This window comes from Dendrobates tinctorius, unplaced genomic scaffold, assembly GCF_039654945.1.
Source record: "Dendrobates tinctorius isolate UK_male_01 unplaced genomic scaffold, ASM3965494v1 ptg000026l, whole genome shotgun sequence".
Classification (NCBI taxonomy): domain Eukaryota; kingdom Metazoa; phylum Chordata; class Amphibia; order Anura; family Dendrobatidae; genus Dendrobates; species Dendrobates tinctorius.
Window position 1 is genome coordinate 9,930,456 of NW_027361694.1, and position 126,277 is coordinate 10,056,732.

The 126,277-nt window shown below is 46.2% G+C and overlaps 1 protein-coding gene across 1 annotated transcript; it reads left to right on the forward strand.

The window, feature by feature from the left end:
- The first annotated feature begins 57,455 nt into the window (after window positions 1-57,455).
- On the forward strand, window positions 57,456-121,241 carry TM9SF2 (transmembrane 9 superfamily member 2). Its single transcript, XM_073569498.1, has 17 exons — window positions 57,456-57,691; window positions 68,304-68,371; window positions 74,679-74,772; window positions 75,561-75,688; window positions 77,032-77,161; window positions 78,457-78,581; window positions 79,398-79,509; window positions 80,087-80,166; window positions 96,158-96,266; window positions 96,728-96,860; window positions 97,211-97,330; window positions 98,168-98,225; window positions 99,106-99,265; window positions 115,701-115,852; window positions 116,957-117,068; window positions 119,889-120,060; window positions 120,612-121,241. Exons 1-17 carry the CDS (start codon window positions 57,566-57,568, stop codon window positions 120,677-120,679), a joined length of 1,947 nt encoding a protein of 648 aa, XP_073425599.1. The 5' UTR covers window positions 57,456-57,565; the 3' UTR covers window positions 120,680-121,241.
- The last annotated feature ends 5,036 nt before the right edge of the window (window positions 121,242-126,277 follow it).

Here is a 126,277-nt window from a genome sequence, read left to right on the forward strand (position 1 = left end):
GGAAGCAGCGAGAGCCCCATCCACTGTGGAACAGGTTCCTCTGGGAGATCACCTGGATTCCTTACAGAAAAACCAGATGCTGGGAGTGCTTCAACATAGACGTGCTGCTTTCTCATCCCAACCAGGTCGAACCACCGTCACCCAACATCATGTGGACACTCAGGGCATCCGTCCCATACAACAGGCTCCTTACCGGGTACCTGAATCAGTTCGAAACACCATGCAGCACGAACTGGAGGAGATGCTACAGCTTGGGGTAATCCAGGCCTCCCATAGCCCTTGGGCCTCTCCTGTGGTGTTAGTACCCAAGAAGGATGGGAGTACTCGATTTTGTGTGGACTATCGACGACTAAACGACCATACCGTCAGTGATCCTTACCCAATGCCTCGTATTGACGAACTTCTAGACCGACTGGCTGGATCCCGATATGTCACTATCTTTGATCTCAGTAAGGGATACTGGCAAATCCCTCTGACGGAGGAGGGGAGAGAACGGTCCGCTTTTATAACCCCCTTTGGTCTGTATGAATTCCTAAATATGCCCTTTGGAATGAAGAATGCCCCGGCCACCTTCCAGAGAATGGTGGACCAGATCCTCCGGGGATGTGGTGACTTTGCTTGTGCCTACTTGGATGATATCGCCATCTTCAGCCAGACGTGGGAGGAACATCTGAACCAAGTAGCCGTTATTCTTGACCTGCTTCTTGCAGCAGGCCTAACCATTCGACCAGATAAATGCCAATTGGGGATGGGTGAAGTCCAGTACCTAGGGCATAGAGTAGGAGGAGGGAAGCTCCGTCCCGAACCTGCCAAAATCCATGCTATTAGAGACTGGCCTGTACCCCAAACTAAGAAACAAGTTATGGCTTTTTTGGGCACTGCCAGTTATTACCGAAAATTTGTTTCTCATTTCAGCACTGTGGCCAAGCCTCTTACCGACCTGACCAAGAAAACGATGCCCCGGCTGGTGATCTGGACTCCAGCCTGTGATGAGGCTTTTAACCAGCTGAAGGACGCTCTGGTCTGTGACCCTGTTCTGGCTGCTCCAGATTACAAGAGGAGATTCATTGTGCAGACGGACGCCTCTGCTTATGGACTGGGAGCTGTCCTCAGCCAGGTGAATGCAGCTGGGGACGAGCACCCCATTGCCTACCTCAGCCGGAAACTGCTGGACCGAGAAGTGGCCTATGCAACTGTTGAAAAAGAATGTCTGGCTGTAGTGTGGGCCCTTAGGAAACTAAGGCCGTATCTGTATGGACGAGAATTCACTGTGGTTACTGATCACAATCCCCTCACCTGGCTGAACAGAGTCTCTGGGGACAATGGACGCTTAATACGATGGAGCCTGGCACTGCAGCCCTATAACTTCACCATACAGTATACAAGAGGCAGCCAACACCAAAATGCAGATGGACTGTCCAGGCAAGAGGAGCCCTAAGTCCTGTCAGCCATGCCTGTGTGTACTTAACCAGTGACCTGTAGAGGTCCCTAGTACGTACACAAATTGGGAGGGGAAGGGATTGTCATGATTTGTAGTTTTGCCCTGTCCTGTATTTTGTATAATATGTCATTTAACTTTCCTCTGGTTCATTTGCTGTAAATTAACCTTGTCTCCTTCCCCCAATACTTTGCAATGTCTTGTGATGTACCTGGACCATAATCTAATTTAGGCTTGTGTCAACAGCTAGTGGAACTTTGGCTATTGTTTTCCTAAGCAGAAGATAACCTACAATACACATCCTGTAGACTAAGTGGAGCCCTTACATTTCTAGAATCTTCTGATGGACCAAACCATTGAATAGTAGGTGTGACCCCTACCCCCCTTCAGATGGACTGATCCCAGGAGCCCTGACAATACATTCTTGCTTTAAGATCAGATGTGATTTGGATGCTAAAAGAGAAGGACGAGGCTGTCTGAGGAAGCTTCGGCCTCTGTGTGATCGTGGTGGATTTCTGGGACTCTTAAAGGACTATGGTTTTGTGATCTGGCACAAGGATTGTCGGGAGGTGCCCCCGAATCAGTTTCCTGTGGACTTATTTTGGGACTCTGCAAATTACCTTCGTGTTGTTCCTGTTTTTTGGTCAATAAATCTGTTGGATTACTCCCAGGCCTGTTGTCCCTCCTTGCTCTGGAGAATACTCCCGTCACAGGCTTACCCACTGCAAAACAGACATCAGATTTGATGATTCAGAATGTGTTTCGCTTGCATAGAGTACCGGATGAGGTCATTTCGGTTCGAGGGGTGCAATTCACTTCAAGGTTTTGGCAGAATTTCTGTGCCGCATTGGACATTAAAGTAAACCTTTCTTCTGCTTTTCATCCCCAGACTAATGGACAGACAGAACGGACCAATCAGACCCTGGAGCAGTATCTCCGCTGCTTTATCTGCCACCTACAGGATGACTGGGTGGATCTACTTCCACTGGCTGAGTTCTCCTATAACAACTCTCAGAGCGCCTCCACTAAGCAGTCTCCTTTTTACGCCAATCTAGGTTACCATCCTAACATTCTTCCTCGATTTCCCATAGATACGCCTTTGCCGGCAGTGGCTGAAAGAATCACGTCTTTACAAAAGAATATTGATCTTCTAAAGGAAAATCTGGAATTGGCTCAGGGAAGGTATAAGCAAGCAGCAGATAAATTTCGTAAACCTGCACCAGATTTCAAGGTAGGAGACTTGGTCTGGCTGTCAACCAGAAATCTTAACTTAAAAATTCCATCATCTAAATTGGACATAAATACATTGGACCCTATAAGATCAGTAAAATTATAAGTGCCGTTGCTTGTCGTCTTCAACTGCCCAGAACTATGAGAATCCACCCCATCTTTCATGTTTCCCTGCTAAAGGCTGCAACCCCCAATATGTTTCCTGGACATTCTTCTCCTCGCCCTGACCCAGTGCTGGTCAATGGTCAGGAAGAATTTGTGGTGGAAAAGATTCTAGATTCCAGGTTGTACAGAGATTGGATACAATACTTTATTAAATGGCATGGCTACCCAGTGGAGGACAACTCATGGGAACCAGTCAGTGACATTAATGCTCCTCGCTTACTCCGCCAGTTTCATCAGAGGTACCCAGACAAGCCTGTTCGGAGGCTGTCCCTAAGGGGGGAGTAATGTAAGTTTCTCAGCCTCTTTTGACATGTTTTTTGAAACTCAGTTTTTCTGTCGGCCATTTTGCTTTCTGTCTTGCTGCAGCTATCTTGCCCTCAGTTAGTATGGCAGTTCCAGCTTTCATGTTCCCACCCTGATTCTCTCCCTCTTGCCTCTTATGCAGCCTCAGCTGAGCAATCAGTGCTTCAGAATCAAGTCTGCAGTTAGCCTGTGACCTGGCTCCTGGAAGCCTTGGACTTGGGGCTCCAGCCATCTGCTGCTGATGAACTTGGGAACACTTGTGGACACTGGAAACCTGTTGCCTGCTACATCCACAGTTGCAAGGGAAGTAACAGAGAGACCATGAACCTGTTGTGGAAGTTCTACTGTGCTTAAAGTTTACTCTTGCCTGCTATGTCTCCTGCCTTTGTATCTGCAAAACTGTATGAACCCTTTTGCTTACTTGTATGAAGTAATACAAGTCCTTCCTAATCAAACCTGTGTCTCCTGTGTTTTCCTCGCACCCAAGCACAAGACGCTATATGAATCGTACACAGTACATCACAGGAATTCCTCTTAACATTGTGTCTGATATGGGAGTGCAATTTGTCTCCGAATTCTGGAGTCTACTGGAACCTCACTTTTTTTTGTAATTATGGTTTTTATCCCCACTTTGGTGAATTCTCTAGGATAAGTTGTAAGTGTTCTTGGGTGGAGGCTGAATCTCGGGGATGTCTGGAGGGAGGTTCAAAAGAAAATTGGACTGCTCAAAAATGGAAGGACAATAGAAAATGTTTGGTGGGTCCTGTCTTTAAAGTAGATGATAAGGTTTGGTTGTCATCCAAAAATATTAAACTTAAAGTACCATCTGCGAAGTTGGGTTTTACGTTCATTGGCCCTTATGAGATTCTGGTAGTAGTGGCTTTTAGATTGAAAATTACTCTGTCTCCTCATATTCCTAATGTTTTCCATAGATCCCTATTAAAGCAGTTAGTTCCTTCTGTATTATCTCCCTTGTCCCTGCCTTCTCCGGTTTCAGTCAATGTAAGTTTGGAGCATGAGTTACAGCAGATCGTTGATTCTCAGAGGGTCCAAAATTCCCTCCAATATCTTGTTCAATGTAGGGGATGGGGACCTGTGGAGAGATCTTGTGTCCCAGCTTGATCTGTGAATGCCGATCGTTTGGTCAGGGCCTTCCATTTAAGGTTTCCTAGGAAACGTGGGGGTCCGGTGGCCCACCATAGAAGTACTGTCCTGAATCCATCACTCACTCTGCCCTAGGGACGCAGTGAGTTCCAATAGATATAAAGGGCATGCTGTGTTGCAAGTATTTTGAAATGAATAGCCCAGCAGCCCAACCAGGACTGGAGCTTGCTGATTATCCTCATGCTAATTAAGGATAGTCCAGTTGCCCAATCAGGGGCTGGGGTGTGCAAATTTAGGATTGACCAGCAGCCCAATAACAGGTTTCACCTGTTGGCCATCCTACAGGTTTCATTCTTTCAGGGTAATCACCTGGCTATTTAGCTGGCTGGCAATAGTGAGACCATTTCCAGTTTTAGCTTTGGTTTGTGGAGTGCATGCCTTGTGCTTTAGTGTTCTGCTGTTCTGATCTTTTGCAGCCTGACCATGGACCTTGCCTTTGACTATTCGTCTGCCTAGCCCTTTGTCTCTATCTGCACCGTTTTGGACAGCCAACTTGTGTCTTGCCCTTCTGAAGCCTTTGATATACATGCTTGGTATTTGACCACTTTTTTTTACTCCTCTGCCTCACTGCTTGTCCATAAGAAGTGATAAGTTAACCAGCATTACATGCAGCCTTCACATTTCATCTGAAAAGGAAGAAATATCTCTCTTCCTGTGAAGTTTAAGGTTTACAGTAGGGGACAATACCTTTTAGGCCTCTGGGCTCTAAAGCATAGTCTTTGTATGGACCACCAACTGCCATGTGTCATTTATAGGTCTGATGTGTCCCAAACACTATGATTCAGGTACGATTGCAACTTCTGTACCTTCCCCTCTATAGGGCAATTGCAGAGGATCTCTCCTCCTTGGGGTCTTTGTAAGAGAATGGTCAGCCATAATATACTGAGCGGCCATGTTGTCTCTAGCAGCCATTTTGTTGAAAGTTAGAGAAGATTCAACTTTTACAAAAGAACTAATAGATGGAGGATGGCAAAATGAGATCATGTCTCCTAGCAACCTCAGCCGATGTGCGTAGAGGAAGATTGGATCGATCAATAGGGTCACAGGTCACCAAATATATGGCCAGTATGCTTATACGGGATAGTGTGGTAGCGAAGTGTAGAGTAGTTAAAATGTCAGGATGTAAGAATTTAGGGACCTAGACTGGAGACAATGATAAGATTTTAGGACAGTAGCCATAGATACCAATGACTTATGGGTTTTAGTGTTGCTTGGAGAAATGTTAATTAATATCTTCGTATTATGTCATTATATTCTCTTTTCTAAACCACGTTTCTGTAGATTACCATGAAAACGCCTTAGAATTATAATGTTAACGCCCTCTGCGGCAAAATGCAGCTTTCTTTGTTCTGATAATGTATAAGAAGCTCTTGTTACTGTTGCTTGTTGCCATTCCATCGCCATCATGCCACTGTGCCTCACCATGGCCAGGGCACAGAGCCTTACCATCGCCAGACTTCCTAGCAAATCTCTGCCTGTCTGAATTCCTGTTTTTGCCCGCATATTCCAACTCCTCTGTTATTCTGTATCTGTTTTGCTGTGTATCTCCGAATAAACCTTCAACCTCAGCTTGATAAGAGATCGTCTGTGGAACTTCTTCCCGACTCTTACAGCTCTCAGTAGGACTTTTTCTTACAGTCTTTGCAGGAACATGAGTTTAGGATTGACACTCTGTCCCACAACACCATGGATTGTGAACTAAAAAAGAAAAAAATAATTAAAATGACAAACAGTGGACTTTATTTTTTGTTTTTCAAGAGCTTCATTTTATATGAAGCCAGTTCTGCCCTTCGGGTCCACAAAATAACCTAAGATTCACATGAAATACTAATGCCTTGTCATTCATTTGCTCTGCAAAGAAATCCTTGTGAAATCTAAACTATTTCTGGGTCAAAAATTATTTGTGGGTCAATAATTATTTGTGGAAAATGACTTGTTCTAGCTGCAGAACCTGTTCTATAGGTATAAGCCTCATTCTGTTATCAGTAGAGTTGAGCGAAATGGGTCGGTCAATTTCAAAAGTCGCCGACTTTCGCAAAAGTCGGGTTTCATGAAACAAAACCCAACCATAGCGTGAGGTCGGCCACGAGGTCGGCGACCAGAGCGCCAAAGTCGCGTTTCAAAAGATGCTTCCAGCGCCCTTTTTCAGCCAATGATGGAGGATGCACACTGTGGGCAATGCGGTGACATAGGCAGCGGTCACCACCATCTTTGAGAAGGGCATGCAAGTGATTGGCTTGCTTTGTGTGGCCTCACAGGGGCTATAAAAGGGCGTGCACGCCGACCGCCATCTTACTTCTGCTGATCTCATAATAGGGAGAGCTGCTGCTGCTGCTGATTCTGTAGGGAGAGCGTTAGGCAGGGAAGAAGATACAAAAAACTGCTTCTGCTGCTAGCGATTTTGCCTGTACAACACACCAGTTAGTGTGCAGTGCAAGGGGAGGCTATATTTTGATGCATCAGCTCTGTTGGTTATTAGGCTGCCTTATAAGGCTCCCTGATAGCTGCATTGCTGTTTTCACACTGCTGTGCAAACTGCTTTTTTAAAAGCAAAAATACTTTTCATCCTCTTTTTTGCCCAGTTACCAAGCGTTCATTTTTCCACACTTTTGTGTGCAGCAGTCCTGCTTATTAGGCTGCCTGCTGCCATACTTGGGACTGAGAGCATCATTGTCAGCTTGCTAAAATCTCTAGGGAGATTCAAATTCTCCCCAGTCCTATATAGACATTTTATACACCATCCAATTTCAGCCTGTTATATTGAGGTGTAATCTACACTGGGCCTGAGATAATAGTTCAGTGTCCTCAAGTCTGTAGGGAGATTCAAATTCTCCCCAGTCCTATATAGACATTTTATACACCATCCAATTTCAGCCTGTTATATTGAGGTGTAATCTACACTGGGACTGAGATAATAGTTCAGTGTCCTCAAGTCTGTAGGGAGATTCAAATTCTCCCCAATCCTATATAGACATTTTATACACCATCCAATTTCAGCCTGTTATAGTGAGGTGTAATCTACACTGGGCCTGAGATAATAGTTCAGTGTCCTCAAGGCTGTAGGGAGATTCAAATTCTCCCCAATACTATATACACCTTGTGCCTTGTTTTACAGTACCATATTGCTGGTGGTATTTTGGGTACATTTTCCCAAAAATGAGGAAGTGTGTTGGAAGAGGCTGTGGAAGTGGGCGGGGGTTGCCAGCTGGTAATGATGGTGTTGAGGTGGTGGTGGATCTGCTGGTAGTGGCAAAAGCACAATAGCACCTAATGCAGGAGTTGTTGAGCCTGCGTCATCGTCTGGCTCCACAAGGCCTCGAAGGCTCCCTTTTCTGGGAGTAGGTAAACCACTTTTAAAGCCGGAGCTTCAGGAACAAGTTTTGGCTTACATTGCTGACACAGCCTCCAGCTCTATCGCCTCCTCTTCTGAACTTTCAAAAAATAAAAGCACTGAGTCGTCATTGGAGGCTCATGGTCAGGAACCACACCTTTCCTTGTGTCCTTCACCCCTACTAAAAGTAAAGGATGCAGCAGACCACACTACAGATTACTCCATGGAGCTCTTTTCACATACCATGCCTGAGTTATCAAGTCAAATCGTGAATTACCCAGTCCAAGAAGAATCTGACATGGAGTGCACTGATGCACAGCCACTGCTAGATTTATTATCTGCTGGTACATTCACTCAGAGCACTACATTGTCCTCGCAGTGTACTGAGCCAGAATCTGACCCTGATGAAACTCAGGTGCCCCTTCCCGCATACTATACCACCTAACACGGTGACACAGAGGAAGGTGCACATGACATTTTAAGAGGAGGTGATGGATAACCCAGTTGTTGACCAAGATTGGCATCCATTGGGGGAAGAGGGTGCTGCTGCCAATAGCGCAGAAGAGGAGGAGCATCCGCAGCAGGCATCGACATCGCAACAGCTGTTATCTGGCAGGCCCGGAGCAGTCCAAAAATGGGTTACAAAAACCAACAGAGTTGCAGGACAGCTAGGCCAGACGGTCAAATTAGCACAGCCTGCAAGGCCTCAAAATGTCTTCCATAGTAGGAAGAGTGCAGTGTGGCACTTTTTTGAACAAAATCCTAATGATCAGGCAAAGGTTATCTGTAAGAAGTGCGCAAAGACCTTTAGCCGAGGGAAAAATCTGAGAAATTTGAATACCAGTTGCATACTTAGACATTTAACCACCATGCACTTGCAAGCGTGGACGGACTACCAAACCTCACGTACCACATGTGCAACTGCTCCCAATGAAGGTAGTCAGCAACGCTACATCGTTTCCCCCACTGTAAGCCCACTGGTTAGCACACCACCAGCAGCAAATGTTGAGGTGTCGTCGCAAGGCCAAAGCAGTCAGGGAATCACAATGTTATTGCTACGAAAGACTGAATCTAGGCCATCGGAAAGAACACCAACTCCATCACCATCATCAACCCTCTCTCACTCCGCCATGTCCACCGCTAGTTCCACTATATGCAGCTCTCAAGTCCAGCTCACCCTACCAGAGACTATGAGGACAAGAAAGTACTCATCCCCTTATCCGCGTACACTTGGTTTGAACGCCCACGTTGCCAAACTAATCTCGTTAGAGATGATGCCCTACCGGTTGGTTGAAAGTGAAGCTTTCTGCGAACTCATGGCCTACGCAGTACCATGCTATGACCTACCCAGTCGGCACTTCTTTTCTCGCAAAGCCATCCCAGCCCTCCACCTTCTTGTGAAAAACCGCATTGTCCATGCACTCAAGCAATCAGTGAGTGGAAAGGTGCACCTCACAACAGATGAATGGTCCAGTAGGCATGGCCAGGGCCGTTACGTGTCCATCACTGCACACTGGGTTAATGTGGTGGATGCAGGGTCCACAGGGGACAGCGGTGGTGGGACAGTGCTGCCTAGCTCACGGTACAGGAAACAGTTGGCTGTAGGCGTTCTACCCTCCTCCTCCTCCAGAAGCGAAAGCTCGCCACAGAGCGCAGTCGCATGAGCACTCCATCTGCAGCTGCCAGTGTTGCACACTCGGTGTCCCACTATCCAACAGCTAGTGGCAAGCGTCAGCAGGCTGTGTTGAAGATGATGTGTTTGGGCGACAGACACACCGCGGAGGTACTGGCCGACTTCTTGCAGCGACAAACTGAGTCATGGCTGGGCAGTCTACATCTTGAGGCAGGCAAGGTAGTTAGTGATAACGGCTGGAATTTTGTGGCAGCCATAGCCCTTTCAAAACTATGACACATACCTTGCCTGGCTCACACCTTGAACCTGGTGGTGCAGTGCTTCCTCAATAATTATCCGGAGTTAACAGGCCTGCTCCAGGAGGTCCGAAGACTGTGCTCGCACATCCGCCGGTCGCCCGTACACTCCAGTCGTATGCAGAAGCTGCAGCGATTGCTCCAACTTCCCAAGCACCGCCTAATTATCGACGTTGCAACAAGGTGGAACTCCACCCTGCACATGGTTGAGAGGCTGTGCGAACAGAGGCAGGCTGTAATGCATTTGTGGGAGGATACATGGCCAGGCACTTTGAGGGCAGACATGGAGTTGTTGGGAGTGCAGTGGTCGAAGCTGAAAGACCTCTGTAAAGTCCTTCAGTGTTTTGAGGAATGCACACGACTGGTAAGCGCAGACAACGCCATCATAAGCATGAGCATCCCACTTATGCGTCTGCTCATGCAAACTTTGACGCACATTAAGGAGCAGGCATCTGCAGCCGAGGAGGATGAGGAAGAGGAGAGAAGCCTTGATGACAGTCAGCCATTGTCTGCTCCGGGACCTCTCCTGGACGAGGTGGAGGAAGAAGAGGAGGAGGAGGATGATGATGGGGATGATTATTTAGGGGAGGATGCTTCTCATGGGGCAAGGCAAAATGTTGGCATGGCAAGGTCTGGTACAGGGTTTGTGCGTGACTGGAGGGATGTGGATTTGCCAGAAAGTGCTCCTCCACCCAGCACTCGCAGTGCATCATTGACACCTGGAACCTTGGCCCACATGTCAGATTATGCCTTGCAGATCCTAAAAAGGGACCCCCACATTGCCAAAATGATGAACGATGACGATTACTGGCTGGCCAACATCCTGGATCCACGCTATAAAGGCAAATTCCAAAACATCATGCCATAGGAGAACCTTGACCTAATATTGGCTAACAAACAAGCAATTCTGGTAAACCGTTTGTTTGAGGCATTCCCAGCACACAGCAGCGGTGATGGTTCTCCAACGAGCCGTAGGGGGCAACATGGAAGAGGTGTTCGTGGTGCACACATCAGAAGTGGCGTTGGAGACAGGGGTTTCATGACCATGTTGTGGACTGATCCTTCAAGTCCCGCTTACACGACTGGTAATACTGCATCGATTGAAAGTGACAGGAGACAGCAGTTGTCAACTATGGTTACAAACTACTTCTCGTCCCATATCAATGTTCTCCCTCACAGGTCGTTCCCCTTTGACTATTGGGCCTCTAAACTGGACGCCTGGCCTGAATTGGCACAATATGCCTTACAGGAGCTCGTTTGCCCTGCTGCTAGTGTGCTATCGGAAAGAGTCTTCAGTGCTGCTGGCTCAATCCTGACAGAAAAAAGGACCCGTCTATTGACCCAAAATGTTGATTATCTAACCTTCATTAAAATTAACCATGCATGGGTTTCAAAGGATTTTGTCCCACCTTCCCCTGATGACACATAGGTTGCCAGAAAAATGGCTCGCTTTTGTCCTCCTCTTCCTCGGACTTCTCCAATTCCTCCATTTGCAGCTGCTGATAGTCCAACATCAACATATGCCATTTTTTAAACCTCCCTAACTGGGCTGCCTCTCCCCCATGGCCGGGGTCACCACCTAGTGCACGCAACCATGCGAGTGCCATTGCCCTGGACAGGTGGGTGGACCGACTCTTGGGCGCCGGCACTGGCACAGGGTCCCTCATAGTGCAATCAAGTGTCTCTGAGGGTGGGGATGCACACCCGCTGTCTGACACACTGGCGTACTATGAGGGGCCCAGTGCCAGTACCGACGCCACGAGTGGACCCCCTTGCTTGGGCAGGGCCCCAGCATTTGCAATATTTACCTCTCCCTGCTCCTCCGCTGTGTAGTCTGGGCTGTCAAATCCTTCCCTGGGACTGCCACTACAAATTTGGTGAACTGATAGATGATGGTTAAGACGTAGCTATGCCCTGTCCTGCTGGCCGGGCTCTAGCTTCAGATGATCAATGGCTTCCATTTCTTATGGACGTCGACTCACAATGAGATGCAGTGGTGGTTTATCATCAGCTTTCACAGTTTTCCTACTCACAGACGTGTGACATTCCTGCCCACATTTTTAAATGTGCCCTCTCATGCCAATCTAATAGAATCACCTACAGCCTGTGGCTTCTGTCTTTTGCACTCCAAAGTTACCTGACAGATCATGATAGGCAGTGAGGACCATTTCTACATCTCTCCCTGTGATCAAAATTTGATGGAGATGAGTAACGGTGATGGGATCAACGGTACTGCGATACAGCAACCCTTTCTTCACAAAGAACTGTTTTCGCTGTCTCCACACACAAAGTAATTGAGGGTCAGCATCGCCTCTGAGAAATCTCCAGGGAGTTTTTCCCCTGATTAGTAATTCCTAAATTTCTGCAATCACTCGACTTTATGTCTGTACTTTTATCCATCTTGTTTCCTCTTGCGGAGAGTCTGGACTGTCTTACTGAGACAGAAATATATATGAAGATTTAAAAATACCCCAACAGTGTATACTGGGGTACGCTTCAAAAACATTTCCTTTTTTTCTACTTTTTAGATTGTTGTCTAATCCATACTGAGGCTGTGAGTGTCTTTGTCGGACTCTGGAAATAAACACGGAGATTTTAAATGTTTAAACTATGCTATATATACCTGTTATCCGGTGATACTGTACCCTTTCTCAACTTTCTGCAATCTTGTCAAATCCATACTGTGCCTGAGACTGTCTGAGTCTGCCTCCTGATTACAGAAGAGTGGTGTTTGAGTGGAACTGTTGGCCAAGTTCAAATTCTAGCTGTTTTGGGCGGTGTTAGATCCGTTCGTCGAACTACAACACTTTGATTAAAATTCGGCTGTTCGAGTTTCCGTTCGAGAATGGTTCGTTAAACAAAAGCGTATCTTTTTTTCACATTAATAATGGTTTTCAATGATAATAGACAGTTTTAGGGCATAGTAGCGGTGTCTGGTAGCCAGCGGTGTAGTACACCTGTGAAGGAGCTACACCGTGTGTGTTTCTAATAATTTTTTACCACATATTGTCCTGAAAATCCTTTTGGGCCTAGTAACTGTGTCTGCTACTCAGAAGAGGAGCCCACCCCTGAACCGAGCTATGCCGCCTGTTTATGAAAGAAACAGTTTTTGACTGCATTTACACCACTTAATACTTTGGGCCTAGTAACTGTGTATGCTACTCAGCAGAGTTGGATACCCGTGAACCAAGCTATGCCGCCTATTTATGTAAGAACTGTGTGCTACTCAGCAGAGGAGCCCAGATGTTAAGCAAGCTACAGCACCTGTGGTTTGGACACTCAATTTTTTTCACATTCTTTCTGGAATGCCGTTTAGCCCTAATTCGGGAATTACGGTTGACCTGCACTTACTGGGAAATGCTTGTTCGTGGGGAAGAATTGTAATCCCAGATCCCCATCACTAACAGGGTTCAGCGTGTTATCCGCACCTGTAAGCGATACACGCTGGTCCTTTCATTGTAGCACGCGTGCAGCCCCGGACATGTAAGGGCATGACAGACCTGTTATCGGCCTATCTCGCGTGCCAGAGCCTCTCGTGTCCCTCAAGTAAGCTGGACGCGGACCGCGGGGGCATGCCTGAATTTCATTCGTTAACGGAATTAAGCTTGCAATCTGTGCAGCTTTTTTGTGGATGGCATGGTTGAGGTTGCCCACGTTGAGTCCAATTAAGCCGCAGGCTCCACTCCTGGTGGTACCCTTCTGAACATTCCTTTAAAGTTCAGCTTTGCATACCATGCTTTGCAGTATGGTTTTCCAAACACTTTTCCTGACAGTGACTTTCTGGTCAAAGATCGCGATGACATCACATCTGTATGCCCTCTGCCTAAACAGTCCAAGTGCAGAGAGATGGAAGATGAGGACGACGAGGAGTCCAGACTAGTACAGGGATTCCCTAGCGAGGAGACGTATTTAATTGTTTTAAAGGTTGGGAGCAATTTTTGGGGAGCACGATACTCTGGAGAATGCAGAAAAGGATTTCCAGTTTGTCAAGGAGCGCTTCCGGCTGATTCATTATTTAAAGGAATATCCAGTTTATTATTAGACATAAAAACACAACGCGTTTCGGCTATACATAAAATTAGCCTTCATCAGGTAAAATTGTTACTCTGGAGAATGATATTTGGAGCCCACCATACACTGGAGCATTCCAAAGGTGGACATCAGTCACTGGAGCAGCATTTACAGGGCCCATTATACACTGGAGCATTAGAAATGGGGCCCATTATATATGGAGAATTATTTGGGCCCATAAGACACTGGAGCTTCATCCATGGTGAACAACATATACTGTAGCATTATGTGGAGCTCATCATATACTGTATCAAACATTATATGGGACCAATGATTCTGTATGGAGAAATATATGGGCCTCATTACTCTGTATGGCGCACTTTGCGGTGGCCATAATACTGTATGGAGGAATATACTGTCTGTTTTTGGAGCTATTGGAGAATTTAAAAAGGATATCAGTCATGTGATATAAGAATTGAATTATTTTTCATTGTACTGTACTGCTATTTCTCTGCCGCATCAAAGGATCATGAATTGCGTCATGTGTTAAAGGAGCCCAGTGACACTCTGGGCCCACGAAAATCTGGATCCAGCACTACCCCCCCCCCCACAACTTTAGGCCTCTTTCACACTTCAGTTTTTTACAATCAGTCACAATCCGCCAGGTTTTGAAAAAAAAACGGATCCTCAATTTTCTTTTGAGGATCCGTTTTTTTCCCCATTGACTTTCATTAATGGCGGATTGTGACGGATTGCTGTCCGTTGTATCCGTTTTTTTTGATGATCCGCCAAATGTTTCTGTCCGTCAACATCCTCAAAGATTTCAAAACGGAGCTTGTAACGTTTTTTTCTCTGGCGGATCCTCCAGACACTCATTTAACCCGAAATTCTGTCTGGGTGCTGGACAAAATATATATATAGATATATTCTCTCTCTCTCTCTCTCTCTCCTTCCCGGCCAGCGTTTCCTTTAAATTTCCTCATTTTCAGGATCCGTCTGAAAACGGATCCTGTGGCATCCGTTCACATCAGTTGACAACGGATCCGCTTGTCTGACTTTTTGGCGGATTTGAACTGATGCAAAAAACTGAAGTGTGAAAGAGGCCTTAGCCAAATAACCCCCAGTTTTCAATGCCTAACTATTCTTATAAAGTAAATTAAGGTTGACAAGCTTAAGGAATAAGAATTGATGTTTTTGGCATTAAAATGGGCACTCTAGGTGTGTTTCCTGTCCTCCACTCACTGCCAACTTTTCTTCCCCATTGACTTACATTGGGTTTCGTGCTTCAGTCGGCCTTCGACTTTTCACAATAATCGGCCGTTTTCGTTCGACCCGACTTTTGCGAAAGTCGGGTTTCGTGAAACCAGACTCAACCCAAAAAAAGGCAAAGTCGCTCATCTCTAGTTATCAGTGATTTTTCTGATACGCAAAAAATTGTTCAAGTTTTATCAGTGTTTTGGATCCGAATTTCATCAGGGTTTGGTAATTGGTGTGTCAGTTTTTACCATCAGTGTTTTGTTAGTGATTTTTTCATACAAAAAAAAAAAAGAAATTGCAAAGCTTATCTTACCAATTTGAATATTAGACCAAGTTAGCACTTGGATAGAATAAAAATGCCATCCGTGTGCTCTTCATGATTTTCATGGACCCATAAACTTGTAAGGGTAATTTTGATCTGCAACTTTAATAAAAAAATGATGTTTTTCAGATCACTTAGTTTGCAAAATAATAAGAACATAAAAATAGCCTTATACACTATTAAGGATATGTGTTTCATATGGGAAAAAGAAAACTTGACTCAGATACATCTGAAAGATGCTTTAGTCGGTATGAATTTACACTGAGGATTATTCATTAATTAGTTATTAATATTCAGTATTTAAGAATACACTTCCATTTGCAGGTGATAGCTGGTGGAATATAGTTCATAGATATTGAAAAACACAATGGAGAGCAGGACACATGTCTGGATTCTCTTCAAAAACGTCAAACACAAGAGTCTGCTTTTTACTATTTGCGCAAATGAAAATCAAGATATTAATTTTATGTCTCATTAGGATGAGGTGACTGTTAACATGTTCAATGTTTGCTGATAGTTGGAATAAGCTGCATTCTCACAGCTCTGATAACAGTTAATGAACACCCTGTTGTTTGAACATTTCCATGCAGCCAATCGTGTTTTCTTCCATTCCATCTTCTCCCTAGGACATTCTCAAAAGCCAGGAAGCTCACATTACTGGATGTAATTTGAGTTACAACTCTGTTATGTGCCTCTAATTCACTGATCTGAAGCTCATTCCCTGCTGTTGAAAGCACTCACAGTCATGGGGATAGCTGCCCGTCATTGGCTGGTGTACTGGTGGCATAATTACCCAGTTTTCAGAACTGCACATGTAATTAAGTCCTATATTCTGTAATCACTAAGCCACATGTCAAAGCAGAACAATGATGAACTCATTGGGCAAAACTCCAAGACTGGAAGGAAAAGTGTCTGAAAAAAAAAACATATTTTTCTTAGGATTTAGATGAGTTATAATGACTACAGATTTATCAGCAAGATCTGTCTCCATCAACTTCAAAAGCTAAATAACCATAGAAAGTGGGAAAGCAATACAATTAGCATAAGGTCTCCTTTAGGGAAGAGCGAACCCGAACAGTAAAGTTTGGGGTCCGTTACCGAACACCGAACATGTACTTTTTAATGTACGTCCAGTTTCCTGTTTGGGTTCACCAGTTTAATCAAGCTTGTTGAAAGGCTGCCGTCATTCTACTCTCATTAGTGTAGGGATAGGACGCTGTTAGTAACGGCGGAACGCACTAAATAAAAATAAATAATAAAGTGCGTTCGACGCTTGGGGTCCACCGTGCAGTAGGTGTTACACCGCTGCTAGGTAATGACAGATGAGCAATATGGCGGTATAATGCGCACAGGTTCAACTTCATCCGAAGTGCGCAGAGCGGGCTCTGTTCACACACAGAGGCGGCGCAACAAAAACATACAAAAATGCTGAGCCTGTTAGTGTCACAGGCCTCCGGTAAATTCATACACGGTATCAGGTCACAGGAGCAGGACCTAAGACAGAGGAGCTGCGCCATCTAGACCTACCATGTGGGCGTCGTCGCTACTGCGAGCGCCAAGAAGGGCTGCAACTGCAGCGCGGTGTAGGACACTGCCGCTGGACGACACAGCTACAAAGCAGGCGTAATGTCGGACGCTAGCGCAGAGGTGCGGTGTGCACAGTGGCCTAAGGCTTGCCACTGACTGGCGCTGACTACTGAACTAATTCCCTATCCACATGCGTAATATCAGAGGGAAGGGGTTTATTAATAAGTCAGTCACCGGAAACATACATCCGTCACCATTCACACATAGCAAGTATAGTCTATACTAGCGCATGGCCGAACGGTCATGCGCGCTTTTTATAGCCGTGCGGGACCTTCCAGATCTCCGAGATGGACCAATGAGATCTGGAGCAGGACCTGGGCACATGACTCCCAATCTCCAATGGGAGATCGCCTCGTGAGCATGCCAAGTAGGAGCACAGAGGAACTTAGTCTCTGGAGCGGTCTGCTGCAAAGTAATCTTCTCTGCAGTAGATAGACAGCAGGAGACCGCAGGATGTGAGGCTCTGGATTCCTGCAGAGCAGACGCAGAAACCTGATGCCTAACAGGACACAACTGGAGTGAGGGACAGATTCTTACTGTGCATAAAAGCTGTTGTGTGTAATCTGCAACCCATATATGTGGGCGTACTGTGCTTTTCAGCCTCTGTATGTGCTCTACACACCCCAACTCTGGGAGTACTGTGTCTTTAAGCTGCTGTGTGTACGCTGCCCTCCACCTGTGGGAGTACTGTGCCTTTCAGCCACTGTGTGTACTCTGCCCCCTCGCCTATGGAAGTAATGTGCCTGTAAACCGCTGTGTGTGTTATATAGTAGTCTGGGAAATAAATAATTGGCATCAGCCGTCTTGTTGCCATTTCTAGGCCAAAGATATAATTTTTCTGGACCGCTGTGTGTTTTCTAGTAGTGTTGCAAATAAATAATTGGCATCAACTATCTCGTTGCCAATTATCTGCCAAAGAAATAATTTTTCAGGACCGGTGTGTGTTTTCTAGTAATTTTGGAAACAATTGTTATCAGCCATCTCCTTGTGATTTCTAGGCCAAAGAAATAATTTTTCTGGACCGGTGTGTGTTTTTTTGTAGCCTGGGAAATAAGTAATTGGCATTAGCCATCTCAGGCCAAAAAAAAATTCTTTAGGACCGCTATGTGTTTTCTAGTACTGTTGCAAATAAAGAAATTGTGATGAGTGGCGAGAGTGAACCCTCTGGGTCATGGCACCGAAGCTCCCAGGGGCGAGCTGACCAGGTGGTGCCGACCCCTATACAGGGACCGTTAGGAGAAGGCCAGAGGGAATCGAATACCGCGACATCTGATACCAAGAGGGACGGCTCCGTGTTTACGAGATTGCCTAACCGGGCCTGGGGAAATGAGGCTAGCAAGGCGGAGGCTAAGACAGGCTGAAAGGAATATGGATGTGGAGGTGCAGGGAAATAAGCTGGAGGTCACGCCAAGCAGGGATCAGGGGCAACCGGAGGCAGGGCGACCGGAGTCAGGATTGACCAGAGTCAGAGCGACCGGAGTCAGGAGCGACCTGAGTCAGGAGCGACCGGAGTCAGGAGCGCCCGGAGTCAGAGTGACCGGAGTCAGAGTGACCGGAGTCAGAGTGACCGGAGTCAGGATGACTGAAGTCAGAGAGCGTCAGGACTGGGCCAGAGTACCGTAGAGGATGCACACGATAATCAGGCGGCTCCCCCTGTGCTGGAGCTTGATTGGAGATCGCTCCACCGGGATGGTGCAGAAGGAGTTAAGGAGAGAGTGGAGCATGCGCGCGTGGCCTAAGGCGCATGCCCAGAACAGGAGCAAGACCGGGATGATGATTAGTATGCTGGATCCCCCGGGCTGCTGGACAGAAGGCTGAGGACGCAGTGCGGCGGCAGGAGCGGTGAGCGGGGAGACGGGAGGAGATCCTGGGAGCAGCAGCAGGGGGAGCGGGCCCCGGCATGACAGTGCGTGCCGGTACCGACCTGACAGCTGGCGCCGGCATGACAGGGAGCACCGGCACCGACCTGACAGGCGGCGCCGACATGACATAAATCTACTCTTCCGCCATCTTTTTGAGATTAGTGTTTAGAAAAACCACTTCCAAAAGTGAGAACATCCAATAGTGGTGTAGTTGCTGATGGTGGTGTTGTAGCTGATGCAGGGACAGGACATGGTTGTTCTGTACCCGCTACGTGCCCATATACAACACTTTCTTCTGGTGCACGAAGGCGACAGGACATTATGTGTTCTTTAGTGGGCCCAAATACTCCTGCACGAATGGTGAGGCCACAAGATGTTGAAAAGGTGTTAGATTGGATGGCTGAGAGTAGCTAAAGTTCCTCCTCATTATCTTCTACCTGCTCCACTACAGAAAGTGCACAGTTGGCACCTGAGGATCATGGTTAATTACCTTCCACTTCACCCCTTTGCAAATCAGCCAAGCATTCTGAGCCCCAAGTCATGCAGCAGTCTCTTCTGCTTTTTGATGACTCCAAGGGCTGTAGTTCTGTGGCCCATCCACCTGGCCCCACCCCAGAAGAGGAAGAGACTGATGCTCAACCACTTGTCATGTTGGAGGATGGGTACGTGAGAGAGCTAGTGCACAAGGTCAGTGGACAACAGCAGGACATGTCAGATGATAACAAATCTCAGTTAGGCCTCTTTCACACTTCAGTTTTTTGCATCAGTTCAAATCCGCCAAAAAGTCAGACAAGCGGATCCGTTCTTAACTGATGTGAATGGATGTCACAGGATCCGTTGTCAGACGGATCCTGAAAATGAGGAAATTTAAAGGAAACGCTGGCCGGGAAGAGGAGAGAGAGAGAGAGGGGGAGAGAGAGAGAGAGATTTCGGGTTAAATGAGTGTCTGGAGGATCCGCCAGAGAAAAAAACGTTACAAGCTCCGTTTTGAAATCTTTGAGGATGGTGACGGACAGCAACTTTTGGCGGATCCTGAAAAAAAACGGATGCAACGGACAGCAATCCGTCACAATCCGCCATTAATGCAAGTCAATGGGGAAAAAAACGGATCCTCAAAAAAAAATTGAGGATCCGTTTTTTTTCAAAACCTGGCGGATTGTGACTGATTGTAAAAAACTGAAGTGTGAAAGAGGCCTTACCAACTGCAGTGTCTTTCTGAAGTGTGAAGACAAGCAACCAGGGCAGGGTTGAGGAGTCAGTGGAAGATAATGCGGAGGATGATGAGCTCCTAAACCCCACATGGAGTGGAGGCCATCCTAGTGACGTTCACAGTTCGGATGAAGAGGAGGTGGCCTTTCTGCCAAGCAGCATAGCAAAAGAGGGAGCAGGGTGCAAAGGCACAGCGGGTGGCCCCTAACCAGTACGTCGGCTGCTACTGCCTACCGCACAGCTAAAATCAGCACACCAAAGACAGCTCAAATGAGCTCCTTGGTGTGACATTTCTTCAGGAAATGTGCTGCCAACAAGGGATAGATGATTTTCACGGTATACAGTCAGAGCCTGAAGCGAGGCATAAATGTTTTGAACCTGAGCACTACCTGTATGATGTGGCATTTGAATTCCAAGCACGGGGTGCAGTGGAGTATACAACTTAAATTGCATGACAGATCTGAGCCTCCTCCTGCTCCCTTTTCTGCTGCTGTCTCGGCCTCTTCCTCATGCTCACGATTAACAGCGCCACCTGCCCCCCGGCAAAGAGAGGATGTGACATCACCACCATTACCAGTGTCGCCAAGCATCTTCACACAGTCTCATGGAAGTGTTCAGTTTTCCATACCCCAAACCCTCCAGAAAAGGAGTAGATACCCATAGACACCCACGAGCCATGGTCCTGAATGACAGGGTGCACCTGTCTAATCTGTCCCTGACAAATCACCTAGAGCCCTTGACTATTTAGCTCCGCCACACCCACTGAAACATTGCATGTGCAATGTCTAATCTCAGTTAGTATCTTGCTGCTGAGGAAGCCAGGCCCTGTCCTCTGTATTTCCTCCTTCTCTGGAGGAATACGTCTTGCCTTGTACCTTGTCTGCCTGACAGGAGGCTGAATATCCTGGCCCTTGAGTCTTGGTTCCAGTACTGTGACGTCTGCCCGCGGTCTGGGCTGCAGCCGGACAACACCCCGAGAAACACTGATACCCTTTACCCCTATACAGGGATCTGGATTTATAGCAGAGCCCAGGAGGTGCTGTCTGAATAGGAGCAAAGACCAGAGCAGGACGGTCGCCAGACAGGTGTTCCAACACAGGACAAAAAGGCAATGATATCCGAGACTAAACCAGTCAGGCAGAAAAGGTATAAAAACGGTAGACAGCAGCAAAGACAGATACCAGGTCGAAGCCAGAGTCATAAACCAGGAGAGTCGCAGAGGTACCGAATCGTTAGACAGAAGCAGAGTCAGAATCCAGGCCGAAGTCAGTGTCATAAACCAGGAGAGTCGCAGAGGTACAGAATCGTTAGGCAGAAGAAGAGTCAGAATCCAGGCCGAAGTCAGTGTCATAAACCAGGAGAGTCGCAGAGGTACAGAATCGTTAGGCAGAAGAAGAGTCAGAATCCAGGCCGAAGTCAGTGTCATAAACCAGGAGAGTCGCAGAGGTACAGAATCGTTAGGCAGAAGAAGGGTCAGAAGTCCAGGCAAAAGTCAGAGTCAGTCAACAGTAATTCACACAGTAACACGCAGGGGAACCAAGAATATATCCGGCGGCCTGCAAGAGCAGTCCCAAGGTATTTGAGGGATCAGGTCATCCCTTACAGGCCCGTGGCCTGATGATGTCATCCGGACCGCCCCCAGGACCAGGCTGGATGGTAATGCACCAGCCCCTTCATGACTGACCGAGGAGCGAAGCCTGCGTCCAGCGGACGCCTGCGCAGGAGCCTCATGACTATCGCCGCCACCACTCGGGGTTGAAGCACAACGCCTCCCAGAGACCAAGGCCGAGACTGCAGGCCACGGGTCAGACGGTGATAGGACAGTCCGGCGCCTCCTAGTGGTCGAGGCCGGAACAGCAGGCCCTGAGTCTGACGGTGATGTGATAGTCCGGCGCCTCCTACTGGCCGAGGCCGGAACAGCAGGCCCTGAGTCTGACGGTGATGTGATAGTCCGGCGCCTCCTACTGGCCGAGGCCGGGACAGCAGGCCCTGAGTCTGGCGGTGCTGTGACAAGTACCTTGTCTGTACTCAGTCCTATCTTAGTCTCCCTTTCTCCTTGTCTGTGGCTTCCTTTCCTGCTGTGTCTTTCCTTGTGTCCTCCCTGTCTGTGCATCTGCACCCTTGCAGCTGTATCTGTGCATCTGCACCCTTGCAGCTTTGTCTGTGCATCTGCACCCTTGCAGCTCTGTCTGTGCATCCGCACCCTTGCAGCTCTGTCTGTGCATCTGCACCCTTGCAGCTCTGTCTGTTTATCTGCACCCTAGCCGCTCTGTCTGTGCATCTGCACCCTTGCAGTTCTGCCTGCCCGGCTCCCTAGCCACTCTGCCTCCCCGGCTCCCTAGCCGCCCTGCCTGCCCGGCTCCCTAGCCACCCTGCCTGCCCGGCTCCCTAGCCGCCCAGCCTACTCCGCACTCCTGCGGCTCCGCCTACTCCACACTCCTGCCTATATCCATACCTGCACCTCCTGTGTGAACAGGTCCAAATCCTGTTCCAACATACACCACTCCCTCCTGCCTACACCTGCTGTGTGAACAGGTCCCTACCTGCCCCTTCTCATACCACGCCTGCCTGCCCTGTGTCTCCAAGCCGTGCCCGCCTGCCCTGTGTCTCCAAGCCATGCCCGCCTGCCCTGTGTCTTCAAGCCGTGCCCGCCTGCCCTGTGTCTCCTAGCCATGCCTGCTTGCCCAGTGTCTCAGCCGTGCCTGTCGTGTCTACCTGCCTGCCTGTCTATAGCTTCTGTCAAAGTGACTTGTCCCCGAGTGGGACCAGCAGCCACAGCCAGACACCACCCTGGAGTGGCACCCGACAGCTATCTGCCGCACAAGCCTGACCTCACCATCAGAGGCTCCAGTGAAGACCGAGGTAACTGTTGTAGTCACGCCCCTTCCAGGGTAGTCTGGTTTGTGGCACAGTGGGGCCACAAACCCACGGCTCGCGCCATTCAGTCAAGGCGCAAGCGTGACAAGTAATTTCCATAGGAAAAAAAATACAAAAAACAGCGCTGAATCCACTGCTCTCAAGTCTTTATTTTATTTATCTATTTTACTCAATTATATAGCGCCATTAATTCCACAGCGCTTTACAGACCTTATTGGCATCATTGGGTCTCACATTCTATTTTCCCTATCAGTATGTCTTTGGAGTGTGGGAGGAAACCAGAGTACCCGGAGGAAAACCACGGAGACACGGGGAGAAGATACAAACTCCTTGCAGATGATGTCCTTATTTGGATTTGAACCTAGGACTCCAGTGCTGTAAATCTGCAGTGCTAACCACTGAGCTACTGTGCTGCTCTGTTCCACCTATACCGTCACGTCCACCTCCTCCTCCACTTGGACCTGTTCCGCTTGGTTCAAGATTCTTATTTTTATTTCTTGTCTACTTAGCATAGGGACAGGACGCAGCTGTAGTGAGGGACAGTATTAGATTTTGCGGACGCGCAGTTTTCTAAAAACACTCTCTATGTGTACTCTGCACCCATGTCTGTGATAGTAACGTGCGTAACCAAAAGTTTATATAAACTTCAACTCTGTTGGTGGGAGTGACAAATTTTTCTACTCTTATGCAACCATATCTTTGAGAGTACTGTGCCAAAAGCTGCTGTGTGTATTCTTTAACCTGTAGCTGTGGGAGTACTGTTTCCTTTAAGCCACTGTTTGTACTCTGTATCCCTGTCTGTGGGGGTTTCTCTGGGGAAAATGTGAAAACAAGCTGTGTGGGTGAAATTTGTTATCAGCTTCTGCGATGGAAATGTGAAAACATTATCTGTGGGTGAAATTTGTTATCAGCTTCTTTTGGGGGGAAATGTGAAAACATTCTCTGTGGGTAAAATTTGTTATCAGCTTCTATGGGATGAGGCTATACGGGCAGCACGGTGGCTCAGTGGTTAGCTGGTGGGTTCGAATCCCACCAAGGACAACATCTGCAAGGAGTTTGTATGTTCTCCCCGTGTTTGCGTGGGTTTCCTCCGGGCACTCCGGTTTCCTCCCACACTCCAAAGACATACTGATAGGGAATTCAGATTGTGAGCCCCATCGGGGACAGTGATGAAATGTGTGCAAACTGTAAAGCGCTGCGGAATATGTTAGCGCTATATAAAAATAAAGATTATTATTATTATTATTATGGGGGAAATGTGGAAACATGCTCTGTGGGTGAAATTTGTTATCAGCTTCTGGGTGGGAAATATGGAAACATACTCTGTGGGTAAAATTTGTTATCAGCTTCTGTGGGGGGGAAATGTGAAATCGTGCTCTGTGGGTGAAATTTTTAACTGAACTGACGGTAGCAAGCCTCGTGGTGGACCACTATCTCGATCCAAGATCATACTACCAGCTTTTCATCGGTGGCATTTGTAACGAACGCTCCAGGAGCTGACATTTTTGAGCTGTGTTGGTACTGTGCCCCATACTCTGTGGGTAAAATTTGTAAGTTGATTCTGTAAGGGTACTCTGCCCCATGCTCTGTGGGTGAAATTTTTAATGGCGGTAGCAAGCCTTAGTCTCTGTAAAGGCACTGTTAAAATTTTAATGCTATTCATTTACTTCCTATTTTACGATGATTGCTATGGTGACAGAACTCCTTTAAGCCATTTCCCTTTCCATATTTGTTTGAAGGGCAATTGTCCTGCTCTTACCCCCATTTTCCTTCTTTTTGCAACCCCCTAGCTATTACTCTGACCATTTTACAGTCATTTAACAGCCTGAAGATCGGATCCCATTGAATTATATAGGGTTTGGTGTCTGGGGTCAAGCTCGGGTCCCGAACCAGACTTTTTGAATCTGGCAAACATCCACGGGCTCTCTAGGAGCACTGCACAGTAGTATTAGGATTGGGGGAAAATACATAGCAGTATATCTGTATGGACAAATGTATCAGGACAATTCTCTTAATCATTGAATCATTAAAATCATTTTTTTTAATTGTCACAATGGTATGAAATAAAGCACCTAGCCATGTAGTCTGCCTTTATTTACATTTGTTAGTAAGTGGTTCTAAAGGCTTTACTGTAACAATTGCAGCAAGTCTATTTGTGAATGTTACACTCTGCTCTCCTTCCCTGTGTCCACCACCCTTTGCTGTGCAAGACACTACGTTTCAAAAGTTGCTTGGGGAGCATCACTGACATCATTATCCAAGGCTTTATAAGGTTCACTTAGGCTGGGTCCACATTAGCGTTTGGCTGGTCTGCGTAGGGCTGTGTACGTATTCCCTTAAACTCCACCTACTTCCGCATGCGTCCTGCGTACCTATCTTTAATATTGGGTAGGCAGGGACAAGCGTTGTATGCGGATGTGTCCGCGTGTGTCATTTTGACGTGCCCGCCGACAGCACGGGAACGCAACATAAGAGTAATCGTAAATGTTACATGTGCACCGTTAGGGAGATTATCTATTACCTGTGGCCATAGTCATAAGAAGTGACGCACTGCTGCTGAAACTGCGTGTTTGACTGCCTCTGCAGTTTCATAAGGAGGTAGGGACGCTACGAATTAGTGGGTGTTATATAGTGGCTATGTGGGCTAAATGAATGGGATGCACCTAATACATGTCCCTTCACGTATCCGTCATGTTGCGGTGTCACAGAGGAGGCGGCGCTCAATGCACGCGTCATCCAGTCTCATGATCTGGCAGCTGCCAGGATCCGTTACCCAGATGACGTGTCACATTTGCAGAGCTACCCTCCACTGCAAGACAGCAGTGCATGTGTGGTACGCGAACCCAAACCAGCATGCTATACTACAGAGAATGGTAAGTATGTGTGTCTATCACGGCTGTAGCATAAGTTTACCAGGAGACTAAATTACACATGGGCATTAATTACACATTTACAGTCATTGTATCAACAGCAGCTTTTGTGGCCACAAGAGTTAAATCTTGATCATCATAGTCATACGTGCCACCAACTAGTCGCATTAAAATGAGGCATATCACACTAAATTGTAAGCCAATAATATACTGCGATTGAACAGCAAGACATTTATATGGATATCTATTCTAAACATCATACTTAACAGTATGTCGTGGGTGTACATATTACTGGACATCCCAGTAGTCAGAATATCATACATGTAGCTCAATATGTTCATAATGAAACAATCATAACATAACTAACAAGGTACAAACAAGGAACACCCAGATCATATTGTTATCAGATAAAAAAAAGAAAAAACAAAAAAACATTATTTGAGTACATATAATAGGCAAAACTCCCCGATTTTCACTCAATAAGGTGCATATTTCCCCATAATGACTGGATATCAAGATCCCATAAATCTCTCAGCAGTTGTTATACATGGATTATTTACATATTGATAAATTTTTCATATTTAGGCTATGTGCAAACGATGCATTTTTAATGCATTTTTGCAGCGTTTTTTTTTACGGGCGGAAATGCTCCAAAAACAGAATGGAATGCTAAAGCAAGGTAATGCAATAACAATCCTGAAGTGTTGTGCACATGATCAGTAAATTTCCATCCATGTTTGCAGTGTTTTATTTTCTGCAGCATGTCAATTCTTTTTGCGTTTCTGCAGGGTTTTTGACTCATTGACTTCAATTGAGTCAGTCAAATCTGCAGCAAAAACACAGGTGTAAAAAGGTTTGTGGATTTGCTGCATGTTGGCTGCAAATTTGCTGCCAAAAACACTATAGAATTGTCAAAGGAAATGATGTCAGAAGGAGGAAGAGAGCGTGAGCGGAGATTATGTGCGTGTCTGTCTGCGGGTGTCTGTGTCTATCTGCGGGTGTCTGTGTTTATCTGCGGGTGCCTGTGTGTGTGTGTGTACCCATGCGGCGAACATCCCATAGTGATTGTACTTAGACATCATCTGATGGGACTACTTCTCCAAATCGGCTATGTCTGCTGTCACATATAACAGATACAGCATGAGCCGATGATGAGAGAATAGTCTCATCATCCGGCGCCTGAGTTCAATTGTAAAAAAAATCAAAACATTTACATAATTACATATACTATACATACTCACCGAAACACCTAATCTCCGATGCCCGCGTCTCCTGCAAGCAATCAAAACTAATAAACCAACATATACTCCTTGTCGGCCGTAGTCAATTTAATATCAAGTATCCCACGTCAATGTCATCTGGCTGCCAGCGATACACTGACAGGAGGTAATCACTCCCCCAGTGTATCACTGAGCCGCCGTGAAAGTTCATCGGAGTACATCAGCCGATCAGCTCCGGTGCTTTCACTTTTGGCACAGCTGCGTTAGACAGTTCGCACACAATGGTAGTGCCGTAAGCGAAAGCACTGGAGCTGATGAACTTCGGTGAACTCTCATGACAGCGCAGTGATACACTGTGAGAGCGCTTACCTCCTGTCAGTGTATCGCCGGAGGCTGGGTAGAGCAGTCACATCTCCCGATGTGACTGTTCTACATGTGAGATCGCTAGTGGGACACTCAGTATTAAATGGACTATGTTAGACAGGATAGTATTATATGTTGCTTTATTATTTGATTGTTTGCAGGAGACAAGGGCATCGGGGAACAGGCGTTCAGTAAAGTATGGTTAATTTAGATTCAATAAAGGAGTCTGTGTGATTATTTCAAATAAAGGACTTTATTCTGTGTCTTTATTTACCATATAACTATAGGATTAGTAATGGATAGGTGTGTTATAGACGCCTCTCCATTACTAAACCGTGAGCTTGATGTCACCTGACAATACAAAGGTGAAATCATCCCCACAAATTTGAACCCCACTTGCCGCTACAAGGCAAGTGGGAAGAGTGAGGCTAAGTGCCAGAATTCACGCATCTATAAGATACGCCATTTCTGGGGTAGCTGAGAGCTGATGTTTTTAGCCTGGGGGTGTCAATATACATGGCTCCTTCCCAGTCTATTAATATTAGCCTGCAGCTGTCTGCCTAGCCTTTGGTGGTTCAATTTTTTAAGGGGACCCAATGTAAGTTTTTTTCTGGGGTTCACCTGTAAACCAGCCAGTAAAGGCTAAGCAAACATCTGTGAGCTGATATTAATAGCCTGGAACCTTTATGGCTATTGGTTCCTTCCCAGAAATATAATATCAGCCCTCAGCCATCAGCTTTCCCTCTGCTGGTTATGAAAATTATGCGGGAGCCCACGCCATTTTTTAAACATTTTTTGAAAAATAAACATATATTGTGTTTCACGCAGATTTCTGACAGTTGCTGTTTTGTTACAGCATATGTAGGTTAATTACAGTATGTTAATGCTCCTACATAGCTGGTGTGTGTGTCTTTGTTTCACTCTTTGTGTACCGATTTATTAATGAGGGTATCTGGCTGACACCTGTTCATTACTAAGCCTCGGGTTTGGTATTACACACACACACATATATATATATTCACATATATTTGCTTTGTGTGTGTAAATATTATAAATTTGAACATGGTATGTAATGATATTATGGTCTTCAATGGAGAATGAAAAAGAGATTGAACAAGTTAATGACATTACAATTTTTTTTAATACTATATCTTTATTTAGCTCTACAGATTTACAAAAATGCGGGAAAAACCACATGAAAAACCGCATCAAAACCGCAACAAAAACACATAAAAAAAGTGCGGATTTTCCACTGCGTTTTTCTGCCAAGAAATGCAGAAACCTTGCCGAAATTTCTGCAAGCAAATACGCAACGTGCGCACATAGCCTTAGGATGGAGAGTGAGTATACAGTATATATGTAATGCTAATTATAGCCATGGCTATATGATGTCATGCCCGGCAACTTAGAAGACATTAATAAAATATTACACAGGGAGTATGGATGATCTTTTTGGACCCTAATTGCTTGACGTTGTTTCTTGACAGTGTACCATAGTAGAACGATATCGAGTCTTCAGCCACTGCCCACACACAGTCAAAGCTTCCTTCTATCATAGATAAACAAATCATGGGTAAGTATGAAGGTTTGAGAGATGTAAAACTGGACACTGTCCAGTTAGCACTAGGCTAATGGACATATGGTGCATAATGTAATAAAAAACATATAATGTGAACATTAAAATTTGCAGTAATCAATATAGGGTTTGAAGCTCACATTTTCATTAAGACCCCTAGGGGTGATTGTGTTTAGGGAAACTATCCATTTTGTTTCTTTCTTGAGGAGTTCTTTCTTGTAATCACCTCACCTAATATCTATTTGGACCCTGTCTATTCCCTTCACCTTTAAAAATTTTGGGTTGCTAGCTATTATGGTGGATTTTAAAGTGCCTTGGGATGGTCTTAAGAGTTTCCACAATTTGCTGCACTTCTGACATGTTCCAACTTTCTGACATGGAGCTGGCGGGTAGTCATCCCTATGTAGATAGGACGACAGGTGCCGTAAACATATTAAATAAATTTTTTTCTGTCTTACAATTGTGTTGCGTGATGGTGTACATTCTATTACCCTCACTTTCAGTAAAGGAAAAAACTTGTCCACAAATTGACATGCTGAACAGTCTCCACATTTAAATGAGCCCCATCTCGGACCAGTTTAGCTGGAGAAGAGAGACTTCTGTGGTGCTACGTAATGGCTCCTAACAAGTAAATCTCTCAAATTTTTTTACCTTCTAGACATTATAGAAGGATGATTGGCCAGATCTACACCAATGAGTAGCACTGACCATTAATTTTTTAGCATATTCATGCTATCAGTCAAAGGTTGTTATAAGTCTGACTGGTTGATCATGAATGCTTGCATTCCTTTTAGAATAGGACAATAGATGGCTTCTAGGGGTAATTTTTAGCTCTACTATACCCTACCCTGATCGTTTTATAGTTATAGCCTCTTTGTCGGAGGTTCTCGGTTAAAATGCTAGCTTGCTGCTCAAATTTTGTGTTATCTGAACAAATTTGTTTCACGTGCAAAAATTGGCCAACAGGCAGGGCCTTTATAGTCTGGGAATGATGGGAGGAGGCAGCACGGAGGAGCGTGTTGGTGACAGTGGATTTGTGGAATACATCAGTTATGATAAAACCTTCAGAGTTAGTAGCAATGATCATGTCCAAAAACTCTACACTCTTCCTACTGTATTTCCATGTCAGATGAATATTATACTGATTTCTACTGAGCCTGTGCACAAATGAATTATGAGAATCTTCAGACCCTTGCCAAATAGTATGTCATCTATAAATCTCGACCATGAGATCATGACACCAATGCCATCCATATTTTGGACAATCTCTGTCTCCCATAGCCCCAGGAACAAATTAGCATATGAGGGCACACAAGTCACCCCATAGCTGTTCCCTGGAGCTGGAGAAAAAAATCTGTCCTTAAATACAAAAAAAATTATGAGTGAGAGAGAATTGTAACAAATCAATGACGAACTGGATAAGATCTGGTTATAAGTTCGTCATGTTTAGGAAGGAACTTGATGCTGCAATTCCATGGTCATGCTGAATAGAAGTGTAGAGCAACTCTACGTCGCAGTTGACTGGGAACATATCATGTTCAAGCTTTATGTCGGCAAGTCGTCTCAAGATATCCGTGGTATCCTTGACAAATGAAGGAAGAGTTTCTACAGGAAAGATATATATCTTTGTACCATGTTAGCCAGTAGACAAATATTTAGAACTGAGAGTCCTCAGTGGTTGATACCATCTTTTCAGTTAGCCATTAATAGGTAACACATTGCAAGCTTTCAAGACTACTCAGGTCTCTTCATCAGGCTAGACTAATACAACATCTGAAGAATCACATTTATACACAAAACAGCACAGAAATCACGCAATAGGTAAGACAAGTGACGTGAAGCAGAATTTTCATTATGGGAGAGGGATAAACATAAATATTGGAACAATTCATAGATAAGGAGTTTGGATGTTTTATGGTCCTCTGATTGGGGTCTGGTTGTCTGTTGCCCCTATCTCTTAAGGTAAAAGTCTATAAACCTGCACAATCCACTGCACAGACCTCCCCTTCCAGACACTATTGGTCGCACGGGCGGATTATTGATGTCTTTAAGTATCTTAGCCCTTTCAGCATGTTAGCAGAAATAATGCCACAATGGTGGTTTTCTTTTAACATGGAGTCTAATTCCAGTTTGTCATATTTAATTGCCTGAATGCCTCATGCTCGTACATACTTACAGGCCACAACACATTCCCCCCCCCTTATCAGCAGGCTAAATAACAAGTGTTGTGAGTTCATTTTTCCCTTCACCATTGAGGTCTGATGAACTCCCTCCTCTGGTGAAGGAAGGTAGTGAGACTGATTACCAAACACCTGGGCAGCTAGATGATAACTGGGTGGCTGGAATTGAGGACTGGATATAAGGCTGCCGACGCCCTTCTTCCTGGCTGGTGATTTTCCTGCTGGATTCTTGGAGACCAGTCTGATTCCTGCGTCTCAAAGCTACGTTTTTCTGCTCTGCTTTGTACTCTTCAGTTTTGTTTTGCCTTGTTTTTTGGGAGTTCTGCCATCCCCGGCCGGGGGTGAGCTGAATTCCATTTTTGTCTCTGATCTGTTGATCTTTTGCTCTGTCTTCAGAATATACCTGAGTGCTGATATAGTCTTATGAAGCCTAGCGACTTCAGGGCCTGTTTTTCCTATCAGTCGGTTGGCTCATTTTGATAGGGTTTTTGCGGATGGCAGACAGGAGCTTTCCTATCCTGTCCTATGTAGTTAGCTTGGGCCCCATCATTTGCTCAACCTATCTTTCTATCTGTGTTAGTGTTTTCATCTTGCTTCACCGTCATTATATGTTGGGGGCTGCCTACTGCTTTGGGGTCTGCTCTGGGGCAGTTTAGTTTTTCCCCTGTCTTTAGGCTATGTAGCTCTCCGGCTGTGATCGAGGGGTCTAGGGCACCGTAGGAACCTCCCACGGCTACTGCTAGTTGTTGTGGATAGGTTCAGGGGTCTGCAATCCGATAGCTGCCAACCTCTCTGGTTTTTCTGGACTTAGCTGGTATTTTGTTTTTTCCTCCTTCGGTGACTCATCATAACAAACAAGATTATTAAAAAGGTCTGTTCACTGTTTCAAGTTGTCATCCTAAACATATAAAAAATATTTCTTCCAAAATCACAACACTCTACAGTGTATCTTATTGTCTCTAATTACTCTGTTCGAGACATTAGACATAAAGAAATAGATAAAAAAATTCTGCCGCAGAGGATATCCAGAACATATTCTGAAATTAAATCAACCATGAAACCAACCATGTAATAATCCTAACAAAATGGGCTTCGTTAACACTTACCATCCTTTTATTGGGAAACTGAACCAATGCATCTTGAAACATTGGGGTTAATACTGAATCATACCCTAACATTACGGAATTTTTAACCAAACCACTTTTATGTAAAAACAACCTAGAAGTATAAAGAATCATTTGGTCAGAGCAGATGTGGGTTCTAAACTCATAGAGCCAATACAATGTACTCTTTCTAAACAGCGTAATGGTACCTTCCCATGTTTGAGCTGCTTATAATGCTCCAATATCAACAGAGGGGACTGATTCACCCATCCTCAATTGGGTGAACGATTAATCTTAATATTGCAGCCACATATCATGTAGTTTTAATTATCATACATATACAGTGGGGAAAATAAGTATTTGATACACTGCCGATTTTGCAAGTGTTCCCACCTACAATGAATGGAGAGGTTGTGAGCAGGTACGCGGGATGCAGTAACGGACAGGAGTGTTATGATTGGGTTACCGAGGAGGAGAGCAAGCCCAAGCTAAGCCACAGAAAACCAGAGAGGTTGGTAACTAAGTGGATTGCAGACCCCTGATCCTATCCACACAACTAGCAGTAGCCGTGGAGCGTGCCTATGATCCTAGATGCCTCGGCACAGCCGGAGAGCTAACTAAGCCTAAAGCAAGAAAGGGGAAATCTAAACTGCCTCAGAGCAGACCCCAAAGGAATAGATAGCCCCCAAACATATATTGTCGGTGAGACAAGATGAAAACACAAACGTAGGTAGGAAAATAGACTGAGCAAACGATGGGGCCCACACTGACTAGACAGGACAGGAAAGGAAAGACACTGTCTGCAATCACGCAAAAAACCCTGCAAAAAGGTCCAACACATCTGATGCAAAAATACTGAAGTCGCACGACTTTGCCCATTATATCAGCACTCTGGTATATTCTGAAAGCAGAGCAAAAAGATGCCAATCTAATAAGGGACAAAAACAAACTGGCACAAGCAGTAACATATGGATGATGATTCAGCACAGCCACAGCCGGAGCTGGCTGACCCACACAAAACTGAAATAGACAAAACCAGATCAAATTTGAACAGAATAGCAAAACAACACTTAGCTGAGCATGCAAGGACTGAGCTGGAAATTAAGACCTCAGGAGACAGGAAAAATCACCGTCGTCCTCATTATCAGGTGGCAAGCCCCTGTTAATCAGATCAGCTCCATTACCTCCAGTAACCACCAGAGGGAGCCCAGAAAGAGAACTCGCAACCCCTCCGTCAACCTGACCAGCTCCACCACCTTCAGCAGTAACCAGAGGTAAGCCAGAAAGCGAATTCACAACACAAGAGGCAGAGCAAGGATTAACAACTTTAATAACAGGGGAATAGTCCACGCAGGGAGGTAAAGGGTTAATCAGGGAATTGAACAGTTCAAAAGGCAAATGATATTGTGAATAGCAGAACAACGGTTCAGATAGCAGCAGTTCTCATGAGAGTCAGTGGTTCCTAAGTCCATGAAATGTATAGCGCCAACAATGGCTGACGCAGTTTTTTCCAAAGGGGTACTGTGGGCATCAATGCCCAGTCTTCTGGTGGCAGCGGTTGGTCTCCTGTACCTTCTGCTGAGCCCTAGTCCATATACTGATGTCCCCAGAGGAGCATGGGCCATGGCACTGTCTGAGCCCGACGTTGCCCCTGCACGACTCTCCTCACAGTCTCTGTCAGCGGTGGCGGTGCTTGGGCGTGGGCCTACACTGTACGGATGCTCTGGGACTGAAGCACTCACTGGTCCCTGCTGCAGTGTCTGACAAGGATACGGGCCACATTCCTGTATGAGCCCAACGTGGCTCAGCAAATATCTACTGGCACAGTCAGGGTGCAAGTGTCTGTCCTGTCCCCGGTCACACTTATGGGGCACGTGTGTTGTACTCACGGACACGGTACGTTCTGCACCTTGCTTTCTGGTAGTCAACGGCACACTGCACCTCTCTGTAGTCACCGGGCACACACTGCACATTTCTCTCCCTCTCTGGTCCCCACTGTTGCCGGCAGGAGATGGCAGACCCTGGCCTGCATGCTTCTGATGCTCCCAGGACGGAGCACTCCTCTGCCTGGCTGCTGCTGGACACACAGCTCCCCTCAGCACAGCAGTACCTCTCCTCATGGTCTGCTGCAGCACACCTGGCCCTTCTCTCTGCTGCGTCCCATCTGCAGGTGGTGGGGCCTGTCACAGCGCCGGTACTGTCTGGAGGGACGGGGCGCAGCGCTCCTGTCACCGCGCTGCACTAGGTTTGTGCAAAAGCCCCCTGCTGCGTGCGCTTTTCTCTTTTATGTCCCCGCCCCCTATGTCAGGAGGAAGGTCCGGCCCACTCATGCTGGCAAAAGGGGAACGTCCGCCTTACGCCTCCCCCCATTGTATGCGGAGGCATTCGCATACAACGCATGTCCCTGCGTACCCAATGTTAAAGATAGGTACCCAGGGAAACGCAGGACGCATACAGAAGTAGGCGGAGCTTCAGGGAGGAAGAAAGGAGGAAGTAGGCAGCCATCTGCAGCCCTCCTTAACGCAAATGTGAACCTAGCTGTTAGGAACGGCGGAACGCACTAAATAAAAATAAATAATAAAGTGCGTTCGCTGCTCGGGGTCTACCGTGCAGTAGATGTTACACCGCTGCTAGGTAATGACAGACAAGCAATATGGCGGTATAATGCGCACGGGTTAGACTTCACCCAAAGTGCGCAAAGCGGGCTCTGTTCACACACAGAGGCGCCGCAACATAAACATACAAAAACACTGAGCCTGTTAGTATCACAAGCCTCAGGTAAATGCACACACGGTATCAGGTCACAGGAGCAGGACCTAATACAGAGGAGCTGCGCCCGTCTAGACCTACCGTGTGTGTGGCGTCGCTACTGCGAGTGCCAAGAAGGGCTGCAACTGCAGCGTGGCGTAGGACACTGCTGCAGGACGACACAGCTACAAAGCAACAAATATGAACCTAGCACTCAACTTAAAGGTATTTGTAAGGCGGTTTATTGTAGTACACGAAAAAAAGAGGTTTCGGTCAATGTGACCTTCTTCAGTTACGTGTGGTATATAGATTGTGTAGAGCTTATAGGCATCTATCAGAAAGGACGATGGTGCTTTAGGCATTGAGGAGAATGATCTCTCTAAGGTAATGAGCTTGTCAGTATATAGGAGAGGGGCAAACGTGCCTCCAGATGCGGTGTCCACCGCATCTGGAGGCACGTTTGCCCCTCTCCTATATACTGACAAGCTCATTACCTTAGAGAGATCATTCTCCTCAATGCCTAAAGCACCATCGTCCTTTCTGATAGATGCCTATAAGCTCTACACAATCTATATACCACACGTAACTGAAGAAGGTCACAATGACCGAAACGTCTTTTTTCGTGTACTACAATAAACCGCCTTACAAATACCTTTAAGTTGAGTGCTAGGTTCATATTTGTTGCTTTAATGGTTTGGGAACCTAACCATAGCACCATCTTGAGTTGTGCTCACGGTGTTCTTTCTATACAGCTACAAAGCAGGCACAATGTCGGACGCTAGCGCAGAGGTGCGGTGTGCACAGTGGCCTAAGGCTTGCCACTGACTGGCGCTGACTGCTGAACTAATTCCCTATCCACATGCGTAATATCAGAGGGAAGGGGTTTCTTAATAAGTCAGTCACCAGAATCATACATCCGTCACCATTCACACATAGCAAGTATAGACTATACTAGCACATGGGCGAACGGTCATGCGTGCTTTTTATAGCCGTGCGGAACCTTCCAGATCTCCGAGATGGACCAATGAGATCTGGAGCAGGACCTGGGCACATGACTCCCGATCTCCAATGGGAGATCGTCTCATGAGCATGCCCAGAATGAGCACAGAGGAACTTAGTCTCTGGAGCCGTCTGCTGCAAAGTAATCTTCTCTACAGTAGAAAGCAGGAGACCGCAGAATGTGAGGCTCTGGATTCCTGCAGAGCAGACTCAGAAACCTGACGCCTAACACTAGCCTTAGTAACACACTACGAGGTCATGGATTAAAATCCTGCAGGGCACGCGAGCTACCCCTGCTCACACCAGCACATGTCCAGGCCCACTTGAAGTTCACCAGTGACCATCTGGATGATCCGGATGAGGTATTGGAGAAGGTCATGTGGTCAGATAAGACCAAAATGAAACTTTCTGGTCTCAACTCCACTCGCCACTCCACTGGAAGAAGAAGGATGAGTACAACCCCAAGAACAACGTCCCAACCGTGAAGCATGGTTGGGGAAACATCATACTTTGGGGGTGCTTTTCTGAAAATGGAACAGGATGACTGCACTGTATTGAAGGGAGAATGGATGGGGTCATGTATCATAAGATTTTGTCCAACAACCTCCTTCCCTAAGTAAGAGCATTGAAGATGGGTCGTGGCTTGGTCTTCCAGCATGACAATGACCCGAAACACATAACTGGGGCAACTAAGCAGTGGCCCCGTAAGAAGTATTTCAAGGTCCTAGAGAGGCCTAGCCAGTCTTCAGATCTGAACCCAATAAAACATTTTTTGTAGAGAGATGAAACTCAATGTTGCCCAGCGACAGCCCTGAAACCTAAGGCTGTGTGCACACGCTGTGGATTTTGCTGCGGTTCCGCAGCGGTTTTGGCCGCTGCGGACCCGCAGCAGTTTTTGCTGCGGTGTACAGTACAATGATTCCCTATGGGAATCAAAAACCGCAGTGCAGACGGTGCGGAATTTTCCGCGCGGATTATCTGCGGTTTTCAATCCGCAGAAAGAATTGACATGTCAATTCTTTCTGCGGATTCTCCTGCGGTTTGCCATCTCCTCCATTGAGGAGATGAAAAACCGCAGGGCAAAACCGCAGAGCAATCCGCAGGTAAAACCGCAGGTCTTTTGACCTGCGGTTTCACCTGCGGATTGTACAAAATCCGCGCGGATGAATCCGCACCTTTTCCGCAGCGTGTGCACACAGCCTTAAAGACCTGGGGAAGCTCTGTATGGACGAGTGGGCAAAATATCCCTGCTGTAGTGTGTGCAAACTTTGTCAAGAACTACAGGAAACGTCTGACCACTGTAAATGCAAACAAAGGTTTCTGTACCAAATATTAAGTTCTGCTTTTCTATTGTATCAAATAATGCATTCATGCAATAAAATCCAAATTATGTAGAAAATCATACAATGTGATTTTCTCAAAAAAATTTTAAGATTCTCTCTCACAGTCGAAGTGTAACTTGTTAAATCTGCAGTGTATCAAATACTTCTTTTCTCCACTGTATCTAATTATATTGGATAACTGTCCTTTTGAATATCTTTGAGACATGAAGCTTGCATAGTATGCTTTTTTTGTTCCTATACTCATTTGATATATTAACATTGTATGTAATTCATTAAAAAGATGACCATTATTTTTGGTTGTTTTGACATTTTTTTGTATAGCTATACCTTTAGGCTAAGTGCACACGTACCGGAACTCTCGCGGAAATTACCGCGAGAATTCCGGAATTCCATTCCGCGGGAAAATCGCATTTTAAATTCCCGCAATTTTCCCGCGGAAAAACTAGCATTTTGCAAGCGTATTTAGCTTGCAAAATGCTAGCGTTTTCCAAGCGATCTGTAGCATCGCTTGGAGAACTGATTGACAGGTTGTCACACTCATCAAACACAGTGTTTGACAAGTGTGACCAACTTTTTACTACTGAGGCCGCCTATGCGGCATCAGTAGTAAAAGATAGAATGTAAAAAAAAATAAAAAATAGTGTTATTCTCACCTTCCGGCGTCCCACGTATACGTTTCCAGTAATCCTTTGCGAAAATGCCCGCGATGACGTCAGTTCTCGCGGGATCGCGATGTCTCGCGGTAATTCGCGATGACGTCGCGCGAATGACCGCGAGACTGGACGCCATCGCGGGCATTTTCGCAAAGGATTACTGGGAACGGATGCGTGGAGAGAGGCGGGAATGCTGCGAGGGACGCCGGAAGGTAAGAATAACAATATTTTTTATTTTAAATTCTATTTTCTACAGGGATATGGTACCCACAGCCCGGAGGACAGTCTCCTCTCCTCCGGACCGTGGGTACCATCCGCAATTGTTCTGCTTACTTTCCGCATGGTGTGCACAGCCACATGCGGGAAGCGGAAGAATGCATTCCTATGGGTGCGGGATTGCCGCGATTCCGCAAATTAATGAGCATGCTGCGTTTTTTACCGCAAAGCGATTCCGCCGCGGTAAAAACCGCAGCATTAGCACAGCATTGCGGAATCCCATAGGAATGCATGGGATGCTTAGTTTTCGCTGCAAAATCGCGCGGTTAAAACCGCCGCGGAAACGCGAAAAAAACGCCACGTGTGAACTCAGCCTTAGAAAGGCCTTCTACGGCCGAAACGTTGGATGGATGTTATCTGTTTTTCATTTGGGTCGATAGAATTGTCGGGATCCCTCAGATTACTCTTTCATCTGAAGGACCGATGTTCTTAGGTGTGAAGCATCATATGTCTCTAATTAAATCAGCTCCGTCGAGAAGAACTACACAGACACCAGCTGTATAATACCACTCGGGATGCCTGCCAAGACGCCTCTGGCTTATCAGTTAGGCTTCCGTCTTTTATAGTAAAGAATTTAAACATTTTACAGACATGCGCAGTACAAATGATTTTACAACTTGTTTTCGACAAAGAAAGTCATTTAGGCGAAAAAGCAGAGGTATTTGACCTTGGTTCACAAGGGAGATGTCTGAGACATCTCCTCGAAGAACAGATAAGGTTTTAAACAAGAGAATGCAACATAGACAGAACTCAATTTAACTCCTTCAGTTCCTATCATTCCCCCTTTGACATCTTCATTTTCCACAATCTGGAACACTGGATCCTGCAACAACAGCGGATAGTGGCTCGTTCACCAGGTACTATCCCAGGCCGACAGGTTGCCTAAGGGAGACAGGTCTTCTACCTTCTCCATCCCCCAGATACTGAAGCCACGTCCATCATTGCAAGAGTACGCTCCTTCATGCCAGAAATGAGATGTCAATCTAGGACTCAAAGGAATAATAGTTAAATTCTTGTTGTTTACAGTCAAACTTCCTTATCTATTTCTACATCTTTTCTTGCATACAGAGATACACCAAAAAACAAGTTTCAATAGCACATATATTACGAAGATACAGACAACAATACGTAATAGACTTAGTATAATCCCAGTTATCCAGCCTCCAATACCCTTAAACCAATTAGCTGGATTAAGAAAGGAGAATGTATCTGACCACCAACTATCCTTAGTACGATCATTGTCTTTATCGTACTGATCTCTAAGTTTTTGAACATCCTCTATTTTTGATCTTAACTTTAAACTACTGTTGGGATCTATATAATGACAGCAAGCTGGTCCGATGACTTGACACATACCTCCTTGCGCTGCAGTTAAATAATCTAATACTATGGTATGCTGATTAGTGATTTTGGACAGCAACGGTGGTGTTCAATATATCCAATATATCCCATATTTGGTCATCTAAGTAATCTGTAGCCCTGACTAATTTATCCCACATTTGAGTAATCATAGGATAAATAAAAATAGAGCTGACAATTTTATTGGCCACACTCATCTGCACTATATGTGGTCTCCCAGAGGGACGAGGTGTATTGTCAGCAGCTCTTTTGTACAACGTGTGTTTAGGTATGCTCTGAGTATTCAACTGGTCATTCGGAATAACAAAGGTAGCTGGAGTCAAACGACCCAGAGTACAAGCACCTTTTACCCCTACTGGCAACCATTTATATGCATTGTCTCCACATACCCAGAACATGTCACTAGGTAGGTCCCATAGGGCTGAATGTTGTAATACCAGTCTATGAACTAAATCTATGAATGCAGATACATTCTGAAGCATACACCAATTTGGAAGTTGTCCTAAAGGGCTACACTACCCTACATCGGGATTTCCACAGGTGGGAGTTCCTTTCTCATATCCAGATGACTCGTTGCAAGGTATATTACCTGAAATATTAAAACAAGTTTCATTATTGCCCTGGGGAAATAAATTGGAATACTCCCAGGACGTATTATGCAACCTTCTTTCTAGCAGTATTGGTTTGAAGGCATCAGTAGAGTGGGAAGTTACATTAAAACTAACTTGTAGGCCATACATTGGAATTTGCCCCAGGTAGGTTAATCGAGTTCTATTCCTGGGTACCCAAGCCCCCCCTTTATATGCCAGATATTGAAGGTATGTATTACTTCCTGAAAGATTACCCTGCCACCAAGGGTATCCTACCCATCCCACAATAGGTATACCAACAGTTGTGTTCCATAACTTCACATTATTTGTGGCATTATTAGCAAGTGTATCAGAACAACTGGTCCAGGCAAATAATTCCTCGGGTGGCATAGGAATAACAAGGAACGGAATACTAGTGGCTGATACTGGTGAATGTGTGCAGATCCAGCAAATGATTTGACCAATCATTCAGTAATTTTTCATGATGTTGTATAAACTTATTATTCAAGGACATTGGAGAATTTAGACTGTCCCACGCAGCTACCATTATTACAGATAATGCAACAAAACCAAACCAAAACATTATGCACTCTTATGCTTTGTTAATTCCTGTGGCTAGTTTGCAATGCGATGCGTGGATCCAGGTTGGTCGTCCTTCCAACTTAACAGAAGTAGGCGTTGTTAGGAGTACTTGGTAAGGTCCTTGATATCGGGGTTCAAGGGTCTTTCTGGAGTGTTTCTTGACATATACGTAATCACCAGGTTGTAGACAGTGAGTTCCTTCCACACTATCTGGATCTGGAGTGGAAGAGAAAACTAGAGAATGCATTTGAGTTAAATGCTTTTGCAACTGGATTACATAACTTGTCAAATTATCCACATTGAGTGTTAAGACCTGTGGGTAGTACAACCCTGTGTTCGGTGGTCTTCCAAACAGTATCTCGAAGGGTGACAGTTTAGTTTTCCCCGTGGGTGTGTACCTTACTGAGAATAATGTTAATGGGAGACACTCTGGCCATGGTCTATGGGTCTGCTCCATGGTTTTCTGTATTTTCAATTTTAGTGTCCCATTCATTCTCTCTACCTTCCCTGAACTCTGTGGGTGGTAGGGTGTATGAAATGCTTGTTCTACACCTATCATTTGCATTACATTTTGCATTACCTCAGCAGTGAAATGTGTGCCTCTGTCTGATTCAATTGTTTCAGGGACACCGAATCGTGGTACTAGTTCCATCACCAGTTTCTTTGCAGTGGCTCGAGCTGTAGCCGTTTTCACCAGGTAGGCCTCTGGCCATCCAGAGAAGAGATCTACACATACTAGGATATTTGCATACACTCCTACCTTGGTAGCTGTATGTCGTCAATCTGCCGTCTCTGAAACGGGTAGAGAGGCCTAGGTGTCGCTTTCTTAGGGACTTTTACTGTTTTACCTGGGTTGTGCTGTGCACAGATGAGGCATGATTGTACAAGTTTCGCGGCTGCGCAACTGAAGCCAGGAGCGATCCAGAAGGCATCTACCATGGCACACATGTGACTTTTTGAGGTGTGATTGGGGCCATGTGCTGCTTGCGCCATGATTGGGAACAGGGACTTTGGTGGGCACATTTTATCCTTATTCTCCCATACTCCATTTGAGTTCAGCTCAGCTCCCAGTCTCCCTCGGTGTACCTTCTCTGTTTGGGCAGCCTTTTGCTGGAGGGATTTCAGGACATCTAGACCCAATGTGGCTGGAATACGCTGACTCCCCGCCACCGTCCACTGCTCTCTCTAGGCCGCCTTGTGCTATTTTAGCAGCCTCGTTCGCCCTTCTATTGCCCTCTACCTCCACGGAGTCACCTTTGTGTGTGCTTTTACCTTGACAATGCCAACCTGGACTGGTAACATCAATGCCTCCATCAATTGTTTCACCAGCTCTGCATTTTTAATGGGCTTCGAATCTGTGAAAATATTAGCGACTTTACCTGCAGCGGCTCTACACGCCTCAGTGAGTGCCTTCAACTCTGCCTCCTGCGCCGACATGTGAGGAGAGAGTGGTTCCGCTCGGATTACCTCATGTGAGGATACTACTGCATATCCAGTGTAGAATCGTCCATCCTGGTGGTATCTGGGGCCATCTACAAAAAAGAAACTCAAAGTCTGCATTAGGAACAGGTTTTTCATGAATGTGTGCAAACCCAACTGTCTCCTGACTCATCAGTTCTATGCAGACATGTTCATGCGTCATGTCAAAGTATCCTTCCTCACTTGCCAATACGGTCACCAATTCCCCCTTTTCTGAATCCACAGGCAGGAGGGTGGCTGGATTCAGAACGTTACATCTTTTGAGGAGTGACATACTCAGGAATTAGTAGAGCACACTCAAGTCAGAGCTGTCTGGCCATAGACAGATGTTTTGGTTGAACTTGTAGGAGTATGGCATGGATGTCATGTGGGGAATAGATTGTCAAAAGAAACGTCAGTGTCATCTCACATGCCTTTCCTATTACGTCTCCACTTTTTTCCTTGTGCTCCAGCATACATGACAGGTCGTTTTATTGTCCTTGTTTGCTCAATTTCTTTAGCTACCTTAAGGAGGTCTTTCGGATCTACATGTCTCCATTCAGGTCTGGCTGTCTGTACTGCGTCTCGTAAGTCTTTGTTCATACCGTCAATGAATGCATCCACCAGTATTCTAACATCAAGTGGGTTTATGCAAATGTACCCCATGTCTGCCCATTTCAGCTGTAACTGTCCAAGGTATATCTCTACTCTCTCTCCTCTTTGCTGTGTCACATTAGTCAGGAGTACAGACTGCTCTGATTGTTCCACTGCAGCCCATTGTCTTAGTGACTCACAGTACGTCTCCCCAGATCGTGCAGATTTATCATCCATGCCCCAAGCCTGATTCTTTGTCACATCTGTGTGTCTTAATTATATGATCTAGTGCGTCACCTGCCTTTAAACTCATCAACCTCTCTAGGTCTGCCCAGGTACACTTATATGTCTGCTGTACTTCCTTTATGTGTCTGTAAAACGGGAATGGTTGGTCTTCAGGGGCAGGCAGCTGCTTCAGCAAAGTTAGCTGGTCAGAGGGGCTCCAGGGATAATACACCTGTATCTTTCTTATTCTAGTCACACTTCTAGGTCCTGATGGGGTTGGCCGTCTGATGTCTACTGTCAGCTTACTCCTCAAGGGCCAATGTCCCCACTACCCACTATCCACACTATTATGTCAGCTTCTTATGATCTTGTCTGGATAAGATTTAGTGCAATTCTCTTAGGTCAGTAGCACAGGTCACACAAGTAGCTATTCAGTCTGGGTTTGTCTGAGTCTGACCACAGTGTTTACAAGTCCATCTGTTTTGTCTGGGTCTCTGGTTACACTTTGTCAATCAAACATTCATAATACACCTTCCATACTGCTGCACATTCTCAAGCATCATTTATTCACTTGCTATTTTCTTCCCTTGTCTGTGCCTTTTTGTACATCCAAACATTCACACTCTGGTATTTTTGCCTTTTTCAATGTTTGTCCCACTTGTTTTACTGCTTCCTTCCTTCTCTGTCTCTTGTAATTTGACACAATTTGCTATACAAATCAATCACACAACTAGAAGCAGGTTCAAACACATTAATGACCAAGCAATCACTTACAATTCCCTTCTAAATTAGGCACCATATCTTACTTTTAACTTCCAATCTTCAATTAAGTACTGTTGCTTTAAAATGCAAAAATCTTTCAGCGTGTACCTTACGGATAGAATTACAGAGAATTTTGAGCACAGCTCACACTCAGCAGAGATAAGAGCGAAGGGAGAAGAAAAACTACGCAGCTCCATCCTTCACCCCTCCCATCAGAATGCAGCGTCGTCCTTCACAGAATTCTGTAGTTCTTTAGACTTATCAAAATCAATTTCTACAAAGAAACTCAAAATCACGGGATTTCACTGTAAGGGCAGATAACTGTATAATGAGATTAACCATGCCTTGCCCTTTTTCTGGCCAAATGCATTCAGGAAACTTTACAATGTAATGCCACATATAACACGAACTATATCATTACTCAATTCATTCAGTCTCAGATGTAGATTTGAAATATCTATAACGCATCTGTCCGGGATTCCACCACAACTAGAAAGGTCACAAATCTCTTGACACAAAAATGATGTGTGATGATTCATTCATACGTGCTCATTCACTGATTTTTTTTTTTTTTTTACTCAATTACTCATCTCTCATCTTATTCAGAGGTTCTCATAGACATATATACAAGGATTCACACAGCCTGCCTATCTTGCACTTTGGATTTGATTAATACTTTTTCCAGGTTCTTTGCTGCACTACTTCCATATCTATCCTCAATTATATCACATAACCGATTTCCTTCTTCAGGTGTCTTTCCCTGACTGTTCCCCATCTTATCTTTTATTCTTATCCTGTCTCTCTTGTTGTCTTCCTGTTAGTCCCCTGCCTTAGGTGGTGTATTGGGTAAGCTCAAGACTAGGCTCTACTATACCTCGTTACCTTCTTCCTAAGGTGCTAACAGGCTAAATGGAGTGTCTGTTCCTCGGTGTACTACGTGTTTCGTGTACTTATATGCTATGTAGCATCCGAACAGAAATACTCCCACAACACACAGGATTGTAAATAAAGTGTCCATCTACTGGGGTTCTTCAGTCATATCCTGTCACAGGCTCATTTCACGGTCCTGTGCTCATTCGGTCACACTCTTATCTGTCACAAGGTTTATTCGTAAAGGGTGTTGATTTAAGCTTAGGCGGTGACCTCCCCGAAAGGACGCTGTCACATGGCCCAGTTAGGCAATATCACCACTCTTTGAACGAATACCTACTGTGCAGCTTATTTTTCTACTTTCCACAACCTTTCAAATCAAAGTAGCCATTCAACAACCTCCTCTATTTCTAGTGCGGAATCGTCTATTGTGAAAAACTTGTCCGTCCGGGCTGCGCAGTATGAACTGTTCACCCAGCCTTATATTCCATAATGTCAGACCTCTCCCATTTTGATTTGCATCAGCTCTTTTTCTAAAAATAGCTGTGCACACACAGAACCTACAGTAACCTCTCATTCGAGCAGAAATTACATATGCGTGTCACACCCGATTTCCTCAGAGTTCTTATATGGACCTGATTTTACGGCCCCCTCCTCTACTAGATTCCCCTTTATACGGACCTTAGTTATAATGATAGATTATGAAGAGCAGAGAAGAGAAAAATTGATCTCTTACCTGGCCAGGTGTTTAGGTCTGCTGTTCACAATTTCATCAGTAACTGGAGTGGTCTGTAGATCGGGTAGTCTTGGAGAGGTGCCTATATCAGGTCCCTGTTTCGGGCGCCAGGAAACTGTCGGGATCCCTCAGATTACTCTTTCATCTGAAGGACCGATGTTCTTAGGTGTGAAGCATCATATGTCTCTAATTAAATCAGCTCCGTCGAGAAGAACTACACAGACACCAGCTGTATAATACCACTCGGGATGCCTGCCAAGACGCCTCTGGCTTATCAGTTAGGCTTCCGTCTTTTATAGTAAAGAATTTAAACATTTTACAGACATGCGCAGTACAAATGATTTTACAACTTGTTTTCGACAAAGAAAGTCATTTAGGCGAAAAAGCAGAGGTATTTGACCTTGGTTCACAAGGGAGATGTCTGAGACATCTCCTCGAAGAACAGATGAGGTTTTAAACAAGAGAATGCAACATAGACAGAACTCAATTTAACTCCTTCAGTTCCTATCAGAATAAAAATGATCTTTCTTCAACTGCAATTCCAGTACCAAAGTTTGTGATCTGTTTCAGAATCCATATCTCACCATCCACTACTGCTTCGAGCGTGACACTACCATCACTTTAGAGTCAATCATCTAGGCCATCTCATACATAAATTTAACTTGCAACTATTTAGCATACGATTAGCTATGCAGATTCTTGCCTTGTTACTCTAAGGGACAGGACGTCACGATGGTCTGTGTGGGGGCCCTCTGTTCTGGAGGTTTAACCAGTTCGCAGCTTCGACATTGCTGGCAGGCTTCTTCAATCAGGGGTGGTACACCAATTTCTGTAACCACTGGAATGTCTTCTCCGGGCCAAAGTGAGCCTCTCTCTCAAGTGCCTCTGTGGCTACCATGCTGATCAACTTATACGGGAGTACCACTTGCCAGGTAACCCCCAATTCCCGTACCAACTGCACTTTCCGATACAGCAAGCCGTCTTCCAACTGAAACCTCTCCCACTGCCTAAGAATCTGCAATGTTCCCAGCGACAGTGCATCTCTTTCACTTTGGCTAGGGAGTCGTTTCAAGGCCACCCACTGTCTCAGCTGGGCAAGTTTCCTATCTTCCTGCTGGATTTGCACCCAGTCGTCTCGAGGTCGTCCCAGCACTCGTTCTACCGACGCCTCTCCGATCTGTCCCGGCGTCGCCACCAACGTCATGGTGAGGCCCTGGAACCCAGGAATCTCTCCTGCCTCTAGCTCTTCATCTTGGTCATGTCCAGGTCAGTCATGAGTTCCTCTTGACAGAGCATCAGCATGTGTGTTCTCGGCCCCCTTTCGGTACGTAATCTTGTACCAGTACTTCGCCATGCGGGTCACCCACCTCTGCTCCAAGGCCTCCAATTTTGCATTTTCTAGGTGGCCCAGGGGGTTGTTGTCAGACCCTGTCAGGTATTTGGCGAAATTCTCAGTCATCGCCCACACCAGCGCCAGCAATTCTAGATTGAAAGAGCTGTAGTTATCCAGGTTTCGATCTGAGTCATGAAGGGACCGGCTTGCGTAGGCAATCACTCGCTCCTTCCCGTCCTGCATTTGTGACAGGACAGCTCCTAGGCCGTGTAGGCTTCCATTGGTGTGAAGGATGAAGGGCTGGGAGAAGTCTTCATAGGCCAATATTGGGGCCTCAGTTAGGACCATCTTCAAAGCTTGGAAGGCTTCTTCCTGGCTATCGCCCCACTGGATGGTCTGATTCTTTGCACCATCCAGCAACTCCAGCAGCAGGTTAGCAATTCGGGTGAAGTTCTTCACAAATCTTCAGTAGTACCCAGTGAGTTCTAGGAAGGCCCAAACGTCCTTCACAGTCTTCGGGGTGGGCCAGTCCTGCAACGCCGCTATTTGCTCTTGTGCTGGCCTCACTCCATCAGCGGATACAACATGTCCCAAGTATTCAATTTGTTTGCGAAAAAGGTGACATTTTTGAGGCTTCACTTTTAGGTTGTGCTTCTGTGAACAACTCAACACTTGCTTCAACCGTCGGAGATGCTCTTCAAAGGTGGCTGCACAGACAATGATGTCGTCCAGGTAGATGAGGCTAGCTTCAAAGTTCAGATCTCCCAAGCATCTCTCTAATAGAAACTGAAAACATCACTGAAACATGCCAGGAGCGTTAGGCCGAAAGCCATTCTATTGAATTCAAATAATCCCATGGGCAGTACAAACACTGTCTTCAATCGGTCACGCTCAGCCATGGACACCTGCAAATATCCACTGGCCAGATCTAGGGACGATAAGTATTTTGCTTTTCCCAAAGCGGACGACTCCTCAATTTTTGGTAGGGGGTACGAATCCCACATCATACATGCATTCAGCCGCCTATAAACACAAAAACGCAGGGTTACGTTCTTCTTTCGAACTAGGACGATGGGGGTTACCCATGGGCTCTGGCTCTCCCGGATAACTCCACTTCGTAGCATTTGGGCCAACATCACCATTACTTCTTGGTACATTTGAGGTAGGATCTGCTAATATCTCTCACGGATTGGTGCAGCACTTCCTGTAGGTATCTCGTGGGATATGGCTGAGGTACACCCGAAGTCATCGTCATGACGGGCGAAGACGTCCTGGTAACGCTCCAGCACAGTTTCCCCATGTAGCACCTGTTGGAGGGAGAGCCCCGTCATTTTAACCCGCATCTGCTCCAGGATTCGACGCCCTCCTTTTACGCTTCCAGACGACTGTTCCGGGGACATTGTAACAACTACAGTCCATGGATCTCCTTGTTTTACTGTCAACTGGATGGCCTCCTGTTGCATCAATTCTTCCGGCATTCCCAGCACCTGCGCTGCTTCACTCTTGGGCGGGAGAGTAAGATTATCCTCTCCCAGGTTGACGCACCACACCATGTTACCATCATGGAAGACGGCTAATGTCCAAGCAAAGAGGAGTCCTGCGAGTATCTGATTCATTGAGGTTGGCTCTATCTGAACTTCCACTCCTTCGAGGGGCGTACAAGCTTGTGAGCACAGTCTGTCTAGGCAGGAGGACGAGTTTAGCAGCTACAGGGACTATCACTTTTCCTAGAACTTTCCCTTCACTCGTTTCATGGCCCTCGGCGACCCATATCAACTGTTGAAACACCTTCCTCTGGGGGGGTTCGTGCGCTCCTCTGGTCCAGAAAAGCGTCTGGGGACTCACTGATTAAGAGGGTCCCGAGTTCTTTCAACACATTCATGCCCAGAGTCACTGGAGGGCCATTGCAATTTTCACCGGCAGTCAACGCTACGCCTTTCCGGCCCACATCTTTGCCGCACACGATAATCTGCATCCAGACCACCCCTGCGACCGGGATGGGCATTTAACTTAATCACCGGGCCCCATCGCTTCAGAAAAATGACATCGGAAATAGGTTTCTGGCATGGTGGTCACCTGAGAACCGGTATCAACTAGACAGCGGACAGCCCGACCATCCACTTCGGCCCATACGAGGGGGCTCAAGGAAATCAAACTTGCAGGACTGCCTTCTCTTCTCCTTGGCTGCTCAGGCTCTAGGCATCGTCCCTGAATGTGGTACGTTGCGGGGCTGCTGCACACCCAGCGGAGCATGCTGCGCACACACCTGCACAGTCACAGCCGGCGGGAAACTGTCCGTCGCTGCATGCGTTTTTGTTTGCCACGCCCCCTGCTTCCAGGTGACAAGGTCTGTCCGGTCTCTTATTCTTTCCCCTGGACAACCTGGGACGCAGCCTCGACAGTTCTGGACACGGCGCAGTACAGATTCCCGCAGCCCGGTCTTCCTCCTTACACTTATATGAAGTGAACATAACCTATACCTCTGATGAAGGGTTGTTCACCTGAAATGTTACGAAATACTGTACTTACTATTTGAAACATCTCAAAGTGCCTTTATGTGGCAGCTCCTTCCCTTTGTCTACTATTGTTCTACAGGAGTTCAGTGGTTACTTCCAGAGGAACTTGCGCCCTTCCAAGCTAACTCTAAGGGTACCGTTACACCTAGCGATGCACCAGCGATCCCGACCAGCGATATGACGCGGTCAGGATCGCTGGTGCATGGCTAGGTGGTCGCTAGTGAGCTGCCACACAGGCAGATCTCACTAGCGACATCGCTGGGGACGGGGATCCCTGCTTACCTGTCAGACGCGGCGATCCTGCGTCCTCCCGCCCGCGTCCACGCGTCGCTCGTCGGCGCCACAGGAAGTGGCCGACGAGGAATGATCCAGGAGCTTCTCGCGCGACCAGCGATAATCAGCGGGGGAGCCGGTCGGAGGTAAGTATCACATGCAGCGATATCGCTAGCAATATCGCTGCAACGTCACAAAATCGGTGACTTTACAGCAATATTGCTAGCGATATCGCAGTGTGTAACGGGGGCTTTACTCGCTGGTTGTGCAACCTATCCGATTGATTTTAATTTGGTGACATAATCATTGACCACCCATTTAGTACAGTGCATTTAATATATATTGTATTGTTGCTGTTTAAAGGGATTGCTCAGTCACAAGATATTGCTAACTTATCTTTTGGATGGCACCCCACTGATCAAGTGTCATAAGCTTCGAAGGTGGCCAAATGTAACAGTGAATGGGACTGTAACATGTAGCTCTATTCAATGTATTGCAATAACTGTCAAAGGCTGCAGAAACCATCCAGTTCTCTGCAGTTGGATGTAAACACACTAAGCGGTGCTGTATTGTGCAGTTTCATTCAATGTGTAGCAGCCGCTGTCCAGTTCTTCAGAATATTTGCTATTCTTGGGGGCCAGATGTACACATATTGAATTGAGCTACACGGCACAGCGTCATTTAATATGTAGCGGCTCCACAACAGCTCCTGATAAAGTGAATAGAAGCTGTTCTGCAGTACCCTGCAACAATGAACAGAGCTACGCGTTGCAGCTCTGCGCAATATATTTACATCTGGCCGCCTGTAGAGTTCATAACAGCTAGTTTGTGTCCAGACACCCCTCTTAATAATTCAGATTCAACTCTCAATCATACAGCATTTAAATTGTTGCAGTACATGTGCATGAGTTAATGCGGCAGGGAGTGGCTTTCTAAAAGTCCCCATTGCTGCCATCTTTGTACTCACATGAAGACCATCCTGTGACTGGGCTTCTAAGAGATAGTAATATATACCATAAAATCTAATACTAAAAGGGGTATTCTCTTTCCCAAGATCCTGTGCCAATATGTAGCAGGTGTAATAATATTATTAACAAATACCTCCAATTAGAAATGTAGTATAGTTCTTCAGATAAGCTATGTCACTTACCCCATATGCAGGGCACTGCAGTAGCTTAGGTATCCATGGTTACGATCACTCATATAGTGACAGTTAGTTGTTAGTGGTCAGTTACTGCAATGCCCTTAGGGCAAGCAACATTGCGAATAAGAACTATACTACATTTCTAATTGGAGGTATTTGTTATTATTATTACCCTAATACATACACTTGTGGCCAAAAGTATTGACACCCCTGCAATTCTGTCAGATAATACTCAGTTTCTTCCTGAAAATGATTGCAAACACAAATTCTTTGGTATTATTATCTTCATTTAATTTGTCTTAAATGAAAAACACAAAAAGAATTGTCCTGAAGCCAAATTGGATATAATTCCACACCAAACATAAAAAAGAGGGTGGACAAAAGTATTGTCACTGTTCGAAAAATCATGTGATGCTTCTCTAATTGGTGTAATTAACAGCACCTGTAACTTACCTGTGGCACCTAACAGGTGTTGGCAATAACTAAATCACACATGCAGCCAGTTGACATGGATTAAAGTTGACTCAACCTCTGTCCTGTCCTTGTGTGTACCACATTGAGCATGGAGAAAAGAAAGAAGACCAAAGAACTGTCTGAGGACTTGAGAAACCAAATTGTGAGGAAGCATGAGCAATCTCAAGGCTACAAGTCCATCTCCAAAGACCTGAATGTTCCTGTGTCTACCGTGCGCAGTGTCATCAAGAAGTTTAAAGCCCATGGCACTGTGGCTAACCTCCCTAGATGTGGACGGAAAAGAAAAATTGACAAGAGATTTCCCATATGCAACCTCTACTCACCTCCAGTTCCAGTACCATTCCAGGGATGACAGCGCTGGGTCTCACGGGGTTCATGTGACATTATTATGTCACATGAGACCTACAGTCAATCAGCAGTCGCTAATGAGCCACTTGACTCTCCGTTCCTTTGGACAAAACTGACATCCGGAGTAAGTCAGAAAGCAATAGCAGCTCTCACTTCTTCCAGATGTTGTCCGAACAAAGTGAGAGTGACGCGTCCCATTAGTGGTTTCTGACTGACTGCAGAGCTCATGTGACATAACGTTACGTGAGCCCCGGCATCGGCTCCGAGTACAGGCTATAATTTTGCGTGGGGGAATATGGTTTTTGATAAGAGGTCGACCGAGTACATACAGGTTGGCTTTTGAGATACATTCTCAGAGTTCTCAGGAATGCCTGGTGGCTGCCATCGATATCAGATATCCCTATATTGTCCCAAGTGATATTATTTTGTTTGATCCCCTTTGTACGTCCTTCTGGTTAGGCAGCCCACAATTGTAGGTCAACTAACATTTCTTTTTATTGGTTTAGAGCAGTATAGTACTGTATTTGTGCAGTAAAGAGATAAAACAGCATTTCTATTTGTGCATTGTGACTAAGGGATAAGGAGGGAGCTCTCATGATAGTCGTCTGCATTCATGACTCTATATTGTCTGCTAATGTAAGGAGTTGAGGAGAGGTTAGCAGACATACTTTAATATTTGCTTACATTTAATCCTCACATTATCTGTTTACAGAAGACCCATTTACAGCCTTCCACTATCAGATCACTCAATAAACCTTGAATACAGGGGACTGCACATGCCACGCATACTCTTTATTGTAAATGGGTGTCCTTTCTAGTTCACAGGTCAGAGAGGTGGAGGTGAGATCCTGACGGGAGATATAGATAACCCGTGGGGTACATTCTACTGGACATTTATCTATCCACGCCTGCACCTATTTCTTTCTTGGATGAAGCTGCTGTCTTTGCGTTCAATTGTCCTCATGCAATAATATGTATGTGAGAGTCTAATCTAATTTACATCGGTCTCACCCACAGACTACACCTGCCCAGACCTTTGATCCATCCTCATAAGCTAAATTCTTGTCAGAGATGTGTTCACATTATAGTTTTTTTCAACATCCTAACACTAGAGAATATTCCTGTTTTACTCCCTTTCTAAAACTGACTGTATACATGGCAATGCCAAGGCATGTTACTCCTTGATTTCTATATCTCCTGCCGCTAGAGCAATTTCCAACCAGTCCCCAACAATAGTTCATCATCACCCACCCTTTTCTGATCACAGTAGTCAGGCTTACATTATTGGATCACCACTACAGAATCCCTGATTAGAGATTTCCCAGCAGACTCTCCATTAGTGTGTCGTAACAGTCTAAGGCTGTGTGCACACGCTGCGGAAAAGGTGCGGATTCATCCGCGCGGATTTTGTACAATCCGCAGGTGAAACCGCAGGTCAAAAGACCTGCGGTTTTACCTGCGGATTGCTCTGCGGTTTTGCCCTGCGGTTTTTCATCTCCTCAATGGAGGAGATGGCAAACCGCAGGAGAATCCGCAGAAAGAATTGACATGTCAATTCTTTCTGCGGATTGAAAACCGCAGATAATCCGCGCGGAAAATTCCGCACCGTCTGCACTGCGGTTTTTGATTCCCATAGGGAATCATTGTACTGTACACCGCAGCAGAAACTGCTGCGGGTCCGCAGCGGCCAAAACCGCTGCGGAACCGCAGCAAAATCCGCAGCGTGTGCACACAGCCTAAGGGTGTGTGCACACGCTGCGGATTCGGCTGCAGATTTTTCTGCGCGGATTTGGCAAAATCCGCAGGTAAATCCGCAGGTCAAAAGACATGCGGTTTATCTGCGGATTAGCCTGCGGTTTGACACCTGTACAATGGAGGTGTAAAACTGCTGCGGATTCCGCACAAAGAATTGACATGCTGCGGATTTGAATCCGCAGCAAATCCGTGCGGAAAAATCAGCAGCATATGCACAGCGATTTTCATTTTCCAGAGAAAATAAAGGTACTGTACAATGCAGCAGAAACTGCTGGGCCAAAAACGCTGCGGATCCGCAGCACCCTAAGGGTATGTGCACACATTGCAGATTAGCCTGCGGAATTTTCTGCAGAGAATCCGCAACTCTTGGCAGAAAACGCAGGGTAAAACGTTTGTGGATTTTAATGGGTTTTTGCTGTGCGGATTTATGAGGTGGTACTGGGAAATGATTAGGTCTGTGAATTTTCTCCCTTGTGCTTCAGGAGAGGAGAGAAAGAGAAGGAAAGAGAATATGTGCCAGGCTGAAAACGCTGCTGCGGATTCACAAAAAGAATTGACATGCTGCGAAAAAAAAAAAAAAACACGCTACAAATATGCGCTGATTTTTCAGCAGAATGTGCACAGCAATTCTTAATTTACTATTCACTATCATTGGCTGTGCACTACACTGCGGATTTCATGCAATTCCGTGCGTCCAAAAACGCTGCCAATCCGCATCAAAATCCGCAACGTGTGCACATAGTCTAAAAGCTTACATAAATCAGTGCCCACATTCTTCTATTTTGTATACTGAAAGAGTTGTTGATGACGGAACGTGTACTTGCGTAGATTTTCTCCACCTTAATATCTACCTACAAGTGCTTCTCACAAAATTAGAATATCATGAAAAAGTTAATTTATTTCAGTTCTTCAATACAAAAAGTGAAACGCATGTATTATATAGAGTCATTACAAGCAGAGTGATCTATTTCAAGTGTTTATTTCTGTTAATGTTGATGATTATGGCTTAGAGGTAAGTCATTATCTCTGTAAATTAGAATAATTAACAATAAACACCTACAAAGGCTTCCTAAGCATTTAAAAGGTTCCCTTAGTCTGTTTCAGTAGGCTACACAATCATGGGGAAGACTGCTGACTTGACAGATGTCCAGAAGGCAGTCATTGACACGCTCCACAAGGAGGGTAAGCCACAAATGGTCATTACTAAAGAAGCTGGCTGTTCAGAGTGCTGTATCCAAGCATATTAATGGAAAGTTGAGTGCAAAGAAAAAGTGTGGTAGAAAAAGGTGCATAAGCAACCGGGATATCTGCAGCCTTGAAAGGATTGTTAAGAAGAGGCCATTCAAAAATTTGGGGGACATTCACAAGGAGTGAACTGCTGCTGGAGTCATTGCTTCAAGAGCCACCACACACAGATGTATCCAGGACATGGGCTACAAGTGTCACATTCCTTGTGTCAAGCCACTCATGACCAATATACAATGCCAGAAGCGTCTTACCTGGACCAAGGAGAAAAAGAACTGGACTGTTGCTCAGTGGTCTAAGGTGTTGTTTTCAGATGAAAGTAAATTTAGCTTTTCATTTGGAAATCAAGGTCCCAGAGTCTGGAGGAAGAGTACAGAGACATACAATCCAAGCTGCTTGAGGTCTAGTGTGAAGTTTCCACAATCAGTGATGGTTTCGGGAGCCATGTCATCTGCTGGTGTAAGTCCACGGTGTGTTATCAAGACCAAAGTCAACGCAGCCGTCTACCAGGAAATTTTAGAGCACTTCATGCTTCCCTCTGCCGACAAGCTTTTTGGAGATGGAAATTTAATTCTCCTGCAGGACTCGGCACCTGTCCACACTGCCAAAAGTACCAATACCTGGTTTAAAAACAACTGCATCACTGTGCTTGATTGGCCAGCAACCTTACCTGATAATAACCCCATACAGAATCTATGGTGTAATGTCAAGAGGAAGATGAGACACCAGACCTAACACTGCAGATGAGCTGAAGGCTTCTATGAAAGCAACCTGGGCTTCCATAACACCTCAGCAGTGCCACAGACTGATCTCCTCTATGCCACGCCGCATTGATGCAGTAATTGATGCAAAAGGAGACCCAACCAAGTATTGAGTGCATTTACTGAACATACATTTAAGTAGGCCAACATTTCGGATTTTAAAATAATTTTTCAAGCCGGTGTTATAAAGTATTCTAATTTACTGAGCTAACGACGTTTGGGTTTTTTATTGGCTTCTATCAGCTGCTGCAAATGCAGGTATAAGCTAGCTCCGCTAGGGGCGAAAGAGTGAAGAGAGGTCCAGCACACAGATGAAGCAGAACTGCCGTGCAGCAGCAAAGCTTCCACCAGGTGGCAGCAGAGAAGTCAAACAAGCTGGGTCAAATCCTAGACTGTAGAGCAGTACCAAAGGAATAAGCAAACTCAGGGTCAGAGACAAGCCAGGGGATCGGAAACGTTCAGGAGCGGATATGCCAAAGACAAGAGACAAAAGCAGGTCAGTGTCCAAGCTGAGTTCAAGTACCAAAAAGACCAGACACAAAGGGGACACACAGAGACGGGACAGGGAGCAGGGAATAACACAGACACGGGTCGATTCAGGAAACAGCAAGACAAATCAGGGTGTAACAGTCAGCTACTCACGCCGTAGGCAGACCTATAACTGACATTGCCTGCAGGAAGCAGCAGCAATAAATAGCAAACATGAACCCTGACAGAGGCTGAGAAAGATTAACCCCTGAAATGACCAGACCAGGAACATGGAAAGACAGGACTCAAAAGCTGGTCTGGATCATGACAGCTGTAAGCCATAATCATCAATATTAACAGAAATAAACACTTGAAATAGATCACTCTGTGTGTAATGACTCTATATAATATATGAGATTCACACTTTGTATTGAAGAACTGAAATATATTAATTTTTTGATGATATTCTAATTTAGTGAGATGCACCTGTACATATCTAACCAATCTAATGACAGCAGAGCGTCCTGGTAGCAGTCTGGTAGAGAATATCTTTTCCATCTACAAGAAAAAAATAAAAGGCAGCTTTCCTTTAGTAATGAAAAGTACTTTGAGATGAATATCAATCAAGTAGTCTTTTTGGCCACATAATAAACCAGAATAAGTCATCCTCAGCTATTTTAAAAGTGACTTCCCATGAGGTGATACTTTACTGTCTAATGAGAGAATTCTGAATCATTTTGTTTCCTTTTATCAAGAATCATATATGAGTAAAATAGCCCTCCCTGTTAGGGACCTGATCTGGATATATCAGTCTTTGCAGATGAACTCTATGATGAGTATTCCCAAAGCCGCGTCAGATGGCGGCTATACTATCATTGTTTTGGCGGCTCCACCGCCTGCGATTTTCACTCTGTACTGTCAAGTATAGAGAGTGGGTAGGTTCCCAGAGGAAGCCGCCCGGGGAATGAGCCTGTCGCTTCTTTATGTCATAAGACGGAACATATGCACAGCTGTTTTGACATTCCTATGCGTTATGTTCATCCTGTCTCCAAAACTTCTCCCATGCTGTCTCAATTCTTTGGAATGCACTACCTAGGGGAATTCAATTGATTACCAATACTCACATTTTTACGTGCCGCCTAAAATGACATTTCTTTAGACTGGCCTACAGCCCCACCTCACTTATCTAACTGTCCCCGTTTCACCCATACAAACTTTTCTTCACAATCATGACCCCCATAGCGTCTGTCCACAAGGACTGGTCCGGGCTGATATTACTAATCTGTAGCACAGGCCACCAGTATCCTAAGTACAGACTACCAATATTACCGCCGGATGGCCCTTTAACCCCTTCATCACTCTGGAGCAGGTCCTTTAACCCCTTCACCACTCTGGAGCAGGTCCTTTAACCCCTTCATCACCATGGAGCAGCGGATCCAGCAATTTGTGGCTTTTACAAATTTGGCCAGAAAGCGGAGAACCCCTGCATTACCAATATGTGCTGTGATGGCGGCCACCTATTAGCCCCGGGACCCCGTACCGTCAGAGTCACTGCCCGCTTGCAGGAGGAAGTGCCAGTGTCAGGGGGCATCAATGTTGTGGACTGGGTGGTCCCGGGCCACTCACAACCACCAAGTGCATTGTGCCAACATTGTAAGGACAATGCCCCTTTTGCTCAGTGGCCTGCGCCATCTTGACATCTACTGAGGCCTTTTTCCATCAGGAAGTAACAGTGGAGACCCCTTCCCTGCAGGGGGGCTACATGGAAGTCCTGTCACGTCTGCCCATTCCACTGACAGGACCCGCTGGGTGTCAGGTGTGCCAGGAGCTGTGGCCGCGGGGCTGGGGACAGTCAGTCACACGTCTCCGGGTCGCAGCTTCGTTTCCATAGAAACCGGTCTATTGCATACCCTGTGACTGCAGCGTTCAGGCGTGGTCACGTGACACCGACCCGGAAGTGAGGGCGGAGACTGCTGCTGTCGGCAGTTCTGTAGCGGACGTCAGACCGGGTGACGTGTCTGGAGAGCAGGAAGCGATTGTACCGTGACCCTCAGTGATGGCGAGCTCCGCGCTGCTGCTTCTCCTGCTGGCGGCCATCCCCAGGCCCGGGGCGGCCTTCTACCTCCCGGGCCTGGCTCCTGTCAGCTTCTGTGAGCCGGAGAAAGAGACGCCGGAGTGTAAGGTGAGCGGGGCCTCCCTGGTCATGTGGCCTCCGGCGCTGCAGGGGCTTGTGCACTGTGCCAGTCCGTGGGGTCGCTCATCTCCAGGTGGGACCAGTATGTGAGCCCGCATTACTGAGGGGCTGCTCAGGACTCTTCATCTAAATGCCGCCATGTATTCCTCCATGTCCCCTGTAGTGGCCGGGGTGCCGGCAATGTCTGCTGGCCGCCTGTCCCCTGTAGATAGTGATTGCACATATGACTAGGGCAGCACAGGCCCCCGCATGTGGTGTCCTGGGATCTGTCAGCAGTCTGTTCTCCCGGTTCTCCGATCTCCTCCCTCGCACCAGCTGAAGGGGAATTTATTTTGTGAGCCCCAATGGGGAGAGCGATGATGTCGGTATTGCCCTGTAGTATGTGATTGCGCTATATGAGCTGGCACAATATGACTGATGCCCCCGTATGCAGGAGACGCCACATCTGCCAGAGGTCTACCCCTGTGACGGATGGATGCCATGCACTAGGCATCTGACACCTGATGGTTGTCTTGTTAGAATAATATGTAATAGCGAACTTGATTCTGTAGAACACAAGAAAAATGCCTGAGACGCTGGCCGGGCTAGATTCCCAGCACGCAGCGGATGGATAATGGATATCGCAGTGAGAAGGATCTTATATGATCAGTGTGTCAGTACCTGATACATAAGAGAGGCTTATCTGGAAGTGGGGTCTGATATAGGCGGTAAAAAGACCCCTGATCAGGTATATTTGGCCATCATTTACTGCCCTGTTAATACAGGCTGACAAGTGTCCTATGCCCAGAGAATACGATTGTTCTGCGTGCTTAGAATATCATCTTATTAGCAGCACATCTTTCAATATTGATATATATTTTTATGGCAGCATGTAAGTCATGGCACTCGAGGAATGGGCTTACTGCTGGCCTGGATGGACTGGCTAATAGTCGGGAACAAGTGTTCTTAGGCCACGGTCAGTATTTCACATCACTGTATGTAAGCCACAATCAGAGGAAAAGTAGAACAGAAACACGTCACCTCTTCTGGATTTATCACCCACTCCTGGTTTTGGCTTACAGATACTGAACGTGTGAACGGGGCCTTACAAAAGCTTGTTCACCAATGGGCCATACAGCCTGTCCTATGTTCACGTGATCAATCACCACTTGCTGTTGTAGACCAGAGCTGCTGCATTTATATTTTTTGGTGCTATATGGTGTAGTACCCAATAGTAATGAGACTCTTTAGAATCAAAATGATATGAAAAAGCTTTGTTCAGTCACTTCCACCACTGAATTCTGCTCCAAATATCAGTATATTAGGCTTGATATCATGCGGCTGGAGGAGTACAGGGTAATTGTAAAGGAACTGCATTATTGATGGGCTTTTATTCTGTAGGTAAAATGGGGATCCATATACAGTACGTGAATATATCCATTTTCTATAATGGCCCTTCCTCTGTGCTGTTCACACCCACTGCTGGATGTAATGCCTCACTGTGTAGAGTGACCCATCCCGGCTATTAAACCTGACAAACCTGTTGCTGACATGTCACCGTGTCCTGTTTAACAAGCACCAAAGTACAGTATCTGATTTACTTGTCTTTTCTGCTTCCTTGTAATAATGAACATATATTCACATTGTGCTGACAGGACCATTGTCCTGTTAGTCAAAATGTCGGGATATAACATTGTGCCATTTGGCTAATGGCAGCTGCAGAAGGATACTGGATCCGGCGTAGTCACAAGGTGGGTGCTTTTGCCATCTCTCACTGGTGACTGATATGCTGGGTGTGCACATGCAGATACATCAGTCCCCGATGAGGGAAGGTGGAGGCGTTAAGACCCCAAGTGCATAGTGTGAATGCTGTCATAGTATATCTGCAGGTATACGCACAGCATGTCAATCACTGGTGAGGGGGCCGGTGGGATCACTCGCCTCCTGAATACATGTATTTTTCTTAGCTGCTACAAACAAGCCAAATAGGAGGAAGTGAGATGTGTGTCACATGCACTGAAATAATGCAAGAAGTGTAAAACTTCACCTTTTATTGTAGTCCATGAGCAGTGCATTATGTCAGGATAATGGAGCGGGCTGCATGAACGGCAAAAGTAATTTCACATACACGCTGTTTCTGGCCTGACTTTGTTGGCCAATAATATTCTTTTGTAAAGCACGCGGTATAGATCAGGTTATTACCTTGAATGTGGCATTGGAAACGAATGGTGAATAATCAAATGTTGATTCTTTCTTTTTTTTTTTAAGGGTTGCTTAATTGTGTTAAAACGAACCTTTCACCAGCTTTTTAAATGTAATCTGAGACCAGCATGATGTAGGGGCAGAGACACTCATTGCAGCGATGTCACTTGATGGGCTATTTCCTGTGATTTTATTAAAATCCTCATTTTCTATGCTGCAAATGTATCCGTTGTCTAAATGTTGAGCCCTGTACAACTCCCACCCACACCCCTGATTGGCAGCTTTCTCTGTACACTGTGCGTAGGCAGTAAGCTGGCAATCACTGGTGGGGGATACACAGCACAGGGTTACATGGCACAAGAAAGCTAGTTTTCCAGGACGTCCCCCTGACAGCACCATGGAGGACGTCCTCCTTACAGGTACAGGAAAAGAACACAAGAGGTTAAAAGGTTCCGTCCCACCCCATCTCCCTCAGTGTTTTTCCTGTCCCTGCATGGAGGGACACGTGAGAGGAAGCACAGCATTGCTCACCGGGCTCAGGGGGATCATGCGGCTGGTCCAATCCTTCCCCCTGTGAAGATGCCCAGGGTGGCTGAAACTCTCCGGTGGGGTGTCCCTCTGCCCCAAAGGCCAGGAGCAGGACGGCGCTCCTGGAGTGATCCGCTCCTCCCAATGGGGGGCTCTCGGCTCCAAGCATGGCCGCCTGTGTGGCAAAGGCCGGTCCCCCGCAGGCAGCTGGTCGGGTGGGCGCCGGCATCAGGAGGCGTGGCGCGTAGGAGGAAGTGGCCGGAGAGATTCCCGGCCTATCGCAGAGAACGCGCGTCACTTCCGGTGACGTCACGCGCCGGTTTTGAATGTTGGCGCGCGCTCCAGCAGCCTGGCGTCTCTCTGGAAGCGTAAGGAGAATGGACACAGAGCAGACGAACAGAGGGATAAGTGCGCTTGGCGCAAAACTCCCTCCCCATGCCATCCACTGCGGCCCAGGGCAATAGTCTGATTACCCTATCCTCTGTTAATAGGATAAGGGAACCCCAGCAGCCCCCTTGACAGTGGCCAAGGACCCGGCCAAGGCCGCATCCAACTCTTGTCAGATGCCCTGTATGCAGGGTAAAGCTGCCAGACAACTATACCAAAACCCTCTGCGGGCCCTGCACGTCAAGGGTAATAGGAGCCGAGATGAGATCCCTGATTCGGGAGGAGGTCCAGGCCTCCAGAGGCAGTCTTACACAGCGGCGATCCCCCGGGCCAAGCCGAAAGCGTCCTAGGTGGGAGGCGGAGGTGTCTGAGCCAAGCTCCGAGGAGAGGTCTGACTTCCGGGACTCGGATCCAGAGGAGGAAGGAGAGATCACGGCGTACAAGCAGGTCCAGGGCAGGAAATACCTGTTCAGACTTGAGGACACGGACGATTTGGTCCAGGTGGTGAGGAACACCATGCAAATGGAGGAGGTTCCTAAACCACAATCCAGACAGGACCTAATGTTTGGAGGTCTCGTGTCTCGAACCCAGATAGTGTTCCCCATAAGCGAATACATCAAGACAATGATTCGCGAGGAGTGGAAGGAGGCGGAAAGACGTCTGGTGCTATCCCGGGACTTTAAAGGTCGACTGCCGTTTGATCCTGAGGAAACATGGTTATGGGAGGAGGTTCCGAAGATCGATGTTCCGGTAGCCAAGGTCACCAAGAAAACCGCCATCCCGTTCGGGGATTCATCAAGTCTCCGGGACCCGATGGACAGTAAGGCGGACGTTCTATTAAAAAGAACTTGGGAGACATCGGGGGCCCTTATCAGGGCTAACATAGAAGCCACCTCGGTGGCCAGATCTGTTTCTTTGGTTGGGGCAGTTGGAGGATCACCTTACCAACAAGACCCCTAGGTCAGAGATCCTAGCTTCCCTTCCCCTCATGAAGTCGGCCACAGCGTTCCTATCAGATACATCGGCCGAATCAGTAAGATTTGCAGCCAGAAATAGCTCCCTCTCCAATGCCGCCCAAAGAGCGGTCTGGCTTAAATCTTGGTCAGGAGATAATGCTTGTAAAGCAAAGCTCTGCTCCCTTCCCTTCTCAGGTCTAAAGCCCCCGTTACACACTGCGATATCGCTAGCAATATCGCTGCAAATTCACCGATTTTGTGACGTTGCAGCGATATTGCTAGCGATATCGCTGCATGTGATACTTACCTCCGACCGGCTCCCCCGCTGGTTATCGCTGATCGCGCGAGAAGCTGCTGGACCATTCCTCGTCGGTCACTTCCTGCGGCGCTTCCTGCTGTGACGACGAGCGACGCGTGGAGCCGGGCGGGAGGACACAGGATCGCCGCGTCTGACAGGTAAGTAGCGATCCCCGTCCCTAGCGATGTCGCTGGTGAGATCTGCCTGTGTGGCAGCTCCCTAGCGACCACCTAGCGATGCACCAGCGATCCTGACTGCGTCATATCGCTAGTCGGGATCGCTGGTGCATCGCTAGGTGTAACGGTACCCTAAGAGTATTCGGACCAGCCCTAGATAATATCTTGGAGCTGGTGTCCGACAAAAATAAAGGTTTCCCAGAAGAAAAGCCTAAGCGGCCCCAGCCCTTTCGGAGAGTGCCCTTCTATAGGAGACAAACCGACTTTAGGACCAAGATTAGGTCAGAGGCTCGTACAGAAGCCCCCACGGCCAAGGTGGGAGAAGCAAGGGCTCCCTTTTTCCGTCAACCTCCAGATCTAGGAGGCAATGACGCCATAGGTATCGGGGGAAGACTTCGCCACTTCGCGACAAATTGGTCCCGAGTTACCCAAAATCAGTGGGTTTCTCAGAACCATTACGGAGGGCTACAGTATAGAGCTCTACTCCCCCCCCCCCCCCCCGACAGATATATTACCCCTACTGTAGTCCAGGTGGACTCTCCAATGTGGGCAGACATACAGGACATGATCAGGTCAGAGGTTATAGTGCCAGTTCCTCTGACAGAAAGGGGAAAGGGACACTGCTCCTCCCTGTTCTCCATTGCAAATCCATCCGGCGAGGCCCGGACTATTATAAATCTAAAGCCTCTAAATACCTGGGTCAGGTACAAAAGATTCCGGATGGAATCTGTTTGGTCCGCAATACAGTTAATAGACAGGGATGCGGTCATGTGCACTCTCGACCTGAAGAGTGCGTACTATCAGGTCCCTATCCACCCCTCATCCCAGAATTTACTAAGATTTGCAGTCAAATTTCCAACCCGGACCTGCCACTTCCAGTTCCAATGCCTTCCATTCGGCCTGGCCTCGGCCCCCCGAATCTTCACAAAGTTGGTAGCGGAGGTATTGGCCTTCCTGAGGAGCCAGGGTATCGTCATCATCCCGTAGTTAGACGACTTCCTCCTGGTGGCAGTATCTGAAGAAGCGCTCATCCGAAACAGGGACCGAGCAACATCTGTAATGGAGTTCCTTGGCTGGAAGATCAACTGGCAAAAATCAGACCTTAGACCAGAGTGCAGGAAGGTCTTCCTTGGGGTGCTCTTGGACTCACAAGACAGGATATCCCTGCTACCCAAGTGCAGGCAGAAGACCATTCAGGACAGAGCCAGGGACCTCCTAAAACATCGCTCCTCCATAAGAGAAGCTATGGAGGTTCTGGGCCTAATGACGGCCTGCATCCCGTGTGTCAGGTGGGCCCAGTCCCACTCGAGACCGTTACAGAAGCAGATCCTCGCAGTATGGAACAGGAGTCAGACTTCGCTCGACGGACCCATAACGCTGTCAGGGCCTGTGAGGGAGTCACTTCGGTGGTAGACACGGGCCAGAAATCTCCAGTTGGGCGTATTATGGACAACCTCTCCATACATGGTTCTCACCACAGACGCCAGTACGTGGGGATAGGGAGCCCACGTAGAAGGGAAGATTTTCCAAGGGAGATGACCTGCAGAAATCGGAAACAGATCCTCCAACTACAGGGAGCTCTACGCGGTCTGGAAAGCTCTGCAGCGGATCCGTCCAATCCTAAGAAACCGACACGTCCAAGTATTGTCCGAAAACATAACAGCAGTGTCATTCCTGAAACATCAGGGAGGACCCAGGCACCAACCGCTCCAGGCCTTAGCAGGAAGAATATTCTCTTGGGCAGAGAGAACAGTGCTCTCGGTAACAGCAGTCCACCTAGAGTCTTCCCAGAACGTGGTGGCAGACTACCTAAGCAGACAACAGGTCTAACCCAACAGAATGGGAGCTGAACAAAGAAATCTTTCATGAACTGTGTCAACGTTGGGGAACCCCCAGTATAGACCTGTTCGCAAATCGAAGAAACTCAAAGGTCTCCAGATTTTATTCCCTGAACCTGGAAGACCTCCCGGAAGGCGTGGACACCCTGAGCCAGACCTGGGAAGAACCCCTCTCGTACGCATTCCCGCCACTGGCACTCATACCGGCAGTGTTAAGGAAGATTCGCGAGGACTGCGCAAAAGTAATAGTGGTGGTTCCATACTGGCCAAAGAGAAGCTGGTTTTCCCTACTGAGAACTATGGCAGTGGGAAACCCGGTCGAGCTACCTCCGTGGAAAGACCTCATCCACCAAGGCCCGATCTGCCACCAGAATCCAGAAAGACTTCACTTCTCGGCTTGGATCCTGAAAGGAACATCTTAAAGGCAAAGGGCTTATCAGATCAGGTCATATCTGCCCTACAGGCCAGCAGGAAGCCGGTTACATCCGCAATATACCGGAAGGTCTGGAAGAAGTTTTGTCTGGACGGTGGCAGGTATGACCTTGTGGGGGGTAACCCTGACCTCCTTAGTATTTCAAATTTCCTACAGTCAGGGTTTAATAAAGGTCTTAAGCCCAGCACTTTAAAGGTTCAGATTTCGGCCTTAAGCTCCTACTTTGATTACCCGTTAGCATCTCATCCATGGGTAGTAAGATTTGTAAAGGCCACGCAGCAGCTTCGCCCCACGATTAGGCAGCTCACCCACCTTGGGACCTTGGCCTGGTACTCAGATTTCTATGTAGGAATCCCTACATTTCCAGTAAGGAGATGCCTATCTCAACTCTCACCCGCAGAACGGCCTTCCTTGTAGCCATTACCACGGCCAAGAGAATTGGAGAAATCCAGGCCCTATCCATTAGAGACCCATATCTACAGATCAGAGAGGACTGTATAATCTTGAGATTAGACCCGGCATTTACCCCAAAAGTAGCCTCCCTTCAAAATATAAACCAGGAGATAGTGTTACCATCATTCTGTGACAATCCCCGTAATGAGAAGGAGCGCTTCGGTTATTAACTATTAAGAAGTCATAAGTAGCTGGCGTATTGACCCAAATCTGTTCATCCTCTTTTGGGGTAAAAATAAGGGGAAAAAAGCCTCTAAGGCAACTATCGCCAGATGGATTACCTCAGTAATCTCAGACGCCTACCAGGCGGAAGGCGCGAACCCGCCGGATAGATTAACGGCCCACTCTACCAGGGCAGTTTCAGCCTCATGGGCCGAACGGGCGGGCGCGTCGGTTAATCAGATCTGTACAGCAGCAACCTGGGCCAGACTTAATACTTTCTGCAAGTACTACAAGCTTGATGTGATGGCTAATCAGCAAACCGCATTTGGGAGAAAGGTTCTCCAGGCGGTAGTCCCACCCTAGGGCAGGTGCTTTGGTACTCTCCATGGTGCTGTCAGGGGGACGTCCTGGAAAATGGGTATTAGACCTACCGGTAATGATGTTTCCGGGAGTCCATCCTGACAGCACGGGTAGTTCCCTCCCTGTTATGTTATGCTATACTATATTATGTTGTGTCATATGCTGTAATATGATTGTATCATTAAAATTTTACGTGCATTATCCACACTGTGGTACTTGTCAGATCACTGAGGGAGATGGGGTGGGACGGAACATTTTAACCTCTCGTGTGCTTTTACTGTCCCTGTAAAGAGGAGGAGGACGTCCTCCATGGTGCTGTCAGGATGGACTCCCGGAAACAACATTACTGGTAGGTCTAATACCCATTTTCTATATGACTCCTTATCTTGGAGTCATGTTGAAAAAAAAAGCATGTTGCTTCCTGGCTTATGACAGTGACATGTATTATCATGACGTCTTTAGAGGCAGCTGGTTTTAGTGCATACAGTATATTGTACATCAAACATACCCCCCCCTTTTTTTTTTTTTTTTTTAAATATCTAATTAGGATTGTTCCTAACTCTAGTAACTCATCTTGCTATGTGCCCACAGGCCTCAAACTAGACAGGGGGCAGAGCAGGACCTGGGCCTGATTGTGTTAATACCTGCCTGTGAGAAGCGGAGCAGATAAAGGTGCACAGGCCATGGGGGATACTCCCACCCAAGTGTACTGAGCACAAGAAATTAAATCAAAGCCAAGGGCCGACACACCTGTTAGTATAAGGCTAATATGCAGGTGCATAAGTATGCTGTGGCCATTAAGGGCATGTGCACACGTTGCGGATCCGGCCCTGCGGATCCGCAGCCGTTTTTGCTGCGTTGTACAGCACCATTATAACCTATGGAAACAAAAACCGCTGTGCACACGGTGCTGATTTTTCCTTGCGGATTTGCTGCGGTTTCAAAACCGCAGCATGTCAATTCTTTGTGCGGATTCCGCAGCGGTTTCACACCTCCATTGTAGAGGTGTGAAATCGCAGATAAACCGCAGGTCTTTTGACCTGCGGATTTTACCAAATCCGCGCTGAAAAATCCGCAGGTGAATCCGCAGCGGGTGCACACACCCTTACGGAGAAATAAACGGTAACCTAGAAAAATCCCATAATGCTTAGACTCACTGCAGTAAGTAGGGTAAATAGTAACACATAAAAAATGTTTAGTGTCCACCACATACATGTGCACCTGCATATTACATTTATACCAACAGACGTTCTGGCCCTTCTTTTGGTTTTGCTTTAGATTCTTGTGCTCACTACATTTGGGTGGGAGTATCCCCCTTGGCCTGTACACCTTTATCTGCTCTGCTTCTCGCAGGCAGGGGTATAACCTTCCTCTTGGCCTGTATACCTTTTATCTACTGTGATTTCCACAGGCAGGTGTTGAACAGTCAGAGGTCCTGCTCTGCCCCCATTTATTTTGGGGGCCTGTTGGCACATAACAAGGTGAGTTACTAGAGTTAAGGTACTGTCACACTTAGCGATGCACCAGCGATATGATGCGGTCAGGATCGCTGGTGCATCGCTATGTGGTCGCTAGTGAGCTGCCACACAGGCAGATCTCACCAGCGACATAGCAGGGGTCGGGGGTCGTTACTTACCTGTCAGACGAGGCGATCCTGACGTCCTCCACCCGCGTCCACGCGTCGCTCGTCGGCACCACAGGAAGCCCAGCAGGAAGCTGATGACGAGAAACTGCCCAGGACGTTCTCGCGCGATCAGCGATAACCAGCGGGGGAGCGGTCGGAGGTAAGTATCAGACATAGCGATATCACTAGCAATATCGCTATAACGTCACAAAAACCAGTGACGTTATAGCGATAATGCTAGCGATATCACTTAGTGTGACAGGCCCTTTAGTGTTCATCTTGTCACAGTGGGATAGCTTTTTTTTTTTTTATTTATTTTTTTTTAATCAAAAATGCTAAGTACCCTAATGTTGTTGTTTTATAATATTTGCTTTATAATAATTATAATATTCATGTGTTACTATTAATTTACCGTCTATTCCTTTTTGAAAGGCAACCAAGACAGTCAAGGAGCTCATGAAATCTATGGCATTCATGAGCTAAGCTCAATCCCTGCCCATCTAGTTTGACAGCTCCTCAGTGTGTCTCTTGCTGCTGGGATCTCCTGCTACTCAGCACAAGCTGCAGCAGTCTCAGGCTAAGTGCACACGTAGCAGAAAATTTCTGCTGAAAAACCTGACTCCCTTCTTAGAAAACAAGCGTTTTTTATGCGTTTTTTTGCACGCGCTTTCAAAACGCATAGAACTAGCCAGAAACGCGGAAAAATCAGTGAAATTAATGAGCATGCTGCATTTTTTACCGCGCTACTTTTTTTTTCGCAGTAAACGCATCAATATGCACAAAAAGTGCAATAGAAAAATGCATAGAAATGAATGGGAAGCTTATTTTTAGTGGTTTTTTGGAAAAACCGCTAAAAATACCGCTAAAAAAGCGCTGTGTGTGAACACAGCCTCAGTCTGGTGGGGGGGCGCAGCCTTAATACATTTGGTCGCATGATAAAGGGGTGTATCCAAAATATATAACAGGGTTGACGTGCTGCTCTATGCCATCTCATTTGTGCTGGATGCATATACCACTGATACTAGGCGCAGAATACCAATGAATGGAATCTGGGATTATACAGTGACTATATTTCACATTGGCACCTTGTCACATGTATGAGCCATTGTGTGGTTTTTTGTTTTTTTTTAAAGCATCAAAATTGCAAAGTGCTACAATGTGCTGTATGAATTTCCTACTAATTGCAGCTTTCCATTTCTTCCAGGCTGACATTGAGCTGTTTGTGAACCGACTTGACTCCGTAGAATCTGTGCTCCCTTATGAATATGCTGCGTAAGTTTATCACTGTCTATAAACTGGCATCAATGATTTTATTATAGTCTCATTTACGAATTGATTTACCGTATATACTCGAGTATAAGCCGACCCGAGTATAAGCCGACCCCCCTAATTTTGCCACAAAAAACTGGGAAAACTTATTGACTCGAGTATAAGCCTAGGGTGGGAAATGCTCCATAGATTATTCCCCCATAAGAAGCTCCATAGATTATTCCCCCATATACTGCCCCCATAAGAAGCTCCATAGATTGTTCCCCCATATGCTGCCCCCATTAGAAGCTCCATATTGTTCCCCCATATGCTGCCCCCATTAGAAGCTCCATATTGTTCCCCCATATGCTGCCCCCATTAGAAGCTCCATATTGTTCCCCCATATGCTGCCCCCATTAGAAGCTCCATATTGTTCCCCCATATACTGCCCCCATTAGAAGCTCCATATTGTTCCCCCATATACTGCCCCCATTAGAAGCTCCATATTGTTCCCCCATATGCTGCCCCCATTAGAAGCTCCATATTGTTCCCCCATATACTGCCCCCATTAGAAGCTCCATATTGTTCCCCCATATGCTGCCCCCATTAGAAGCTCCATATTGTTCCCCCATATACTGCCCCCATTAGAAGCTCCATATTGTACCCCCATATACTGCCCCCATTAGAAGCTCCTTAAGATTATTCCCCCATATGCTGCCGCTGCTGCAGCATGTAAAAATAAAAAAAATGACATACTCACCTCTCCGTCGCTGGGTGTCAGATTCTCACCTGTCCTGCGTCCATGGCTGCTCACCGCTATCTGCCACGTCATCAGTCAGTGACGTCCAGACTGCAGGGGGCGCGGCGCGCACTAATCACGTCACCGCGCCCTCTGCTGTCTCAAGTCACTGACCGATGACAGACAGCAGCAAGCAGCGATGGACACAGGACAGGTGAGTATCGCTATACTTACCCGTCCTGACGCTGTGTCTTGAGCCCCCAGCTTCTCCGCGATCTCTCTTCCTGCCTTCAGCGGTCACGTGGTGCCGCTCATTAATATGCGCATATTCATGAGTTTTAATGAGCGGCACCACGTGACCGCTGAAGGCAGGAAGAGAGAGCACGGGGAGAAGCTGGGGGCTCAAGACACAGCGTCAGGACGGGTAAGTATGACCTGACACCCCCGCCCCCCTCCCCCTCTGACCCCCCGGTGTATATGACTCGAATATAAGCCGAGAGGGGGACTTTGAGCCCAAAAAAACGGGCTGAAAATCTCGGCTTATATTCGAGTATATACGGTAGTTTCTTTTATGTTTTTTACATCTTTCAGTTTGTCTTTTTTTGTATTTTGACATGTTAGTTAATATTGCTGCCCCTGCTCTAAAGTCAGACTTCTACTTGGGCCTTTTAAGGTTTTCTCCCAAATTAAAGTGATTGAGCCACAAAGGAGTGTAGCAGTATTACCTGTCCAGAGGTTGGTGAGAAATTAGTGATCGGTTTGGATCTTAAAGCCGGAAAACTTTTTTTTTTATTTATTTATTTTTTTTTTTTTTGGTGCAGCATGTACAAGAGACAAATGTACCTTGACAAAACCACAGTAAAAAAAAAAAAAAAAAAAAAAAAAAACTCAACAAAACCTAAACAAAACATGCTTTTTTTTTTTTAAGCAAGATCTTACTGCCAAGAGAGCAGGTTTGGCTGCTGGGAAAAACTCATCAAAAATGCAACATGTGGACATAGCCTTAAGGTGCAGGCATCCCCAACATTCATACTGCACATTACAGGTATTAAACCTAGAAAAGTCACACAGACTGGAATACTATACAGATTAAGATACAATATTCAGAAAACATCCGAGCAGTTACAAACATGGGTAACTCATTACGTATATAGCAAAATGTATATTATGAAGGACACTTAACCCCTTCACGACCATGTCATTTTCGTTTTTGGCACAGTTCTTCCCAGAGCCATAACTTTTTATTTTTTTTATTTTTTTCATCAACATAGCCATAAGATGGCTTGTTTTTTGCAGGACAAGTTGTACTTTTGAACGACACCATTGATTTTACTATATAGTGTACTGGAAAATAGGAAAACATTTTGAAGTGTGGTGAAATTGCAAAAAAAAAAGTGCAATTCCACAATAGTTTTTTTTTTTTTTTTTCCCCTCCATGTTGACTAAATACTAAAACTGACCTGGCAGTATGATTCTCCAGATCATTATGAGTTCACAGAGACCAAACAAACAAAGATAGGAACAACATTTGCTCTTCTCCAGTCTTCTGGGACTTCTCCTGTTCTCCAAGAATTTTGAAAGATTATGGAGAGGGGTTCAAAAATTTCTTCTGCTATCTCCTTCAGTACTCTGGGGTGTAATTCATCTGGACCTGGAGACTTGAATTCATTTAGGTTAGCTAAGTGTTTCCTCACTATATTTCTGTTTATAGATATCCTGGATTCTTCTATTCCCTTAATAGGGCAGTAAAGAACAGTTGATGTTCCATTTCCTTTCTGAGAGAAAACAGGTGCAAAATAGGAATTTAAAAGTTCAGCCTTCTCAACATCCTTTCTAACCATTTCATCATTTTCATCCTGTAAAAATCCTATAGCATCTTTGCCTTTTCTTTTACTTTTGGCATATCCCCAAAATCCTTTTATTGCTTTTGACGTCTCTTGCAAGCCTTAATTCATTGTCCGCTTTAGATAATCTGATTTGTGCCCTGCAGGTTCTGCAGACAGCATTATATTCTTCTTTAGATATGCCTCCCTCTTTCCATTTTATAAACATTTCTTTCTTCCTTTTTAGCATGTGCTTAAGTTCTGTGTTCATCCATCATGGTTTCCTTAAGGCTGAGTTCACACGTTGCATTTTTTTCGCGTTTCCGCGACGGTTTTAACCGCGCGGTTTTGCCGCGAAAACATGCATTCCTATGGGATTCCGCAATGCCGTGCTAATGTTGCGGTTTTTACCTCGGCGGAATCGCTTCGCGGTAAAAACCGCAGTATGCTCATTAATTTTGCGGAATCGCGGCGATCCCGCACCCATAGGAATGCATTGTTCCGCTTACTTCTCGCATGTGGCTGTGCACACCATGCGGAAAGTAAGCAGAACATTTGCGGATGGTACCCATGGTCCGGAGGAGAGGAGACTGTCCTCCGGACTTTGGGTACCATATCCCTGTAAAAAATAGAATTTAAAATAAAAAATATTGTTATTCTTACCTTCCGACGTCCCGCGCAGCCTTCCCGCCTCTCTCCACGCTCTCGTTCCCAGTAATCCTTTGCGAAAATGCCCGCGATGGCGTCCGTTCTCGCGGGATCGCGAAGTCTCGCGGTCATTCGCGAGACGTCGCGATCCCGCGAGAACATACGTCATCGCGGGCATTTTCGCAAAGGATTACTTGGAACGGCTGCGCGGGACGTCGGAAGGTAAGAATAACACCATTTTTTATTTTTTTTTACATTTTATCTTTTACTACTGATAGGTGGCCTCAGTAGTAAAAAGTTGGTCACACTTGTCAAACACTATGTTTGACTAGTTTGACCAACCTGTCAATCAGTTCTCCAAGCGATGCTACAGATCGCTTGGAAAACGCTAGCATTTTGCAAGCTAATTGCGCTTGCAAATCGCTAGTTTTTCCGCAGGAAAATTGCGGGAATTTAAAATGCGATTTTCCCGCGGAATGGAATTCCGGAGTTCTCACGGTAATTTCCGCGAGAGTTCCGGTACATGTGAACTTAGCCTTAATGTTTCCTATTCTTCCCTCTTTTCGGAATTGTTAACAACTGCGCTTTGAGAATTTCATTTTTCAAGATTTCCTATCCTTCCTGGACATTTTTGTCCTTAAGGATATCCAGCCATTGGATCCCTCCAATTCTTTTTCTGAATCCCTTAAAATATGCCTTTCCGAAATCTAACCTTGATGTCTGAGTCTTCACAGGTCTTCCTCCTATAGTTATCCAAAATTCTAAAATAGTATGGTCGCTACCTCCTAGGGTTCCAGCCACTGGTTGACAGCTTATTTTTTTTGTGTGATACGCGAATGTTTTTATTGATACCATTTTGGGGTAGATGCAGATCTTTGAGGGCCTGTTACTGCATTTTATTGCAATGTTGAGGCGACCAAAATAACGTAGTTCTGGAGTTTTAATTTTATTTTTTCTCTTTATGCAGTTTACCGATTGGGTTAATTGTTTTTATGCTTTAATCTGGCGTCTCTGAACGTAGCGATAACAAACGTGTGTGTATATATCTATCTTTTTGAATAGCAATCTCAAATTACAATACAAAAAGGGTCTTCAGGTATAATCATGTATATATCCCCTAAAAATTATACTTTATTGATTAAAAGACCATAAATGGTCATACACCAAAAACAAAGTGACAAAAACACAAAACAAACAGTGTTCAAACAAAAACCCATAAAGGGAACAGCTAGGAATCCCTGATATTAAACTGAGCTTACACCTGCCTGGCCGCGGAGGTTGGCACCCTAGGGGGAAACGTTGTGGCGCCCCCGCTCACCGATGGCTATCCCTAGGTGCCCTATTACACCCTGCAGCCACTAGTGAGACCCTCTATCCGATAATTAAAGGGACCCCTAGTTCTAAACAAAGATACTCCTGCTCTAAAGAGGACCCTGTGTCCCTTTATATATTAAAATCAATAGAACACATTTGGCATTGGGTGGTACATATGGGTAATAAATGATTGGAACAAACCCCTTATACTGTTTCAACCACAATACAAAATGCATACATGTGGAGGGGTTCATTGACTGGACAAATAAAGATCATTTTGCAATACATGGCAGGAATCGTCATAGGGCTGGTGTTCATAGGAGAACCGCAGTGACAAGCACATGGGGGTCTTCTGCAGGCCCCCCAGTTATGATACCAACCCATTGGCTCCTCATGATCATGTGACAGGTGCCGATGAGTGGGGTTTGTGACGCACTTCCTGTAAGCGCGAGTTAAATGTTGCTGTCAAAGATTAACAGTGGCATTTAACATGTTAACAGCCGCGGGTGAATAGAGATTCCACCTGTGGCTGTTAGGGGCATGTGACAGCTGATCAAATCAGCTGTCATGTGCCGGAGCCCACGTCCAAAGCCCGAACACGACCTAAGCTGTACCTATAGGTCATGAAGGGGTTATGAAGGTAGCAGGAGGTGGGTCAATTGATAGTAAGAATAAATATAACAAGATGCTAATGATGAACACCCTAAAAGCCACCTCACGATCTGTCCAAGTTTCAGCTGAATACGCACCTGATCAGCTACCGTATACAGCATTATACTAGATGAGGAGTGGTACGTACAGAGGTAATACATCATGTACAGTGCGTACCCATGATGGTGTCAGTGCAAGGTCTGGGGAAGATTCCCCAGAACTTGTTTTGTGTATGCTTTCACACCACTTCAAAAAGCATCCTCAAAATGTGTTTTGGAGATCTTCCTTGGACCTTGCAATTACACTACACATTTTTTTTTTTTGTCTATATCTTCTGTTTTTCATTGCAATTATTCAAATACAATATTGTATCTTCTAATCTGGTGGATATAGTATTCCAGCCTGTGTGACTTCTCTAGGTTTAATATTAGCGGTTTACTTTTCACCTTTATTATTTTTGAAAGGCTTGCCCATGTGGTTCAATGGACAATTTGTTCTTGGCTGGTCTATTATTCTAATGTCCTGTGAATATAATTACTTTAAAACTATTGTGTGGATTAGAGAAAACAGTTGTAAAGCCAGATGGGATAGAAGCTACAGAAGTCCTCTGTCACCATATCCGTATATACGCAAATTCTCTTCATACAGGAAGAGGACTTGAACTCTAGCCCCACTTATTGGACGTAGCAATCCTAAAAGTCAATATCGACTCTTTTAATGAGCCTTGCCATATGACTTAAAATAAATGCCAAACTTTAGTCTGTTTGCAGACACGTTTTTGGGTTGTTTCCCCTCATCAGTAAAGAGCAAGAGGTCTGATTTGGTAGCATGAGACATCATGTCGCTATGTGAAATGCATTCTGTTTGGCACTGCATAGTTAATCGTGTTTGCTGCTGGCTTCCCCCTGAGGTCACAGATGGGGAAATAGAGCCACCGTACACCCGATGATCCGCTTATTTTCTGGGACCCATCACTAAATAGTAGGCATTATGTTCGGAACGTGCGGTTTGATTGGCAACTGGTCTTGTGGGTTTGTCTTATTGTATCTTGTTTTGACTAATTAAAAAAAAATATATATATATATTATACTGTATATAATCCCGTTTTGTCTTCTTGCTGTTTAATAGTAACATGACTTACAATTTTATTTTTAAGGTTTGATTTTTGTCAAGTCGAGAAGGAAAAAAGGCCATCTGAAAACCTGGGCCAGGTGTTGTTTGGTGAAAGAATTGAGCCGTCTCCATACAAGGTTGGTGTAGATTGAATGTAGATTTATGTGAAAATCATGACATGTCTGAATTATGCTGTGTGCTCATGAATTTGTAACTTGAGCATAATGTGCGAATAAACTTTGTACTGCTTAGATCTTCATCTATTGTACCTATGTGCAGTCTTATCCTTCCGTGCTCCTCAGTTTGCATGATGGATCTGCCTGAGCCTGCTGGTTTACACTACCCCTCTGCCCTGTCCGTAGGGCTATCCAGTGGGCACGTTCCTCTAGCAAAGTACAGACATAGTGCTGTAAAGGGAATGCATCGACAGGAAATGACCTATTTACAGCAGGTTTTTATGTTGAACATGTAGGCTGCAGGTTTAATTTTGGTGACCCCTATTGAGGAGAAAGGTGAACTCAGGATGGCCCCTTTTAGCTTTTGAACTTGTCTTTAAATTGGTAAAATGGCAAATTGTTTGTGAAAACACAACTTTTTTAATTTCTGTATTAATAGTTTTTTCCATACTCAAAAACAAAGAGCTTTTTAGTTTACTACTTGTTGCCAAGGTCACTGGCCACCTCTGCAGTCTATCAATGGCTGGTGTACTAGGCTCTTTGCTACATAACTTGAATGAGCTGCTCTGAAGCTGGCCAGATTCCGGACTCCTTCAGTTCCCCCTTTACTCTGACGCTGCCTCTGCTTACACCTTGGGAGAGCGCAGTTCAACCACTGGCGCGACTCTGGATGGATGTGCGTCTGGACACAGAACACTGGACGAACCGTTTAATACAAATGTGAAATATTATTTTGTTTCCTTATGTAGTTTAAATTTAAGGAAGAAAAGAAATGTGAGGATGTTTGTTCCAAAACCTATGTAACTACAGACGCTCAGAGTAAGCAGAAGTTGGAATTCTTAAAGAAGAGCATGCTGCTGAACTATCAGCACCACTGGTGAGTGCCTTCTACCTGGTTTTCTGATCGCTTCTCTTTAGGGGGTTTCTGAAATGTCCGAAAAGAGAACCTGTCATGTTGGATAATTAACATGCATATAGGGGTTAATCTGCCGGTTAATGGTGTTAAAAAGGTGCCCAGGTGCCACAATGAAAGCACTGCATGACTGAAAGCCAGCGGCGACTCAGAAATAATTTTCTCCTGCTAGCTGTGTTTTCAGTATGGCATCTGTGCATCTGCAGGATAATAGCGATATCTGAAATGGCAAGAGGTCTCTCTTCTTTGAGTCCAATACCATTATACGTTATTTTTACTGCTTGCTGATTTCCTTGAACATCCTTTTCTAATAAAGATCATTTGAATACCTGAAAATGACCGTATAATGTAAAACTCACTGCGTAGACCAAGACCACTAGCCTTGGCAGAATCAGCGGTTTGATGTGAGGCAATCCCTTCTTGACATGTCACATAATTTTATGTCACGTGGTTGCTTGTGTATGCATTGGGCTCAGAGGTTGAGCACACTCCATACAGATGCTGCCTGTAACCGCTGGGGTTCACACCAGCTATGGGCAGGGCTCAGTAGTGGATCATTGACAAAATACTGCAATAAAGTTATATTGCAGTATTGTACCCACCAGTCGAATGATCACAGATTCAAACTCCCGATCTGGGTTGTAATCATTCCCACAATCAGAACCATGAGCATGGTTGCCGCAGATTACAACCGTGACTGTTCAGTGTGGCATGGAGGAGAACAAACTTATCTTCTTCCTTCCCAAGCTTCTGATTTAAACAAGCATACGTAAAAATAATAATAATTTATTTTTAATGTTCCAGCATGATTTTAGGTAAAGGAGTTGTCCAAGTTTGGGGCTCAAGTCTGCTGTCACATACTGTGCGTTATGAGGATTAGCAAGTCTGTAGTCGTAGAGTTACTGCAGACTTGGTGATCCCCCACAACACGCAGTATGTGCACTGTCTGGATTCTCTGTTGCCAGCGCCGGGAGCGGATGGGCGTGTGTGTGACTACAAGTATGCGTCATGGGCTGCCTCACTTGATGCAAACGTATTGAGCGAGGTCAGACACATCAAATTGAAATCTGGCGGGATTTATGTATATCACATACGTGCTGTCATATGACCACCCGCTCCTGGCAATGGAGAATTTTGACTACATAGTGTGAGGATTCACAAGATTCTTTTGAAAATAAGACCTTCTTTACACCACATGGTGAATACGTCAAAAAATTTGCTTCCCAAAAAATGAATTAAAGGGGATCCTATAAGCCATTGACCAAAGATTTGAATTATTCATTGCTTTTCTATATTTATCTATTCAGGATTGTTGACAACATGCCAGTGACGTGGTGTTATGAGGTAGAGGATAAAAAGAAATTTTGCAATCCCGGATTTCCTATTGGTTGCTACATAACAGAGGATGGCCATCCTAAGGATGCTTGTGTGATAAATGTAAGCATTTCTGTCACAGCAGTTCTGCACTTTACAAAACAAATTTCTTTCGGGCCGACAATTCTAACTGATTGTAACTGAGCCTACAACTGGTTTGGAGAACTATTGTTACCAAAGCTCCCAAATGTCACCCCAAAATTACTTAAGCAAATAAAGAAAAACTGATTCAGAGAGAGCTGCTGAATGCTGTAAATCACTTTCTGGGCCGACGAAAGCAGACTCTTCATGGTTCCCTACAATATGAAGTGCATAATCGTTACCTGACATCTACAAACACAACTCATCCTGACAAAGCTATAGAGGCAGTATACTCATTAATGCAGGTAGAGATCCCTATAGCACTTAGGTTGTTTCAATTCAGTATTGTGCCAGTCATTGCGTATCCATGCTAGATTAGTGGGAACCTGTCATTTCCCCAAACACTATTAACCTGAAAATATGGGGTTAATATGCAGGTTGAAGCTGCACGGAGCCTGCACTGAAAGCCCAGCTACTATTAGCAAATTAACTTTATTCTTTCCAGTAGCCTCCAGTCATAGAGGTGTCGATGCAGCTTCAGCCACCGCTCAGTACTCAGAGCGACGACTCTAACCATGCCCCGGCATATTTGCTGACAGCCGGCTTGGCAGAGTATCCGGGCAAAGATGGCTGTCAGTCTATGTGCCAGGGCGTGCTTGCAGCCTTTGCTCATTGGTGACTGAAGCCATGGTAGCACGCGACCATGACTGAAGGCCGGAGGCTGTTGCCAGAAATGAGGTTTATTTCCAACTGGGAGCCTGGCTTTCAGTGCGGTGGGCTGGCAACTTTAGAACACTAAGATGCAGGTTAACCCCTATATCTGCTGGTCACTAACTGGGGCAAAAAACATCCTTCTTTTGGTAACTTTATTAGCACATAAAAATCATGTTTCAAGGCCTTTACCAAGCCATTAAAAGAGATTTTTTTTTTTTCCTATGGCTTGATAAAGGCCCTGCATAGCTGAAACGTTGTGATTTTTCTCAGTTACCAAAAGGAAGATGTCTTGTGCCCTAGTTCCTGGATTTCTCTGTACTGCTACAACCTTGAGGAGGGAGGGTTGCACCAAACGTGCATGGGACTCATCTAGTGCAAATTTGCATATCAGTAGCTTTTAGCGCCAGGACAGATTCCCTTTAAAGGGGTATTTTTAAACTTCACTTAGGGATATTTTAGCATTGTTATAAATACTGCTGCCTGGGACTGCTGTGGGGAAGTTGCCATTAGGAAAAAAAAAATGTTCATAATGCTCATTTGCCGTTTCAATATTTTTTTCTCAGTCAGAATTTCATGAGCGGGATACATTCTATGTATTCAACCATGTGGACATTACTATCTATTACCATGTTGTAGAGAATGAAGGGCAAGGGTCAAGATTAGTAGCTGCCAAACTAGAACCCAAAAGGTAAGCGAAGTGCTGTTCTTGTTGATTTTCTCCTACATGCCAACTTGAAGCCTCTGATTAGTGCAGATTTTTCAGTGCCCTGTAAGGCCGGTTTCACATTTGCGCTTTATGGCACAGCGACGGCCTGCGCACGGCCGCCGCTAAGCCCCTCTCCCTGCCCGCCCCTTCCGGTCATCGCCGCCTACTAGCGCACATGGACGCTTGCGATCTGCGCACCCTATCTTTAGCATAGGGTGCGCAGATCGTGCGCTGGCCGTGCGCTAGCAGGATTTTGCCGTGCGCTGCGCACTTTTGAAGGTGCGCCCGTGTGCGCCGAATGCAGCATGTTGCATTTCGGCCCGCACGGCGCACCTTCAAAAGTGCGCAGCGCACGGCAAAATCCTGCTAGCGCACGGCCAGCGCACGATCTGCGCACCCTATGCTAAAGATAGGGTGCGCAGATCGCAAGCGTCCATGTGCGCTAGTAGGCGGCGATGACCGGAAGGGGCGGGCAGGGAGCCGGCAGGGGGGCGGGGCTTAGCGGCGGCCGTGCGCAGGCCGTCGCTGCGCCATAAAGCGCAAATTTGAAACCGGCCTAATTTAAAAAATTAAATGAAGGCAAAAAAATACTCACAATATTCATTCTTTTGGACTATACAAAAACGACTGCAGTATTGCTTAATTAATAACACCAGCTTAAAAGAAAAATTGCAGATGTATATACTGTCTTAGAGTATATTTTATATCCATTATTTTGTTCTACGACACTTACGGTATTTTATTTTTGCATATATTTTTATTATTTTTGCTTATTAAACTTCCTTGCTCTTTTGACAGCTTTAAGCATACACATGCTGACAAACCTGATTGTTCTGGGCCTCCAATGGAAATAAAGAATGCATATTCTGGAGAAATTAAAATTCGTTACACGTATTCTGTTTCATTTCAGGTCAGTACAATAAATCTAAAAAAAAAAAACAACCATTTGTTTCATGTATATACCACTTTATATTACAGCACGGAATTATTGTCTAGGTCCAGAAAGATGCAGCATTGTAAATGTGGTGGTTACATCTCCCATCCTTGTCCTCCCCGCATAGTGACCTCTGCACAGGCCTCAGAGCGTGCTCACATATAGGGTCTACAGCCATTTTAATTTTAGATGTACGCTGATACGTATGATTTTTTTTTTTTTTTAGAAGAGAACAGATATTTCAGTAAACTCAATCTAATTAGTGATTTAAAAAAATGTAGTCGTCCAACTCTTCGAAGGCCCTTACAGATTACCTAAATCGTTTGTCTGATGTGCGATGTGCCTAATGCAGTAGTAGAATGCTCATTCCTAAGAATTGGACATCAGTGCAATTAGTGGAAGCTCTAAATGTGGACCCCACCAATCTTTGGGGTATTTCTTGAGTTTTCATGGACATAACGCGCCACCATGTGTATGCAGCTACATTATAAAGTTAATTTTGATCACTTTTTTTTTTCCCCTGCTAATACTTTTTATGTTTACTGCTGTTAAGGAACAACCTGGCCTCAGATGGGCTTCCAGGTGGGATTACATCTTGGAATCCATGCCACATACACACATTCAGTGGTTTAGGTAAGTAAATATGTGCACGCTAGTTCTAATTTTAGTTGGAGAGACATCGTCCTATGTATAACTGTCTGGATCTTATTTTATATTATTGAAAATGTCTTTGTTAGAATGCTTAGCTTGCATGGAATAAATGAAGTGAGATGCCTGAAATTTCCTTCTGGTCGGTTTGCTTTATCACGAGCAGGTACATCTGCTTTTCCATCAGACCATTGCGCTCATCTATACATATCAAACCAATGATATGTAATCTCCATGACCGACCTGAACACCTACTGTATCCTGAACTCGCAGCTTCTCGTTACAATGAAACCTGATATGTCAATCGATGGAGCCCCAAGTGATTGATGTTACTATTCTCCTTGCTTGTTCTTCCAACTGAGGAGCAAGCCGTACATGTTGTTCCACCAGACTTTGACTCTGTGGCTGCTCAGAGTGATGTCTTTCACAGGAATGATGTGCTGTGTGCTCTTTCGGCGTCTGTCTGTGGATCTCCTACTTAACTGGCTTGATTTTTATATAGATTGCAAAGGTCAGATAAAACAGAAGATGCACCTGCTCCATTGATGAAAAAACAAGCGACTCGGCCCGTGGCACCAGTATAGGGTATTTACTTACTCCCCTTGCCAGAAGCTTTGTGCACAGCCATCAGCTGCAGCGCCTCTACATGATCACAGCTTGTTACATAGAAGACAGCGGGGACTTCTTTATTAGTTTATCTTGACATTGAAACTTGTGGAACATCTTAATTTTCCATAATCTATTGATTAACCACTTCATGACCAATGGCGCCACATAGGCGTCATGAAAACTGATGCCAATCTGACCAGTGACGCCTATGTGGCGTCATGACTTTAAAGCCCCCCTGCGGGTCGGGTGACCTAGGTCACTGAAAGGTCACCCGACCCGCAGATACAGGGGGCTGTGTACTTCACCACGGGGGGGGGGGGTGGCTTCACCCCCACATGGCTACGATCGCTCTGACTGGCTGTTAAAAGTGAAACGGCCAATCAGAGTAATAGTAATATTTCATCAATGAAAATTGATGAAATATTGCAGTCCAGTCATGTCCGACGCTACTGTAGCACCGGACGTGGCTGTTGACACTGATCCGGACCCCCCCCCCCCCCCGGTTAACGGGGGCGATGTGCCGCCGCTGTCATCATCTGCCCCTCCTGCCTTCCCTCTGATGGCCCCCCCTCCTACCCCCGGAACTCAGTGCCGCTATGGCTCCCGGTGTCCCGAACCATGGGCGCCGCCATTTTGGAAAATGGGCGCATGCGCACTGCACCCGCCGGCTGCAATTTCCATTCATTCATGTTGATAACTGTGATAAACTCTCACAGTGATCAAAATAGAATGAAAAGTAAATAAACCCCCCTTTATCACCCCCATAGGCATGAACAAACAATAAAATAAAGAAATTATTTTTATATTTTTTTTTTTCCATTAGGGTTAGGGTTGGAGTTAGGGTTAGGGTTGGAGTTAGGGTTAGGGTTGGAGTTAGGGTTAGGGTTGGAGTTAGGGTTAGGGTTGGAGTTAGGGTTAGGGTTGGAGTTAGGGTTAGGGTTGGAGTTAGGGTTAGGGTTGGAGTTAGGGTTAGGGTTGGAGTTAGGGTTAGGGTTGGAGTTAGGGTTAGGGTTGGAGTTAGGGTTAGGGTTGGAGTTAGGGTTAGGGTTGGAGTTAGGGTTAGGGTTGGAGTTGGGGTTAGGGTTGGAGTTGGGGTTAGGGTTGGAGTTGGGGTTAGGGTTGGAGTTGGGGTTAGGGTTGGAGTTGGGGTTAGGGTTGGAGTTGGGGTTAGGGTTGGAGTTGGGGTTGGGGTTGGAGTTGGGGTTGGGGTTGGAGTTGGGGTTGGGGTTGGAGTTGGGGTTGGGGTTGGAGTTGGGGTTGGGGTTGGAGTTGGGGTTGGGGTTAGGGGTGTGTTGGGGTTAGAGTTGAAGTTAGAATTGAGGGGTTTCCACTGTTTAGGCACATCAGGGGGTCTCCAAACGCGACATGGTGCAACCATTGATTCCAGCCAATTTTGCGTTCAAAAAGTCAAACGGTGCTCCCTCCCTTCCAAGCCCCGACGTGTGCCCAAACAGTGGTTTACCCCCACATATGGGGTATCAGCGCACTCAGGAAAAATTGCACAACAACTTTGGGGGTCTAATTTCTCCTGTTACCCTTGGGAAAATAATAAATTGGGGGCTAAAAAATTATTTTTGTGGAAAAATAATTTTTTTTATTTTCACGTCTGTGTTATAAACTTCTGTGAAGCACTTGGGGGTTCTAAGTGCTCACCACGCATCTAGATAAGTTTTATGGGGGGTCTAGTTTCCAAAGTGGGGTCACTTGTAGGGGGTTTCTATTGTTTAGGCACATCAGGGGCTCTGCAAACGTAATGAAGACCGCAGACCATTCCATCAAAGTCTGCATTTCAAAATGTCACTACTTCCATTCCGAACCCTTACGTGTGCCCAAACAATGGTTCCCCCCCATATATGGGGTACCAGAGTACTCAGGACAAACTGGACAACAACTTTTGGGGTCCAATTTGTCCTGCTACCCTTGTGAAAATAAAAAATTGCTGGCTAAAAATCTTTTTTTTTTTTTTTTTGAGGAAAAAAAATATTTTTTTATTTTCACGGCTCTGCGTTCTAAACTTCTGTGAAGCGCTTGGGGGTTCAAGGTGCTCACCACACATCTAGATAAGTTCCATAAGGGGTCTAGTTTCCAAAATGGGGTCACTTGTGGGGGAGTTCCACAGTTGAGGTACATCAGGGGCTCTGCAAATGTAACATGATGCCCGCAGACCATTCCATCAAAGTCAGCATTTCATAATGTCACCACTTCCCTTCTGAGCCCCCGACGTGTACCCAAACAGTGGTCCCCACCCACATATGGGGTACCCGCGTACTCAGGACAAACTGGACAACAACTTTTGGGGTCCAATTTATCCTGGTACCCTTGTGAAAATAAAAAATTGGGCACTAAAAATAATTTTTTGAGGACAAAAAATATATTTTATTTTCACGGCTCTGCGTTATAAACTTTTGTGAAGCACTTGGGGGTTCAAAGTGCTCACTACACATCTAGATAAGTTCCATAAGGGGTCTAGTTTCCAAAATGGGGTCATTTGTGGGGGACCTCCAATGTTTAGGCACACAGGGGCTCTCCAAACACGACATGGTGTCCGCTAACGATTAGAAGTAATTTGCATTTCAAAAAGTCAAATGGCGCTCCTTCCCTTCTGAGCCCTGCCGTGCGCCCAAACAGTGGTTCTCCCCCCCCCCCCCCACATATGGGGTACCAGCGTACTCAGGACAAACTGGACAACAACTTTTGTGGTCCAATTTCTCCTGTTAGCCATGTTAAAATAAAAAATAGCGTGCTAAAAAATCATTTTTGAGAAAAAAAAATATTTTTTATTTTCACTGCTCTGTGTTATAAACTTTTGTGAAGCACTTGGGGGTTCAAAGTGCTCACTACACATCTATATAAGATCCATAAGGGGTCTAGTTTCCAAAATGGGGTCACTTGTAGGGGAGCTCCAATGTTTAGGCACACAGGGGATCTCCAAACGCGACATGGTGTCCGATAACGATTGGAGCGAATTTTCCATTCAAAATGTCAAATGGTGCTCGTTTCCTTCCGGGCCCTGCCGTGCGCCCAAACAGTGGTTTATGACCACATATGAGGTATCGGTGTACTCAGGAGAAATTGCTCAACAAATTTTTATCCTGTTGCCCATGTGAAAATAAAAAAAAATGAGGCTAAAATAAAATTTTTGTGAAAAAAAAAAAAAAAAAAAAAGTACTTTTTTTTTACAGATCAATTTTCATTATGCATCTAGATAAGTTCCTTGGGGGGTCTAGTTTCCAAAATGGGGTCACTTGTGGGGGAGCTCCAATGTTTAGGCACACAGGGGCTCTCCAAACGTGACATGGCAACTGCTAAATATTCCAGCATATTTTCTATTCAAAAAGTCAAATGGCGCTCCTTCCCTTCTGAGACCTGCCATGCGCCCAAACAGTGGTTTATGACCACATATGAGGTATCGGTGTACTCAGGAGATATTGCCCAACAAATTTTAGGATCCATTTTATCCTGTTGCCCATGTGAAAATGAAAAAATTGATGCTAAAAGAAAATTTTTGTTGGAAAGATTAAAATGTCCATTTTTTCTTTCCACGTTGCTTTAGTTCCTGTGAAACACCTGAAGGGTTAATAATCTTCTGGAATGTAGTTTTGAGTAGCTTGAGGGGTGCAGTTTTTAGAATGGTGTCACTTTTGGTTATTTTCTACCATATAGACCCCTCAGAGTGACTTCAAATGTGAGGTGGTCCCTAAAAAAAATGATTTTGTAGATTTTGTTGTAAAAATGAGAAATCCCTGGTCAACTTTTAACCCTTATAACTTCCTAACCAAAAAATATTTTGTTTCCAAAATTGTGATGATGTAAAGTAGACATGTGGGAAATGTTATTTAGTAACTATTTTGTGTCAGATAACTCTCTGGTTTAACAGAATAAAAAGTCAAAATTTGAAAATTGCGAAATTTTCACCAAATTTCTGATTTCTCGTTCGCCTTATTGGGGGACACAGAGACCATGGGTGTATGCTGCTGCCACTAGGAGGCTGACACTATGCACAAAAAAGTTAGCTCCTCCTCCGCCGTATACACCCCACCGACCGGCAGGAAATTCCTCAGTTTAGCTTAGTGTCAGTAGGAGGTGGACACGGGTCTTTTATTAGACCCATATCTACCTCAGTGTGCGTCGTTTCTTTGCAGGTTCCGGAGGGATACGGAGTGAACAGTCACATCCGTACTCCCACAAAGAGACTATGAGTACGGCGTGTACTGCCACCCTGTATCCTCATAGGTCTCCGGAGCAGGACCAGGAGCCTCGCACAAGTAGGTGCCAGCCGCACGGACGGTCCTTGCCCCCCGCCTCCCACCCTCTCGCCTACCAGAGCCTGAAGGTTGGATGAGGCGCGGATTTCATAGAGACAGACAGCGTGGGATTTTCAGGTACCTTTATTGTAAGGCCCCCTGCCTGGGTGAGTATGTCAGTCTTCCCCCGGCGTTTTCTCTTGGAGCGGTCGCCAGGGGGACCACGTTAGGGTCCCTGCACGCCCCGCATCCCCCCACGGTCACCGCATCCATGCAGGCCCCGGGTCTTCACGGGCCTCGTTCTGTGCTTCCCCCTTTTTTCCATCTCGGCAGGGGTAGCGCTGGAGTCGAGCAGTTCTGGGCAGGGACGCGGCCCGGTGTTGCGACGCGTCTTCCGTGCCGACCCACTGCTGACAGGCGGCCGCCGCAACTAATTTAGGCCCCGGCTTGTGTTCGGGCCTACCGCAGCGTCGCGGCCACGCCCCCCGCCCCTTTCTACTAAGCGGGCTTCACTCCCGCTCTCCACAGGCCCTCCCCCCGCCTTTCCCTCTCCTGCCCAGCATATTATGGCTAGAGGGCAGCAATTATTAACCCTGCGAGGACCGCCCTTCCCCGGGACCCGCGCTTTTCTACAGGCAGGCGCCATCTTCACAGCCTGCCAGCCGGACGCAGCTGGAGAGGCTCCCCAGCCCCTGAGCAGTTTCTGCAAGCAGCTTTTTGCCTCTTTGGGACGGCAAGCTGGACTTCTCCCTGATCTGCATCCCCGGACAGGTCGAGCAGCATCGCTTTTGGGGACACCGGACCGTGAGTAGTTCTGCACGGCAGACTGACCCTTCTCCGCCCTACCTTCCGGCACTACCTCAGGTTTTTCACAATGTCTATCCCTAAGGCTGATCGTACCCGCTCTTCGGCCCTCCCCTGCACAGCCCGACGCCGCTCAGGAGCCATCCATAGCCCCAGGGGTGAGTGAGCCCCCCTTGCCGGGTTGGGCCTCCTCCCTATCACAGTCGGTGGCAGACCTCACCAAGGTGTCTCGGTCCCTAGTAGCCGTTCTGGATAAGTTGCCCTTGGGAGTTTCTGCGGGACCTAGCACGTCCCAGGACGTCCCATCTGAGCCAGCCAGTGTCAGTCGCAAGAGACCCAGGCAGGATCTCCAGGCGGAGTCCTCTCCTCGCCCTACCTCACCCCATACTCCCCAGCAGTCTCCCTCTCGGGCCTCCTCTCCCGAGTCAAGTGAAGCGCTTTCGGAATCTGAAGGGGTCTTAGAGCTGGATTCGGATCAGGATGCGAACATGAAGGTTACGGTGCAGAACCTCATTGCCGCGTTTCACCATACCTTCGACATCACTGACGCTCCTGCGAAATCCTCAGATCAGGAGGTTTCGTTCAGACGGGCGGAAACACCTTCCAGGGTGTTTCCCTTTCATTCCGAGTTTGGGAAGATTTTTACCATGGAAAGGGAAGATCCGACTAGACGCTTTCAAAGAGGAAAGCGTCTCGGCGTGCTGTATCCGTTTGCTAAAGAGCTCACGGACAACTGGGCCGCTTCTCCTTCAGTGGAGCCTCCCGTATCCAGACTCTCTAATAATACTGTTCTTCCGCTGTCGGGTGTAGCGTCTCTAAAAGATTCTAATGACAGAATCATAGAATCCCTAGCAAAGTCTGCCTTCGAAGCGGCATCTGCGGCGGTATGTCCAGTCTTTGCTTCATCTTGGGCAGCAAAGGCTATATCCGCTTGGGCAGAGGACCTTCGGCAGGGCATTCTGGATAAGGCACAACCGGAGCATTTGGCCGATCTCGCCAATCAGATTTCCCATGCGGGGGATTATCTGCTTTCTGCTTCCTTGGATGCCGCATCTTGCGCGGTTCAGGCGTCAAGCAACATCGTGGCAATCCGACGTACAATTTGGCTCAAGGCCTGGCAGGCGGACTTGTCCTCTAAAAAGTCTGACTAATCTGCCTTTTCAAGGAGTGCGTCTCTTTGGGTCCCAATTGGACCAGATTATTAAGGACGCTACCGGAGGTACGAGTTCTCTTCTCCCCCAATCCAAGTCTCGCAGACCTCCTCCAAGGCGTCAGTTCCGTCCCTTTCGGTCTTTCCGCCGTTTCAATGCGGCGGAAAACCCTTCCAACCAGCAAAGGCCACAAGCACGTCAGGAAAGAAAGAAGGTCTCCTTCAGGCTCAGTCCGTACTGGCGGTCCCACTCTTCCCAGGGAAGACCACCCAGATCTAGATCTCGACGGTCTACGTCCGCATGACTATCATCGGTCTTCCGTGGGTCCCTTCCAATTGGGAGGTCGACTTCTTTTCTTCAGCGACGTCTGGTTCGCCTCAGTAGAGGACGCTTGGGTCAGAGAGGTTGTATCGACAGGATACAAAATAGAGTTCGTTTCTCTTCCACGGGATCGCTTCTTCCAATCCCGTCCGCCACGGGATCCTGCCTTGATCCCGGGGTTCGGTTCGGCCATCGCCTCTCTCCTCAGCTCCGGGGTGATTGTGCCCGTTCCCGAATCGGAACGATTCACAGGGTTTTATTTAAACCTGTTTGTGGTGCCGAAAAAGGACGGGGCGGTTCGACCCATCTTGGATCTCAAGTTACTCAACAAGAGCGTTCGCCTCCGCCACTTCCGGATGGAGTCGGTTCGCTCGGTGATTGCCTCCATGGAGGAGCAGGAATTCATGTGTTCCATAGACATCCAAGATGCCTATCTACACGTGCCCATATTTCCCGGACATCCGAAGTTCCTGTGGTTTGCGATTCACCACGAACATTATCAGTTCGTCGCGCTCCCGTTCGGGCTCGCCACCGCTCCCAGGGTCTTCACGAAGATTATGGCGGCGTTGATGGCCTTGTTGAGGATCAGAGGTCTTGTTCTTTTTCCGTATCTCGACGATATTCTGATCAAGGCTCCCTCCTTTCATCAGGCCCGCCTAAGTGTGGCAATCGTTCTAGACACCCTGTCCAGTTTTGGGTGGATCGTCAACCGGAAAAGTCCTGTCTGATCCCTACTCAACGCCTTGTGTTTCTGGGCCTTCTTTTCGACACTCGTCGGTCAAGGGTATTTCTCCCAAAAGACAAGATTCTTTCCCTGCAGCAGGGCGTCCGATCACTACAGATCGCACGGTTTTCATCTCTCAGGACAGCCATGAGGACTCTGGGGAAGATGGTGGCAGCAATAGAGGCAGTTCCCTTTGCCCAGTTTTCACGCCAGGCCCCTCCAGCAGGCCATTTTGTCCAGGTGGAACAGGTCGGCTCTGTCTCTGGATCGTCCTGTTCGTCTTTCATGCCGGATCAAGCGGTCTCTCAACTGGTGGTTGACGTCTCCCCTCATTCTCTCGGGGCGGTCCTTTCTTCCCAGATTGTCACAACGGACGCCAGCCTCATCGGCTGGGGTGCAGTGTTCCGCAATCACACTGTTCAGGGTCGATGGTCGACTCAGGAATCAGCTCTGCAGATCAATGTCCTAGAGATACAAGCGATCCTTCTGGCTCTCGTCCACTGGGAACGGCGCCTCAAGGGCCTGCCTGTCAGGATTCAAACAGACAATGCCACAGCGGTGGCGTATATCAACCGACAAGGGGGGACACGAAGTGTCTCAGCCCTGGCGGAAGTGTCCAGAATTCTTCAATGGGCAGAGACCTTTGTTCCAACAATTTCCGCGGTTCACATTCCCGGCGTGGACAACTGGGCCGTCGATTTTCTAAGCCGCGAGGCAGGGGAATGGTCCCTACATCCGGAGGTGTTTCATCTGCTCTGCCGTCGGTGGGGAACCCCGGACGTAGACCTCATGGCGTCTCTCCTCAAAAGGAAGGTACCACAATTCGTGTCCAGGTCTCGGGACCCCCTGGCAGGGGGCGCCGACGCTCTGGCCGTTCCTTGGTCACAGTTCGAGCTCCCCTACCTGTTCCCTCCCTTGCCTCTTCTTCCCAAGCTGTTAAGAAAATCAAGGCAGAAGGGATTCCAGTCGTCCTCATCGCCCCGAATTGGCCCAGAAGGTCTTGCTTCGCGGAAATTGTCAACCTTCTCGCGGACGCCCCCTGGAAGCTTCCCGACAGGGCAGATCTGCTGTCGCAAGGCCCGATTTGCCACCCCAATTCTCGGTCGCTCAATTTAACGGCGTGGCTGTTGAGACCGAGGTTTTGAAACGGGCAGGATTCTCTGATCGAGTGATTCATACCATGATCCGCGCCAGAAAGCCTTCCTCTTCCAAGATCTATTACCGTACTTGGAAAGCCTATTTCTCCTGGTGTGAGGCCAATGACATTGCGGCCATGGTTTTTTCGCTTCCTTCTGTTCTGGCGTTTCTTCAGACAGGGCTGGATGCGGGGCTTGCTCTCAGTTCCTTAAGGGTCAAGTTTCGGCACTGTCCATTTTATTTCAGAAGACGCTGGCCTCCCGGCCCCAGGTCAAAACCTTTCTTCAGGGTGTGGCTTACACGGTTCCTCCGTACCGAGCGCCCGTGGATCCTTGGGATCTTAATTTCGTTCTTGGGGTTCTGCAAGGTCCTCCTTTTGAACCTCTCAGGGATGTTTCCCTTGCCCTCCTTTCTTGGAAGGTGGCCTTTCTGGTGGCCATTACTTCCATCCGACGTGTGTCGGAATTAGCGGCCCTTTCTTGCCGCTCTCCCTTCTTGGTACTTCATCAGGACAAGGTAGTTCTGCGGCCTCCGCCCTCTTTCCTTCCGAAGGTAGTATCTTCGTTTCACCTCAATGAGGACATTGTTCTGCCATCCTTCTGCCCGAGCCCAGCTCATCCTCGGGAGTGATCCTTGAACAAGCTGGACCTGGTCAGGGCATTGAGAGTCTATCTAGCCAGGACATCTTCCTTGCGGAAGTCAGACTCTCTGTTTATCATTCCAGACGGTGCAAGGAAAGGTCACCGAGCCTCAAAGGCCACTATTGCTCGCTGGATCAGATTGGCAATTTTGGAGGCATACCGGGTCAAGCATCGTGCAGCTCCTTCAGGGATCAGAGCGCACTCTACCCGGGCGGTGGGTGCCTCCTGGGCGGTGCGCCACAGAGCTTCCGTGCTGCAGCTTTGCAAAGCTGCAACGTGGTCTTCGGTTCACACTTTTGTGAAATTCTACAGGGTCCACACCTATGCTTCGGCGGACGCCAGCCTAGGTAGAAGGATTCTGCAGGCCGCGGTGGTGAGTCCACTGGCCTGATGGAAGTTTGTTTCCCACCCCAGGGACTGCTTTGGGACGTCCCATGGTCTCTGTGTCCCCCAATAAGGCGAACGAGAAAACAGGATTTTTTAGGTTGCTTACCGTAAAATCTGTTTCTCGGAGCCTTCATTGGGGGACACAGCACCCTCCCATGTTCTACAACTCCTGTTATGTTTGTCGATTGGTTACAGTTGAGTTGTTCGTTCTGTTTTCAGTCTATTCCGTTACTTCTCCTACTGCTTTCTCACTAACTGAGGAATTTCCTGCCGGTCGGTGGGGTGTATACGGCGGAGGAGGAGCTAACTTTTTTGTGCATAGTGGCAGCAGCATACACCCATGGTCTCTGTGTCCCCCAATGAAGGCTCCGAGAAACAGATTTTACGGTAAGCAACCTAAAAAATCCTGTTTTTTTTTACAAATAAACGCAAAAATTATCGACCTAAATTTACCACTAACATGAAGCCCAATATGTCACGAAAAAACAGTCTCAGAATCTCTAGGATCCGTTGAAGCGTTCCAGAGTTATTGCCTCATAAAGGGACACTGGTCGGAATTGCAAAAAATGGCCTGGTCATCAAGGTCAAAATAGGCTTGGTCATGAAGGGGTTAAAAAGTAGTGGGGAGCCACTTTTTTTTTTTTTTTTTCTTTCTTTCTGCCAGGTGCCATTTGGGATATTTGTACCATCGCCAACTTGAAATTTATCCTGCAATGACTTCGCCCACCAAGGACTTCATGAGGCTGGCACACGCAAACCTTCATTGCATGTGCAGCAGCGTTCAGTAGTGAACGCTGTGTTCACGTGCACGCAGTGTCAGGAGCAGCTAAAGGGCTGGCGTCTTTTTCAGGCCATCGGTGCAAGCACTGTGGTCCATGAGAATCTGCCCAGGGGTCGGACAAATAGAGGTTTCCCAAACCTGGGTTACAATTTATTTTTGTCTCTGTTTCCTTATATTTAAATGTAGGTACTTGGCACTGAGGGTTTTCACTATTCAAAGATTTGTTTGCTGACTGGTTGTGTTTTTTTTTTGGTCTAAAGCAGGGATGTCAAACTCAAAAATACAAAGAGGGTTAAAATTAAAGGGAATCTTGTCACCCCATTTTTGGACTATCAGCTGCCAGCACAGCCATCAGGTGCTTCGGCGCAGGCGTACTTTACCTGCCCTGTTGAGGGCAGAGTAAAGTACTGCAGTGCGCAGGCGCCGGATCTCTCTGACCTGGTCCGTCGTCTGCAGTGCGCCTGCGCCGGAGCCGCGACGGGAAGCTAAGAAGAGGACGTCACCTCTACAAGATGGTAGGCGCCGGACCGCGACACCCTCCGGACCCGAACTGGACCTCCCCTTGGTGAGTATGGCTGGAGTCACACATAGCGACTCACCAGCGATCCTGACAACGATATCAATGTGTCAGGATCGCTGGTGAATCGCTATGTGATCGCTGGTGAGCTGTCAAACAGACAGCTTCACCAGCGATCAGCACAGCGACGCCGTGCACGTTAGTAACCAGCGCGCTGATGCAGGAAGCTGGTAACTAACGTACACATCGGGTATCCAAGGGACGTGCATCCCTAGATACCCGATGTGTACATTAGTTACCAGCTCCCTGCATCAGCGCGCTGGTAACGTACACATCGGGTATCTAAGGGACGCATGTCCCTTGGATACCCGATGTGTACATTTGTTACCAGCAGATCGCTGTTCTCCCGCATGTCACACGCAGCGATGCGTGGTGGCCAGCGGGAGACCAGTGACCGAAAAAAAGTCCTGACCTTTCCTGCAGCGATACCGGCAGGGGGGCTGATCGCTGTCACACACAGCGATCTCGCTGGTGAGATCGCTGTTGTGTCACAAAAACTGTGACTCCGCAGCGATCTCGCTAGCGAGATCGCTATGTGTGACGGGGCCTTTAAACTCTTTTCTTATCTTTCAGGTTACATCGGGGGCTTATCCACATCATTACAGAATGCTGTAGATAAGCCCCTGATGGAGGTGGCAGCAGCTGATAGCTGAAAGATGGGGTGACAGATTCCCTTTAAAAGCTGGATAAAGTTCATATAGTCGAAAGTGCGATTCCAGGTGGAGACTAAATATACTCGGGGACCCGCCTGGCGTCATGAGCCAGATTTGACCCGTTGGCCACAGTTTCACATACAGTGGCTTGCAAAAGTATTCGGCCCCCTGGAACTTTTCAACCTTTTCCCACATATCATGCTTCAAACATAAAGATACCAAATGTAAATTTTTGGTGAAGAATCAACAATAAGTGGAACACAATTGTGAAGTTGAACGAAATTTATTGGTTATTTTAAATTTTTGTGGAAATTCAAAAACTGAAAACTGGGACGTGCAATATTATACGGCCCCTTTATCTTAATACTTTATTGCGCCACCTTTTGCTGCGATTACAGCTGCAAGTCGCTTGGGGTTTGTCTCTTATCAGTTTTGTACATTGAGAGACTGAAATTCTTGTCCATTCTTCCTTGGCAACAGCTTGAACTCAGTGAGGTTTGATGATAATGTGTGCAAACTGTGAAGCGCTGCAGAATATGTTAGCGCTATATAAAAAATAAAGATGGAGATCGTTTGAACAGCAGTTTTCAGCTCTTTCCACAGATTCTCGATTGGATTCAGGTCTGGACTTTGACTTGGCCATTCTAACACCTGGATACATTTATTTGTGAACCATTCCATTGTAGATTTTGCTTTATGTTTGGGATCATTGTCTTGTTGGAAGACAAATCTCCTTCCCAGTCTCAGATCTTTTGCAGATTCCATCAGGTTTTCTTCAAGAATGGTCCTGTATTTGGCTCCATCCATCTTCCCATCAATTTTAACCATCTTCCCTGTCCCTGCTGAAGAAAAGCAGGCCCAAACCATGATGCTGCCACCACGTTTGACAGTGGGAATGGTGTGTTCAGGGTGATGAGCTGTGTTGCCTTTACGCCAAACATATCGTTTGGCATTGTTGCCAAAAAGTTCGATTTTGGTTTCATCTGACCAGAGAACCTTCTTCCACATGTTTGGTGTGTCACCCAGGTGGATCATTCAGAGATCCACAATGAACTTCTGGAGTGAGTTTGCTGCACTGAAAGTAAAGGGACCGAATAATATTGCATGCCCCACTTTTCAGTTTTTGACTTTCCACAAAAATTTAAAGTAACCAATAAATTTGAGAACGTTAGAGTTCAGTTGGTGAATGCAGGTATTGGACGCTACTCCGGCCGGTAGCAAGCGTCCTTCTAATCGCGTGACCGCCGCCGACACCCGGCGAGTATAACGGCACGAGTACAGTCCAAAAGCCGGCAAGGTAGCAAAAGGTGCAGGACCTTGCGTTACGTCACGGTCACGTGGAACACCACGTGACTGGCTAGTGAGCACAAAAACGACCAAAAAGCTGTCTTACGCGTTTCGGAATCACCGGATTCCTTCTTCAGAGATGGTCTATGGTGCTCAATTAAGTTCATATATACCCGCAGTCTCCAAACTCCATGTTCATTGATTAAAGGCAAACAATTCAATCTCGCTGTTTAGTCCATTAGGAACAAGTGTATTCATTTCAAAAATCAGTCTACTTTCTTCTCTTGACATTTGTTGAATAAAGTTCCCCTTCCGCCAGCTTTTTTTAACCACTTTAATACCCGTAACTTTAACATTTTTAATAGAGCCTCCATGCTGATTAGCAAAATGGTGTGAGAGCGGGTGACCCATAAATCTGTTTCCAATATTGCGCAAATGTTCTGCTAACCGGACATGCAATGCCGCTTGACCAAATTGAATATCTCCTTGAGTGTATAAATTTTATTTTAACTCATAATTTTTTTCGATATGGGATGGACTACTACTCCCAGCAGTGGGGTACAGCTATGGGCACGAGGTTCGCACCTAGTTACGCAAATCTGTACGTTGGAAGATGGGAACAGGAAACCATCTATCCCGACGGCAGATTACTAGCGAACCTCGTGCTATGGCATCGATTCATAGATGATATTGTTTTTATATGGTCTGGTGGTCCCTTGCTATTGGAACAATTTTTTAATTCACTAAATAAAAATTCCTACTTTTTAAAATTTTCTATGACCACGAGTTCAAAAGAAGTTAACTTTTTAGATTTAGAGATTTTTGTAGAAAACAATGCCATTGGCTCACGACTATACCATAAGCCTACAGATTCTAATAATTTTATTTCACTTGACAGTTGCCATTTACCTAGCTGGCTATTGAATGTTCCAAAAAGTCAATTAATTAGAGCCTATCGCAATTGTTCGAAAAGGGAGGATTTTGATAGAGAGGCAGAGGCAATGATGAAGAAGTTCTCCAACAAGGGTTATGATCCAACATCTTTAGTGAAAACAAAAAAACTAGTGGAAAAAATTCCAAGGGATCAATTATTGGAACAACGTATGAGAAAAAATGCCAATGCTTTTATGGAAGACACCCCTATAATTTTACAATATAACTCTAATAGTACCATTTTTAAAAAAATTGTCAGGAGACATTGGAATATCCTGAGAAATGATAAGGTTATAGGGGAATCTTTACCAACATACCCTAGGTTTATTTTTAGGAAGGCGCAAAATTTGGGCAATCTTATAGCCCCCTCTATTTCTAAACCTTTAAGTAGTAGCACTTCAAATCCGGAGAAATTACCAGGGGGTTTTTTTCCGTGTGGAAAGTGTGGCCCCTGTAAAAAACTGACCTCTAAAAAACAGGGAGGGATTACTAATAAATTTGCGGAGGTAAAAATTAAAGATTTCATAACCTGTGATACCACAGGGGTTATATATGGTATTACATGCCCCTGTGGGAAACTGTACATAGGACGCACAAAACGCCCATTGCATGTCCGGTTAGCAGAACATTTGCGCAATATTGGAAACAGATTTATGGGTCACCCGCTCTCACACCATTTTGCTAATCAGCATGGAGGCTCTATTAAAAATGTTAAAGTTACGGGTATTAAAGTGGTTAAAAAAAGCTGGCGGAAGGGGAACTTTATTCAACAAATGTCAAGAGAAGAAAGTAGACTGATTTTTGAAATGAATACACTTGTTCCTAATGGACTAAACAGCGAGATTGAATTGTTTGCCTTTAATCAATGAACATGGAGTTTGGAGACTGCGGGTATATATGAACTTAATTGAGCACCATAGACCATCTCTGAAGAAGGAATCCGGTGATTCCGAAACGCGTAAGACAGCTTTTTGGTCGTTTTTGTGCTCACTAGCCAGTCACGTGGTGTTCCACGTGACCGTGACGTCACGCAAGGTCCTGCACCTTTTGCTACCTTGCCGGCTTTTGGACTGTACTCGTGCCGTTATACTCGCCGGGTGTCGGCGGCGGTCACGCGATTAGAAGGACGCTTGCTACCGGCCGGAGTAGCGTCCAATACCTGCATTCACCAACTGAACTCTAACGTTCTCAAGCTCATTTTCGTCAGCATCACTACTGTTTGCAGCGTCATCTTTGCACCGGGACCCTGCTTGAGGAAGGAGCCTTCGACCAGTTCCTTACTCATCTGAACGAAGGTATCGGTACATATATTTTGTGAACCAGTTCCACTGTAGATATTTCTTTGCAACCTTTGAATGGTATCCTGCTAGCGCAAATTACTCACTCTTTAATTTGACTTTTACTGTTGGACAAATTGGGTGGTTGTTCTTATTTGCAGCTGCAGGCGTTATCATATAGGAACCTGCGCCTTTGTGCTTATGTTTTTATGTTTTTAACCAATAAATTTCGTTCAACTTCACAATTGTGTTCCACTTGTTGTTGATTCTTCACCAAAAATTTACATTTGGTAACTTTATGTTTGAAGCATGGTATGTGGGAAAAGGTTGAAAAGTTCCAGGGGGCCGAACACTTTCGGAAGGTACTGTATGTGATCTAAAGGAACGCTCCATTTTATGATGTTACACAGATCACTGTCTTACTAACTTGTTTCCTTTTTCTCTCTTTAGTATAATGAATTCGTTAGTGATTGTTCTCTTCTTGTCTGGTATGGTTGCCATGATTATGCTGAGAACGCTGCACAAAGATATTGCAAGATACAACCAGATAGATTCTACTGTAAGTATTTACAAATCCAAGCCATTGGCTATTCAGTACAGAATGAGTATAGCAACAATAGTGATACTTTTAGTGAAACTTTTTCAAAGATTCAGAAAGGATTTTTATTAATGTGTACTGTAATTTAATGCAACTTTCTAAACATGGAATTAAAAACTAGAATATATGTAAGTTTGTACCCATTAGCGCTGCTCTACCTACTATTATGCTCTGCCCCGTTAGCGTGGAGCGGTTATTTGTGCCTGCGGTTCGTCGAGCTAATCCGTGGTAGTCTGAATATGCGTCTCCTCTTCGGACCAGGCTGCTGCTCTGACTCCTCACATTGGCTGCTATGTATAAACCCAAACTCGCCATGAAGTCTGCATGGAGGGATATACTCTATTACAACATTATTTTTATATCCATATATATCATGGAACAAAGTTGTCTTCATATGGCACAAATTTGTTTTTCTTGTACAGGAAGATGCTCAGGAAGAGTTTGGTTGGAAGCTGGTACATGGCGATATTTTCAGGCCCCCAAGAAAGGGCATGCTACTTTCTGTTTTTCTTGGTTCTGGTGCTCAAATCTTAATAATGACATTTATCACTTTGTGTAAGTATGGCTTAAAGGGATTGTTCACTGCTTTACTTAACTGGATTAATGTATCCATGGTGGTGCTAACATTAAAAAAAAAAAAAATCCCCTGTTGGACCCTTGCTACGTCCTTGTACTGCTGCTAGTTTACAGGCCTCCTCTTATAACAGAGGGCATCAGAATTCAGTGGTCCAGTTTTCTCTGAGCCAGAAGAAACGGTCTCCTAAGTTGCAGTTCTGACTCAGACCAAAGGTGACCTCTGCAGCCAGTCCTGGTCTTGGTGGTTATGCTAAGGTAGAAGAGATGTTATGTGACCTAAGAGTAGCAGAAAGGCATTTTTAAAAAAAAGTTTAATTTTTCTGTTTCAGTCTTTGCGTGCCTGGGATTTTTGTCTCCAGCCAACAGAGGTGCACTGATGACATGTGCGGTAGTTCTGTGGGTGTTGCTTGGAACTCCAGCTGGTTATGTAGCTTCCCGATTCTACAAATGTAAGTGTGAAAGTAAAACTACAAAGGCTTCTATCCTGTGCCATGCGCCGCGCAGCCGAGCTGTTGTATATCTTTATCCATATCTATATAGAATTTAAAATTATACTATATATTATCAGTATATTAGATAATTACATATTTATTTGAATTATAATAGCTATAATTAAAATATGTACATTTATATAGAATTTTGTGTTATATAATTAAAGTAATTCTAGATGTTTAGTTTATATTGGAATATATTTTTTTATATTACATATAAAAATATATTTATTCCAGGTCATCTTCACATTGCAATGAATGCTTTTTTTTTTTGTGTGGGATATTTTTGGTTACCATTTCATCCCGCTTGGAATTTTTTTCAAATTTTAAGCAATTGTATGATTAAATTAATGGAGTACATTAAAACTTCAACTCGCCCCACAATAAAACAAGCCCTCATGGCTGATGACAGACAAAAGGAAAAAACAAAACCACAAAAAAATATGTGGTTTGAATCTCTTAAGAGATTCAAAAAGGCCAGTAAGTGATCTGTATTCAGCCTCCAGGATTACTTCTACCCTTCACCAGAGAGCACGGAGGGACAGGGGAGATGCAGACCCCTTTGAGTGTATCCTGTTGATATCACACCTTATTTATGCCCCCAGTAATGCAATAGACCTGTTGTTAAGTCTCTAGCTTTCTGTTGAGCGTGTCCCAGTCTAAACAGCAAAGTTGAAAAACCGTGCCTAAGAAAAACAAACTGTTGTGGCAGCACTAGTGACCAGTGTGTGAGCTGCAATATTTTTGCGTGTATTTTGCTTGCCTAACAAGACTTTTCTCTGTCTCTTAATTTAGCATTTGGTGGAGAAAAATGGAAAACAAATGTCCTGCTTACCTCCTTTCTCTGTCCTGGGTAAATAATTTATTATAATAGCTTTACAAGATATAAGGGTTGTATAGCAGCACCACACCGGAATTCGCTGATAAAAGCTTTGAAAAGTCACACAGTTTAGGCATAACTTAACTACAGTTTCTTGTAGGTCCACTAATATGGGTGGGTCTGGTGTCTGACAGGGCGGAGGTAGGACACCACAGCTCGTCTACTTCATGTCAAGCCGTGGCATTGCCTACACCAGAAATATCATTCACTGCAGTACCTGACTGGGGTGAGATGTGACATAGCGCACGCCACTCGTCAAATGCTCCAGATTTATGAAGAGGCGTGCACCTCGGCGTGAACAATGCTGGTTTTGATGAATTGGGCCATTAGTGTCTTTCTCTATGTATGAACAACATACATTGGGGCCAATTCTTGAAGATCTGTTATTCATGCCGGCCTTTATGAAGAGAAGGGCTGCTGTCAGACACTCCTGGAGTCAAACTCTTCACTCCTTGCCACAAATCCTATCCTGCCCCAGCATCGCCCACTTTGTGGGAACTGAGCAAAAATGTCGTAAGAAAGCCAAAAGTTGTATAATTTTAGCACAGCTGTCAGTTGCGCCAAAATTCTACTACTTTTAAAAGCTTTTTATGTCCCAATACTGGCGTAAAAGCTTTCATGTATCTGGCCCATTGTCTTCAGCAGGAGAAAAGTGAATAAACTGCACTTGAAACTGATGAGAACTTGTAACCACTTCCCTATAGATGCATATGGGAGTAGCCATTGTAACTTGCTGTAATTTAATGTTTTGTCAGGAAGTTGCTGATAAATTGATCTTATCGTTAAGCTGAGAAGAGTGCTTGATTCCACACATATGTCAGATCTAAAGAAACATATTTCTATTAACCCTTAGGATTGTCTTTGCGGATTTCTTCTTGATGAACTTAATTCTCTGGGGAGAAGGATCCTCTGCAGCAATTCCTTTTGGCACCCTTGTAGCCATTCTGGCATTGTGGTTCTGCATTTCTGTCCCTCTAACTTTTATTGGGGCTTATTTTGGATTTAAAAAGAATGTAAGTATTACATCCACCATTCAAATGTTTGTCATGTCTGTCCACCTTATTCTGGTAAACAAGCGGTGTTCACACTTGCATATTCCTAAAACTGCTACTAACCAATTTAGATCTAGGTTAGCCACTATGTTGTGCAAGTTTTGCATTCTCTTCACCCACATCCCACCCATCAATGTAGACTAACATTTCTACTCTACATGATGAAACTTTCTTATACTTCATAGAACTAGCCTAAATGTGGCAATTTCATGGCATCTTTAGATATTTTCAATGAACTGTATTCCGTTGCTTGGCTGGCTCATTCTAGCATAATTATTCTGGATGAAAAGGTGATGGGTTTTAAGTCATGACACTGCTAAGTAACATAGTTAGCAAGGCTGAAAAAGTCATTTGTCGATCCAGCTTAGCCTATATTCCGTCAGAATAAAATCCCCAGTGAACCTCTATCCCTCGTAGCCAAATCCCTTTCTTAAATTACATGCCTTAAACACAGTAAAATTTGCACAAAACCTGTCGTACAATTTTTTATTTTTTTTTTGCGAAATTTAAACTGAATTCTGGTGCATTTAATTTTGATATATACTGATCTGTTGTAAATATAAGCAAGTTTGCCTCAGTGATTATTTCGGGGTCCTTCTGGATTCTTTTTTCAGAAGGACTGCTTGTTGGGCATTTTTTCCCTTCTTAAAACGGCCACATAATGAGATCCAAACTCGCACAAAAATAATCATTAAGTGTTTCCATTTGCCTCAGTTACGCAGCAAATTGTTTTTTGACATTTACTCCATTTGTTCATACTGTTTTTATGAATAAACCAATTGAATGTCCTAACCTAGCTTAAAAGGTTTGACATTGCCTGTGATAGAAGCCTGTCTGAGTTTGGACAAAAAATTAAATGAATGTTAACCCCCTTTACCCCCAAGGGTGGTTTGCATGTTAATGACCAGGCCAATTTTTACAATTCTGACCACTGTCCCTTTATGAGGTAATAACTCTGGAACGCTTCAGTGGATCCTGGTGATTCTGACACTGTTTTTTTTAGTATTGTCAGAAAAGAGGGAGACACAAGCGCAATATAGGGTCTTATCCCACAAATACAGTAAGCGGTTTGATAAACTGCTCACCTGGTAGTAGGTATTCAAAGCATGTATAGGTAAGGGCTGCCGCAGATCCACAAGTCGGTCACCGACTATATGAAACAGAACTCTGCAAAGGAATACGTGGATTTCGTCCGCGCTGCCCAAATGATGAAATTCCAGAAGGTTAATAAAGTTTGACAGTGGTTTAATAGACCTTTTCTCGTTCGCCTTATTGGGGGACACAGAGACCATGGGTGTATGCTGCTGCCACTAGGAGGCTGACACTATGCACAAAAAAAGGTTAGCTCCTCCTCCGCAGTGTACACCCCACCAACCGGCAGGGAATTCCTCAGTTTAGCTTAGTGTCAGTAGGAGGTGGACACGGGTCTTTGATTAGACCCATATCTACCTCGTTGTGCGTCGTTTCTTTTCAGGTTTTTTCCGGAGGGATACAGAGTGAAGTCACATCTGTACTCCCACAAGGAGTCTGTGAGTACGGCGTGTACTGCCACCCCGTATCCTCGCTGCTCTCCGCGGCAGGACCAGCAGCCTTCCTGGCGGACGCCAACACGAAGACGTGTCAGCGATTCAAAGGGTCCTTGTCGTCCGTCTCCCACCCACTCGCCTACCAGAGCCTGTCGGTTGGACGAGACACAGACACTATTCAGGAACAAGGTACCTTTATTCGACCGGAATCCGGGCCCGGGACGGGTAAGTATTGGGGCCCACTCGCCTCCCCCCTCAGTCGGCACGGTTGCAGCGTTCCCCTTGGAGCAGGGATGCGGTAGTGCTGCGGACACCTGCGGCCATCCTGCGCCTACAGGCAGCCTCCGCTCTTTCTTACAGCCGTTCCCTTCTCCCCTGGCAGGTTTTTTTTGCGGCAGCGCTCATGCTGCGGCACCTCCGCGCCGACCCCGTGCTGACAGGCGGCCGCCGCTATTAATTTAGGCCCCGGCTTCAAATAGGGCCTACTTCAGCATCGCGGCCACGCCTCCCGCCCCTTTCTACTAAGCGAGCTTCTCTCCCGCCAGTTCCAGGTCCTCCCACCGCCTCTCTCTTTTGCACCCCAGCCTGTTCTTGGCCAGCGGGCGGTGCCTATTTCAGCCCAGCGGTTAGCTCCGCCCTTCTTCCCCTGGAAGCGCGCGTCTTCTCCGTTCCTCTCAGGCGGTCGCCATCTTCTCAGCCTGTCAGCCGGACACCGCTCTCTTGGCCTGTCAGCCGGATTTCGCAATGATCTGCATCTTGCAGACAAGTCGGATAGCATCGTCTCTGGGGTCACCAGACTGTGAGTAGCTCTGCATCTGCAGACTGACACCCTTCTCTGCCTTCTGTCCCTCAACCTCCCGGCACTACCGCAGTTACTCACTATGTCTAACTCTAAATCTGATCGTTCCCGCCCTACGGCTCCCTCCTGCACTCTAGTCAAGTTCTTTGCATGTTCTTCTTGCAATCGCAAACTTCCCTCAGGTCAGTCCACTCCCCTCTGCCTAGACTGCAGCAATCTAATTCAGCCTGACGCCGCTCAGGAGCCATCTATGGCCCCATGTGAGAGTGAACCCCCCCATGCCTGGCTGGGCTTCGTCTCTATCACAATCAGTGGCAGACCTCACCAGGGTGTCTCAGTCCCTAGTAGCCGTTCTCGATAAGTTGCCCCTGGACACTTCTGCAGGGTCCAGCAGGTCTCAAGAGATTCCATTTGAGCCAGCCAGTGTTAGTCGCAAAAGACCCAGGCAGGATCTCCAGCCGGAATCATCTCCTTTTCCCATCTCACCACATAGCCCTTCTCAGCAGCCTCCTTCCCGGGCCTCCTCTCCCGAGTCAGGTGTAGCGTTCTCGGACAGGTCATCTGAGGGGATTTTAGAGCTGGATTCAGACCAGGATGTGAATATGAAGGTTACGGTGCAGGACCTCATTGCAGCGATTCACCATACCTTCGACATTGCTGACTCCCCGGCGAAATCCTCAGATCAGGAGGTTTCGTTCAGACGGGCGGAAACACCCTCCAGGGTATTTCCTTTCCATTCCGAGTTTGGAAAGATTTTTACCAAGGAAAGAGAAGATTCGACCAGACGCTTTCAAAGAGGAAAGCGTCTCGGCGTGCTGTACCCGTTTGCCAAAGAGCTCACGTACAACTGGTCTGCTTCTCCCTCGGTGGACCCACCCGTGTCCAGACTTTCTAATAACACGGTTCTCCCGCTTTCAGGTGTGGCGTCTTTAAAGGATTCTAATGATAGGATTATATAATCCCTAGCAAAGTCTGCATTCGAAGCGTCTTCAGCGGCGGTATGTCCAATCTTTGCTTCATCTTGGGCAGCAAAGGCCATAGCTACTTGGGCAGAGGATCTTCGTAAGGGCATCCTGGATAAAGCACAACCAGAGCGATTGGCCGATCTCTCCAATCAGATCTCCCATACGGGGGATTATCTGCTTCCTTAGATGCCGCAGTTCAGGTATCAAGCAACGTAGTGGCAATCCGACGTACGATTTGGCTCAAGGCCTGGCAGGCGGACTTGTCTTCTACGAAGTCTCTTACTAATCTGCCTTTTCAGGGAGTGCGCCTCTTTGGTTCCCAATTGGATCAGATTATTAAGGACGCCACCGGAGGCACGAGTTCCCTCCTCCCTCAGTTGAAGCCTCGCAGACCCCCATTAAAGCGTCAGTTTCGTCCCTTTTGGGCTTTCCGCCGTTTCAATACGGCGGAGAACCCTTCCAACCAACAAAGACCGCAGGCACGCCAGGATAGAAAGAAAGTTTCCTTCAGACCCACCCCTTCCTTGCGATCACACTCTTCCCAGGACAGACCATCCAGATCCAGATCTGGACGGTCCACATCAGCATGACTATCGTCGGACTTCCGAGGGTCCCTTCCAGTTGGGAGGTTGACTCCTCTTCTTCAGGGACGTCTGGCTGGCCTCAGTGGAGGACGCTTGGGTCAGGGAGGTTGTATCGTCAGGATACAAGATAGAGTTCGTTTCTCGGCCACGAGATCGTTTCTTCGAATCCCGCCCTCCAAAAGATCCAGCCTCGATCCCAGGGTTCTTTACAGCCATCGCCTCTCTCCTCAGTTCCGGGGTGATTTGTGCCCGTTCCCGAGGCGGAGCGTTTCACAGGGTTTTATTCGAACCTATTTGTGGTGCCGAAAAAAAACGGGGCGGTCCGACCCATCTTGGATCTCAAGCTACTCAACAAAAGAGTCCGCCTCCGCCACTTCCGGATGGAGTCGGTTCGTTCGGTAATCGCTTCCATGGAGGAGCAGGACTTCATGTGTTCAATAGACATCCAAGATGCCTATCTACATGTTCCCATATTCTCCGGACATCAGAAGTTCCTGCATTTTGCGATTCGCCAGGAACATTACCAGTTCGTCGCGCTGCCCTTCGGTCTCGCCACCGCACCCAGAGTATTCACGAAGATCATGGCTGCGTTGATGGCCTTGTTGAGGATCAGACGTCTCGTCCTTTTTCCGTACCTCAACGACATTCTGATCAAAGCTTCCTCTTTTCAACAGGCTCGCCTAAGTCTGACGATCGTCTTAGACACCTGTTGTGAGTTCATTTTCCCCTTCACTACTGAGGCCCGAGGAACTCCCTCTTCTGGTAAAGAAAGGTAGTGAGCCTGATTATCAAACACCTGAGGCTGATGATGATGACTGGCTGAGTGGAGTTACTGACTGGATATAAGGCTGCCGACGCCCTTCTGCCCTGCGGGTGATTTCTCTGTGGGATCCTTGGAGACCAGTCTGAATTCCTGCTCCTCTAAAGCTAAGTTTGCTGCTCGGCTTTTTGCATTGGTGCTTTGACTTTGTTTTGCTTTGTTTTTCTGGATTTCTGCCATTCCCTGCTGGGGTGTGCTGAATTCCTTTAGCTCTGTCTTCTGAAAATACCTGAGTGCTGATTTAGTTTTTGAAGCCTAGCTGCTTCAGGGCCTTTTTCATATCAGCTTGTTGGCTTATGTCTTTGATAGGGTTTTGGCAGATTGCAGACAGCAGCCTTCCTGTCCTTTCCTATCTAGGTAGTTTTGGGCCCCGGCTTTGCTCAGTCTATCTTTCTGTCTGTGTTAGTGTTTTCATCTTTCTTCACCGTCATTATATGTTGGGGGCTGCCTATTGCTTTGGGGTCTGCTCTGGGGCAGTTTAGATTTCCCCTTTCTTTCTTTAGGCCTATTTAATTCTCCGGCTGTGATCGAGGGGTCTAGGGCATCGTAGGAACCCCCCACGGCTACTGCTAGTTGTGTTGATAGGTTCAGGGGTCTGCAATCTGATAGTTGCCAACTTCTCTGGTTTTCTGGACTTAGCTTGTATTTCTGTTTCTGCCTCCTACGGTGACTCAATCATAACAGACACCCTTTCCAATTTTGGGTTGATCATCAACAGGAAAAAGTCCTGTCTGGTTCCTACTCAGCGTCTTGTGTTTCTGGGCCTACTGTTCGACACTCGTCGGTCAAGGGTCTTTCTCCCACAAGAGAAGATTCTTTACCTGCAGCAGGATGTACGATCGCTGCAGATCACACGATTTCTGTCCCTCCGAACAACCATGAGGGTCCTGGAAAGATGGTGGCGGCAATAGAGGCAGTTCCCTTTACCCAATTTCACTCCATTCTGTCGAGGTGGAACAGGTCGGCTCTGTCCCTGGATCGCCCTGTTCGTCTTTCATGCCAGATCAAGCGGTCACTCATCTGGTGGTTGACGTCACCTCTCATCCCCTTGGGTCGGTCTTTTCTTCCCATTCACTGGCAGATTGAACAACGGATGCCAGCCTCCTCGGCTGGGGTGCAGTGTTCCGCAATCACACTGTTCAGGGTCGATGGTCGACTCAGGAATCGGCTCTGCCGATCAACGTCCTAGAGATACGAGCGATCCATCTGGCTCTCGTCCACTGGGAGAGGCTCCTCAGGGGCCTGCCTGTCCGGATTCAGACAGACAATGCCACAGCGGTGGCATATGTCAACCGCGAAGGAGGGACACGGAGTGTCTCAGCTCTGGCAGAAGTGTCCAAGATTCTTCATTGGGCAGAGATTTCCGTTCCGACAATTTCCGCGATACACATTCCCGGCGTAGACAACTGGGCCGCCAATTTTCTCAGCCGCGAGTGGTCCCTACATCCGGAGGTGTTTCATCTGCTCTGCTGTCGATGGGGAACCCCAGATGTAGACCTGCTGGCATCTTGCCTCAACAGGAAAGTCCCACAGTTTGTTTCCAGGTCTCGAGACCCTCTGGCAGTGGGCGCCGACGCGCTGGCCGTTCCTTGGTTGCAGTTCGAACTCCCCTACCTGTTCCCTCCCCTGCCTCTTCTTCCCAAGCTGTTGAAGATCAAAGCAGAAGGAATTCCAGTCATTCTCATCGCCCCGAATTGGGCCAGAAGGTCTTGGTTCGCGGACATTGTCAACCTTCTCGCGGACGCCCCCTTGAAGCTTCCAGACAGGGCAGATCTGCTGTCTCAAGGACTGATTTGCCACCCCAATTCTCGGCCGCTCAATTTAACGGCGTGGCTGTTGAGACCGAGGTTTTGAAACGGGCAGGATTCTCCGATCAAGTAATTCATACCATGATCTGAGCCAGAAAGCCATCATCTTCCAAAATTTATTACCGTACTTGGAAGGCCTATTTCACTTGGTGTGAGGTCAATGACATCGCGCCCATGTGTTTTTCGCTCCCTTCTGTTCTGGCGTTTCTTCAGGCAGGGCTGGATGCGGGGCTTGCCCTCAGTTCTTTGAAGGGTCAAGTTTCGGCGCTGTCCATTTTATTTCAGAAGACGTTGGCCTCCCGCCCTCAGGTCAAAACCTTTCTTCAGGGCGTGGCTCACACGGCTCCTCCGTACCGAGCGCCCGTGGATCCATGGGATCTTAATCTGGTTCTTGAGGTTCTGCAGGGTCCTCCTTTTGAACCTCTCAGGGATGTTTCCCTTTCTCTCCTTTCTTGGAAGGTAGCTTTTCTGGTGGCCATCACTTCCATCCGGCGCTTGTCGGAATTGGCGGCTCTTTCTTGCCGCTCTCCTTTTTTGGTACTTCACCAGGATAAGGTAGTTCTGCGGCCTCCGCCCTCTTTACTTCCGAAGGTGGTGTCCTCTTTTCACCTCAATGAGGATATTGTTCTTCCGTCCTTCTGTCCGAGTCCAACTCATCCTCGGGAGCGGTCCTTGGACAAGCTGGATCTGGTCAGGGCGATGAGAGTCTATCTAGGATGACTTCCTTGCGAAAGACGGTCTCTTTTCATCATTCCAGATGGGGCGCGGAAAGGTCACCCAGCTTCAAAGGCCACTATTGCTCGCTGGATCAGATCGGCAATTTTGGAGGCCTACCGAGTTAAGCATCGAGTGGCTCCTCCGGGGATCAGAGCGCACTCTACCCGGGCAGTGGGTGCCTCCTGGGCGGTACGCCACAGAGCTTCCGCGTTGCAGCTTTGCAAAGCTGCAACCTGGTCATCAATTCACACGTTTGTGAAATTCTACAAAGTTCACACTTACGCTTTGGCGGACGCCAGCCTAGGTAGAAGGATTCTGCAGGCTGCGGTGGTGAGTCCGCTGGCCTGATGGAAGTTTGTTTTCCACCCCAGGGACTGCTTTGGGACGTCCCATGGTCTCTGTGTCCCCCAATAAGGCGAACGAGAAAACAGGATTTTTGGGTTGCTTACCGTAAAATCTGTTTCTCGGAGCCTTCATTGGGGGACACAGCACCCTCCCATGTTCTACAGCTCCTGTTCTTACTTTGGTTGATTAGTTACAGTTGAGTTGTTGTTCTGTTTTCAATCTATACTGTCACTTCTCCTACTGCTTTCTCACTAACTGAGGAATTCCCTGCCGGTCGGTGGGGTGTACACTGCGGAGGAGCAGCTAACCTTTTTTTTGTGCATAGTGTCAGCCTCCTAGTGGCAGCAGCATACACCCATGGTCTCTGTGTCCCCCAATGAAGACTCCGAGAAACAGATTTTACGATAAGCAACCCAAAAATCCTGTTTTAGCCGGCTTGCTGGAGGTATTGGGGCTTTTGTTGGCAGACTTTTCTCCCTATAAAAAAGGGAGAAGTATTTTTTGAGGACCTCTATCCCGGGACCGCACCACTAGGACCCACCCCAGGTACACTTACTGTGGCTGGGGCAGCGCTGGGCTCTGCAGACGCAGGGCAGGAAGAACAGTCCATGCTGACAGGGGATTTCGCCTTACTTGTCGGCGTCTTCCGGCGGGTTAATAAGGGGTTAACCCCGCCCTCAGCGCAGTTTTTTCATTTTCCTCCTCCTCCTCCTCGGGTCCTGGGGCAGGCACAGCAAGCGCTGGCGAGCTCCACACGCCTGCAGCTGAGTGGGGGCCGCCATGACCGGAAGTCGTCACACATACCCCGGAAGTGACCCCGTGTGTGACGTCACTTCCGGGTCGGCGCGCAGCAGCAGGAGGTGCGTCTTACAAAGAGGGTATACCTTATCCGGTGAAGGCCGCAGGGGTGTCCGGGTGTCCGTCGGCGCTGTGGGTGTCTCCGGGTGCCCAGCCGTGTCACCACGTGCCCAGCGGTGTCTCCGGTTCCCATCCCGGGGCTCTGCCGACATTTTGCGACAGACCAGAGCCCCGGGGCTCCCTCTCGGTTCCCTCTGTATTGGCTGGCTACGGCAATATGGCGGACGGCGCATGCGCTGATGGTGATCTCGGGACTGAGATCTCGAGGGATGAGATTTCAGCGCTTCTCAGCACCTGCTCTTAGCAGACACTGAGAAGCCACCTCTCTGCAGGACCCTGAAGGCCCCCGCGGCCATTTTAGATCTGGGGGCCTGCAGGGGCAATGTGCTCGCATTGTTCTGTGGGTCTCAAGGAAGCATGCATGTTAGATCGCAGTGTGCCAGGGGTTAATGTGCCGGGAGCAGTCTGTGGACCGCTCCTGGCACATAGTGCCAGCTGTGATAGTCAGCCGCGATCAGCTGCGCTCACCTGTGAGCACAGCTGACCGCTATGACGTACTATCCCGTCCACGGGCCCAGGGCACCTGGACGGGGTGGTACGTCAGATGTCAGGAAGGGGTTTAAAAAAATATTTATTTTGTTTTTGTTGCTAATTATTGTATCTGACATTGTGGAGCCTGTACACTTACAGCTCTGCATTGTGCTGTTCCTTTGTGAAAAAGGTTGTCTCAAGGTGTAGTTTCTGTAGCTGCGTTTTTTCAACAGAGCAAACTTGTGGAAAAAAATCTAATGTATGAAAAAGCCCTAACACTGTCCAATTAATGCTTGACAGTATTTGTGCAGGGAGACTGTTTTGACAAGACACATAACACCCAGTTTTCACTGTATTCATACATTTCTAGGAGGAGTTCTCAGAAGATATATTCCCCTAAAATAACAATTCTGAAGCAAGTATTTGACAGGACCTCTTTAAGCTGTAATCCTTTGCTTCACTCTTGTCTCACTATGTGAAGCAATAAAGTATGCAGGCATACAAGCAAAGTTCATGGTTCCAACCCTTGTACTTCTCGTGTGTGTTATATTGGATTCTAAGAAAGGCCTCAGTAGTTTTTAAAATTAAAAACTAAATATTAAACACACTTTTTTTTATAGTGCCAATGTACAATTATGTAGATCAGGGGTGGGCAATTAATTAATTCTCTCATTCTCTGTTGTGGAGGGCCGAACCAATAGGCTGAATTTAATTACATAGTAATTAAAATTATTTTTTATTGCATCACTTAACCCCTTAACCCCCTAACCCCCAAGGGTGGTTTGCACGTTCATGACCGGGCCAATTTTTACAATTCTGACCACTGTCCCTTTATGAGGTAATAACTCTGGAACGCTTCCATGGATCCCGGTAATTCTGACATTGTTTTCTCGTGACATATTGTACTTCATGTTAGTGGTAAAATTTCATTCAAATAACTTAAGTTTATTTTTGAAAAAAAAAAAAAAAAACGGAAATTTGGCGCAAATTTTGAAAATTTCGCAATTTTCCAAATTTGAATTTTTATGCCCTTTAATCAGAGATATGGCACACAAAAAACTTAAGTAACATTTACCACATGTTTACTTTACTTTACATCAGCATTATTTTGGAACCCAAATTTTTTTTTGTTAGGAAGTTATAAGGGTTAAAAGTTGACCAGCGATTTCTCATTTTTGCAACACCATTTTATTTTTACGGACCACATCACATTTGAAGCCACTTTGAGGGGTCTATATGATAGAAAATACCAAAAAGTGACACCATTCTAAAAACTGCACCCCTTAAGGTGCTCAAAACCACATTCAAGAAGTTTATTAACCCTTCAGGTGCGTCACAGGAATTTTTTGAATATTTAAAAAAATGAACATTTAACTTTTTTTCACAAAAAAATACTTCAGATTCAATTTTTTTTTATTTTACCAAGGGTAACAGGAGAAATTGGACTGCAAAAGTTATTGTGCAGTTTGTCCTGAGTACGCTGATACCTGATATGTGGGGGGGAAACCACTATTTCGACGCATGGCTGAGCTCAGAAGAGAAGGAGCGCCGTTTGACTTTTTCAATGCAAAATTGGCTGCAATTCAGATCGGACGCCATGTCATGTTTGGAGAGCCCCTGATGTACCTAAACAGTGGAAACCCCCATCAAGTGACCCCATTTTGGAAACTAGACGCCCCCCAAGGAACTTGTCTAGATTTGTGGTGAGAACTTTGAACCCACAAGGGCTTCACAGAAGTTTATAACGTACAGCGGTACAATTAAAAAAATCATATTTTTTTCCACAAAAATGATCTTTTCACCCCCAATTTTTATTTTTCCAAGGGTAACAGGACCCTAAAAGTTATTGTGCAATTTGTCCTGAGTACGCTGATACCCCATATGTTTTTATTGGTATCATTTTCGGGCACGTGACATCTTTTGATCTCTTTTTATTCCGATTTTTTGGGACGCAGAATGAACAAAAACCAACGTTTAATGAATTTCTTTTGGGGGGGTGCGTTTACACCGTTCCGCCTGCGGTAAAATTGATAAGGCGGTTTTATTCTTCGGGTCATTATGGTTACAGCGACACCTCATTTAGGTCGTTTATGTTTTGGAGCTTTTATGCAATGAAAACAATTTTATATAAAAAATTATTTTTGCATCGCTTTATTCTGCGAGCTATAACTTTTTAATTTTTTTTGCTGATGATGCTGTATGGCGGCTCGTTTTTTCCGGGACAAGATGACATTTTCAGCGGTACCATGGATATTTATATGCGTCTTTTTGATCGCGCGTTATTGCACTTTGTGTTTGGCGTTATGATAATAAATCATTATTTTTTGCTTAGTTTTATTTTTTAAGGGGTTCGCTAAAGGGGTTAACTAGTGGGACAGTTTTATAGGGCGGGTCGTTACGGACGCGGCGATACCAAATATGAGTACTTTTTATTATTTTTTTTTTTTTTTTTATTTCCAAAAAATTAATTTATTAGGGAATTTTTTTTTTTTTAATTTAGCGATTTATTTTTACACCTTTTTTTTTTTTTTTTTTAACTTTATTACATTGTCCCAGGGGGGACACACCTGTCATGTGACAGATCGCTTATCTGTCACAGGCACTGCACAGGCTTTCCTCATGCCTGCGCTTTGTAGGCACTGAGGAAGCCAGCTCCCTGCAGGCCCCTGAAGGTCCCCGTCGCCATCTTGGATTTCGGGGACCTGCAGGGATGGAGCCCCCCGCAGCAGCACTGCACATTGCGCTGCTGTGGGGGGATCAGGGAAGCACAAAGGGAACCCCCTCCCTGCCGATGCTTCCCTTTAACCCCCGGTACACCGCGATCGTGTTTGATTGCGGTGTGCAATGGGTTAACGTGTCGGGTGTCAGCTGTGATAATCAGCTGACACCCGGCCGTGATCAGCGGCACTCACCACGTGGGCGCCGCTGATCGCTGTGACGTACTATCCCGTCCCTGGGAATTAAGTCCCAGGGCACATGGACGGGATAGTACGTCACATGACAGAAAGGGGTTAATATTGAACAGAATTATTCTATGTTGACATGCCCCTATATATAGTGTGAGCCCCACATAGCTTTCCATATGCAGTGTGAGCCCCCACATAGCAGCCTCCTATCCCATGCACATGAAGAAAAACAAACCACCACATTCTCACCTTGCTCCTGTCCCCCTCCCCCCATTGCACGGACTCTCCGCAGCGCACAGCTGACGTGATGAAATGACATCACTACGTCAACTGTCTATTACGCTGATTGGTGGAAGGAGCTGGCAGCCCCTCCTTTACGAATGTATTCACCACTGCTTACATCTCGAGGATGGTAACGAGCGCCAGGGTAGGGCACTGCGGCCCATGTGCCACTGTTTCAGCTCTTTGGTGTCTCGGTCTTTGCCCAGGTCTGATCTAGATCTTTACTGCTGTGTTGAACAGACCATCTTATTCAATGATCAGTTAGAAACAAAGGACCACTTATTGCTGCATACTGCGGCCCCTTGTTTGCTAGACTAGTTACAGTACTTCTCACAAATGAGGTTCTGTTTTTTTAAAAAGCCATTTATTGCACAAGGCAACTATAGAATTGGGCTCCCCTTTTTATCAAGGTCCCTATTGTTGCAACCTAATTGCAGGTAAATCAATGGGCATTGGTTTTTGTTTTTTTTTCCCTTTATAACAGAGTTAATCCTACAATCCTATTGCTTGACTAACTAAAGGCCCCATTACGCGCAACAATATTGTGAACGATATTGTTGCAACGTCACCAGTTTGGTGACGTTGCAGTGATGTTGAAACGACATCGTTGCGTGTGACACGTATCAACGATCAGTTGGCTTATCGTAATCGTTGCCTAAAGGTACTCTCACACTTAGCGATGTACCAGCGATCCCGACCAGCGATATGACGCGGTCAGGATCGCTGGTACATCGCTAAGTGGTCGCTAGTGAGCTGCCACACAGGCAGATCTCACCAGCGACATCGCTGGGGTCGGGTGTCGCTACTTACCTGTCACAGTAGGCGATCCTGCGTCCTCCCGCCCGGCTCCACGCTCGTCTCTCCACATGAAGCGCCGCAGGAAGCTGACGACGAGAAACAGTCCAGGACGTTCGCGCGCGATCAGCGATAACCAGCGGGGGAGCGGGTTGTAGGTAAGTATCACACACAGCGATATCGCTAGCAATATCGCTGTAACGTCACAAGTTATAGCAATATTGCTAGTGATATCGCTGTGTGTGACAGTACCTTAATGGTCTGGGCCATAAATCTATCGTTGGTCTCCCGCTGGGCAGCACACATCGCTGCGTGTGATAGCGAGAGACCGATGATCAGCGAGCTCCCAGTACCATACGGCAGATGCTGGGAGCTGGTATCCAGGGTAAACAGCGGGTAACTAAGAGCCGCGCGGCGCTTAGTTACCCGCTGTTTACCCTGGATACCAGCGTGCTCGCTGGTCCTCATCGCTGGCAAGTCTGCCTATGTGACAGCTCACTAGCTATCAGCTAGCTATGTCCCAGCGATCCCATCCACGTGGGATCGCTGGGACATTGAAGCGTGTAACGGGGCCTTAAATTAGCAGAAAAATGTATCGCACGTCCTTAGTCTGTAACTATCAAATTTCCTCTCTGATAACTTAAACATGCACATAATGATGAATGTATAGCCACATATGAGGTCATTCAGAACTAAAATACTCCATGTAATTCAATAAAAGCTTTTAATGAAGGTAGATCCCTCCACAGTACCCACCTGTTCTTCAGATGCTTGTACTTTACAGCATATGGATTGGGATGTGCTTCCAAAAACCAACGAGACTGCAGTGTCACATCACACTAAAGTAATTTGGGTGACCTTTAAATGACAGTCGTCTCAAGTATTGTTTATACGTTGACTGTCACGTGCAGTAGTTTTTTAGTCTTTAAGACTTTTTTACACCTTGCAGAATGCCTTTTTCTCCTCTTATCAGACTCCTACTTCATTAATCACTTTCAGTTGACTTCTAAAATCCATCTTCACAGACCTAAATATAAAAGGGGAATTATTAGCGCAATGAGGGATCAAGTTACCGCTGCCTCTCAAGTCTATGGAGATGGGAATGTGAGATGCAGAAAGAGAGGAAGGCAGTGTATCCTATCAGCTAGTCTTCGCCTGCTCTGGAAAAACTGCTAATAACTACAGAATGCAATACATATATCACTGTCAGAAATGATATAGCTCACATACAGTGGGGAAAATGTGTTTGATACAATTCTGATTTTGGAAGTTTTTCTACCTGCAAAGATTGAAAAGGTTTGTAATTTTTATCGTAGGTACACTTCAACTGTGCGTGACAGAATCTAAAATTAAAAAACATAATCACATTGTATGAATATTAAATATTTTATGAAATAAAATGCAATTTAATTATTTAATCACCTACCAAGCAGCAAGAATTCTGTCTCAGACCTGTTAGGTTTTTTCTTAAGAAGCTCTCCTCTCCACTCATTACCTGTATTAATTGCACCTGTTTGAACTCGTTACCTGTATTAAAGACACCTGTCAACACAATCACACTCCAACCGCTCCACCATGTCCAAGAGCAAAGCGTTATCTAAGGACACCAGGGACAAAATTGTAGACCTGCGCAAGGATTAGATGGGCTACAGGACAATAGGCAAGAAGATTGGTGAGAAGGCAACAACTGATGGCAAAATTGATAGAAAATGGAAGAAACACAAGATGACTGTCAGTCTTTTTCGGTCTGGGGCTCCATGCAAGATTTTGCTTTGTGGGGTAATTTTGATACTGAGAAAGGGACCACAGTCTCAGACATTACCGTTAGTAACATGCTATGCTGTCATGGATTAAAATCCTTCAGGGCACACAAGATTCCCCTACTCACGCCAGCACATGTCCAGGCCCGTTTGAAGTTTGCCAATGACCATGTGGATGATCCAGAGGATGCATAGGATGTCATGTGGTCAGATGAAACCAAAATAGAACTTGTTGGTATCAACTCCACTCGCTGTGTTTAAAGGAAGGAGGAGAACGAGTACAACCCCAAGAACACCATCCCAACTGTGACGCATGATGGGGGAAACATCATAGTTTGGGGGGGGTGCTTTTCTGCAAAAGGGGACAGGAGGACTACACTGTATTGAAGGGAGGATGAATGGGGGTCTTTATTGTGAGACTTTGGCCAGCAACCTCTTTCGCTCAGCATGACAATGACCCGAAACACGCAGCAAGAGGAACTAAGGAGTAGCTTTGTAAGAAGCATTTCAATGTCTTGGAGTGGCCTATCCAGTCTCCAGACCTGAACCAAGTAGAAAATCTTTGGAGGGAGCTGAAACACAATGTTTCCCAACAGCCCTTATCCTGAATGATCAGGAGAAGATCTGTATGAAGGAGTGGGCCAAAATCCCTGCTGCAGTGTGTTCAAGCTTTTAAGTTTTGTTTTTCTATTTTTTCAAATACTTATTTCATGTAATAAAATGCTAATTAATTATGTAATTATACAATGTGATCTTCTGGATTTTTATTTGCAAGATTGTGTTTCTCACAGTAGAAGTATACCTATGATAAATATTACAGACCTCTCCATTCTTTGTAGTTTGGAGAACTTGCAAAATCGGCTGTGTCAAATGCTTTTCCCCACTGTACATACCTGAGCTGAGTCTGAAAACACCTGAAACAGCAGATACCATTATATGTAAATGTTACCAATGAATGAAGTATAATATCTCAATGGCAATCCTTAACAAGGGACTTGGGCATTAAAACATTTTAGGTAGGACAAGGCTTTCACCATCTCGAATGAGCGCACATGTTTGGCATCCACAAGCAGAGAATCTGTTATCCATAATCAAGAAGGATTAGATTTTCTGCCCTTGGTGCCAGCAGGATACATCTGATTGTGTGGTCTCCATGATTGAGGAACAAATTACTGCCAAATTGATCTAAATTGACTACCAGGACCAACAGATTTTATCACTTCTCATCATAAACCGGAGCTCGTGTTCGTTGTCAGCTATTTTCATAAATAAGCGTTTGATGCCACATGTCCCTTTTTCTAGGGTTAGGACAACAGTCTCCTAACATGCATTACAGCCGCACATACATTAAACACAAACCCACTTATGATCTTGCTTTTGATAGACACTGTCCCATCTGTAACTTATCTGGATCTAACCCTTTCTTAACAATTGAAATTAAGATGTAAATTTAATTGCAGTCATTTGTAACCAGCAGGGGAGTAAGGTCTGCCACCTTGGTTCAGATAGATTTTTAACGCCTGGCTTTGATGGGTGCAGTGTTTCTGTCCCTTTTTCATATTGGGATTGCTATTTGATGTCTACAGTAGTTATTTGCCACCATTAGTCAGCATGAGTGCCAGAGGAAAAAGCTTGCAAATAGAATGGCGGTGAGAAATGGCCCTGTAACGATGCATTTACTTTTTCTTCTTTCCTTTTAGGCTATTGAACACCCAGTCCGCACCAATCAGATTCCTCGCCAGATTCCTGAGCAGTCCTTCTACACAAAGCCATTACCTGGCATCATTATGGGAGGAATTTTGCCCTTCGGGTGCATCTTCATACAACTTTTCTTCATTCTTAATAGTATCTGGTGAGCTGATTTTTTTTTTTTTTTTTAAATTGTGTTTATGTCCTTGACAAATCATTACAGGGCCTCTGCTGTTATATGTGCACATTTCTATTCCACTCAGATGTGAGTGAAGAAAGTACGCTTGGGCGACTGCATTGGGTCATGAATTGGTTACGAAGGGAAACATGTCTTTTACATAGAGACCTTACTTTAAAACCATGACTTAAGCACGATAAGGTCATTAAACGCACAGTCACCCGCAGAGAAATTGCAGATTCGTGGCAGGTACCGGAGTACCTATTCTTATCCTTTAACATTCCTGTGGCTTCTTCACTTATTAGGTTACTTATGCACTGAACAATCAAGACATACTACTGATGATGTAAATGTAGTATTTTCCTTATTAGTGTAAGGAGTGTGATGTGTACAACTAAATAGAGCTTTAGTCTAAAGGAGGAGAGAATATTTATCAAAAAGAATTCTTTTATATAAAAGAGGACTTCTCATTTTATATTTTGCCATATTTCCTCTCTTCAAACGTCCTTTATTTAAGGACGAGTTTACACGGGGTGGGTTTGCGGTGGACTTGTGCATGTGAAATACACAATAGATTAAATACAGTACAAAGCAAGTAGATGCTATCTTGCAAATCTCGTGCTGTGGACATTTACATTTACTGTGCAGAAAGTCTCGCATGCTGCAGTACACAGCACAGTCTGCAGCACCATGTAACGCATGCAGCTCTGCGGTAAGTTCTACAACTGTGAGCATTTCCACCACACGGAGACTTGCCCTTACAACTGAAATTCTAGAATAATCTGGTAACCCTTTCCACATCGTTAGGGGTGAGCGAGCGTGCTCTGATAAGGTGCCATCCAAGCACGGATACTATGTTCGAGTCACCGTGGCTGCATGTCTTGTGGTTGTTCGGGATCGCCTAGCCGCTGCGAGACATGGAGCCGCAGTGACTCGAACATAGCATTCATGCACACTGAAAATACTCTTAGCACACGAGCGTGCTCGTTCATCACTACGACATGGTATATGCAGAGTCGGAGGCAGGTTTTGTTCCATAATTACGGTATGTTTTTGTAATCTCCATATTTTTTTTTTTTTCTCTCCTAGGTCTCATCAGATGTATTACATGTTTGGGTTCCTGTTTCTCGTATTCATTATTTTAGTTATTACATGCTCAGAAGCCACAATATTGCTCTGCTATTTCCATCTGTGTGCGGAGGTAGGATTATACTGTTTAATGGTTATATAGCTGACAAATGCTCTCGTATTGTGGGTATGGTCATGTCAGTATTTGACTATTGGAGGGATTTAACATTGAAGACCTTTTTGAAAGTGCAGTCCCTCTCCAGAAACCCCAGTTATCTTTTACTAGATGGTGGCCCGATTCTAACGCATCGGGTATTCTAGGATATATATGCAGTTTATTTTTGAAGATTTAATAATAATGCAATAATGCACCCCCCCAATCCTGATATGTATGGTTCTCTCACCCCAATCCTGATATGCATGCTACCCCTCAACCCCCTATCCTGGAATGCATGGTCCTCTCACCCCCCAATCCTGGTATGCATGGTCCCCTCACCCCTCTTTCCTGGTATGCATGGTCCCCTCACCCCTCAATCCTGGTATGCATACCCCCCAATCCTGGTATGCATGGTCCCCTCACCCCCCAATCCTGGTATGCATGGTCCCCTCACCCCCCAATCCTGGTATGCATGGTCCCCCTCACCCCCCAATCCTGGTATGCATGGTCCCCCTCACCCCCCAATCCTGGTATGCATGGTCCCCTCACCCCCCAATCCTGGTATGCATGGTCCCCTCACCCCCCCCCAATCCTGGTATGCATGGTCCCCTCACCCCCCCCAATCCTGGTATGCATGGTCCCCTCACCCCCCCCAATCCTGGTATGCATGGTCCCCTCACCCCCCCCAATCCTGGTATGCATGGTCCCCTCACCCCCCCCAATCCTGGTATGCATGGTCCCCTCACCCCCCCAATCCTGGTATGTATGCATGGTCCCCTCACCCCCCCAATCCTGGTATGTATGCATGGTCCCCTCACCCCCCCAATCCTGGTATGTATGCATGGTCCCCTCACCCCCCCAATCCTGGTATGTATGCATGGTCCCCTCACCCCCCCAATCCTGGTATGTATGCATGGTCCCCTCACCCCCCAATCCTGGTATGTATGCATGGTCCCCTCACCCCCCCAATCCTGGTATGCATGGTCCCCTCACCCCCCTTTCCGTGTAGCCGCGACCAATCAGTGTCGCGGCCCTGTAGCCGCGACCAATCAGTGCCACGGCACTGTACAAAAATATTAAAAATTAAAAAAAAATTATTCTCACCTTTCCGACGGTCTCCTGTCTTCATTCCACGCGCCCGACCTCGCGTTCCCAGTAATGCTTTGCGGCTTAGACCGCTGATGACGTCGGTCTTCTGTCTCGCTCTCGCGAGAGTGATGGTGGTCTTTCTCGCTCTCGCGAGAGTGACGTTATCAGCGGTCTAAGCAGCAAAGCATTACTGGGAACACGAGGCCGGGCGCGTGGAAAGAAGACAGGAGGCCGTTAGAAGGTGAGAATAACTTTTTTTTATTTTAATTCCCTTTTTTACAGATTAAGGCCTGCGCCTGCCGCTGATTGGTCGCGGCCTGGCGGGAGCCTGGCGGCCGCGACCAATCAGTGGCCCGCGATTTCGGTTACAGACACAATAAGGCATAGATAGATTGTTGAGGGCAGCCATCATTTTTAACCCCTTAGTGGCCGGGCCAAATTTTTTAAATCTGACCAGTGTCACTTTATATGGTAATAACTATGGAACGCCTCAACAAATCCCAGTTATCTTGAAATAGTTTTTTTTTTTTTTTTTTGTGACACTACATTTATGATAATAGTATATTTAGGCCGATATGTTTTGTGTTTTATTTATAAAAAATATTAAAAAAAATTAGACATGTAAAAAAATTTAATTTTCAAACTTAAATTATTTATCCCCTTAATCCAGTCATACCACAGAAAAACATTTATAAATAAGATTTTCCTCATGTTTACTTAACATTTTACAAATGGTGCTGATGTAATCTTATATAGTTAGCATTTTAGGAAGCTTATAAATGTAGCAGTCATTTTTTTTTCAAGGAAAGTAACAAAACTAATTTTAGGAAGTTATCCAGGTTTGAAGTGACTTTTGGGGTCCTAGATATATGGACCCCCCCCCCCCCAAAAAAAAAAAAAAAAAAAAAAAAAAAAGGTTATACCATTGTAAAGACTCCACCCCCTCAACATATTGAAAACTGCTGTCAGGTACATCCCTTCAGGTGATTTTCAGGAATTTATGAAAAGCAGCATAACAGGAATGAAGAAATGTCACTAACTTCTGAACAGTTCACTATAACCGGCAGACTCTGAGGCCGCTATTTGGCCTTGAATTGCCATGGCAAGCATGAGGACCACACAATCATGATCTCAGCATGCCATTGGGGTTAAAAAGGAAGCTCCCACACTCTGTTAACCATTTATAGGATATAGTCATTACTGACAGCAGCATCTGAGGGGTTAAACAGATATGGACGGTGCCAACACTGATCGTGGCTGATGCAGCAGGTTGTCGGCTATAGTGTACAGCCGACAGCTGCTGGATTGTCACCTGTATGGGGAGGCTATTCTCCTATATCTCAGGTCAGTAAAAAGACGTATTGGCGGTCATTAAGGGGTTAATATGAAAGGAGAAGTCACAATGTAATTCGCAGCTGTCACAGTATGCCAGACTGACAGCCATGCCTTGTTTGCAGCTTTATATGTTTGCTTATGGGGGGGTTTGGGTCTCAGCAGAGGACCCCAGACTGAAATGAACAATTGGAAAGGGTGATTTCTTAGAGACAATCCTATTAAAATTTTGTCTGTAAGACCCTGTACTTCCATGTAATAGACTACAGCGTACCATTCCCAAGGGTGATGGATGCCAGTGGATTGTTGCTGGTGGTTGGCTGTGAATGATAAATGAACTGACAAGTTGTTTTTTTTGTTTTTTTTTTCACCTAGGACTACCATTGGCAGTGGCGTTCATTCCTCACAAGTGGCTTTACTGCAGTTTATTTTCTCATATATGCAATTCATTACTTTTACTCCAAGTTACAAATTACGGGGACAGCTAGCACTATTTTGTACTTTGGCTACACTATGATCATGGTTTTGATCTTCTTCCTTTTCACTGGTAAGTTTATTTTGTACAGTTTAATATACAGTACACAGAGCTACTGTTTTCTGGAATCCTCCACTTAGCATTACCGTCATAGAGTTCAGATGCAGCTTCTGTGGGGATATAGGGAGATATGTAAGAAAATTGCCGGTCATGGCCGAAGGGGGCACTGAGGGTGTCTCCTCCTGGATACACCAGACACAATCTTCTGTTTGTATGTTTTTATTCCTTTTATAATTTTGCTCTGTTTTGGCTGAGAGTTGACCTATCGCCTTCCTATGATGACGTTACCTCTGCCAGCATAGTCTGGTTAAACATCTGCTTTATAGAAGTTGGTCACTGTATTTTTTAATAGATGTTTGGAATATAATTATGTGCCATTACTACTGTAGAAGGCTTCCAGGCTCTCCTCCCGCACTTGTACTCACCGGAGAACCTGCAATACGTATATGTAGACAGACCATGCCCAACATCCATAGACAGCGTACACTTGCATGGCAACTATGGATTGCTTATTCAGAATGTTAGATCTTTATTTTAACAGATATTTTTTTTTTTTATTTTAGGAACAATCGGCTTCTTTGCCTGTTTCTGGTTTGTGACAAAGATTTACAGTGTTGTTAAAGTGGACTGAAAATGCCCCTCGGTGAAGAATGTGCTGAAAAGTGATTTTTAGTAGGAATGAAGACCTCTTTACTTTACAGTATTGTCCTCTATTTATGGGAAGGCAGAATCCAGTCCACGAATGCATTTTCTTTCAGTCTTTCTTATTTTCCTGAAGCTTTCCATTGCAATGTTCTACCTGAAGAAGCGGCAGACACATGTATGCTTATGTAAATATAATTATACTGTATGGAGTTCGATCGTGCTAACGTCCGCAGAGAGGAGCTGTATGTACTACACGGATATCACAACTATTAATAAGAGATGCCTGTAAATACTACCTTTGCTTTTAGAATCTAGGTGGGATGACTTATTCTTCAATGCAAACGAGCAGATAAAATGTGATTTGTTTTCTATAACGTATTCCTTTTAATTCTGGTTGAATCTCATTTTTTTATACTGGGTGAAATGTCCTGACTTTGGTTTTATTTTGATGTTTATATTCCCTTTAGTGATTGAAGACTATAAAACTATGTGCCTCCAAGTCTCTGGATTTTTAAATTTATAATCTTAATAAACAGATTAAAAATGGAGCCGTTTGCCCTTGTGGTATCTTGGCAGTAAGCCACTCCGGATAGGGATGGATTTACGTGAACTGGCCATGTGTTGACAAGTACTTGTACAACTGAGAATTAATAACACACAGTGTACCTGCACGTGTTACGTTTTTGTAGCCGGAAAATCTGTGTTTTACATTACCACCAAAAGGAAGGAGATTTCTGAAATCTCACTCTGCTGCATGTCACAACTTTCAGCGTTTTTCTCTAGCAACCTTCCACGACAGCATAGGAGGTTGTCTCCACGCCCTAGGGACAGGAAGTACAAAGAGGTTAAAAGGCCCCTCCCACCTCCCTCTCACCATTGTCTTTCCTGTCCTCCATGGGGCATGGAGAGGTTAGAGGTATGCTGCGTGGCCGGCCGCTGCAGTGTACCTGACGGATTTCTAAATGGCCGGGCAGTGGTGGTCGGTGGCTCTGCCTTGCCTCCTCCTTGCTGCTCCCGTCTTCTTTGAATTCGGGACCTTCCTGGCCCACCTGCGCTCCCTCGGGGGGTAAAGCGGGGCAGTGATCCCCGACCGGAGGCCCGCAGCTCTCCGGTCTCCTCCTCCTGCACGCATGGCTGTCGGCGTCCCGGAAGTGGCACACTTCCGAGGTATGCGTTCCACCCTGGAGCGCAGGTGACTTCCGGTCCGGCTTATGGCGAGCCCCCAGATAGCTGACAGCGTGCAGAGCTCGCCAGAAACGACTGTGCCTGCTCTGGACCCTGGGGGGAGGGGGAAAATTGAAAGAAGCGCTGAGGGCGGGTTTTTAACCTCTTACAAACCCGCCGGAAGATGCCGACAGGTAAGACGAATCCCCTGTCAGCATAGTTCTTCCAGCCCTGCATCTGCAGAGCCCAGCGCTGCCACAGTAAGTGTCTATTGGGGTGGGTCCTATTGGTGCCGTCCTGGGTATAGGGGTCTAAGTTCATCAAAATACTTCTCTCTTCTCTTGTAGGGAGACAAGTCCTCCCATAAAGGCACCAATACCACCAAAAAGTCTGTTAAATGCGCCGTACGTAACATAAAACTCCCCACAGCATGGGGGGGGGGGGAATTGTCAGGCATGCACAGACAGAGTGGTCAGAGCGCAAAGCACTGGTGCTTTGCAGCATGGGTGGATGACATCTGCAAGGAGTGTGTATGTTTTCCCTGTGCTCAGGTGGGCTGCCACCTATCCTCCAAGGTTCTCCCCTCCTCCACCTCCTTCACCTGCGGGCTCATCTCCCTCAAAAAAAAACAACATTTTTTTCAGACGACTTATGATCTGAGTGTTGAGAGGAGTCGAGAGCCCCTAGAACCTCTGAAGCCAGAAGATATCTTTTTTTCTTCGGAGTAGGTGGAGGAGCTGGTTAGTGCTGCTCCCATCAGGTGTCGGCCAATAAGCAACTTGAAGCTGGGCTGGGACCAGAATGGGAGACCAGCAATCCCTGGTAAATGTTTGGAGGTAGCCAAACAGACAACTATTCCACTCCATCAGAACTTAAACATAGGTTCCCTCTGGGGGTGATGCATACAAATGCAGGTCACGGGTCAGTCTTTCAAAAAGCCGCCTGCCATTCTAGGCTGAGTGTGACTGCATTTGTCAGATGGCGGCTGCTAGGCAGCTTGAGACCCAATCAATTCCGAAAGTGGATATTCAAGTGGCAGGAGTCGTAAAAAAGACAGTTCTTCCATTTTGACGATGCATCCCAGCTTAAGGTCTGAGGGACCTTAAAATAGAGAGCCTTCTCAGAAAAGTCTGGAAGACCTCTGCCTTAAAATCGGGAATTGCTTCCACGTGTGTTTCTAGATCCCTCTTCCAGTGGATAGAGGAGCTAGAAAATCATAGTTCTCAGGCTCAGGGGGTGAGCTTCTTGACTCAGTTCCCTTACTACAGAGGTACAGGCTTCCTGGCGGACGCATCTATAGTAATCTGTCTAATTCTGCCGGGCAAGCCCTCTGGCTTAAAACATGGAGCGGGGATATTACCTTCAGGGTTAAGCCTATTCCATCCCCTTCAAAGGTGTACACGTCTTTGGCCCAGCTCTGGATGAAATCCTTGGAAAAGGAGCAAAAGACCCCAAGGAAGCGGTTTTCTCGAGCCCCCCAGAACCAATCATCCCAGCCAAAAGGGAAGGGATGGAGCTATACTAAGGGGAGAGGCAGTAATATCCTAGTCCCCCAGCAGCAACAGCAGCAGGAACAATGACTCGGACCAGGTGGGAGGAAGGCTTTCAAAATTTTTTCCACTCTTGGCACTTAATCTCCAACAGCCCCTGAGTCCTCAGAGTAATCAAGGACGACCACCTAGAATTTGAATCTTCCTCCCTGCGGGGTCTGAGTCACCTCCCCACCGTCTCGGGAAACTTTGGCAACGCTAACGTCCGGCATTCAACTCCTCCTGCAATCAAAGCGCCATATCTCAGTTCCCTGTGGGAGAGCATGAAAGGGTCATTATTCCAGGCTATTTCTAGTAAAGAAGCCCACAGGGGAGCATAATAAACTTAAAGGAAAATGGAGTTAGTAAAGGCTGCCATTCTCTTGATAGTCCCTCATTCCTTGAGGGCAACCATAGACCTGAAGGATGCCTATTTTCACATTCCTTTTTCATCCTGCTCACAGGAAATATCTAAGGTTTGCGGTCCGTCGGGGTCCACAGGAAAGTGCTTCCCTTTGGGATATCCTCTGCCCCACGAGTATTTTCAAAACCTATAGCGGAGCTGTGTCCCATGTCCGAGGCCAGGGTATATGCATTGTACCTTACCAGGACGACCTATTGATAATAGGAACCTCCTAAAAAACAAAAACAGGCAGAGATGCTTACCTGTATAGACAGGCCTCAATACAAATGCAGTATTTTTTTTGCACTGGTGTGACACACGGCCAATCCCTGATTGTAGGCTGGCTGTTTCATTAGGTATTATTGCACCTGTGCAGTTGCCATTTTACTTGGGTCCGCTGCACCCAGATAGTGCATTTGTATTGAGGCTTGTATATACAGGTAAGCATCTCTGCCTGTTTTTTTTTTCCTCTGTTCTGTGGTTTTCATAATAGGAACCTCCTACCAGACTCTGGAAAACCAGGTAGCTCAAACTCTGGATATTCTCCGATCTCTGGGGTGCATCCCGAATATAAAAAACCACAGATACAGCCCTCTCAGGAGATAAGGCTTTTGGGAGTCCTCTTAGACTCAAGGAAACATGTCCTTCCTTCTGGAAGATCATCAAGTGACTATAATATCAAAGATCTCGAGCTTCAGAAAGCAGAGGTCCTCGACCCTCTGGTCAGCTATGTCAGTACTAGGATCGAGGGCGTCCTGCATCCAGTCGGTGCTCGGGGCACAGGCCCATGCCAGAATCCTCCAGTCCCATATCTTGGGAAATTGGAACAGAGATCACAATTGCCTAAACAGGAGAGTCCTGACCCCAGGGAAAGTAAAAGCTTCACTGGCTTGGTAGATGGACCACAAAAATCTGCGCAGAGGCGTCAGCTGGTCCCATGTCCCCTTGGTCACAGCCGTGGTATCCCAGCTGCCATTTCAGGGGTTATGGAGTCAAGAAGTGAGTACGAGATCTTCCAATTTCAGGGAGCTGAAAGCAGTGGAGGAAGCTCTCCTGGCTGCAAGACACCTGGTCCAGGATCATCATATCAGGCTCTACGACAAAGATGGCACGAAGTTAGTGCCACCGGCCATTCTAGGTTGAGCGTGACTGCATTTGTCAGGTGGCGGCCGCTAAGCAGATTGAGGCCGGGACCAGAATGGGAGACCAGCCGGCAATCGCAGGCCACGGGTCATGCATTTACACCAGCCTAAAAAAATCTTTCAGGATGAATACTTTCCTGAGCCGAAAGGCACCTCCTTTCACTAACAGCAGTCCGCCTAAAGGGGCCTCCAATCTTCAGGCAGACTTCCTGAGCAGAAGATGTATCCAGCCTGGCGAGTGGAGTCTGAATGGAAGAATCTTTCAGAAACTAGTGAACAAGTGGGGCCTTCCGGAGGTGGATCTGCTAGCATCAAGCAGGAAACTACTTCTCCCTGTACCCCAGGGACAGATCACAAGGGGTAGATGCATTCGCTCATAAGTGGGTCCATTTGGCGCAGGTCTTTCCCCCAATTTCAATCCTTGCCGCAACCCTGAGAAAGATCCGAGAAGATCGAACCCCGTCCATCTTGGTGGCTCCACTGGGAAGAGGAGCTGGTTTTCCTTAATTACAGGACTCCAGGTAGATGGACCGCTCCTCTTACCCTTGGAGGGCGACCTCCTCCTGCAGGGCCCCCTACACCACCCAAACCTTCAGGGAATGAAGTTAGCGGCCTGGTTACTGAGGCCCAGATCCTGAGGGCCAAGGGTCTATCAGAAGCGGTGGTTGAGACCCCTTAGAAATCAAGGAAGCCAGTCACCAATGCCATATACAACAAAGTATGGAAGAGATTTTCATCATGGTGCCTGCTGAATCCTCCTGACCCATCGTATCCTGGATTTCTTACGGAAGGGGCTCGAGTTAGGCCTAAAACCTAGCACCCGGAAAGTACAAGTCTCGGCCTTAAGCTCCAGGTTCGACTGTGACTTAGCCAGCCACCGGGACATAAGAAGGTTCATGACATCAGCCACTAGGCTACATCCCAAAAAACAAATTGTCATTCCACCAGGGGACTTAAATGTGGTGCTTAAGGGGGCTCACTCAATCCCCCTTTGAGCCCCTATCATCTTATACTTCTCAGCTCCTCTCCTGTAAAGCAGCCTTCCTTGTAAGCAATAACCTCAGCGAGGCGTATAGGGGAGCTCCAGGCTCTTTCAAATAGAGAGCCCCTACCTAACCATTAGGAATGATTCTCTAGTTCTCTCCCTTGAGCCATCCTTTCTCCCAAAGGTCGTGTCTAACTTTATTAGGTCACAGAATATAATTCTTCCCTCATTTTGCCAGAACCCAGCAATCCTAAAAACGAAATGTTTTCATACGCTTGGTGTAAGGCACATAAACCTTCACTACTTGAGTTGTACTAAGCCCTATAGAATCCACCACAACCGATCGAGTGCAAATAAAGGA

Excerpts from the sequence above, each read along its gene's own strand:
- TM9SF2 (XM_073569498.1), top strand. The coding sequence starts at position 57,566 with ATGGCGAGCTCCGCGCTGCTGCTTCTCCTGCTGGCGGCCATCCCCAGG. Across the intron at positions 68,372-74,678 it reads CTCCCTTATGAATATGCTGC|GTTTGATTTTTGTCAAGTCG; the intron begins GTAAGTTTATCA and ends TTTATTTTTAAG. Across the intron at positions 96,267-96,727 it reads ACAACCAGATAGATTCTACT|GAAGATGCTCAGGAAGAGTT; the intron begins GTAAGTATTTAC and ends TTTCTTGTACAG.